At 46.5% G+C, this 121896-nt stretch overlaps 4 protein-coding genes and 1 long non-coding RNA gene across 14 annotated transcripts; 3 read left to right on the forward strand and 2 right to left on the reverse strand.

Moving 5' to 3' along the window:
• Positions 1 to 2970: 2970 nt before the first annotated feature.
• On the forward strand, positions 2971 to 6455 carry LOC115080584. The gene is made up of 2 exons (XR_003853600.1): positions 2971 to 4384; positions 4668 to 6455. It is a non-coding gene; the product is annotated as an uncharacterized LOC115080584 (long non-coding RNA).
• A 24333-nt stretch (positions 6456 to 30788) lies between these two features.
• Positions 30789 to 45125, reverse strand: LOC115080571 (carbohydrate sulfotransferase 4-like). Its single transcript, XM_029584807.1, has 2 exons — positions 45015 to 45125; positions 30789 to 33401 (listed from the first exon to the last, which is right to left on the reverse strand). The coding sequence occupies exon 2, from the start codon at positions 33394 to 33396 to the stop codon at positions 32263 to 32265; it is 1134 nt and encodes a 377-aa protein (XP_029440667.1). The 5' UTR covers positions 33397 to 33401; positions 45015 to 45125; the 3' UTR covers positions 30789 to 32262.
• A 9594-nt stretch (positions 45126 to 54719) lies between these two features.
• On the reverse strand, positions 54720 to 92523 carry GPANK1 (G-patch domain and ankyrin repeats 1). Of its 4 annotated transcripts, none has more exons than XM_029584809.1 (3): positions 92415 to 92523; positions 55830 to 56392; positions 54720 to 55415 (listed from the first exon to the last, which is right to left on the reverse strand). In XM_029584809.1, the coding sequence occupies exons 1-3, from the start codon at positions 92457 to 92459 to the stop codon at positions 54953 to 54955; spliced, it is 1071 nt and encodes a 356-aa protein (XP_029440669.1). In that variant the 5' UTR covers positions 92460 to 92523; the 3' UTR covers positions 54720 to 54952. The 4 variants fall into 4 exon arrangements, with proteins under 4 accessions (XP_029440669.1, XP_029440672.1, XP_029440671.1 ...); XM_029584812.1 differs by lacking the exon at positions 92415 to 92523 and adding an exon at positions 58668 to 58812; XM_029584811.1 differs by lacking the exon at positions 92415 to 92523 and adding an exon at positions 58365 to 58618.
• On the forward strand, positions 65456 to 90412 carry LOC115080576 (differentially expressed in FDCP 6 homolog). Of its 4 annotated transcripts, none has more exons than XM_029584814.1 (10): positions 65456 to 65573; positions 74072 to 74183; positions 74578 to 74640; positions 74764 to 74841; positions 75774 to 75830; positions 76134 to 76193; positions 79326 to 79390; positions 83018 to 83093; positions 89052 to 89095; positions 90088 to 90412. In XM_029584814.1, exons 2-10 carry the CDS (start codon positions 74082 to 74084, stop codon positions 90272 to 90274), a joined length of 732 nt encoding a protein of 243 aa, XP_029440674.1. In that variant the 5' UTR covers positions 65456 to 65573; positions 74072 to 74081; the 3' UTR covers positions 90275 to 90412. The 4 variants fall into 4 exon arrangements, with proteins under 4 accessions (XP_029440674.1, XP_029440675.1, XP_029440676.1 ...); XM_029584815.1 differs by having other exon boundaries at positions 75777 to 75830; XM_029584816.1 differs by having other exon boundaries at positions 74578 to 74628.
• A 1066-nt stretch (positions 92524 to 93589) lies between the features above and the next one.
• CSNK2B (casein kinase 2 beta) lies at positions 93590 to 121327 on the forward strand. 4 transcript variants are annotated; one of them, XM_029584820.1, is made up of 7 exons: positions 93590 to 93740; positions 114761 to 114843; positions 115560 to 115662; positions 118395 to 118510; positions 118921 to 118996; positions 119269 to 119458; positions 120964 to 121327. In XM_029584820.1, exons 2-7 carry the CDS (start codon positions 114772 to 114774, stop codon positions 121052 to 121054), a joined length of 648 nt encoding a protein of 215 aa, XP_029440680.1. In that variant the 5' UTR covers positions 93590 to 93740; positions 114761 to 114771; the 3' UTR covers positions 121055 to 121327. The 4 variants fall into 4 exon arrangements, with proteins under 4 accessions (XP_029440680.1, XP_029440678.1, XP_029440679.1 ...); XM_029584818.1 differs by lacking the exon at positions 93590 to 93740 and adding an exon at positions 97088 to 97169; XM_029584819.1 differs by lacking the exon at positions 93590 to 93740 and adding an exon at positions 107621 to 107774.
• The last annotated feature ends 569 nt before the right edge of the window (positions 121328 to 121896 follow it).

A 121896-nucleotide genomic window follows, 5' to 3' on the forward strand; every position in this document is an offset into this window, starting at 1 on the left:
AATAGGTCTGAAATTTCATTTTTTAGTTCCTTCAGAACTCTGGGGTGTATACCATCCGGTCCAGGTGATTTACTACTCTTCAGTTTGTCAATCAGGTCTACCACATCTTCTAGGTTCACCATGATTTGATTCATTCTATCTGAATCATTACCCATGAAAACCTTCTCCGATACGGGTACCTCCCCAACATCCTCTTCAGTAAACACCGAAGAAAAGAAATCATTTAATCTTTCCACGATTGCCTTATCTTCTCTAAGTGCCCCTTTAACCCCTCGATCATTTAACGGTCCAACTGACTCCCTCACAGGCATTAGGGGATTAATTATTATTTACTTTATTTTATTTAAAGTCTTTTCTATAGCATCGCTAAGTTATATACCATCGCAACGGTTTACATGTAGGCACATAAGTAAGTTTGGAGTAAGCGTACTAGAGTACATTCTAACAGGTGCCATTAATTTTTGGTTACATTAAATCATAAAAATACATACAAATGTTTAGTGATGTAGGTTCTGGCCAGGTGTACCTAGAAGGTACTTTTACAGGTAAAAAAATTCACATTTACCGTGTTATATTATTACATTCATTGTGTACTCAATTTGTTAAAATATTGTAATGCACATTTATGAGAATAGCACTGTGTGCCGGCTCAGCCACGTTAACAGTGTGCTTGGCTCAGCGCACCATATTGTTGCCAGAGGATGTGGTTAGTGCAGTTAGTATAGCTGCACTAACCACATCCTCTGGCAACAGGGATAATAGCATTACCTGCTATTAATTAAGTTGACTTAGAAAATAGCCACTGCTATTACTAGCAACGGTAACATGGAATAGACTTAGTTTTTGGGTACTTGCCAGGTACTTGGCCACTGTTGGAAACAGGATGCTGGGCTTGATGGACCCTTTGTCTGACCCAGCATGGCACGATCTTATGTTCTTATGGCCCCAAAGTGTGGCAAACAATATACCAGTCAATAAACGTTTACAGAAACACCTCTTGGAAACCTTCACATAATAGATGTGCTAAAGCAGGAACAGGTTGTATTTCACATTCCTTGAAGTTGTTTATTTTTCTGCTTTTTACATAACGTCCTGCTCCTTTAATATTACTACAAGACAGCCCGAGGAAAGGGCAGTTCTCCTTTAATATACAGCACAGGATATGTTGTGATACCAGTGAGGACAGAGCCCTTGAGTGTGATCGCACCTAGGTAGTAAAACACTGTGATAAAGTGGGGGCCAGAGCCAGAGAGATGCTGGGCTACACAGGGAGAGGAGGAGCCAGTCAAAGAAAAGGAGGGGCTAACACCGCCTTACAGGTCATTGGTGAGATCTCCCCTAGAATGCTGTGTCCAATTCTGGAGGCCATACCTTCAAAAGACTAGAGATGGAGGGTGGGGCAGTCAACAGAAAAGCAACCAAAATAGTGCTAGGGCTCCAGAAAAAGCACTATGAAATGAAACTTAAGGGCCTAACAGTGTATACCCCAGAGGGCAGGAGGAATATGGTAAGAGAGAATTAAATACCTCAAGGATGTAATTCAGGCATAACAAGAAGACTCTTTTCAGAGGAAAGAAGGATTTAGAAGAAATCAAAATATATAAATCTTTTAAGGGGTAGACTCGGCATAAGAATATAAGAACCTTAGAAGTGCCCTGCTGGGTCAGACCAAGATCCATAAAGCCCAGTATCCTGTATCCGTCAGTGGCCAGTCTGGGTCACAGGTACCCGGCAGATCCCAAATAGATGATCCATTTCTTGTATCTCACTCCCAGGGATAAGCAGTGGGTTGGTTTCCCAACTCTACCTGGCTAATAACCTTTCCTCCAGGAACTTGTCCCATCATCTTTTGAACCCCACTATGTTACTCCCCTTGATCACCTCCGCTTGCGGTCATGGAAAGTTACACTACTACAAACCCTAGAAAAGAAATGGACCCCACAGACTGTTGGAAGCTGCCTATGGGGCAAAAGCTTCCCTGCCTGCAGACAGGCCGTGGTATGGCAAGCAAACAAAACCATTCTCTGATAAAGAATGAGACTGAAAGTCAAGGACTGGGATGTCAAATTTCTAAATTCTACAAAATTTCCAATTTTTCCACTTCTGACCATCAGGAGGAAAAAAAAAAAAAAAAGGAAAAACCAATCCAAATCTCTTTTTTTTTCCAGACCTGCACACATCCCTGCATCCTCATTACAGCACACTGCCTGTCCCCGCACCAAATACAGAATAACTGACCACAAATTAGAAAGAGAAGCAAGACAAAAGCTAGACTGTACCTGCAGTATAACACCAGAAAAATAAAACAACTGCATTTTCCCTGTACTGCAAAAAATAGTCTTGCTCCCAGCCCCTCTCCTCTTCCAGCCAGACTCAACATATGCAGTGCAATAATACAAAAACAGAAACATACCCATTCTTCATAAAACAAAATCAAGAAATATAAATCAGTCATAAAAGTAAACCATACTAATAAAAAACCAATATTTCAAAAGAGATGACAAATAGAGCATCTAATAAATAATAATAAGAATAAAAAAAGCTTTAAACACTTGTGACTTGGATTGGCCACTGTTGGAGACAGGGATGCTGGCCTTGATGACTCTTGGTCTGACCCAGTATGCAGGTTCTTATTTTCCAAAAATCAATTAAATATTTCAAACAGCAGACATTTCAAATAACACACAGTAATTAATACTGATAAGGCTAAAAAACTTCCCCTTCTCCATACCTGGGAACTTTTGATTTCCAGTCAGTCAGAGGTTGTTGTTAATTAGTGGAGGGGAAGTGGGAACACAAACCTCTTCCTCTCTCTCTCTCATATACACACACGTTCATTCACGCAACATGCTCACACCCTTCTAACTTCCCTCCTCACCCACTTCAACTTCTTCACCCACAAACACTCAATAACCCTCTCACATCCCTCACACCCCTTCCTTCCCCCCTCTCTGTCACTCACCCCTCCCTCCCATTCACTCCCTTCTCTTCTCAGTCATTCACCACTCTCACTCCCTTATCTTCCTCCCCCTTCCCCTTCTTGCTTTCTTTCCCTCACTCATCCCTCTTTCTTTTCCCTCTCAGTCACAACTCGCTCTATGACGCCCCCCCTCTCCCCTGAGATCCTCATCTTCTTCTACCTGTTGCTGAGGCGATGAGAGCAGGAGCAAGTGAGCTTTTTAAAGGGCTTTAAAGGTGATATCATTATCTGGCACCGTGGGCCTTTTCCCGCCACTGGCCCTTTAAATTAGCAGAGGTCTGGCATGCACATGCCTAAGGAGAAGTGTGTCATCTGGGATCGGTGGCATTGGGCCAGGTGAGATTGTGGCATCTTGCTGCAGTGGAGCAGTGCATTGAGCACAGGCAGCACGTCAGCAGCAGTTAGGAAGGGCCTAGCCAAGAAAGTTTTACAAAAACATGATCACATACAGAAAATAATAAAAAAATAATCAGCCTATATTTAAAAACACCAACATTCCAACTAGGACCCTAATTTCGACGACCATATGCCGTCTTCCTTAAAAAGCTTATCCTAAAAATATCCTACAAATTGTTTTTGCAAACACAGCCTATTATACGTTCAAATCCAAATATTCCTTAGTTGTCAATTTTCCACTTCATACAGATTAGGAAACTGTAAATCCAAAAAATATGGAATATTATATAAAAATTATATATGCTCAAATAAATATCAAAATCACAAAACTTTTCAGTTGAATGATTGGGCAATATTGAGTGTTGGAGTGCCCTTTACTAGCCCCCAGCACATGTGCAGAGGTGTTTTGAAAGGTTTCTGTGGCCAGGGGACAGCCCCTGTGCTGGGACTCCAGTCTAGGTAGGAGGCCATGCCAGGTTTTCCTGCAAGCACCCCTGTATGCTACAAGCTCATGAGCATGGGGGCTAGCTTTGTGGCTTTTGGAGGTGATTTGCCCCGTGTAGGGACACTAATAGTGAAGTGACAAGACTTTGGGAACCTGATTTGGGACAGTGCAGCAACTTTTTTTTTTTTAAAGTATATAAATAAAATAGAAGCAGCTGACATGTCTGCCCTGTAATCAGGATGGCTGAGAGTGGAAGCACTATAGAAGCGAAGAAGGTTTATAAAAGCAACACTATTTGGGTGACATCAGAAGAGCAGGGATCTGCTCCCTGAAGAAAAAGGAGCTGCACGTAGGGACTTTGGGGAGAAAGCAGGAAAAATTGGGAAAACTCAGAACTGCTGATAACCAGCTCTGTCTTCCTCCAGAGAACTTGTGGTGGCGCCAGCCTACACTAGAGGGGGAACCAGTAGCACTGCTGTTCCTGTGTTCCTGAGGAGACTTGGAAGCAGAAAAAAAAAAGAAGTTTGATTCCAGTTTCCAGAGTGACTCCTGTGCCCTTCAAGGTAACTATAAAAGGGACAGGGTAGTTAATGATGATAAAACTGAACAGGAATGCAATCTAATAGAACCTGTTCTAGTTAGAGAGGACTGTGAAGATTTAAAGATTGAAAAAGTGAATACTGTTCCCCTGAAATTAAAGGGATGTCATTTTTGATTATCTTTTGTTTTCCATAAATGGATCTAATCAATTCCACCTAGCTGCAGGACACCCACACTAGAAAGATCTTAGGTTTGCAAAAGATACTTGGTGCCAGGGAGGCAATCTTTATTATTGATTTCTTATAGCTAGGTAGCAGATGCCCCCCCCCTGAAGGTGGACACCGACAGAGGAAGGCCCCGACGCGAGTGACCACAGGACCTATCCCTGGAAGAGACATGACTGTGCCTGAGACCACTGCACAGCGCCCGAGAGCTCGGACTCAGGACCAGAGATAGGTGTGTAGCACACATCTGAGGAACACAGCCTGGGTCTGACCAGACTAGAAAGAATCACTGAGCTCAGTGGGAAAGTGACAGAAAAGAAGATAACACAGAGAAAAGACAAACACATGCCGCCAAGCAAGACTAAGATGCTTACCTTAAGAGGAACTCTCTTCGCTTCAGTAGAGCCTGGAAGAGAAAATATAACCCATCAAGACTCAATTTCTTAAAATACAAATTCTACGTTTGGACCCAAGTTTGGGACACAGCTAGAGTAAACTAAAATGACTACTTCCTGACTTTGAGTTGGATCCAGCCTGAGGTTCTACAAGAAAGAGAAAAGAATTGTTAATATTGGTTTAATACTGCTATATGTAAAAGAAAGATATAAAAGCATTTACATTCTAAATCTTTTTTAATTGTTGATTAATGTAAAAGAAGAAACAGAGGAATATTGTTTTGCTGATTCCTATTAAGAGAACTTGAAAATGTATTTTTTATTGCAATTCCTAATCCTTTTCTTTTTGGTAAAAATAACATTTTTTAAACCTTTTGTCTCAGGAATGATTACAGAGGTTCTGTAGATAACATTCTCCCTTAGGATGCTTATTCTCACTTTATCCCTGCTTCCCCTCCCTACCCCCGGGAGACTTTGCTAGGTGGATTCAGGACCCCATTTCTGCACAGGAGACCCAATTGGGACGAGGGCATCAAACAGTGCCCCCCTGGGAGGTTCCATCTTAGAGACCTTTGCAACCCAGAAACATTTCACACGCCATCAACCTCAGCCACAACAGCGGGAAAAGGTCTTTGCCACAGGGAGGCGCTGCTTAGACCGAGGAGACCCTGCCCACCTGGGAACTCCACTCAACCAAGCCCTGGAGGGTGGAGGTTTCCCTTACCCTGGTAATGGAGACCCTTGAAAAGATCGAGGGAAGAGAACTGTAAGAAAGAGAGAGGCTGCGGTGCTGAGGACTAGAAGGTGATTTTAAAAGCCCAGCACGCACAAAAAACCGGGAGATAAGGGCACAAGTCGGGCCGCCCTGGGGCGCCGAGCAGATTTTGCAAGCCACATGCACAGGCACGAAACTGAAAAGTTCAGAAAAAGGGGCGGGTCGTGGGTGTGGGTCTGGGGTTAGCGTGGGCGTTCCTGGATTTGAACTTGACATTCACGTGTAAATTCTTGTGCTCACAGGCACGCACCACGGGTCCCCCTGCCGGATACCTTTACTTCTGCTATGGATGACATGTAAGTTATAAATAAGCACAAATAGGCGGGCGTCTTTTAAGGGTCAGGGCAGAAGGGAGACTATTAAACTAGAGGGTTTGAAGTCCTGTTCCTTTCCTGGGTGAACTGGAAACGAACTAGGAAACTGGTAAATGGCATCGGTGTCGCGTGTTTTAAAATCCCCCCACTTACGCAGCAGACGTGGCTTGTGCGTGCGTAGGCGCGCATCCATTTAAAATTGCGCGCGGGCCAGGCGCTTTTATAATATGTGCGCACATAGGCGTGTATGTTGTAAAATGGCCACGTCCCTGGGACGAATGCGCACCACATGCGTCCACGCGCCTGTTTAAAAAGTTACCATTGCTGTTTATTGTGCATTATTTCATCTGATTTTCTATCAGTAAAGACTTAATTTTGGACACTAACCCAGTGGCTCCAGCGTATTTTATTGGGCACTTACAGAACATACAGGCCGATACGGTAACCCACCCTTGGACGCGCGTTTTCCCCTAACCCCTTATTCAGTAAGGGGAGGAGGAAACGCGAGTCCAACCCGTGGGCACCTAATAGCGCCCTCAACATGTCAAATGCATGTTGATGGCCCCTATTAGGTTATCTCGCGCAATTCAGAAAACAAAATGTGCAGCCAAGCCGCACATTTTACTTTCAGAAATTTGCGCCTACCCAAAGGTAGGCGCTAGTTTTCTGCCGGCACCGGGAAAGTGCACAGAAAAGCAGTAAAAACTGCTTTCTGTGCACCCTCTGACTTAATATCATGGCGATATTAAGTCAGAGGTCCCGAAGAGTAAAAAAAAGTTAAAAAAAAAAATTAAAATGGGCCGGCAGCTGTCAGGCCGAAAAACCGGACGCTCAATTTTCCGGTATCCGGTTTCCGAGCCCGTGGCTGTCAGTGGGCTCGAGAACAGATGCTGGCAAAATTGAGTGTCGGCTGTCAAACCCGCTGACAGCCGCTGCTCCGGGCTAAAAGGAGGCGCTAGGGACACGCTAGTTGTCCCTAGCGCCTCCTTTTGCCTGTTTTCTACTGCACCACCTAATTTAAATACTGAATCGCGGCGAGTGTCCGGTGCGCGCGCTGGGAGAGCGGGCATTCGTCCTGCTCTCCCGCGGACTTTACTGAATCGGCCTGATAGTGAGAACAATTACCCCCTCCCAGGGACGAGAAAGTAATTACAAAGTCAGCCTTAGCACTCCAAGCCCTGAAATTTAAGTCTCCCCCCTCCCCCATCAACAAAGGATCCCGACCCTGTGGAAAAGCTAGCCTGAGTGATTGAGCCCCAAAGGGACACAAAAATCTTTTATGATGGGGTTACAGTTATATACGTATTTCTTTTGAAGCTGCACAATTTATTCATTATTTCCCTATGATACTCTCATTACTTAGATAACTTGAAGTGTATGTTCATGAATTTGCTGTGATGTGTTGTTTTATATTGTTTATTATTTGATATTTATGTTCGTGCTGTGCGTCGCTTAGAACATATTTTGCAATTTGCAGTTCCCTGTGCGTATCCGGATCAGTCCAGACTCCTGGGTTTAGTCCCCCCCCCCCCCCCCCCCCTCTAGCAGATGGAGACAGAGAAGTTTTCAAAACAAACTCTGCCTTAAATAGGATGGTGCCACCTACAGTCCGGCAGTATTCCTCTGCCTCCAGCCTGATGGTGGAGGTGCAAAACCTACAGTCTGGTCTGTGTGATTAGTTTTTATTAGGAAAGTTAGTCAGAGTTAGGTGATTTTTTCTTTCTGACTTGCTTAACTTTGTGGTGTTTCAAAAAAAAAAAAAAAGATTAAAAAAAATTAGAGGCCATCGTCCCAGTACCCTCAGCGGCCGGTACTACTTCTCTCCATTTACTTCATAGTACCAAAGAAAGAGGGGTCTTTCCGGCCCATTCTGGACCTCAAAATTGTAAACAGATGCCTCAGAGTGATGAGGTTTCAAATGGAGACGCTCCAGTAGGTCATTGCCTCAGTGTGAAAGGGAGAGTTCCTGGCGTCCCTAGATCTCATGGAGGCGTACCTTCATATCGGCATACGACTGACTCACCAGCGTTTTCTTCACTTTTCGATACTAGGCCAGCATTTTCAGTTTCGAGCTCTCCCCTTTGGTCCTGCTACTGCGCCCAGGACTTTCACCAAGGTAATGGTGGTGGTGGCAGCTCATCTTTGGAGAGAAGGGCTTCTGGTGCATCCCTACTTGGACGACTGGTTGATTCTTGCGAAATCGGAGCTGCTTGCTCGGGTGACGATTCACAGGGTTTTCCAGTTCCTGCAGTCACTGGGCTGGGTGATCAATCTCTCCAAGAGCAGGCTCAAGCCCTCTCAGTCCCTGGAATATTTGGGGGCACTGTTCAACACTCAGCTGGGCGCAGGGTATTTCTTACCACAGAACGCATTTCCAAGCTACAAGCTCAAGTCGGAGGCTTATTGGGCAAGCGTCTTCCCAGGGTACGAGATTACTTGCAGGTTCTTGGCTCGATGACTTCAACCTTGGAATTGGTACCCTGGGCCTTTGCTCATATGCGGCCTTTACAGTCTGTGTTGCTTTCCCGTTGGAATCCTGTTTCCGAGCGGTTTCATCTGCCTCTCCCACTTACGGATGCAGCGCGGTCCAGTCTCGATTGGTGGCTGGTTATGGACAATCTCTCCCGTGGAGTCCCCCTGGAAGTGCCAAATTGGACAGTGGTTACCACGGATACCAGTCTCTCCGGTTGGGGGCGTTATGCAGGGGGAAATCGGTTTCAGGGATATAGTCTCCAAAGAGTCACAGTGGTCGATCAATCGACTGGAGACTTGAGCGGTGTGGTTTGCGTTGTAAGCGTTCCGTCCTCTCATCCAGGGGAGGGCGGTCAGAATTCTGTCAGACAGTGTGTCCACAGTAAAGTATATCAATTGCCAAGGAGGAACCAAGAGTCAACCCATTGCGGTGGAGGTTCATCAGCTGGGCGGAACAGCATTTGATCAGCATAGCGATGTCTCACATCGCCGGCGTGGACAACGTGCAGGCAGATTTTCTCAGCAGGCACCGCCTAGATCCCGGGGAATGGGAGCTGGAGGACATAGCCTTTCAGCTGATATGCGAAGCGTAGGGCACGCCCAGCATTGATCTCATGGTGACGTTTCAGAATGCCAAAGTTCTGCAGTCTAATGGCTGTCGCAGAGAGACAGGAGCAGAAGGGGTTGATGCCCTGGTACTGCTCTGGCCCACCGAGATTCTGCTGTATGTGTTCCCGCCCGGCAAGGTACTTCGCATAGAGATTCACCCGACGGAGGTAATCCTGGTGGCTCCAGAGTGGCCGAGATGTCCTTGGCTCACGGACCTTCTCAACCAGGGGCGGATTGGCCTATCGGGGGATCGGGCATCCCCCGGTGGCCCGGTCGCTCCAGTCATGCGGTCTGCTGTGCGCGGCCGTGACGGAGCCTTGCTCGGCAGACCACGTGATGTGTCCTGGGCCGGCCTGGGCGGCGAATCCCCGGGCCGGTCTTCCTCGGGAATCCGCCGCTGTTCTCAACCTAGCGGTGGGAGGGCCGCTACGGTTTCCAGCTCTGCCAGACGTATTGCATCAGGGTCCCATCTGTTTGGAAGAAGTAAAGCGCTTTTATCTAGCGGCATGGCTTTTGAAAGGCAACGCTTAAGTCGTAAAGGTTATTCTCCTGCTGTGGTGACTACACTGTTACACTTGCGTAAGACATCCACAAACCTAGCGTATGTTAGAGTCTGGAAGATTTTTGAGTCTTGGTGTCTAGCCCAGGAGGTGGCTCCCACTAGAGCTTCGGTAGCGGATATCCTCTGTTTTCTTCAAAATGGTCTCACCAAGGGCTTGTCATGTAGTTCTCTGAGGGTGCAGGTCGTGGTGCTGGGATGTTTGCCTGGTACCATTCACGGCATAGCTTTGGCAGCACATCCAGATGTGGTTCGTTTTCGCCAGGGAGCTAAGCACTTGCATCCTCCGGTGAGGCATCCTTGTCCGTCTTGGAATTTGAATTTAGTGCTCACAGCACTGTGCTCAGCGCCCTTTGAGCCTTTGAAAAGGGCAACTCTGAAGGACCTTACCTTGAAAGTAATCTTCCTGGTAGCCATCACGTTGGCTCGTAGAATGTCGGAACTCCAAGCTCTTTCCTGTAGGGAGCCGTTTTTACGGATTTTGGATTCGGGGGTTTCATTGCGAACTGTGTCTTCCTTTCTTCCGAAAGTGGTTTTGGCCTTTCATATCAACCAATCGGTGGAGCTCCCGTCTTTCACGGACTTAGATCGGTCGGATCCTCTGGGGATTTGCAGAGGCTGGACGTTCGCAGAGCATTGCTATGTTATTTGGAGGCTACTAATGACTTTCGGCTGACGGATCATCTTTTCGTACTGTGGCGTGGTCCTAAACGTGGTCAGATGGCGTCTAAAACTACCATAGCTCGCTGGTTGAAGGAGGCCATTAACTCGGCCTATTTGTTGTGTGGTAAAACTCTTCCCCTGGAGCTTCGGGCCAATTCTACTCGTTCACAAGCGGCGTCTTGGGCAGAGTGCCAGATGGTATCGCCGCAGGAGATCTGTAGGGCGGCTACTTGGAAATCCTTGCATACCTTTGTGAGGCATTACAGACTGGATGTGCAAGCACCAGGGTCTGGAGGGTTTGGAGAAGGTGTGCTGCGAGCGGGCCTCTCCGGATCCCATCCCAAGTAGGACAGCTCTGGTACATCCCAGGAGTCTGGACTGATCTGGGTACGTACAGGGAAAGGAAAATTAGTTTCTTACCTGATTATTTTCGTTCCTGTAGTACCACGGATCAGTCCAGAGTCCCGCCCCTCAGAAGTTAGGGAGAGTCCGCTCGATCGTTATTTAATCCTTTGTCAGATCTGCAGAAAAACATTTTTATTTTGGATTGCCCTTGTTTCAGTGGGTCCACAGGTTCAGTTCCTAGAGGGGTTCAGTGACTCGGTTAGTTTTCTTTTTCTGATTGAGATGTTCTTGTACATAGTTTTGGTGGTCTTGGGAACCATTCTGCTTTGACATTGAGTAATACTGCCGGACTGTAGGTGGCACCATCCTATTTAAGGCTGAGTTTGTTTTGAAAACTTCTCTGTCTCCATCTGCTAGAGGGGGGGCAAAACCCAGGAGTCTGGACTGATCCGTGGTACTACAGGAACGAAAATTATAAGGTAAGAAACTAATTTTCCTTTTATTACTGTAAATGAATGCATCTTTTCAATGTCACTGTCAATTAGTGTCTCTTTCAGCTCACAACTGAGGTTTAGTTTTTTGTTTTCTCAGTTTCTTCCTTCTCAGAACTTGTAATCTTATGTAGGAGAGGGAGGATAACTTTCAGACCTATTCGGGTTACTGTGTTTGTGCGCATAAGTGGCCATGTGGAGATTTCTCCTAGCATTTTACAGACTGTGCAGCAGTTTATAAAACACAGCATAGTTCAGCGCTGAAGGTACGCACGTATGTTTCAGTACGCAGGAATATTTGCAATGTTTCCCTATCTAATTTATAAACATGCACGTATACATTTTGTGCGCAACCAAAAAAATAACGTGTGCATAAAACCCTGATTTATACGTGGAGGCAGTTACATTTTAAAATATTTGCACATCTTTGAAATCGTCTATTTGCCGATACCTCTGCCAGTTCCCCAAGACCCTCCTAGTACTTCACCCTGAACTCCTCCCAGTTAATCCAGACCTCCCATCCAAAAATAGCAGACAACAAATTGGTCTGCTAGCAGTGGCACTACTTACGTAGCAGGTGTAACATTGTGCAAAGGTTGCCCAATGTATTCCTGTCGATCTCTTATAAAATAAAAGTAGCAACTTATGCGTGTACCTCTAGGCCCTGTTTTGTGCAGGTAAAGGTGTGCGTACTTTTGTGTTTATAAAATCGCATGTATGCAAATATAGGCTACTTACACTGATACCTGCTCATTTTCCACACTAGTCCCATTGAAAATATATTCATTAGTTAGGTTTATGTACCAGCTACATCTAGGGTTGCCAACTGGCTCCAGATTTTCAGGCCAGGCTGATCCAGTCCTGGTTTTTCTCCCCTGCATGCAGGTACTTATAGTCTTGCTTTTCTTAGGGCATGCAATAGGGAAATCAGACTAAGTCAATGGGGTAAAACCAAGACTGGATCAACCTGTCCTGAAAATCTGGAGCCAGTTTAAAAGCCAGCTACATCAGCTAAACCACCTCTGGGCCAATGCAATAAATGAGCGTGGAAAACGGGCGCTCAGTGTTGAGCGCCAGCTTTCCTAACCGCGCCCAGGCACCTCTCCTGGGTGAGCGGTTCACTATTTAAATGTGGGAGTCGCGCTGCCTAGGAAGTTCTAGGGACAAATGTGCGCCCCCGTGCGCCTCCTTGGCAGCGGGCGCCCAGGAGAGGTGGCTGTCAGCGGGTTAGGAAAATGGACTCTCGTTAATTGAGCCTCCGTTTCCCTAACCTGACCGCCAGCACTTTTTTTTTTTTTTTTTTAACTCTTTGGTTCCTCCGACTTAATATTGCCATGATATCAAGTTGGAGAATGTACAGAAAAGCAGTAGTTTATGCTTTTCTGTACACTTTTCTGAGCATAAAAATGTGCAGGATGAGCGCACGTTTTTTTTTGGTTTTTTTTAGATCTGGGGAGAATAACTTACAGCCTCATCAACATGCATTTGCATGTTGATGAGCGCTATTAGTCTCGCAGGGGCTTGGACGCGTGTTTTGGCGCGCTAGTCCCCTTATAGCATCCAAATCGCACGTCCAACCACGGATTAAACAGTGCGCTCGGCTGAGCGCAGTGTTTTTCATCGGCCCCCTTGTTTGTAACATTGCAGAGTCACTAGTTGAACATTCTAGAGATAACTCATTTTAAAAATATCTCTAGTCTTACCTGCTCGGTGGGTTTTCAAACAATGACTCCAGTGGGTCCAGGAATCAGCAGTGAGCAGCCTGAATCTGTTGCGCTGTGTAGAGTGTGTAGGAGTAAGCAGCCAGCCAGTGTTGGAAGCAGGATGCTGGGCTGCTGGATCCTTGGTCTGACCCAGTATGGCAGGTTCTTACCTAGAGGCCCATGTATAACATCCCTGTGGAATCTCCACTTTGGAGGACCTGTCCTAGAAAAGTCACTCCCACCAGAGCAGAGGGATGTCAGTGTCAGCCCAGACTAGGGAACTGGGTGCACAGTGAAAACTGCTGGTGAGTGGGAGAAGGACCTTCTGTTCCTTTACACAGCTATGCTCTGACTCTACTGTTGGGGAAAGGAGAGGCTGGCATAGTCCTGTCTAAGGAGATCCCTGTTGAATTGTTGTAATCATAGTTCAACTGCTATTCACAACAATCAGGAAATGTAACAGCTCATTGTTTCTAGTGGCTCCCAGATTTTTAAATACTGACTGGTAAAGAAAGTCAGATCAGGCTGAAACCTCTCTTGCTGCCGAGTAGTCTACTTGGATTTACCTAACAAGATTTGCACCACTAGACACAGTCACCAGCTGAGCTGCAACAACTGATTGACCTAAGAAAATCAGAACCATACAACGATATACCATTGAATCCTGTAAATAGTTTCTCGGTTTCCAGGTTATTTTGTTAGTTTCTGTACGCATAGTTACTGTTCTATGTTCTATGTTCTATGTAAAGGCACTGCCGAAAAGTTACAAGTTATATGTAAACCGATACGATGTGCAAACGGTTGTCGGTATATAAAAAAAAACTCTAAATAAATAAATAAAATAAATAAATAAGCCCTCGGAACTGCTGCACCTGATTCAAATATGGCTCCCGGAAGTCTTAGGCTTCTTGCTTCATACTAAACCTGTGTCTGCAGAAAGAGCTTGTTGTGTAGGCCCTTGCCAAGATAGTGTAACACTCCCTAGACCAGTTATGACCCGGATTCTTACTTACATAATGAAAGGCCAAATAATGCAAACTTGAAAGATGGCTCAACTGAAATATGAGGGTAATAATCATTTATTTATTTAAAATATGTAGACTGCTTCTCAACATTCTAGGTGGTTGCCATCAGAACATTCATAAATCTTAAACATTAAAATACACATTAACACTTTCAGTGATTTCTCGAGCAAAGTTTTGATGGAATGCAAAACACTTGCTCCAACTTGCAAAGAGTTGCAGAGTGGGGAATATTCAATTCTTTCTTATGTTCCCTGCAAAATTGACTTTGCGCCATAATGGGAGATCCCTAATACTAGCAACGAAAACACAAGTGGATGAGTTCTTGAAAGCTCTGTGAACTGCAATTGCTGCCTCAGTATTGCTTTGAGATCACTGATTGCACACGGAGGCGGGATTCCCACGGTGAGTGGTCTGCATGAGATAAGAGGATCCTGCAGAGTTTACTTTAGTGGGAATGAGTTAAATATACTGTGGGAATCCCTTTCCTCTGAGTGATCTTTGTGGAACTGCAAGCCGTTTTCATTTTGGGGTCACCCCCCCCTCTTTGGGGTAGACTGCATGAACTTCAATGCAGTGATTATATTTCTTACAGCCTTCAAGATCATGGCAACTGGACTCTATTTTTAGCTTTTCTTGCCTTTTCAGTTGGCGAAGAATACCATGTGTTTATTTCTGGGGGAATCTCAATTTTTTTGCCTATTGTGGTGCTATTTTCTTCTTTGTTATTTAAAAAGGGGATTAAAACTTGGCTTTTTAAACAAGCCTACCAAGAGCTGTTAGCATAATTATCTTACACTTCTGATTTAATACCAAGGTAATGTATATTTTTATTATACTATCTCGACCCTAACTATACTACCTCTCTAACGGGCCGATACAGTAAAAAACGCGGGAGAGCAGGCGAGCGCCCACTCTCCTGTGCGCACGATACAGTAAGTTAATTTATTTAAATTAGGCCCGGCGGTAAAAAGAGGCGCTAGGGACACTAGCACGTCCCTAGCGCCTCTTTTTGGACAGGAGCGGCGGCTGTCAGCGGGTTTGACAGCCGACGCTCAATTTTGCCGACGTCTGTTCTCGAGCCCGCTGACAGCCACGGGCTCGGAAACCAGACGCCGGCAAAATTGAGCGTCCGGTTTTCGGCCCGACAGCCGCGGGCTGAATTCAAATTTTTTTTTTTTTTTTACTCTTCGGGACCTCCGACTTAATATCGCTATGATATTAAGTCGGAGGGTGCACAGAAAAGCACTTTCCCAGTGCCGGAAGAAATTAGCGCCGACCTTTGGGTCGGCGCTAATTTCTGAAAGTAAAATGTGCGGCTTGGCTGCACATTTTTCTTTCTGAATCGCGCGTGCATACCTAATAGGGCCATCAACATGCATTTGCATGTTGAGGGCGCTATTAGGTGCCGCGGGTTGGATGTGCGTTTTCCTCCCCTTACTGAATAAGGGGTAAGGGGAAACGTGCGTCCAAGAGCGGGCTAACTGCTTGGCCTGAAAGTGTAACTGTAACAGGCTAACTGTATTGGCCTGAAAGTGTTTAAATCTTGATTATTTAGCATACTATTTAGTTTGCTATGTTAATTATGTTATGAAATAATGTATTTTACTTCTTTCTTCTTTGGAAATGCAAATAATTTTAAATTATTAATAGCTAACTACTGTAAACCGATTTGATATGCTTGCATGAAAAGTCGGTATATAAAAATTATTAAATAAATAAATACACGATAAATGAGGATGTGAAGATACTGAGTGGTTTTTTTTTAATCATGTTTGCTACTGATATTAACGTTCTCTTGTTTGATATTAGAGTCTCCTTTTATTTTTTTTTTTCTCTCTCTCATGATTGTGGGACCTTCTCAAGGCGAATGGACGTTCTCGTTTCCCTCTTCCTAGGAATGTGTTGTGCCATGCTACATTTGGTTTTTCTCTGGCCGGCCCCGCCCAGGGTGTATCTTCCAGTTCCAATAGAAGAAAAGGAAGAACATGATAAGGAAGATACAGTCCCTTGGTGCTTACGCACTTTTCTGCTGTCTCTCTGGTCTTGGTTTCTGTATGTGGTGCGTTGATTGGAATGAACGGTGTTGGGATGTGCTACAGGATTTGGCCACCTCTGTGAATGTCTAGGCTGGGGGATGTTCAGAGTATTGGAATAGTTTATCACCTGTATGGTCTCTCTCTCTTTCCTATGGCATATATGTATATATATAAGGTCTCTCAATGGAGATGGTGTGCATTTTGTCTTTTTTTTTAAGAAAGCTGGGGCACATATTGTATACTTGCAAGCAACTCACTTAACTAAAGTTGACCATAAAAAGCATAAAACCGATTGGGTTGGGCAACTTGCTTTCTCTTCATTTTCCAGTGGCGCTTTTATTTCCCTTTATTCTGCATAAAACATGTACTGATTCAGAGGAACATTATGTTCTTCTTTATGGCACCTTATATCATCAGAAGCATGGATTTTGCAATGTTTATGCCCCAAATGGATATAGTAATGTTTCTTTTCACTCTCAACTTGTTTCCTTGTTGTCAGTATCCAGAATTTGCGCAGAATTCCCCTCTTGGGCAGAATTGTATTTTTTAATACAGAATTTGAAGATGCCTGTCGAACCGTGGGCGGATCCCATCCTGCTTACGGCTGAAGGTGAGGCAGGCCCCAATGGGCCATGAGGGAGCCCATCCCGCTCGTGGCTGAAGTTGAGGGAAGCCTGGCAGACCGCTAGTGGAGCCCATCCCATTCATGGCTGAAGACAAGGCAGGCTCTAATGGGCTGTGGACAGAGCCATTCCACTCATAGCTGAAGACAAGGGAGGCAACAGGTCACAAGCAGAGCCCATTCCGCTCACAGCGAAGATCAGCAGGCCTGGCAGCAGAGAAGACCCAGAGTGAGAGGCAAGAAAGCTGAGCTTTTGAGCCTGTGTGAAGGAGGGGAAGGGTGTGTGTGTGTGTGTGTGAGAGAGAGAAAGAAAGAGAGGGAGCCTCTGTGAGGGAGTGTTTATGTGGGAAGAGATTGTGAAGGAGTGTTATGTGAGTGAGAGATTGGGATCCTCTATGTGTGAGAGAGGGATTGTGCATGTGTGTGTATGTGGGAGGGTGCGTATTTGTATGTGAGAGAGGGAGCCTGTGTGAAAAGGTGTATGTGTGCAGTGAGAGAGTGGGACCCTGAGTGCAAGTGGGTGGGTGTGTTTGTGTGTGTGAGAAAGAGAGAGAGAGGTAGTCTGTGTGAGGGTATGTGTGCCAGAGAGAGGAAGCCTCTGTGTGTGTGTGTGTGTGTGTGTGAGAGAGAGAGAGAGAGAAGGGAGCCTGTGTGAAAAGGTGTATGTGTGCAGTGAGAGAGTGGGACCCTGAGTTTGGGTAATTGCCAGGTTCTTGTGGCCTGGTTTTGGCCTCTGTTGGAAACAGGATGCTGGGCTTGATGGACCCTTGGTCTGACCCAGCATGGCAATTTCTTATGTTCTTATGTTCTTATAGTGTTAGCTTGGCTCTTGCTTGTGTTCCTGATATCCTGTTCCTGTATTCTTGCTTTTGACCGGCTTGACCTCTGCTTGTTCCAGACTATCGAGATTCGCTGCCTGCCAGACCTCAGCCTGTACCCGACATCCAGCCACGTCATCTGCTTTGCCTTGCCAGCTCTTGACTTCTACACCTTCCTGCCTGCTAGAGCTACCTCTGTGCTTGGACTCTGTCTCCTGAGCCCCCACATAAGTCCAGCCGGCCCCGGTATCCAAGGGCTCAACCTGTGGGGAATGTGGGCTGGTAGTGGTGAAGTGTCAATGGGGACTCGGGCTTCCCAATAGCCTCACCTGCTAACAGTGGAGACCTGTGGGGCTCTTCCCCTTGCCCAAGGATCCACGTTCCGTAACACAGATCATTTATAAATATATTAAAAAGCACCGGTGTTCTGGCTCAAATAAAACATTCGTGTTTTATTACCCAGGCAGCTAAACTTTCCCCCCAATCAGTCCTCATGACAAAGATTCTGTAAGTCTGAAATTGTTTATTGTACAAGTAAATTTTTACTCACAATTGTTGCACTTCAGAAGTGAGCCCCAGGCAAGAATCTTTGGTAACTGGAGATAAGGTAGGAGAAGGGAGAATGGAGTTTCTTGTGTTGCAAGGATGAGAGGATGAAAGGAATATGAGGCTGATTTAGTCCTTAGAAGAAAGCAGTAAGAGGGAAGGTGAAACCCAATCCGTTTCAGGGGGTAACACAGACCACTGCTACTCAGAGGCAATCATGGAGCGACTGACTCTCCTCGAGAGCTGCCCAAGGAAACGCCTCCACAAGCTAGAGGCAGGGGACAGGGTCCAGTGGCAGCGAGCCTAAGAACCATGTAACACAGGGGGAGCATGAAGGTCAGTCCTTTGAACCTATAAGACACCCTGGAAAACTCAAGTTAGATTGAATGGGATTCAAGCTCTCCCGATGGTGAGAGAAAGTGGAGGGGGGATCTTATAGTCAAAGGCTCACAGATTTTCATCATAGGTTACAAAGAGTGCTCTAATATTAAGAATCCTCAGAAGGGAGGTCAGCACTAAACACGGTTAAACTGCAATATAGACAGATACAAGCATGTACCCAGTGCTGGGGACATAACAACCAGTCCAAATACATATGCCTGAGGCACTCTTACTGTTTAACTTTTTCCATTGTGAAAACATTGGTAAATTTCTGGGAATATTTTGTTTCCTCCACAACCTTCGGTGAAACAAGTACATAAGAACATAAATTGCCATGCTGGGTCAGACCAAGGATCCATCAAGCCCAGCAACCTGTTTCCAACAGAGGCCAAACCAGGTCACAAGAACCTGGCAAGTACCCAAACACCAAGAAGAACCCATGCTACTGATGCAATTAATAGCAGTGGCTATTATCTAAGTAAACTTGATTAATAGCAGTTAATGGACTTCTCCAAGAACTTATCCAAACCTTTTTTGAACCCAGCTACACTAACTGCACTAACCACGTCCTCTGGCAACAAATTCCAGAGCTTTATTGTGCGTTGAGTGAAAAAGAATTTTCTCCAATTAGTCTTAAATGTGCTACTTGCTAATTTCATGGAATGCCCCCTGGTCCTTCTGAAAGTGTAAATAACCGATTCACATCTACTCGTTCAAGACCTCTCATGATCTTAAAGACCTCTATCATATCCCCCCTCAGCAGTCTTCTCCAAGCTGAACAGCCCTAACCTCTTCAGCCTTTCTCCATCGCAACTATATCTTTTTTGAGATGCGGCGACCAGAATTGTACACAGTATTCAAGGTGCGGTCTCGCCATGGAGCGATACAGAGGCATTATGACATTTTCTGTTTTATTAACCATTCCCTTCCTAATAATTCCTATCATTCTGTTTGCTTTTTTGACTGCTGCAGCACACTGAGCCGACAATTTCAAAGTATTATCCGCTATGATGCCTAGATCTTTTTCCTGGGTGGTAGCTCCTAATATGGAACCTAACATCGTATAACTACAGCAAGGGTTATTTTTCCCTATATGCAACACCTTGCACTTGTCCACATTACATTTCATCTTCCATTTGGATGCCCAATCTTCCAGTCTTGCAAGGTCCTCCTGTAATGTATCACAATCCTCTTGTGATTTAACTACTCTAAATAATTTTGTATCATCTGCAAATTTGATAACCTCACTCGTCGTATTCCTTTCCAGATCATTTATAAATATATTGGGAAGCACCGGTCTAAGTGCAGATACCTGAGGCGCACTCCACTGTTTACCCTTTTCCACTGAGAAAATGGAGAAATTACTTACCTGATAATTTCATTTTCCTTAGTGTAGACAGATGGACTCAGGACCAGTGGGTATAGTGTACTCCTGATAGCAGATGGGAGACGGAGTCAGATTTCAATCTGACGTCAGCCTACATATACCCGTGCAGGAAGCTTAGCTCTTCAGTATTCTCCTCAAAAAGCAATTGTGGATATATGTGTGTTTTAATAACTTGATTAACTTGGCTAACTTGATTAACTTGATTAACTAGGACTGGTTAAACTGATTTCCAAATTGGAGACCGCCAGTGCACGCAACCGAAAAACACCGACACCCGGCAACTATGGGTGTCTTGAACTAGGGGTAATACCTGGCTTACCTGTGCTTGTCTTGCTCTCGGGGATTGTCACCCGAGGTTTCCTGATTTTGGTTAAGCCGTGGGCGGGATGCTGAGTCCATCTGTCTACACTAAGGAAAATGAAATTATCAGGTAAGTAATTTCTCCATTTCCTAGCGTGTAGCAGATGGACTCAGGACCAATGGGATGTACAAAAGCTACTCCCGAACCGGGTGGGAGGCTGCCCTTGGCCCACTTAGTACTGCCCTTGCAAATGATGTGTCCTCCCTGGCCTGGACATCCAGGCGGTAGAACCTCGAGAAGGTATGTATGGAGGAGCACGTCGCCGCCCAACAGATCTCGGCGGGTGACAGCATCTTGGTTTCTGCCCAGGACACTGCCTGGGCCCTTTTGAATGGGCCTTGACTTGTAGAGGTGGAGGCTTCCCTGCCTCTACGTAGGCCGCCTTGATTACTTCTTTGATCTAGCAGGCTATGGTTGCCCGCGAGACCGCTTCCCCTTGTTTCTTCCCACTGTGAAGGACGAATAGGTGGTCCGTCTTTCGTATGGATTCCGATCTTTCCAGGTATCGGACTAGGATTCTGCCGACGTTTAGGTGGCGAAGACGGTGTGAGTCTTCCGAGTCCTTATGTTCGTCTGGAGTTGGTAGCGATATGGTTTGATTTAGATGAAATTGAGAAACCACCTTCGGAAGAAAGGAGGGGACCGTGCGTAGTTGTATGGATCCTGGTGTGAACCTGAGGAACAGTTCTCGACAGGATAGGGCTTGAAGCTCGGAGATGCGACGGGCTGAACATATTGCCACTAGGAATGCAGTCTTCAAGGTCAGGAGACATAGTGACAGACCACGAGTAGGTCTGAAGGAAGCTCCTGCTAGGAAGTCTAGTACTAGGTTGAAATTCCATAGGGACACCGGCCACTTTAATGGTGGTCGGATTTGTTTGACCCCTCTCAGGAAGCGGGAAACATCTGGATGGGTTGACAGACTGATGATGTCCACTTTGGCTCTGAAGCAGGCCAGCGCGGCCACCTGAACCTTGAGGGAATTGAGAGACAACCCCTTCTTCAAGCTGTCCTGCAGAAATTCCAGGATCATGGGGATTTTGACTGTCTGCGGAAGGATCTCGTGGTCCTCACACCAGGCTTCGAATATTCTCCATATTCGTATGTAAGCTAGAGACATGGAGAACTTGCGTGCTTGGAGTAAGGTGTCAATCACTGCCTTAGACTATCCGCTCTTCTTCAGGCGAGTCCTCTCAATGGCCAGACCGTAAGAGAGAATCGAGTTGGGTGAAGGTTCCAGTGGATATAGGGCTTCCAGGGCCCGCCCCCCTTTGAAACTGGCCTCTGGAGCATCCCATTCCAAGTCGATCAGCTGTTGTACGGCTTGCAGCAAAGGGAAATGGTGGGAGGCCTGACTGAGCCCTTCTAGGAGAGAGTTCGTCTTTGGTTCCCCTGTGGCACTTGTGCCTGGGATGGTGAGCTCCTTCAAGCTGAGAGACATGAGATCTGGTAGCAATATACAAAAGGACATTGCCTCGTATCTCCTGACTTTTTAGTTTTCTTAGAAGTCTCTCATGAGGGTCTTTGTCAAACACCTTCTGAAAATCCAAATACACCACATCTACTGGTTCACGTTTATCCACATGCTTATTCAACCCTTCAAAAAAATGTAGATTTGTGAGGTAAGACTTCCCTTGGGTAAATCTATGCTGGCTGTGTCCCATTAAATTATCTCTATCTATACATTCTATGATTTTATTCTTTATAATAGTTTCCACAATTTTTCCCGGCACTGAAGTCAGGTTCACCAGTCTATAGTTTCCCGGATCACATCCGGAGCCCTTTTTATATATCAGGATTACATTGGCCACCTTCCAGTCTTCAGGTACATCGGATGATTTTAATGATAGGTTACAAATTACTTGTAATAGATCTGAAATTTCATTTTTTAGTTCTTTCTGAACCCTGGGGTGTATACCATCCCGTCCAGGCGATTTGCTACTCTTCAGTTTGTCAATCTGCTGTCTGAGGTTTGGAGCATTGAGAGATCTGAGTCTGCATATGAGCACACTGTGCTCTGTGCATCTGCCAAGTAACATCCTTACTGGCCCACAACTTTCTTGATTCTTGCGTTTCCAATTTACGCAAATTCTTGGAGTCGTCTGGTGAAACCCAGAGTATTCCCAGGTGTGCGTATTGGTTGTGAAACGTAAGAGGACAAAGACAAGCTCCAGTTAGTTAATTTCCTTGCACGGATCATCTAAGCCTGCTACCTGGGAGAGTTGGAAAGAGAAAACCAAGAACCATGGATATTCATATTGTCTCACTGTTGTGGCAAGGGTTCTTGGCCTTCTGAATTAAGCTGGAGTTCAGTGTTTATAGAATAACTTTCACTGGATGCTGAATGAGATATATATACCTGTAATTTGTTATGAGAAAGGGGAATGGAACAGCTCCCCTATGAGGAAAGACTAAAGAGGTTAGGACTTTTCAGCTTGGAGAAGAGACGGCTGAGGGGGGTTATGATAGAGGTGTTTAAAATCATGAGAGGTCTAGAACAGGTAAATGTGAATCGGTTATTTACTCTTTCAGATAATAGAAAGACTAGGGGGCACTCTATGAAGTTAGCAGTTAGCATGTGGCACATTTAAAACTAATTGGAGAAAGTTCTTCTTCACTCAACGCACAATTAAACTCTGGAATTTGTTGCCAGAGGACGTGGTTAGTTCAGTTAGTATAGCTGTGTTTAAAAAAGGATTGGATAAGTTCTTGGAGGAGAAGTCCATTCTCACAGGACAAGCAGGATGGTAGTCCTCACATATGGGTGACATCATCAGGATGGAGTCCAATAACGGAACACTTTTGTCAAAGTTTCTAGAACTTTGACTGGCACCTACTGGGCATGCCCAGCATAGCACCAACCCTGCATCCAACAGGGGTCCCCCTTCAGTCTTCTTTTTTTTCCGCGCAGCAGTAGCCACGCGGGTTAAGGAGCTCTCTGAGATTCCTGACAGGAATTTTCCTCACGGAATTTCTTTCAAGTTTTTTTAAAAAATTCTACCCCATAGGGGTCCCCCTATTAATATCTATACTCCGCAGTCGAAAGGTAAGCTTTACCCTTGTTGCGGTCTATTCCCATCGAGTTATCTCTTTGGGGCCTACTGGCCATCGACCGCACCGCGGCTAAATTTTTGTTGGAGCCATGGCGTCAGGTTTTCGTCGGTGCCCCGACTGTACTCGGACAGTATCCATCACTGACCCACACGGGGTCTGTGTTATGTGTTTGGGGTCTGACCACGATGCCCTAACTTGCAGCAAATGTGCCCAAATGTCACCGAAGGGTCGTAAGGCCCGTTTAGAGAAAATGGACTTTCTCTTTCAGTTAAAAACCCTGACTCCATCGATAGCTTCGACGTCGTCCGAGCTGGTGCCATCAACCTCTCGCCAGCACCGGGATACCGCTGCTGTTCGACCGGCGTCGACAATTCCAAAAGTGTCGATAGCCTCCTTGCCTCCTCAGGAAAAGGACCGAGGAGAACATCGTGAAAAGCGTCGACACCGGCATCGGAAGGCTCAGTCCGTCGATCCAGGCAAGTCCTCGGCATCGACGTCGATAGAGCCACTGACAAAGAAGCCCCATCCTCTTCTGTGACCGGGTCACCGAGGCGTTCCCCACCTTCAGTGGTGTTGGGATCCGGTATTCCACCTTCACCGATGGACCCTCCGGCTATGCCAGTGCTGCCTCCTACTCCGGTGCCGGGGTTCCATGCCCCAGGCTTCCACGAGGAATTGGATCAGATGATCCAAGAGGCCATTGGTAAAGCACTTCAGGGCTTCCATCCTCCATCGACACCGGTACCGGTCCCCGAGCCGGTCACCGATCCGATTCCCGTAGCGATCGCACCGCTACTGGGTAGACTGGATGCGTTGATCGGTGCCTTGCCTCCGATGGAACTGAGAGCACCGGTGGGTCCAGTGCCTTCTACACCGATTCCATTATCATCGGATGATGAGGAAACACCAATTCCTATTCCACCGTCTGGGATTTTACCACCGACTTGTCCATCGATGTCACCGGTCCCTTCGGTTCCTCCATCGATGCTGTCGATGCCTCCTTCGATGCCATCTGTGCCTCCATCGATGCCGTTGGTGCCGCCTCTGATGCCATCAATACCTAGGCCTGGTCCTTCAGGATTAACACCATTTCTCCCTGCTGGAGACCCACTAGGTGCTGGAGATCAGCCCTACAATCCTTGGACCGATGATTCATCCTAGGATACAGACAATCTACCATCAGAGCCCTCTCCCCCAGATGAAAGACGTTGTTCTCCACCAGAAGATCTGTCTTTTATCAATTTCATCAAGGAAATGTCTGAAACCATCCCTTTCCAACTTCAGACAGAAGAGGACTCTAGGCACAAGATTCTGGAAGTACTCCAATTTCTTGATGCTCCTAAGGAAATCATGTCCATACATATTCATGAAATTCTTCTTGATCTCCTGAAAAGGAACTGGGAACACCCATGTTCCATCCCGCCTGGTAACCCCAAGACAGATGCCACCTATCTAGTGCAGTCAGCTCCTGGGTTCCAGAAGTCTCAGTTGGATCATCATTCTGTGGTTGTTGAATCAGCCCAGAAGAAGGCACGACGTTCAAAACCTTATTCCTCCATACCTCCAGGGAAGGAACAAAAATCCCTGGATGTTTTGGCAGGCGTGTCTTCCATGGCTCTATGCTCATATCTCGCATAGGCTCTTACCAGTTATACATAACCCAGTATAACAGAGACCTCTTTAAAAGGATCCAAGACTTCTCTGATTCTTTACCAGAGCAACTCCAGACTCAACTTCATACTCTAGCTCAGAAAGGTCTGGATGCTGGAAAACACGAGGTCCGCGCTGCTTATGATATTTTCGACACTGCCTCTAGAGCAGGGGTGGGCACTTCCGGTCCTCGAGGGCCACAAACCAGTCTGGTTTTCAGGATGTCCCTAATGAATATGCATGAGAGAGATTTGCATGCACTCTGCCTCAGTTGTATGCAAATCTATGTCATGCATATTCATTAGGATATCCTAAAACCTCGACAGGTTTGTGGCCCTCGAGGACTGGAATTGCCCACCCCTGCTCTAGAGTGTCTGCAGCGGGGATTAGTGCACGAAGATGGGCCTGGCTCAAATCCTCGGACTTAAGACCAGAAGTCCAAGGCAGGTTAGCAGATCTACCCTGTGTGGGAGATAATCTCTTCGGAGAAAAGAGCCGAGAGACGGTGGCACAGTTGAAGGACCATCATGAAACGCAGCACCAGCTTTCTTCTGTGCCATCTGAGTTCCCTTCCGCACCTAAGAGAACTTTCAGACGAGACTCTAAACGGCCAACCTACAAGCCAAGGAAATTTTATCCTCCGGCTTCTAAAGGACGCCCTTCCAGACTTTACCAAAAAGGTCAATCAAGGCAGACTCAGCCTCAAAAGTCTCAGCCAGCTTCTCTGCCTGGACCAGCATCAGGGTTTTGACTCCTTCCTAGAGAGTGTAAGCCAACCTCCTCTTCCATCCATACCAGTCGGCGGTCGACTCTGCCACTTCAGCAGCACTTGGCACACAGTCACCACAGACCAGTGGGTACTTGCAGTAGTCACCCAAGGTTACCACCTAAATTTCCTGACTGTTCCACCTCGGCCAAAGTGGGGAAAGTCCAATCGTTCTCCCTTGCTCGAGCAGGAGGTCTCATCCCTTCTCCTATCCTGAGCATAGAACCGGTACCCCTCTCCCAGCAGGGGCAGGGATTTTATTCCCGGTATTTTCTAATACCAAAAAAGTCAGGTGGCGTACGTCCGATACTGGACCTCTGTGCACTAAACAAATTTCTGCACAGAGAAAAATTAAGATGGTAACCTTGGGCTCTCTACTTCCTCTTCTGCAAAGAGGAGATTGGCTATGCTCTCTAGATCTTCAGGACGCATCACACACATCTCAGTCACACCATCTCATTGCAAATTCCTGCGATTCCTGGTCGGCCCTCTTCATTTTCAGTACTGTGTACTACCATTCGGCCTGGCGACTGTTCCACGAGTATTCACCAAGTGCCTAGTGGCGGTCGCGGCCTTCCTCAGGAATCAGGATGTCCATGTCTACCCTTATCTCGACGATTGATTGATAAGGGCTCCAATTCAGCAGGGCATGCTAACCTCCCTGCGTCTCACTATCAACACCCTGATCTCCTTAGGGTTTCTAATCAACTATCCCAAATCCAAGATAGTTCCATCCCAAACCCTATCCTTTAAAGGGGCCGACTAAACACTATACAGGCGAAAGCCTTCCTTCCCCAGGATCGTGCTTTCACCATTACATCTCTGGCACATCAACTACAGTCTCGTGCATCTTCATCTGCTCGGCACTTCCTCATACTGTTGGGTCACATGGCGTCCTCTGTGCATGTCACTCCGATGGCTCGCCTAGTTATGAGAGTGATGCAGTGGACCCTAAAATGCCAGTGGATTCAAGCTTGTCAGCCAATGTCCAGCAGTGTCCAGGTTACCAAACAGCTCCGTCTTTCACTAGCCTGGTGGATGCACCACTCCAATCTCATTCAAGGCCTTCCATTTCAGGCTCCAGATCCTCAAATCACCTTAACAACAGACACATCCAACCTGGGGTGGGGTGCACATGTAGGCGACCTGCAGACTCAGGGATCCTGGTCTCCAGAGGAAGCCAAACACCAAATAAATTTCCTAGAGCTACGGGCGATCAGATATGCCCTCAAGGCCTTTCAGGATTGCCTATCAAACAAAGCCATCCTGATTCAAACCAACAATCAGGTTGCGATGCGGTACATCAACAAACAAGGGGGAACGGGCTCCTACCTTCTGTGTCAGGAAGCTGCACAGATATGGGAATGGGCCTTTTTCCGCTCGATGTGCCTCAAAGCAACCTACTTGCCGGGAGTGGACAATGTGTTGGCGGACAAGCTGAGTCGCACTTTCCATCCGCACGAATGGTCTCTCAACCCCACAGTAGCAGATGCGATATTCCAACGTTGGGGTTACTCTCGCATAGACCTCTTTGCGTCGGTCCACAACCACAAAGTGGACAACTTCTGCTCCCTCGTTCGCAATCATCACTCGCAACCAAGAGATGCCTTCGCCTTCTCCTGGTCCAGCGGTCTCCTTTATGCGTATCCTCCACTTCCTCTCATTTCAAAGACTCTCGTGAAGCTCTGGCAGAACAAGGGATTAATGATCTTGATAGCTCCCCACTGGCCACGCCAGGTGTGGTTTCCAAACCTCCAGGACCTATCGGAACATCGACACATTCCTCTGGGGACGGATCCCCTTCTAATGACTCAGAACGAAGGGTATCTGCGTCACCCCAACCTCCAGGCTCTGTCTCTGACAGCCTGGATGTTGAAAGGTTAATACTCCAACCTCTTAACCTTTCAGAGTCGGTATCCCGAGTCTTGGTGGCTTCACGAAAGCCTTCAACAAGAAGGTCTTATCGCTCTAAATGGAAGAGGTTTACGGTCTGGTGCACTTCCATGGCCATAGACCCCTTCACTTGTTCCACTGCAGGGTTTCTGGACTATCTCTGGCACCTGTCAGAGTTAGGCCTAAAAACGTCCTCTATCAGGGTGCATGTAAGTGCAGTGTCTGCGTACAATAAGGGTATAGGAGATGTCTCCATCTCAATACAACCCTTAGTATCAAGTTTCATGAGAGGCTTGCTCCATTTAAAACCTTCTCTGCGCCCTCCTGCTTGGGACCTTAATGTGGTTTTAGGATGGCTCATGAAACCTCCGTTTGAGCCTCTCCACTCCTGTGATCTACTCTATCTTACCTGGAAGGTAGTATTTCTCCTTGCGATCACGTCCGCTCACAGAATTAGTGAGTTGCAGGCGTTAGTTACCTACCCGACTTACACTAAAATTCTGCATGACAGGGTAGTGCTTCACACGCACCCTAAATTCTTACCGAAGGTAGTGTCGGAATTTCATATTAACCAATCTATTATCATACCTACCTTTTTTCCCAGGCCCCATACAAACACAGGAGAACAGGCTTTGCATTCCTTAGATTGTAAGCGTGCCCTAGCTTTCTATCTAGAGTGCACGTCAGCCCACAGGAAGTCCACTCAATTATTTGTGTCTTTCGATGGCATCAAATTGGGAAATCCAGTGGAAAAGCAGACCCTTTCCTCCTGGTTAGCGGATTGCATTTCTTTTTGCTACGAGCAAGCAGGCATTCCGTTACATGACCATGTGAAAGCACACTCTATCGGGGCCATGGCGACGTCAGTAGCGCCCCTCCGTTCGGTGCCGCTTGCTGACATCTGTAAGGCTGCGACCTGGAGTTCTCTCCATACATTTGCAGCCCATTACTGCTTAGATAAGGCTGGCAGACAAGATTCCATCTTTGGCCAGTCTGTTCTACGCAGCTTGTTTTAAGTTTGATTACCCAACAGCTTTCCACCGACCCGTTCAGGATGCCCTCCTAACCAAGATGCCACCCCTGTTGTGCCTGTTGCACGTCTTTGGGTGCATTTGGTGCTTTGCTCGGGCATCTTCAGCTCGGTACTCACCCATATGTGAGGACTTCCATCCTGCTTGTCCTGTGAGAAAGCAGAGTTGCTTACCTGTAACAGGTGTTCTCACAGGACATCAGGATGTTAGTCCTCACGAAACCTGCCCGCCACCTCGCGGTGTTGGGTTTGTTTACGTTTTCTTATTTTATTTTTCGCACGTACTGTTTGCTATAATACGAGACTGAAGGGGGACCCCTGCTGGATGCAGGGTTAGTGCCATGCTGGGCATGCCCAGTAGGTGCCAGTCAAAGTTCTAGAAACTTTGACATAAGTGTTCCATGACTGGGCTCCATCCTGATGATGTCACCCATATGTGAGGACTAACATCCTGCTGTCTTGTGAGAACACCTGTTACAGGTAAGCAACTCTGCTTTACCTGCTATTAATTAAGTTGACTTAGAAAATAGCCACTGCTATTGCTAGCAACGGTAACATGGAATAGACTTAGTTTTTGGGTACTTGCCAAGTTCTTGTGGCCTGGATTGGCCACTGTTGGAGACAGGATGCTGGGCTTGATGGACCCTTGGTCTGACCCAGTATGGCAGGTTCTTATGTTCTTAACACTGCCTTTCAGAAGTGATTTCAAATACAGTTTGTTTGGTTTTTTAATATATTTATTGTATGGTAACATTTCCAATTTTTCCAGGAAACATTTTTAAAAGCCAACAGTCTCTCTGTCTGTTTTTCAGTCTTTCTCTTGCTCGCTTTTTCTCAGAGTCTCTGTCACTCTTGCTCTCTTTCGCTCCCTCTCGCTGTCTGTCTGTTTCTCTATCTCTTTCGCCGCGATGCCTTTGCTGTCTCACCTTTGCTGCACCCCATGTGCAGAGGGCGTAAGCAATCCGTGTAGAGTCTTCCAAGCAGGATCTCAAACCTGGCATGTGAATGCAGCAATAATTTCTGGAGGGCAGTAAATGGGCTTTTAATGAAGTTATCCATCAGGTGAGTGAGTGTTTTTTTTTCTGTTTCCTTGGCCTGGAGCACATCCAGCAGGGCAGAAGAGAAAGAAATACAGAACAATGCCTCTGGCACAAGAAGTACCCAGAGGCAGCGTCGGGGGACAGAGCTCAGGCGCCGGGAGGTAAAGTGGCTCGCCTTGAGATCACACACATTTCAGTGCTAAAGCTGGGGATTAGAACTCAGGCATGGGATAGGAAAGTGTCTCATCTCCAGGTCACACCCAGAGACTCAATGGCAGGATCGGGAGATTAGCTCTCTGGCTTGGGGGAGATCAAGGGATTTGTCTAGGTTACACACAGAAAGTAAGTGGCAGAGTCAGGGCATGAGATTTCAGGCTCCGGGAAATAAAGGGGATGCGTCTCAAGGTCACCTAGCTAGGGGCACAGAGTCAACAGCGCACAGGGGTGCAGGTAAACCGCCAAGGTCAGCAGGGCAGGTCCTGACAGCTGCAGCAGTCGCTAGTTTTCATCGTGGCTTCGTTTATATTTATGTTGTTTTTATTGGGCTTTGTAGTTGGTTTGCTTTTATTTTTGACCTGGCACTTTCCTCCCATTCTTTGGGGACCTTTTGGCTCAATCGGAACCCAGGGCTGGGGTCCAGTATCAGGAGCCCTTCATTCATAACCACCTCAGAATTCCCCTGCCCCCTCCCCCCCCCATCTTCTATCTCCTTCCAAATCACTTTAATCCAGGGGAGGACAGATGGCTGCAGAGAGACTGATAGCTCCAGGCTAGGGCTGGAGGAAAGGGGACAGACAACCAAAGACTGGGGTGGGAGAGAGAGTGAGACAAAGAGCCACAGAGTAGGACTGGAAGAGGATGGGAGCCGGCTTCAGACTAGGGCTGGCCAGCTGGGGGATGCTGAGAGACAGGCCGATGGCACCCAAACATTCATTCTGATTAGGCGACTGTGGGCTACTCTAGCTGTCATTTTGATATCATTTTTGTGCAGTAACACAGTAAACGATGCTAAATAAAGACCATAATGTGCCATCCAGTCTGCACAGCCAGGTGCTTAGGGTTGTAACTCTACGCAGGTTACCCCCTCGCCATGCCTTCCATTTAGGACTGTAACTGTTGCTCCATGCAAGTTCCCGTAGGTTTCCTTTCGCTGCCACTAGGGATCCTTTGTGTTCACCCTTTGTCTTTTTGAATTCTATTCCTGGTTTTGTCTCCACCCCCCCCCCCCCCCATGAAAAAAACAATATTTCCCTTATCATATCTCCCCCCCCCCCCCCCCCCCCCCCCCCCCCACGCTCCAGGGCATACATATTTCAATCCTTAAGTCCCATCAGACTCCACCTCATTTTTGGTTGCCTTTCTCTGAACTGCTTCTCCCGTATTGCTGCAAGTGAGGCCTCACCAAGGATCCGTACGGGGGGGGCAGCACCTCCTTTTCCTGCTGGTTAGGCCTCTCTCTATGCAGCCCGGCATCCCTCTGGCGCTAATCACTGCCTTGTCACCTTTGCTCTGCTGCCTTCAGATCATCAGACACCACCACCCCATCCGTGCACTCAGCCCCATGTGCATGGCGCTGCACTTGATGACACTGTATCTTAAAACTAGGTGGAACAGCTTGACAGCAGACGGGTGGCAGGACTTTATTTAGCTTCACTTTTATGGCTTTTGGCTTATCACATGCTTTTATGATTGGTTTTTCTCCTTCCAACCCCTACTATGCCCTGCCCTTCCCTAGCCATCTCCCTGAAGTTTACATTCAGACTCAGGCTATCTGTAACAAAAGCCACCTGGACCCACTCCCTGGGGTCTAGATCTTCCCTTCCCCTGGCAGGAGGAGAAGTGCTTACCTCCTGCTGTCTTGCCCATGGTTGCCAAAAGGGTGCCATCTCCGCGCTGCTCACAGTTAACATATGTTAAATAGGTACATTTTGTGACCGTGTTGGGTACGACAGCAGGTGGTAAGCACTTTCTCCTTTTGCCTATGAAGTACTGGGGCTCAGCGAAGACGTGGAAGGGTTGGGTGTGCTTCTAGGGGTCCTGGGCAGCCTTGCTGTTGTGCTGGCAGCTGCTGGGTGGTAGGAGGTTGCCGAAGAGGCTGGCACACTGCCCCCGTGATGCAGAGTTGGTGCACTAGGCATTTTTCACTCACACGTCCCCTCTCCCCCGGGAGTTATAAGCTTTTTCACAAATACATGGCTAGGAGAAAACTGAAGTACTGCTGTGTATCGAGAAACATGAGCTTCGAAGCTCATTATTGCCTCCCTTTAAATAATGAATATGCACTTACATTGATTTTGAACCAGATGGCAGCAGCAAACTTTAACAGTCACCCTACACTCCTGCACACTGAGTGTCAGTGGCAGAGCCAGGGATCAAGCTTAAGAAGATAAAGTGAGTCATTCAAGAGTCAGTGATGGAGTTCATGAAAGAAGTTGGTTAGATTTCTTTGGTAGGATCTATACACCCTCAAGTGGAAAGCTGCCGTCATTCATGTCATCAAAACCTGTGCCTTGTTGTAAACATGTGCTGAAAAAAAATCATAAACTCTGCCTATAATCCACCAAAGCTGGGATTTCACAGATCATGATTGGATGGATGGAAGGGGGGGGGGGGGGTATTTACACAGCTCTGCTATTTAATTCCTTTTAATCCAGGATTCTTAATAAGATATTCAGTAAACCTGCTCCAAGTCTGAACAGGCACAGATTTTGACATTCAGGAGTATTTTCTGTTTTCTTGTCTCTAATATGTTCCCTGAGGTGATATCAGATCCACTGACATGTTCTTCAGATGTTCCTCATCCCACACCATTTGATAGCCAAACATGTCCATTTCCTGCTTGCAAAGCTTCTGCACTTCCTTCACTTTTTGAAAGCTTAGCTTCTTTCGCCACTGCTGGGCAATCTTCAGTGAGTCTCCAGAGAAATGCATCAAGCCCCTGTCATTGGAGATGGTTCCATGGGTGATATTGTAGACCCAGGACTCCAGTTTAGGGGAGAGGCTGAGGCCTATATAGTCATACCACTCTCTGAGGTAGGCCAAAGGGTCCTTTACCAGATCTTCATAGCGCACCATAAGATATCGATCCTTTAGGAAGGAAGAGAGGTTCTGAGAGGCTGCCTTGTAAATCCGAACCTGGGCCTGGCAGATTTCCTGCATCACCACACTGATGTTCTTACTGGAATTTTGCGCTTTGCTGAGGATAGTGTCATCAACGTTCAAACCAGGGAAGTGCTGTCGTGATGAAAGGATAGCTCGTGGATCTCTTACCAAGTGGATGATCTTCAGGTTTAATGAAGGATCCTTCAGGAGCGGGTAGAGAGTCACCAAGTCCAAGAACCGCACCACCTTCACCACAACATGGCTGTAGGTCCTACAGGCCTCCTCTATCTTCTCAAAGGGGCTCTGGTGGCAAATTTGAAAGCATTTGGGCCTGTCAATAAAGTCAGAGTGCTGCAAAGCACTGCACACTGGTGGAGAGCAGAGGGCCCGGCTCTCTTTCCAGCTGAAGAGGTTGGAGACAAATTTGTGTTTACGTATATATGGCTCAAAGGCTGACATATTGCATGAGAAGATGGACCTCAGAAGGTTTCTCATAGGTGCTTGAATGAGCTGTGGGGTCTTCTTGGAAAGACTCATCCAGACATGCCGGGTAGGTTCCAGAAGATAGAAGACCTTGGGATTCTGGTTGAATAGTTGACCCACGAAAGAAGATCCTGACCTCCAAGAGGAGAGGATGAGAAGCTGGGTCCTCTGGGGTCTGCTTGCAAATCGTTGGCCAGAGAGATTGGAAAGCTTCCAGCCTGAGTACCATATGGGACAACCAAGGGCTAAAATCAGGAAGCAAAGCCTGGAAATGGTGCATCTTCTAGGCATCCTTCCTGAAGAGCATAAAGAGGAAGAAGCAGATGAGAATGACATACAGGGAAACAGAGGAGAGGCGTAGATAGAGACAAAGTTAGGAATAAAAAATAGTTGACAGATTAATAATGAAAAAGAGACAAAGGGAGAGACTCAGAAAAAGAGGGAGAAGATGGTAAGATGAAGGAAAGAGAGAAACAAGGGGAGGAAAAGAGTAACAAAGACAAGAATGGGTAAAGACAGACATTGCGAGACAGCACAAGGATAGAAAAAAGAGTGGACAGAAAAGGAGGAAGAAAAAAAGAGTCATTAATGAATTGTGTTTAAAGGTATCTATAGTACATATTCAATAAAAAGGCCTCACCTACAAATTGATTGCTAACGGTTCTTTTCACATATATTTATTGTTAAACTATGCAGCCTTTAGTTCTATGAACTGAGGCTGGCCCTGATGTGTTCAAGCCTGAGGAAGAAAGGAAGGAAGATGATTATGGCTATTGTGATGATCCCCTTCTCCTCCCAAGCGCTGTAGTATTCCCCTCTTCTTCAAATTCTTTATATTCAGCTCTAGAGATGGTTTTCTTCTCTAGTCCCAAACTCTCAGTCTATAATCCCTCATTTTACTTAACTTAGATTGGCACTTGCTTCTTCAAGTACTATTCACATCCAGTCAAGAAAGCATTTGTTTCAAATATTAAGAACATAAGAAATTGCCCTGCTGAGTCAGACCAAGGGTCCATCAAGCCCAGCATCCTGTTTCCAACAGAGGCCAAACCAGGCCACAAGAACCTGGCAATAACCCAAACACTAAGAAGATCCCATGCTACTGATGCAATTAATAGCACTGGCTCTTCCCTAAGTAAACTTGATTAATAGCCATTAATGGACTTCTCCTCCAAGAACTTATCCAAAGCTCTTTTGAACCCAGCTACACTAACTGCACTAACCACATCCTCTGGCAACAAATTCCAGAGCTTTATTGTGCGTTGAGTGAAAAAGAATTTTCTCCGATTAGTCTTAAATGTGCTACTTGCTAACTTCATGGAGTGCCCCCTAGTCCTTCTATTATTCGAAAGTGTAAATAACCGAGTCACATCTACTCGTTCAAGACCTCTCATGATCTTAAAGACCTCTATCATATCCCCCCCTCAGCCGTCTCTTCTCCAAGCTGAACAGCCCTAACCTCTTCAGCCTTTCCTCATAGGGGAGCTGTTCCATCCCCTTTATCATTTTGGTTGCCCTTCTCTATACCTTCTCCATCGCAATTATATCTTTTTTGAGATGCGGTGACCAGAATTGTACACAGTATTCAAGGTGCGGTCTCACCATGGAGCGATACAGAGGCATTATGACATTTTCTGTTTTATTAACCATTCCCTTTCTAATAATTCCCAACATTGTTTGCTTTTCTGACTGCCACAGCACACTGAGCCGATTATTTCAATGTGTTATCCACTATGAAGCTTAGATCTCTTTCTTGAGTGGTAGCACCTAATATGGAACCTAACATTGAGTAACTGTAGCATGGGTTATTTTTCCCTATATGCATCATCTTGCACTTGTCCACATTACATGTCATCTGCCATTTGGATGCCCAATCTTCCAGTCTCACAAGCTCCTCCTATAATGTATCACAATCCGCTTGTGATTTAACTACTCTGAATAATTTTGTATCATCTGAAAATTTGATAATCTCACTCATCGTATTCCTTTCCAGATCATTTATATATATATATTGAAAAGCCCTCTTTTCACAAAGATACCAATTGTTCCTTCCACTGCTTGGTTTTGCTGTGGACACAGAAGCCAGGGGAGATGCTGCCTTGCTTCTGTTCCTCACTGAGAGGCACAGCAGGCTAATAAAATTCAGCCACCTTGTGAACTGCCCTCTTGGACCACCTCAGTCCCAACCCAGACGTGGTTGCATGTATTGATACCATGGCAACCCCAGTGAGCAAAACCCAATCTCCTACTGCACAAAATGAGTAAGGTAGCATGCTAAAGAGAAAATATGTGAGCACATTTACAAGCTTATGGGCTTTAAAAAGGAAAAGTCTAGGATGGGACGGAAGGATATAGACCTGGGTAAAAGGAAAACAAGAAAAGACAACAGAAGGGATTCATTATGGTTCTGATGGCTGGTTTCTTCACCATGAGTGCTAGATTGGTTTCCTCCTCCCAAAAGAAAAAAGGAAACCCAGAAAGGAGAAAGAAGTGGTAGGCTTGGCTCTAAGGAGTTTCAGACAACAGAAATTATTACTAGAAATATAGATTGTTCACTAAAGGGTTTCTATTTGGTCTTTCCACTGATTTTAATTCACTTATAATTTTGATACAGAATTAATCATCTTTAATGCAAAAATTGGCAACTGTGATGCACTCTCACTGGGCTCATCTTTTCTCTTTACTTCATCCATATTTCCAGAACGTAACCATTTTTTAATGTCATTGCTTCAGACTGCTCTCTGTTTTCCTCTCTCTTTCTCTCTCTTGCTCTCCAGTGCAAAATTAGCTTATCATCAGAATCGCTAAGGACATGACCAGAAATCTCATCTTGCTTTTGGTCAGGTCTTCCAGCAGGGTTCTTCCACGCTCTATCATCTCATGTACTCTTTCATTTGAGAGCATGTTCTTCCAGGCAATCTTCCGAATTCTTTGACGTATAATACCACATGTGAAATGTCTGTTTATCTACAAGTCCAGATTTAATTTCCATACTCTACCCTAATATACACATGTAACCCTTGGTTGACTGAAGGTTAAAGTAGAGTGGTATGCCCCCTTGAGACACTATTGGTAAAAAACAGAATAGATCAGCGCATGCCCTAAATAGTCAGAAAGCAACTGGAGAGGAGCTGTGAAGATAGAGTGTGTTGGAGCAAGCGGTCAACATGGAGCAGATAAAAGCAAGTTTGCTTACCGTAAACGATGTTTCCGTAGATAGCAGGATGAATTAGCCATGCTGTTATGGGATCTGTCAATCAGGCCCGGGCCTGATATATATATATATACACACACACACACACACACATACACACACACACCCAGGCACCCTCTCATATATATATATACACACATACACACACACACCCAGGCACCCTCTCATATACACACACCCAGGCACTCTCTCATATACACACACACCCAGGCACCCTCTCATATATATATATACACACATACACACACACACCCAGGCACCCTCTCATATACACACACCCAGGCACTCTCTCATATACACACACACCCAGGCACCCTCTCATACACAAATACATAGACACCCTCTCATACATACACACACTTACTCTCACAGGGCTAGTCTCTCTCACACATTCATTTTGGAGCTCTTCTCCTGCCCCCAGCAGCGGCACTGCAGGGCCTCATCTTCGGCCGCCGGCTCCTGGAAACACCAGCGGCACTGCAGGGGCTCGTCCTCTGCCGCCGGCTCCTGGAAACGCCAGTGGCACCGCAGGGGCTCATCCTCTGCCACCGGCCTCTTACACAAGGCCTCGACAGCACGTCACTTCTCTGCACTGCCGCGGGACCTTCTTGCTGGCGAAAATGGCCCCTGTCCCCCCTCGCCCCCCTTAGTACGCCACTAGAGGTAATAGTGCTGGGACCGCTTGGAAATAATGACCATGATGTATTCAAATTCTACATGATCATTGAAAAGAGAACATTAAGCAAAACTACTGCAATACTATTTAAATTGTGTGAGGGTGAGAATGGGAGAATGAATGTGTGTATGTGGGTGAGAATGGGAGCATGAATGTGTGTATGTGGGTGAGAATGGGAGCGTGAATGTGTGTATGTGGGTGAGAATGGGAGCCTGGGGGTGTGTGTGGGGGGGGGGGGTTAGAATGAGAGCTTGAATGTGTGTATATGGGTGAGAATGGGAGCGTGAATGTGTGTATGTGGGTGAGAATGGGAGCCTGGGGGGGTGTGTGTGGGGGGTTAGAATGGGAGCTTGAATGTGTGAATATGGGTGAGAATGGGAGCGTGAATGTGTGTATGTGGGTGAGAATGGGAGTCTGGGTATGCGCCTGTGTGTGTATAAGAATGGGAGTCTGGGTGTGCATCTATGTGGGCATAAGAATGGGAGCCTGGTAGGGGGGTGAGAGAGTGAGAGCTTGTGTGTGTGTGTACGATAGAGCATGTAGAGTGAGAGCTTACCTGTGTGTGTAGAGAATGTGAGTTTGTGGGGGGGGGAGCATATGAGAGTAAGAGCTTGTGTGTATGAGGGAGTCTGTGAGAGAAAGCATGTGTATGTGTGAGGGAGGAAGGGAAGAAGACAGTAGGAGAAGAGAGACACTGAAAAGGAATTAGGAAAGAGACCATGATCAAGTGATTAGAAAAATACAAATATCAGGGCCGGCACAACCCACTGTGAAAGCTGTGTACTTGCAGGGGGTGGCGACCGGGGGCCACATTCAGCCCCAAGATGAAGACAATGCGGCTGACGCCGCCACCACCGGACCCCTCCTGGAGGCCAAGAACCAGGAAGAGGCTGCTCCTGCCCGGTGCTCCCAACCTGCTGTGCGGCTGAGAGGAAGGAGCTGCAGGGTCGCCCGGTGCTCCCAACCTGCCAAGCAGCCAGAAGAAAAAAAAGCCACCAGGCAATTCCCAACCTGCCCCACGGTGAAAGTGAAGAAGAGGAGGGACTGTGGCTGCCAAATGAATCTTTGGTGTGAGTATGAGAGTGAGCCGATATGTGTATGAGCAGGAGGAGCCTGTGTGTGTGAGTCTGAGCACATTTATTTATTTATGTATGTATTTATTTAGAATTTCTTCTATACTGATAGCCGTTTGCACATCGTATCGGTTTACATATAACTAGGAACATATAGGCAGAGCCCTTACATGGAACAGTAAGCACATGTGTGTGAAAAGGGAGCATTAAGATAGGTGAAGAGACCAAGCTCTAGGGATGATGGCATTAGAGACTAAATAGTTCTTTTTGAGCAATAAATGATGTAGTTTATATCAGGAAAGGTTGTGGAGTTCTTTGAATGGGTGGGAGTCCAGGCCTGCCACTTCTTTTTGTGTGTGTGTGTGTCTGAGCATGTAGTTGTGAGAGAGAGATCGTGTGTGTGTGTTTGCGTGAGTGAGAACGTATGTTTGTGTGTGTATATATGTATAAATATATTTCTATATCTATGACAGAGGGAAGAGAAAGTTTGTACATCCCTCTCCCACTAATCTACGACAATCCCAGGATGACTGGAAATAAAACAATTCCTTATCCTTATTAGTTTTTAGTTTTAATTGTTGGATATTATTTGATGTGTCTGCTGTTTTGAAATATTTTATTGATATTTGGGCAATTTAAAACAAATTTTATATGAGTTTTTAATTATTAGATCTTCCATTCATCAGCTGTTTTGAAAAATAATTTTTATTGGTATGTTTATACTGTTATGATTTATGTATGTATTATATTTCTTGATTTTATAGTTTAATGGCTGAGGATTGGTGATGGTTCTGTTGCACTGCGTACAGAGTCTGACTTGTGGTTTCCAGTTCAGTTTTTGCCTGCATGTTTCTATTTATGATTTCTTTTATCTGTATTTGGTGAGGGTCTGCCTGTGTGAGCAAGGAGAGGTGTTCTGCTAGCGTGCAGGAATCTGTTTTCCTGATAGGAGGTGTATTGGTGATTTAGGGCCTAGTGTAATATTTGCAGTGCTGCCTTCTCATTGATAGGGTTCTTGCTTTTTAAGTGCTGGCAGTTAGTGTGTTTTGGTGTGGGCGGCTTGTTATATTTTAATTGTGATTTACGCACAGCTTTCTGAGGGTCAAGCCCACACCCAACACGCGTTACAGTAGTCCTAAGTGTCTTTTTCTGTAGGGTTTTCTGCTTGGCACCATAGCAGTGCATGTAAATATAATAGACAGGTTGTGATTTTTTTTTAATCTCAGAAGACTGCACTTTGAATATTCCTTTTCATGTAAAAGCTGTTATTATGAATGCATATTTTTATCTGTGTGTGTGCAGAGGGTGGGGTGGGATGCAAGGGTATAAGGTTCGCGTAGGGCACCTCCTACTCTTGCACTGGCCATGGGGTCCGGGGTGAAGACCCAGAGGTGGGGGGTGACAGTTTTTAAAGTTTAGGTTGCTGGAAGGAGCTGGGCCCAAGACAGAGACTAAATGAACATGCTGGGAGGCTGCACAATAATTGTTCGCATAGAGCAGCGAAAAGGCTCGCACCGGCCCTGGTTGGATCAGACAACAAAGGTAAAAAAATAAATTATTTTTAGCAATTGGAATATGCCATCTTTGTGAATGTGCATTTTATATTTTTGTATTTTGCTCTTTCTTCAGTATTCCACTCTTCAGAGACTTTAGTTTCTTAGGCTTTCTATTTTGGTTTTATCTGCATGTTTCTGTTTCTAATTTATAGTCTCTTATTTCTATATTAGGTAAGGGTCGGTCTCAGTTTTGCCTGTGTGTGACAGAAATGCAGTATTTTTGCTAGCGTGTAGTTTCTCTGTAGTAGAAGTCCAGCTTATTCTGTTACTCCAGTAGGTGATGTATTAATGTTCTAGGGCCTGGTGTAGTATGTGCATTGCTGCTTTTTCATAAGGTTGCTGTTATTTGAATCCTGAAAGTCAGTGCTATGACTGTAGGGTATGGCAAGGTTGTAGATGTCTCTTTCTTTGCAGGAGTTTGTGTTACTTCACAAAATGTTTAGCAGAGGAGGGCTATTTTTTGTTGAGGTGACACCAGAATTTGAATAATTTTTTTTCATGTTGGTTGTAATGTGAACTTTCCTAAATCTGCTCTGCACCTGTTCTGATGATTAATGCTAGTTTATTGTAGTTATGATGATTTGTGGCTTTCTGCAAAGAGGATTCATGAAAGAATATATTAATTTTTGTTTTATTACATGATTGATTGATTGGCACACTTTTGTGGGACCTGGCAGAGGCAGGCAGCATCTCTAGAGGGGAACCAAGTATCAGGGTATAGGAGGGCTTTGCTGTACACCTACCAAATGGATGAGGCCCATGCCTTGGACAATATTTTAGCAACCATTAGAGATGCTGGAGGGCCGACAGCAGCCAGGAGTCAAAACGCAGATTTCTTTGTGACTGACAATGGCTCAAAAAAGTCGCCAAAAAATATAAATAAATGTGCAGACAAAAACTGAGCTGGAAACCGCAACAAGCCAGACACTGCATATGACAAACAAAATCATTACCATTCCTCATAAAACATCAAACAATAAAACTAAGAAATATAAAATACAATAGTAAAACCATACTGAAATAATGAACAAATATTTCAAAATGGCTGACAAATAGAAGATCCAATAATTAAAAACTTTTTTTTTTTAATGTACTGTTTTGAAATATGTTTTTGGTGTTTGGAAGACACATCAAATAAAAATAATAAGGATAAAAAAATCTTGCGCTCTCCATACCTGAGAATGTTCAATTTCCAGTCATCCTAAGATTGTCATACATTAGCAAGAGAGAGTGGATGCACAAACTTTCTCCGTCCTCCCACCCACATACACCCTGGAAGTTGGCTCTGACTCCTCTAATGCTAACAGTCTGCAGGCAGGAAGCGATATGCCTTCTAGAGCCAAGTTCTGGAGATGATTCTGTGAACTCCGTGCGGATATGAGGAGCAATAAGCAGGAAATCTTAGAGATGATGGCTGATTTCAGGGAGGAAATCGTGGAGCTGGGCCGGCTTCACCCCTCACTCCCCCACCCTTGAGGATCCTCTGTGCCCAGCCCAGGCATTACCCCTCACTCCCCCACCCCTCACTCCCCACAGCTAAGGATCCTCTGTGCTTATCCCAGGCTTTACCCCTCACTCCCCCAACCCTGAGGATCCTCTGTGCCCATCCGAGGCTTTACCCCTCACTCCCCCACCCCTGAGGATCCTCTGTGCCCAACCCAGGCTTTACCCCTCACTCCCCCAACCCTGAGAATCCTCTGTGCCCAGCCCAGGCTTTACCCCTCACTCCCCACAGCTAAGGATTCTCTGTGTCCCTCCCAGGCTTTACCCCTCACTCCCCCAACCCTGAGGATCCTCTGTGCCCATCTGAGGCTTTACCCCTCACTCCCCCACCCCTGAGGATCCTCTGTGCCCAACCCAGGCTTTACCCCTCACTCCCCCACTGCTGAGGATCCTCTGTGTCCCTCCCAGGCTTTACCCCTCACTCCCCCACCCCTGAGGATCCTCGGTGTCCCTCCCGGGCTTTACCCTTCACTCCCCCAACCCTGAGGATCCTCTGTGCCCATCCCAGGCTTTACCCCTCACTCCCCACAGCTAAGGATCCTCTGTGCCCATCCCAGGCTTTACCCCTCACTCCCCCACTGCTGAGGATCCTCTGTGTCCCTCCCAGGCTTTACCCCTCACTCCCCCACCCCTGAGGATCTTGTGTCCTTCCCAGGCTTTACCCCTCACTCCCCCACCCCTGAGGATCCTCTCTGCCCCTCCCAGGCTTTACCCCTCACTCCCCCACCCCTGAGGATCTTGTGTCCTTCCCAGGCTTTACCCCTCACTCCCCCACCCCTGAGGATCCTCTCTGCCCCTCCCAGGCTTTACCCCTCACTCCCCCACCCCTGAGGATCCTCTCTTCCCCTCCCAAGCTCTCTTGAATTCCGATGCTGTTAGTTCCAGTTGCTGTAGCGGAGGCAGGACCTATAAGTGCCTGGCTGCAATGGGGCAATGCCAGGAGTATATCAGCCTTCCAGTGTTCCATAAGTATTTTTCTGAGCACGTGCCACATTGTATGGATACAAATATCATATTATTCTGCAGTGTATCTTGTTCTGTGTTCTGTATATGATCTGGACAGATCATATGGGTATTGTAGTTCTAAAGTTCACCCTTAAAATATGTTAACATCAATCATCAGTGTAAAAGAAATATATTACTAGCATTTTTTGTGGCAGAATAGCATAGCATTAAAAGAACCATCTGCTTTGTAGCCTTCAGATTGGAATTCTTTGCAAAACACTGCATCGACCCTAACCTTTGGAGGCAGAGAGTGAGGAGAGGAACATGGCAGGATAAAGGGGGGGCTTATTGTGGCTGAAGGCCTGACGGTGTTCGAACCCGGACACACAAAGGCAGATGAAACATGAAGAAAAACAAAAGGGGAAAGGAGAAATACGGTTTCCTGCCCCTTGGTGACTGGACAACATTCATGTGCTAGAGCTGAGCCACCTGTGTGCCACCAGACTGGATGAGGGGAAGTCACCACTACCGACGCTCCGCTCCAGGGGTGGCCTTTAAACAGCTGGCAGCATGTTTGCCTCCTCTTCCTAGCCCCAGCATTAGCAGTAACAATGGACGCAGCCCCAGTACCTAACCGATCCGGTTGGGACCGACTTCTCTTCTCTTGCCCTTGAATAGAGCGTGAAGTGGCCCAATGTGTCAGATTTATGTGTCTCTCTCTGCTCCGTCACTTCCTTGGTTATGGGGCTTGCAGTACTTCTCTAGTTCTTTGAGCCATATAAGAACATAAGAAATGCCCTACTGGGTCAGACCAAGGGTCCATCAAGCCCAGCATCCTGTGTCCAACAGTGGCCAATCCAAGTCACAAGTACCCAGCAAGTACCTAAACATTAGATAGATCACAAGCTACTATTGCTTATTGATTACTGTCATAGCAGTTTATGGATTTATCCTCTAGGAACTTATCAAAACCTTTTTTAAACCCAGTAACACTAACTGCTGTAACCACATCCTCTGGCAATGAATTCCAGAGCTTAACTATGTGCTGAGTGAAAGAACTTTCTCTGATTAGTCTTAAATGTGCCCCATGCTAACTTCTTGGAGTGCCCCCTGGTCTTTCTATTATCCGAAAGAGTAAATAACCGATTCACATTAACCCGTTCTAGACCTCTCATGATTTTAAACACCTCTATCATATCCCCCCTCAGCCGTCTCTTCTCCAAGCTGAACAGCCCTAACCTCTTTAGTCTTTCCTTAGGGGAGCTGTTCCATTCCCCTTATCATTTTGGTTGCCCTTCTCTGCACCTTCTCCATCGCAATTATATCTTTTTTGAGATGCAGCGACCAGAATTGTACACAGTATTCCAGGTGCGGTCTCACCATGGAGCGATACAGAGGCATTATGACATTTTCCGTTTTATTCCCCATTCCCTTTCTAATAATTCCCAACATTCTGTTTGCTTTTTTGACTGCCGCAGCACACTGAGCCGATGATTTCAATGTGTTATCCACTATGACGCCTCTCCATGTCCACATTATCTGCCGCATGGAGGCTGGCATGCCACATAAACATTTTTGTTAAGGTAGGTGTGCTTTGAGCTTTAAAAGGTTGGGAACCACTACAGAAAGGGAATAAGCTGCCCCCAGTGGCTAAACCGTAGAGTGCGGCTGTGCGTGATTTCCTCGTCTTGGGGAGGGGGCGCGAAGGGCTCTGCGCCTACTCCGAAAGTATGGGTGTAGATTTGCCTGGCTGAGCAGGTGTGCAAACTGCGCGTGCAGGCACATTCTTGCCCTTTGGAAATTGATGCTAAGACTTAGCCATGGCACCTTGCACCAATGCGAGCAGTTACAGATTTACCCCCTTTTAAGGGTTTTTTTTCCCCCTCCTTTCGGGAGCAGGTTAACAAATGTTTACATCAGTGTAAAAAGCTGCTGTGCCCGGGGCTCAGAAATGAATTTTCCAGGCTTCACTCTTAATTCTCTTCCGAGTGGAGCACCCTAATGGTGAGACTGTGTAAAATTTAGATCAGAAAAGCTAACATAGTTTCTGTTACAACCCTGCACGGCTTTAAACCTCACCATCCACCAGGAAGCACATCTGAACATAGCTCCTATTTCGATATGTCCCAGAAAAAAAGACGCCAGCACTGTAACAAGCAGAACCCATCACTGTAATAGTGGGACTCCATTACTGTCACTGCCTTAGGAGAGGCTCTGTTACTGTCACAGGAGAGACTGTCACAGTTAGAACGGAAGCTCCACCACCATCACAGGGAAAGAGAGGGATTCTGTCAGCTTCCCTATCTCAGGCAATTTGAGAGACTGAGATCCTTCCCGACATACCCTGCCTTACAAGTGAGGTTCATTCCTCTCATGATATGAACAAACCACATCCATGGGAGACTCTGTCACTGTCGCAGGAGAAACTCCCTCATGATCACAGGGAGACTCTGTCACTCTCCTTGTCACAGGGGAAACTCTATAACTATCCTAAGAAAACTCTGTCACTCCCTCACAGGGAGAGACACTTTTGGTACCATAGGGAGACTCTGTCATTCTAATAGGGGAGTCCCTCAATATAACCTGAGTAACATTTCCTGCTCTATGAGGCAGGATCCAAGTGAGAAGGAGTTCAACAAATCTTCTCAATTCCTGGATAGCCCTTACGAGAGTGGATACTCCATCAAGTTTACGGCTCCTGCATTAGAATTCCAAACCATCTCAGAACCCATATGTAAGTTTGTGGTAGGCATCGTCTTTGGATCAATGGATTGATGATGACCATCACCAACCTTGTCCATCCCTTTTCCCTTCTCCTTTGTTCCCCAACATGCAATACATCCGCTTTGAACCCAGGCTTCAGAAGACCTCGCTGAGAATGTGAAAGTCAACCTAAAAAGCAGATAAAGAGAGAGAAGCCCTGAGTGGTGAGCTGCTGATACCTGGAGGCTGCCGGCTGCCACAGATCAAGTCCGAGTCCACAGTCTCTCTTCTCCCTGCTCAGCTCCCTGGCATGAACAAAACCTGCCCAGGTTATAGCATTGTCCCAGCCTAGTGGGTCAGACTGACCTAGAGTTGGAGGGAGGTCTCGACCAGCACAGGCTGTGCCCTGCAAGTGATTGGCATGGATCGGCAATGCCAGGGGTAGGGTGAAAACCAGTGGGTGGTAATGAGGGAGGGAGAGAGGCTGTGCGTGAATGAAGGCTCCTTGATGACAGCTGGGTGGGAGCATTGAGGAAGAGATGCTGTGCACAATAGCTCCCTGATGAGAGGAGCTCATGCATGATGGCTCCCTGATGAGAACTGCAGGGAAAGGAGTCAGGAAAAGGAACATGTATGATGGCTCCCTGATGAGAGCTGACTGGGGAAAGGGCAAAGTGAAAGGTGGCATCTGATGATCCCCCGCTGAGAACAGGATGGAGAAAAGAGTGAGGGCTTGAACCAGGCATGGTTGCACCCTGATGAGAGCCAGATGGTAAGAAAGAAGGGAGGGACTAGTGTCTCCACTTGTAAGTTATGGCTTGTAAGCTCGGTGGCTTCCCGACGCAGAATCAGAGGGATTTTTTCCTTTGGCTGATCAGGACATTGTGAGTGGCTGAATCTGGCAGCATGGAGAGGAGAAAGAGGACCAGGGAAGGCTGAAGAAGAGACTGTGTTAAGGGAAAGAAGTGGCTCTGTTTTCTGAGAAGCCTCCCTTTCTTTTTTCTATTATTTCTTGTGCTGTTTCACCCTGTTTAACTCTGAATCAAGCGCAGTAAACTATTGAGTGAACGTTTCTTTATTTCATGGGCGTGTGCTTGGCCCAGTTCTTTCCTCCCCCTTGGGAGAGTGGCCCCTGCTGGACCTGGGGTTACACTTGCCCCCTCTCTTGCTCTAGCTCCCCACCCCCACAACCTTCTTACTGTCTATGGAGGCCCCACGCCCCTACTTCTCTTTCCATTTCTTCTACACCCTATATCCAATCCCTCTCTCTCTCCTCTGCTCAGCACCGGTTCTCTCAACCCATCCCTCCCTTATCCAGCAGTAGATGCCTGAGCCCCTCTGCCTGCTCTTCAGCAAGTATAGCTTCCTTCTGCCCCCTACCCATCACCAGCTCTCTCTCTCTCGGAGACACACATTCTCTCCCTGCTGTACACACACACACACACACACTCTCTCTTCTGCTGTTGCTCATGTACTCTATCAGCAAGTGCGTGCTCATACACACCCCCTCAGCAGGTACTGCAGCTGTATCACCAAGTTTCTGGTGCTGGCTGCCAAGCCTTGCCCAGCTTGTGGAGGTCACCTTCCCATACCCCCACTCCTGCTATATACGCGCTGGCTTGGTCCAAGTTCATGCTGGCCCCACACTCATGGCCACTGCTGCTTTGAAGTTGTCTTGCAGTTAGCGATTGCCATTTCCCCCTCCCCCTCCCGAGACTAACACTGGCCACAGAGCTTTCCCTTTAGCCAGTTGGGTCCCACCCAGCCCTGCTGACTCCTGGGGTTCCCCCCACACAGCTGCTGTCTGCCTGCTCGGAGGTGGGATGTTTGTTTTGCTGAGCAGGAGAGCAGTAGCACTGGACTCCTGGATGGAGGCAGAGTACAGAGGCCTAGCTGGACCCCCAACCTGGCTCAGGAGTACATTATCTTTCCTGTGTCCTTTCTGTATCCTCTTGCTTCCCCGCACGCCTCCCCTCCGCTCCCTTCTCCCAGTTATCCTTGTCAGGCTGTTGATAATTTTCTAACACAATGGTGAGGGGTTACCCCTTCCTCAACGAATGCTTACACGCGAACCAAACAAGAGTCAGGATGACGGTTCAACCATTTAATCCGTTGGGTGCTCACAGGAAGAGATCAGAAATAACAAGTCTAGAACTGCATGACAAGCGTAGCACGAGCTTTAGGACTCCATGTGTGCTTCTTGCACTTGCTCTGTCAGGGTGATGGCATGAGGAGTGTGTGTGGCTGGGTGGGGAGGAGCGGTGACAAGATGGGGAGAGATGGAAGGGTGGGGGCTCTGGATGTTGAGGTTGTTTGGGGATGCAAATTTACCCTTTCCCTCCTGTCCCCCACACTCTTCCATTTCCCTCTCGTCTCCCCACCCTCTCTCCAACTCCTCCCTCCTTCTACCATTGTCCCATCTCGGCCCATGGCAGCTGTTCCTCCTCAGCTGCTGGCAGGGCCTAGCCTGCAACCCCGCACCCAATGGCTCTCTTTACTTCGGCAGGGCTGGCGCCGGCTCCTTTTTGACCCCACCAGCTGTTTGCGTCACTTCCCCGGGTGGGGTCTGGCCTCTGCCTCAGCGCTGCTTTCCTGCACCGCCACTTCTGGGGTTCCCATTTCCCTGCTGCCTTCCGCCGCTCGCCCTGCCACAGCCAGGACAGACAAAAGCCAAACCATAAGTGGCTTTTCTTATGCCACAGAATGGGCTAAAAATGACAGGAAAGCAGTGGCATGATCCGACTGGCATGAGGGAGAAGGAGAAATGGGGGAGGCAGGAAGATTGAGGGAAAGGAGGAGAGTGGACAGAGCAAGGGGAGGAGCGGAAAAAGACACAACCAAACGGAGAGGAGTAATCTCCAGAAAGGCAAAGGAAACAATTCTGAACCTGAGAAAGCCATCCATGCCAAACTCCCAGTGTGAATGAAAAGCTGAACCCAGATTTGAACATCTACGTGCCTATTCATTCTCCGTTAACTCCTCCACCTGAATAAATGGGTTCCGGGGCGAGGAACTGGAAAGAACAAACAATGTGAGTTTAAAGAGCGAGGATCATAAAACACTTAGAATGACTGCACTGTGTTTGAACAAAAAGAAACAAGGCCCATCCTGATGCCACAGAGCCAGCTGGCAGCTTAGCGGGCAAGGAGTTTGGAAAGTGTCACGTCCTTCATCAAATCTAACCTGAGGTTCAGGTCCTTTATGGCAGGCCAGTCCTCAAGAGCCCTAAGCCTCATGAATGTGCTTGAAATGGATCCGTTTTCAACTGAGGATTTAGGGCAACGCGAGGTCCATTCCAATTAGGACTCCTGTAAAGTATCATTGAAATCAGCTACCGTACCTATTAAACGAGCCTATCCAGAATAGCTCCTCCCCCAACTTGTCATGCCATGTGTCACTACATGGTGATTATACATGCCTTATTTTGTTTTGTTAATCTATATTTCCACGCTGCACTTTGTTACCCCCCCCCCCCCTTCCCAGTTCCTATTCCCTGTGAAAATGTATTTTCCAAGTCTAATTGTTCGAATGTAAACTGGGATGATGTCCCCTACTAATGCCGGTATAGAAAAGTCTCTAAATAAATAAATAAAGACTGGAGGATTGCCAGTGTAACGCCCGGTTTTGAAAAGGGTTCCGGGGGCAGCCAGGAAACTACGACCCGCTGAGCCTGACATCAGTGCCGGGAAAAACGCTGGAAACCATTCTAAAGAAGACAACTGTTGAGAGTATAGAGAGTCCTACTTTAATGGCACAAAGCCAGCATGGTCTCACCAATCTGCTCCAATTTTTTGAAGATGGGACTAAACTTCAGTCTACTTCTGTGACCCGCCTTGATTGTATTTTAGAGAACGGTGGTATACATAAATATGTTAGTAAATGGGACACCCCGCTGTGCCCGTCCCTAAGGTTTTCCTCATTGTTGCCATCAGCGAGTTGGGTATTTTGCATTTTTTGAACCCTCCCTTTGCATTATCCTCCCCTTTTTGTGGGACACTTCAGGGGGACCCCAGAGCATGTGGTTTGGGTCTTTGCCATCCCCCCAGCCTGACCAGGAGGGAGAGGGATTTTCTCTGCGTCAAAGTAGAGATGGCCCAAGGAGGAACTTGTGGAGATTTGAGGATTGTGCTACTTGTGGACGTTTCAAGTGGAACCAGTTCCTGACAGGAGGGAAGGCCCTGAAGGCTGGAGGGGCTGGCTTCAGGGGGACCCCAGAGCATGTGGTTTGGGTCTTTGCCATCCCCCTGCCTGACCAGGAGGGAGAGGGATTTTCTCTGCGTCAAAGTAGAGGTGGCCCAAGGAGGAACTTGTGGAGATTTGAGGATTGTGCTACTTGTGGACGTTTCAAGTGGAACCAGTTCCTGACAGGAGGGAAGGCCCTGAAGGCTGGAGGGGCTGGCTTCAGGGGGACCCCAGAGCATGTGGTTTGGGTCTTTGCCATCCCCCTGCCTGACCAGGAGGGAGAGGGATTTTCTCTGCGTCAAAGTAGAGGTGGCCCAAGGAGGAACTTGTGGAGATTTGAGGATTGTGCTACTTGTGGACGTTTCAAGTGGAACCAGTTCCTGACAGGAGGGAAGGCCCTGAAGGCTGGAGGGGCTGGCTTCAGGGGGACCCCAGAGCATGTGGTTTGGGTCTTTGCCATCCCCCTGCCTGACCAGGAGGGAGAGGGATTTTCTCTGCGTCAAAGTAGAGGTGGCCCAAGGAGGAACTTGTGGAGATTTGAGGATTGTGCTACTTGTGGACGTTTCAAGTGGAACCAGTTCCTGACAGGAGGGAAGGCCCTGAAGGCTGGAGGGGCTGGGTTCGGGGTTTTTTTTTCTTTTTGCCTTCTCTAAAAAGTCAACAGCAAGGGTGAAGAAGACCGACATTTTTGGCCATTCTAGTAGATGTTGAACAAGGGGTCTTGGCACTTTCTCCCAGGGTTGGGAAGCTGGAACCACATCGGGACTATCCTATGCTCCAAGGGGAAGGCATAGTGGAGCTGGATGCTGGTGTAGGTGAGAGGACAGTAGGAAGGAGGGGGAGCACACTTCTCCCATCGATTTTCCTAATTCTGTTTCTTAGTTTTTCTATTCTTGCATGGATTTTGATTTATAAGCAGAAGTTGAACACCAGTGCTGGACTTTGATTGGGTTTTCCCTTTGCTTTGGACACAAGCACTGAGTAAGAGAGGGTCAGTGTGTTTTCCTTTTGTCTCCTTCTCTCTCTGATGACCCCCATATGCCCCCTCCCCCCACCCCCCACTGGATGGAACCTGGCATTGTAGCTCCCCAGGTGCAACCAGCAAGCCAAATGCAGGTCCCACTACATGTGGTGAGCCAGCTGATATAGTGCATCTGGATTTTCAGAAAGCGTTTGACAAAGTCCCTCACCAGAGTCTCTTGAGGAAATAAGTAAGTCATGGGATGGGAGGCAATGTCCTGTTGCAGATTGAGAACTGGTTAAAAGACAGAAAACGGTGAATAGCGGAGTGCCCCAGGGATCTGTACTGGGACTGTGGCTTAACATATTTATAAATGACCTAGAGAGGGGAACAACAAGTGAGGTGATCAAATATGTTGAGGATACAAAATTATTCAAAGTTGTTAAATCACAAGAGGATTGTGAGAAATTGCAAGCGGACCTTGCGAGACTGGGCATGCAAATGGCAAATGACATTTAAATGTGGGCAAGTGCAAAGTGAGTCACCTAGGGAAGAGCTATCCAAATTATTGGTACACAATGCAAGGCTCCACCTTAGGCGTCATCGTGGATATTACAGTGAAATCTTCTGCTCAGTGTGCAGCAGCAGCCAAGAAAGCAAATAGACTGCTAGGGTTTATTAGGAAAGGACTCGAGAATAAACAGAGTATTTCGTAATGCCTCTGTATCACTCCAGGGTGCCACCTCATCCTGAGTATTTCAGGTCACCACATCTCAAGAAAGATACAGCAGAATTAGAAAAGGTACAGAGAAGGACGACCAAGATGATAAAGGGGATGGAACGATTCCCCTATGAGGAAAGGCTAAAGAGGTTAGGACTCTGCAGCTTGGAGAAGAGATGGCTGAGGGGGGATATGACAGAGGCCTATAAAATCATGAGTGGAGTGGACCCCTCCCTCTTATGACTTGTACTAAAACCTTCATCTCTTTGCTTGAGACCTTGCTTTTTCAGCAGGGGTCTGATTCGTCAGGATCTGGGTTGTTATTGGTGTGGTTTGATTATGTACCGTATGTTATTTATTTATTTATTTAGTAACTTTTATATACCGACGAACGTTGGGAACATCTCGTCGGTTTACATATAACAGAACTGAGCAACAGGCTTTACAATTTTTGCATAATTAGATAATTAAATGTATGTAAATTTGTATGTAGCCTAGAGCCTGGTACCCAACTAATAAGTAATATCAAAACCACACCCCCTCACAAGCTAGAAATCTTCTTTAACATAAGGAGGAAAAAAATGCTGTCGTCTGGGATGGGCCGATTACCACTGGAGACGGTCTAGGGTTTTGCCGAGCCTCAGAAAATAGCAGAGGATCCTGCAGCAGCCTGCACAAAGGGTAGTGGACCGGGAATGCCAGAGACTCGCGGATATGCACACGGTGAGAATACTCGGGCTTGTACAGCAGAGAGATTCGCCGGTGTGAAATCCACTCACGGTGGCCCTTTGGCATGGAGTTAAGAGGTAAGGGCAGGCTAGCCCAGACAGCAGCAATGCAAGCTTCTCTCACCCTGGCCCACAGCTCGAAAATAATCTAGACTCTGCATCCAGTCCAGAACAAAGGCCAGGGGACGGTCCCTTGCTGTCAGCCTAGCTTGCTGGGCAGCCTCAGGGTTTCTAGCATCAAAACGTCAGCCAGAGCTGGAACGATAAAAGTACATTTTTATTTAGCCACTCTGTGGGGTGCCCTTTTAACCCTGGCCAACTGCTGGGTTAGCTAGCTCGAGCTATATAAAAATTGCCTGCGAATTCAAATAACCACAGTTATGAATCCCGTGTCATCTTAAAATGGTAAAGTCTAGGTCGGTGACTGAATTGTGCACGCTGCGAATGCAGCGACTGGCTCAGGTCATGCGCGGGGACCTCCAGGATCCCTCAACCGGAGGAGGCGGCTCCCTGAGCACGTGAACTGGAGAGAGCCAAGCGAGGAAGATGATAAAAAAACAGTTTATTCTGCTGGGGTTGCTCCCGCTCGGCTTTCTCGTCAGCGAGGCTAGAACAGGGACGATTCTCAAACTGTCTGCCCTGGGACAGAGCGCGAGGGTATTTTTAGCCCCCAGACTTTGCTAATTTTCAAAGGAAAAGCACATGGGGACTTTTGTGCTTAGAACCTTCTCTTGGCCACACATCACCTGAGGCCATGTCCACCCGCTGCTGTTGTTGTTGGGGGTTCTTTTTAAACTGAAAATATCAGCCCTGGAAGCACCAGGATCTTCATTAGCATTGTGACGCTCCCGGGGGGAAGGTAGCTGCAATTAAAGAGTTGTAGCTAACTTGGAATCAAAGAATGCATGTTTTAAGGCAAGCCGCGTCGATTTGCATGCACGAGGCCAGTAGTGAGCTGATCAGCATGCTGAGCAGCTTATTATGCTTGCGGTGCTAGGACAAAATAAGGCACAGCGTTTTCACTGCATGAGGCCATTGTACGTTTCTTAAATGAGGCCTTAGATGCTGAGAACTCTGTAGTGCTCCATGAGCCTAAGGCATGACATCGGTGGCACAGGAGGGACATGCTCTGAGGAGGCAGAGATCAGAGCAGGAGCTAGGGAAGAGGGACTAGCTGGCGCTCCTGGGGTCCTGCCAAAGGAGGACGTGCACAGGAATGGTGGGTAGGAGACAAGGGGCCCCCGAGCCTTCCTGAGGACATTGGAAGCAGAGCAGCAGGCTGAAACCGAGCGAAGGCAGGGTTCGTACGCCTTGTGACCATGGCCAAGTCACTTCAGCCTCCACTGGCCCAGGTACAAAATTTAGAAATAAGCTACTGTACCTGCATGTAAGTGACGCTGAGCTACCAATGAAAAAGATGTGAGCTCCATCGCTAAATGAACAAAGCACAAACCGTCCACAGAGAGGCTTAAGACATGCACACTGTATTTGCTGCAGCAGAGAAGATGACAGGGGGGGAGAGCAAAAGGAAAATTAGCAACAAAAAAAAAAATAATAAAAGAAGAGTTAAGAGAATAAAAAGCTCCACTGACTGTTTTAGTCCCTGCCTCCTAGGAATTTTGGCTGACACCTAAGGTACTTGCCAGATACTGGCTTGGCCACTGTTGGAAAGAGGATGCTGGGCTTGATGGACCCTCAGTCTGACCCAGTAGGGCAACTTCTTAGGTTCTTACACTATTTTTCCATCTGTCCCAAACTTCCCCAATGTCAAAGACATAGCACAACAGGATGTCCAAACCTTTTTCAAGCTACCCGAAAGATGTATGTAATTGTGTTCCCCCAGTCCTTGAATTCGATCACCCAGCATCTGGCTGCACTAGGGAGGAAGAACACAGACCTATCGTCCGGCACGGCGATGTCACTTTAATTCAGTCATCAGCAATCGGACCACTTGTGTATCCAGTCTAAGTCTCCTATGGGGACCTGTCATCCATCTTTCAGCTGCTCACTGTAGCCCCCCCGCCAAAGATCCTTTCAGCCATTAATTCAATTGCATCTGGAAGATTAAATTCGAGAAGGTGGTGACCCCCCCCCCGCATCATCTTCCTCCTCTTTATTTCCCGTAGCGAAACCGGCTAATTCAGTTCAGGTGTAAGCACAGAAGAGCATTCAAAATGCCATACTGGGTCAGAGCCCGGTCCATCGAGCTCAAGCTCCTGGCCCAGACAGCGGCTATTCTGGCTGATCCCACAAGAAGTCAATTTCTTGTTACTTCCTCCCAAGCATCGCAATGATCTGCCCTGGTCTACCTCATTCACAATAGTTTATGGACTTTTCCATTTTCCCTTAGCTCACAGCAGCATCTCCTTCGGGGATCGCTACACGCAGAAACTGCCGGTGTAGGCTTTTGCCCAGAAGGTGCTGGGAACATTTAGGAGCGCGCAGTAATTTGCCAGCCACCTCTGAGCCAGGGGGAGAAAGTTCTTTTTATTCCCAATGGCCTTCCAGTTTGATTAAGAAAGCAAGTGCACCTTCCCAGATGCAATGAGGGTAAAAACAGGATGAGCTGCTGCAATGCCACTGCTCGCCAGCAGGCACTCCCCAACACCTTTTGGCAGGACTCCACCCTCGCAGACAAGGAGCCATTCCTGGGTGCTGCCAGATGAGGGCAGTATTCACAGCCAGGTTTAAATAAGAAACAACTTGGGTTCCAAAGCCAACAGTGAAGGCTCTGCCCTGCGTCACATTAAAAAAACAAACAAACTTTGCATACGTCCAACCTGGGCCCTAAGAGCTTTGGGACCAGGGGATCTGAAGCAATGAAAATCCTCTGGTAAACACCAAGCGAAGCAAGATTAGGGAACCCCCATCCCCAGAGAATCCCTGTTGGACTAGCAGTGGTGTAGCTCTACGAGCAGTATAGAGAGCAGGGCCCTCCTCGGCCAGTCAGGTTTCCAAGATCTCTCTAGTGAATATGCAGGAAATGTGCATGCATTACCTCCTGTGTATGCAAATATTTCTCATGGTCCCTGAAAACCCAACAGGATAAGGGGGGGGGGGGGGGAGCACCCTGCCTAGATAAAGAACTCCAACAGCTCACACAGAGTGTCGCTGTCTTCCTGCCTTTCACCTGCACCCATGGGGGGAATAGGGGCTTCTCTAAGGTCTGTTTACCAGCTCTAGTACCAGCCTCCTTCCACCAGGAGCGGGGCAGCCCCTGTTTCCTCACCCAAATTATTTCTGAAATCCTTTCAGTTGCACCCTTGGGAGCAGCAGTGTTAAGTGTAATGTCCCAAATGCTATCACTGACCAAATGTTCCACTGGAAGGGGGAAGAAAAAAGAAACAAAAAACCAAATGGACACGTTCTTTAATCCCACTTTCAGTAAGCTTTTTACAAAGGTAAACATTGCAAAACTCTAGCAGCTGCTGTGGTGACCCACTGCCCAAATCTCTTCCACCCCATTTGCAGGAAGCCATCTTGGTCACCTGTAGGAAGTAAGAGCAGGCCCCACACCACCAGCAGCTATCCTAGGAACTGAACAAAAACGGCAGGGAGCAGGCTTGGCCCCTGCCTAGCCAACGGCTACAAATCAGCATTCATGTAGGTCCGCAAGTCCCTTTCCCAGGCCCGGGCCTTTTCCTCTCTCCTCTTCTCCTCCCTCCTGCTGACGGTGGCCACTCTCTCCATTCTGGCTGGCCGTAGCTTGGGTTGCTGGGCCACTGCCTCCTCGTCATTGGCCCCGAAGTGCGTCACTTTGGGCTTTTCGGTTGGCCGAAAGCCCAGACCCGCCTGGTCACGTTTTAGTACAGTTCCAACAGGAAACTTCCTTCCTGCTCCCAGTGGCCCTAAGCCAGTCTCGGGGTCCCAGCCCTCTTTCAGCAAAAGCCGGTAGCCCACACTGTGCTCAGGGATGTGATAGTGGGTGGAAGCAGAGGGACGTTGCTGACTGAAGAGGTGGACAGTTGAGCGCTCATGCTGCTCAGTGCTATCTTCCTGGTAATGCATCTTGCAGACAGCACAGTATTTCAGCTCTGGAGTGCCTCTCCTATCAAGGGAAAAGGAACCAGGTCAGTTTCCCTCACATACAGAACATGTGTAACAGGCAACAGCAATGCAAGCTTCCCTCACATACACAAAGCCCCAAAACGGATAATGGCAGTGCAAGCTTCCTTCACATTAACAGATATATTGTCCCACCACAGAACCCATATAGTAGACAACAGCAGTGTAAACTTCATTCAGAAACGGGGTTGCCAACCGGTTCCAGATTTTCAGGTCAGGTTGATCCAGTCCTGGCTCTACTCCTCTGCACACAGGTACTTATAGTCTTGATTTTCTGAGGGAATGCAATAAGTCAATCAGAATAAATCCCAGCGTGCAACAGGATAAAACCAGGACTGGATCAACCTGTCCTGAAAATCTGGAGCCGGTTGGCAACCCTATTCAGAAACTACCTCACCTTGGTCCTGTCTCCTCCAATAGAACTGTCCCATATTCTCGTAGAAGACGCACCACTTCCTTGTGTCCGGCCTCCTCTGCCAAATCCAGTGCATCTCGCCCCTGTGCCTCGCAGACTCCGACCCAAGCAGCGCCACGATCCAGAAGGTGCCTCACCACATGAATGTGCCCAGCGTAAGCCGCACACATCAGCGCCGTCCAGTAATAGCCATCCCGGAAATTCACGTCACTCATACCCTTATCAAGCACCTCCTGCAGGGCTTTCAAGTTTCCATCCTGGGCACACTTCAGCAGTCGATGCCCACCATGCTCTGTTACACTTGGCTGTACTACAGGCTCTTCCCTCCGTGTGCGTTTTCGACATGCTTTCTGTTCTCGTGAGCTCCCCTCGCTAACAGAAGCCAGCAAGTTTTCATAGAAACACTTGGCTTCCTCACCACTCCCTATGGAGTCCCCAATATGGTGGTGCAGACTGAGGCTCTCCCTGCGCTCGCCATCCTTCCAAAGATCTGATGCCTCACGGGCACGGGTGAATGAAATCAGAGGGCGTTGGTTCATTTGAAACTGAAAAAGAAGATTAAAACAAGAATGTGTTTGAATAATCACTTTAAATTTCATTAACGGATTTCCAGAAACTTGGCCAAACATCAAACCCTTATGGAAATTAATAGCAGTGTTGTGTCTTATTTCCACAATGCTAGCTGTGTACACAGCACTATTCAAACTGATTTATATCGTTAGTGTGCTTATCCTAATGAACTTAAAACGTTTTTAACATAGGGAGTGGGTGGAGATAGAAGCTTGCTGACGATCTTAAAGTACATGAAAGGAGATGTTAAGAGATCCACTTAAGGTCACACATTGAGGTAGGAGAGAAGATTTATGTGGCTTGATTTGAGGGGACACAATGAACCACTAGAACCAGACCTCCAGTTCCAACGCTCGTGTTCTAACTGGATTCTACACTCTGCGATAAATAGGGAGGGGCCCCAGTTATATGTACAGTCTTAAAACCTGGCACCCTACCCAAAACAAAATAATCCACAAGTTATTGAGCCAGCTCATGCTTTAAGGATGTAGAACAACAAATCACTATCAGGTCTATCCTGTAAAGTGCGGCCGCGTTTACCCTGCTCCTAAGCCGCGTTTTACTCACTTTCCGGCCGCGTTATCCCTTCCTGCGATCCCGAATCCACTTTAACCTACTCCTACCGCGTCCTAAAATCCCCGGCCAACCCCTTCCGCACGCGGCATGGATATTGCATGCAAACGAGCGAATTAGCTATTCCCTAGCATCCCGTAACCCGCGCCCCGACTATCGCTATCTTTCCCTGCCGTTTTGTCGCGCGTTTAACCTGCTAACTTACCGCCTACCCTGACCCCTGCGGTAGAGGCAGGGGTAAGGGTAGGTGGCAAGCTTTCCCCCAGCCCCCGCTCACCTGCCCCGGCCGCGATCATGGGTGCCGGTCTCCGGGGCAGCCCCAGTCCTCTCCCCTCCTCCCGAAGCAGGGCGCGAAAAGCAGCCTTGCTCCGGGAGGAGGGGAGAAGAGACACTGACAGCGGCGAAGCAACTTACTTTTTGCATCCCCGATCTCCTGCCTCCCGCTGCGCAACTTACTTTTTTTTGCAGGCGTCCGGCCATCTGGAAGAAGATATCGTGGCTCCCGGAGAAGATGGATGCCAGCACGGGGGAAAGCGGCCCCTGTGCATGCAATTGGCTGCTCAAGACGTGACGTCACATGCCGTGACCCCAAACATCGTGACGTCACGTCTTGAGCAGCCAATTGCATGCACAGGGGCCGCATTCCCCCGTGCTGGCATCCATCTTCCCCGGGAGCCACGATATCTTCTTCCAGATGGCCGGACGCCTGCAAAAAAAAAGTAAGTTGCGCAGCGGGAGGCAGGAGATCGGGGATGCAAAAAGTAAGTTGCTTCGCCGCTGTCAGTGTCTCTTCTCCCCTCCTCCCGGAGCAAGGCTGCTTTTCGCGCCCTGCTTCGGGAGGAGGGGAGGGGGGACTGGCAGTCCCGACTTCCTGGTATCTGTCATTTCAAATGACATTTGAAATGACAGATACCAGCGTGGCGTGAAGCGTTAGGCCCGCGCACCCAGGATACTGTATAGGCGCTCTATCCAGTAAAATGGGTTGCGCGGGCCTAAGGCTTCACGGACCCTTCTTAGACGCGGCTTTCATTTGCATAAAATTATTGTTCAGGATCGAGCGGTAGGTGTGCTGCACTGTGTGTGCGGCAACCGCGGGTGCGCCGGGCACTAACGCAGCTCTTCCTACCGCTTGGTACTGGATAGACCTGTATGTCAATGTAAAATAACTTTTCTAAAGATCTCACTCCCTTATTAAATATTCAAGCACTTCAAAACTAGACAGAGTAAGATGTTCTCTATCCGCTCCACCAATTATAAGTAGAAGTCTTCTCCGCCCTTTTACCATTTCAGGAACTGGCAACTGTAAAACTAAATAAAGACCAGCAAGGAAAGGCCCATGGTCCCCCAGCCTCCAATTCGCGTGCTCTCCTTCACCTTTCACAGTCCAAAGGCAGCAGTCACTTCGAGCCCTCCGCTGCACTCCTACAAATCCAAACAGTAAAACCAAATCGCTCTTAGAACTCCAGCAGTTAAAACCTCCGGCTGCCTCTTCCCCAGCGTCTCCCTCGTTCACACAGAAATCGCCACTACCCTCCAGTCCTCATCTCTCCCTCCCCCCCACCGGACCGTGGACAAACGCATGCACGTGGGTTGCGAGCTCTGACAGGTAGGAAACTAAACTATTGCAGCGCAAGAACAAAAGAGAGAGAAAAATCCACAGCAAAACAGGAAACTCACACCAAGCTAGAAAGACTCTTTCCTTTCAAGCATGCCGGGAATCGTAGTTTTTCTATAGCACGTACAGAGGCAGCGCATGCTCACTGCGAACCAGACGTAACGGGGCACTAATGCATGATAGGCGTTCTAGTTTAACGTAGGATGTGCAAAGCACCTTTCCCTCTGATACGGGTACCGACACAAGAGCTAGGTGAGTGACGCTAAAGCGAGGGAGATCAATACGCATGCTCAGTAGACACCCGGCCTACCGGGCATGACGGGGTTTGTAGTTTTTATTCTCACGCCTAGAACATGTGCTTTAAACTAAAGGCAAATTACCTTACCTTTTGGAACAAATAAATGGGGTGAATAACATGTACTTAACACAAAGCTGGGACAGTACAGACTGTGGGCTGATTATTGCCACGGTATTATTGGGAATGCTGTGGTTTAGTTTTATTATCTTGAGAACCTTTTCATTTTAGGCTCTGGATTCTTCAGCCTCACATGAGCTGGATAAGGAGGGGGACGATGGCAGCAGGGGCGGATTGCAGGAAAATAGCATCCCAGGGGATTTTTCAGAACCAGCCCACTAAGTATCTGATTTCTTCTTGCGTTGTCCCTACAGCACGTGTTTCAAGAGCTCCCAAAAGCTGCCCCTTGCGAGGTACATCATGTGACCTCTGAACCTGGCAGGAATTAAGCCAAAAAGTTCTAACAGATTTCACATTTTTCCTAAATAACCATAGCCGAGCATATCCTAGACCAGGAGGGAACAAACAGCTGCGGTCCCCCTTCCATCCATGCAATCGATTTGGCTCCCCATAAGTTTAGTTACATCTCTCATACATTTCTTATTCCTGGTCTGGTATTAGTTGCTTACCAACCAATTAGCTCTTGAATCAGTTGCCGAATAATGAGACAACCACACTGCCAGCCAGTGTCAGGCCCACTCTTGCTCTGAAACAAAGACATATATACATTCTGTTCTCAGTATGTGGGTGTGTGTGTCAGAAAGACACACACACACTGACACAAAGTATGAGTGTGCACGGGGAGAGCCACTGACCCAAAGTATGAGTGTGCACGGGGAGAGCCACTGACCCAAAGCAGCATAGCTCCAGATGGACTCCTGCTTTCCTACGTGGAGCCAGTGCAGTCAGGGCTGGTGTAAGACTATTAAGCACCACAGATGAACTTTACAGCCTTACCATCCACCCCATACACAATTAATATTTATGCATTTATAAATAATTTTACATCCAAAGTACAGTCTTCAGAGGTAAAAATATCACAACATGTATATTATATTTACTTTTATTTACCGAGGTTCTAGTAACAATGTTACTAACCACTTCAGTTTACATACAACAATAATATAACTTGAACGAGAGTCTTACAGAGAACAAGGATTGAAGAACTAGGAAATAAGTCATTTTAAACACAATATGAAATAGATCATTTTAAATAACAGGAATCAAAATACAAGGGATTAGGGTCACACAAGTAACGTGATCAATTGTTGCCTGGAAAATTGTAAATGCATCTAGGATTATTAAGCAGTGGGAGAAAGAATAAATTGTCTAGGGTAGTTAGGAGTGAGTAAAGTCAAAGTCATGCATAGGCTTGGGTGAACAGCCATGTCTTGAGTCTTTTTTTTAAAGGTAATTGGGCATTGTTCGAGCCTGAGGTCTGAAGGAAGAGAGTTCCAGTGGTTCAGGCCGGCTGTGGAGAAGGCTCTTGTTTGAAAATGATTTGATTGGAGGGATTTTTAGAGAGCCTTTTTGTGCGGATCTCAAAGGACGGAAGGATGAATATAGCTGCAAAGGGATCCTGAGGTCAAGAGGTGAGGTTTTGTAGATAGATTTGTGGATGATAGTAGAAGTTTTGTAGCAGATTCTATATTTTATAGGGAGCCAGTGGAGATTCTTTAAAATTGGTGTAATGTGGTCCCTTTTATTTGCTTTAGTTAGAATCCTCACTGTGGCATTTTGTAGCATTTGGAGAGGTTTTAGGGAAATAACTGGGAGACCAAGTAAAAGAGAATTGCAGTAATCAATCTTTGAAAATATTATTTGCATTTACATGTGCTACTGTAGTGCCAACCAGAAAACCCTGTCCAAAAAAAGACATGGAACCTATATTTCTCCTCAATAAACTAAAAAGCCATGGGATAGGAGGTGTCTTGATGTGGATTGGTAACTGGTTAAAAGACAGACACAATTCATCTTTCTCCCAATGGAGATCTGTCCTGGGACCAGTGCTGTTCAACTTGTTCATTAATGATCTAGAAAGGGGAGCAATGAGTGAACACATTTGCTGATTACCCACAAATATTCAGAATAATTAAAACACAAGCAGATTGTAAGGAAGTACAGAAGGACTTTGTGAGACTGGAGAATTGGGCATCTAAGTGACAGATGAAATGTAATATGGATAAATGCAAAGCAGTGCCCATAGGGAAAAATAACCCAAAATTTAGGTACACAATGGACTATTACAAAAAACCACCAAAGAAAAACGTCTAGGAATCACTGTGTGGACTGTACATTGAAATCCTCAGCTCAGACTGTTGATAGTCAGAAAAACAAAGAGAATGCTGGGAATAATTCAAAAGGAATGGAGAATAAAGCAGAGATCATCATAATGCCTCTATCGATCATTGATGTGGCGGCATCTTGAGTGTGCAGTTCTGGTCATTTGGTATAGTGGCGTTAGAAAAGGTACAGAGAAGGCAACAAAAATAGTTAAGGGGTTGGAGAATCCTTTTGCCAATTTGTTTTAAATCTGCTACCGGTTAGTTTCAGTGAGTATCCCCTAGTACTAGTGTTATTTGAAAGAGTAAAAAATAGCTGTTCCTTATTTACCTGTTCTACTCCATTCACAATTTTGAAGACCTTAATCATATCACTCAATGCACAATTAAGTTATGGAATTCACTGACTGAGGATGGGATCAAGACAGCTAGCATAACTGAATTTAAAAAGAGTTTGGACACGTTTGTGGAAGAAAAGTTCATAATTATATTTAAACGTCATTTTTATTGAGATCAAGTACAGAATAATCATGTCAACGAACAGCTGCATAAGAACTTTGTAATTGTTTTTCCCCATCACACTAATCTGCAGCAAACAATGATCAACATTTTGTGACAACCTATCTACCCCAATTCCCCCTCCCTCTGCCCACCTTCCCACCACCCCCTAACCATTCGTGGCTACAATATTGTTCAATTCCCTGCAGCATGTAAGTGAAACACTGTGAGTCTCAAATGCAATCAGGATATCAGAGATTGGCCAAAGTCTTTCATGAATAGATTCCTGGAAGTCGTGGAAAGAGACTGAAGGTAGGGATTCCACGTTCGCAGAAAGTCCCTTTTGTGTTGAGGAGTGGTCTGCGACGCCATCCCATCCATTAACATCATCTTGTGGAAGTGGTTACGCCATGCCCAGAAGGAGGGCGGGTCTGTGTCCTTCCAATGAAGTAAAATCAACTTTTCCCACATAGCATGCCTTACGAAACAGAAGACGAGTTCCCGAACTCCGAATGGTCCTGGGTGGCGCGGCGTCAAACATTATCCAATTCGGCAAAGGTATAATCCGTACTTGAATCAGGCTAAGTAACGAGCAATACTGCTCCAAAATTGTTTAATAAAGGGGCATGTCCAAAACAAGTGAGTGAGGGATCCTTCCTCCTGCCCACACTTCACACAGACTGGGGAGGGGAGGATTTTAGCATAAAAATCCACCACTGTGGACGTGTATGCCCGCCAGAGGAATTTGTGCTGCGTTTCACGAAAATACATATTAGTCGATGGCTTTGCAATACTGGAGAAACTGGCCTTTAACAATGGGACAGAAAGCTCAAAATTCCCCTCACAGTTCCATTTCTCTGCTAAAAGTCCATAATTATTAGCCAGGTGGCTCAGGGAGACCCACCACTTGTCACAGGGAGGCAGCAGCAAGAAACCAAATCTACTTTCAGGGACTGGCCGATGATGTAGACAAAATACTGGGCTTGATAGACCTTTGGTCTGAGCTAGAATGGCACTTGTGTTCTTATGGCATTAATCCTATTGTAATGTATGTTGGATGTGGGCCTGGACCTCAGAAAGTCTTGGGTAAACTGAATTACAAAACAGTAAACCTCCACACCAAAACAGCACTAACTATCAGCACGCAAAGAGTTACAATCCTACCTATAAAAAGGCAACATGGTAAGTATTACACCAGACTGTAAAACACCAATACACCTCCTATTGGGAAAAGAAAACAAGCCAGGCTGTTATAGATCCCTAAACAGAAAGTACATGCTGGCAGAATACTTCACCTCTTTTACACGTGTAGAACACACTCGCCCTCAAACACAGAATAAAAAGACCATAAGATAGAAACATGCAGCCAAAAACTGAACTGGAAACCACAACAAGCCAGTGCAACAATGGCAAAACAGAATCATCATCATTCCTCATAAAATATCAAACAATAAAATACAATATAAAACTTCAACCATAGTAGTAAAACCATACTAAAAAAAGAAGAAATATTTCAAAACCGCTGACAAATAGAACATCCAATAATTGGGAACCAGTAAAATATTTTAACACAGCAGCCAACACATTTAATAATATCTAATAATTTAAACTAATAAGAATTAAAAATCCCATACTCTTTGTACCTGGGAACTTTTGATTCCTGTCACCCTGAGATTGTTGTGGATCAGGTAGGCATAGGGGTGCACACAAGCTCTTCTCTCTTATATACACACACTCTCTAACACACGTACAATCTCGTACATATTCTGTCATATGCACCCTCACAAACGCTCTCGCACGCTCACACACATGCTCACTGACACACACATGCTCACTGACTCACATACGCACCCTCATGCGCTCACACATGCTCACTGACACATGCACCCTCATGCTCACTGACACGCACCCTCATGCGCTCACACATGCTCACTGACACATGCACTCTCATATGCTCACAATTCATACCAGCTCAGATAGGTACTCAGTGACTCACTCTCACTCTGCCTCTGAAAAAGTTTAAAAAAAAAAAATCTTTTACTTACACATTGGTGGTCAGGGGGTATTCAGGCAGAGGGCCCCAAAGGAATAGGGCCCAGGTAGGCACCCTGTTGCTGCTCCAGTAGGTAGCGATGATCCCTAATGGTAGTTTTTTGGGGGGGGTTTGTAGCTGCCCCCGCCTGGGAGCAGCGGGAAGGGCTCAGCCCCGTGGAGAGGCAGCCCTGGGAGGTTTGTGGGTTCCTGCTCTGGCAGAGGAGACTCGAGTCCAGGTGAGGGAGGCAGCGGGAGTACTTCCCATTGCCGCGGGGGTGGTAGGGGCGGGAAGGAGAATAGAGAGAGTAGGCCCATGGAGCTGCCTTACCGCTAAGGTCGGGCACAGCTGAGAAACGACATAAAACTGTTGTGTGGGGCCTGATGGCCGCCTCCAGTTGAGCACTCCCGTCTTCGGCCCCGCTCCTGTGGCGGCCCGCGGCAACTGTCTTCGGTCCTGCCGGCAGTCCACAGCAGAGCATGGCTGCGATGGCATGGAAGTCAGAGGAAACGGCCAGTGTCCCCACTGCCGCAGTGCAGTGTGGGGGAGGCGCGCAGGGAGCAGGTCCCAGGCCCATGCTGCCTCTCTGCTGAACATTCAAAGGCAGGCCTTGAGCAGAGAGAAGAGCCTGCTGCGGGATAGTGTTGGGCACAGTGACTCTGCAGGCACGGGGCTGCTGAGACCAACACCAACCACGTGACTAGGCTGCCCAGCCCACAGGGGCATGCCCGAAGCCCCGGTAGGCCAATCCGCCCCGCAAGGCAGAGCATTTTGGTTTTGGCCCTATGGGGGTTGGCGCAGCAGCCTGATGTCCCTAGACATGTGATGCTCAGGCCAGGTGCTCCCCTCTCCTCCCTGCCTTCCCCTCACCCCAACAGTTTCTGAGTCATAGGGTGGCACAGCACTACGGTGCCCTTAGGGCAGTGGTGCCTACGGCGTGGCCACAATGGCTTTAGGCTAGCTACGGCAATGCCAGCCTAGGCAGCATCCCAGGCAATTGCAGAGTGATGGTGGCGGCGCTCTCCTCCAACAGCATCGCTACACCTACAGCCAGATTTCCATGCTCTTTCCCCCTGCAGACCTCTTTTTTTGTCCCCTGTTCTGGTGCTTCTGTCCAGTTGCTTCTCCTGCTGTGGTTGTGCTGAGTCCAAAAAAAGCCTGGGATAAGCACAGAGGATCCCTAGTTGCAAAAAAAAACAAAAAACGAAGGCAAAGACAAAGATCAACTGAGGTCTGTGGCAGTGCACAAAGGAACAAAATTGGATAGAGAAGACAGAGGTCCACATTCAGTGCCACTTAGCTGGCTAAGCGGAGGCAGCTAAATATCTGCCCAGGATCAGTGGCTGCCACGGCTGGAAACTACTTATCCAACTAAGTGGTGACCTGTTGTCAAGTTCTGGTTAGCTGTTAGATAGTTGGCACAGCCGTGCCACTGAATATCCTGGCTAAGTAGCTCATCCAGATAGCAGCTGAATATGGACCTCTCTGTTTCTATATTTCTTAAGCAAATGAATTCCTGGTCTGAAGAAGGAGACAATAAGGCATACTGGATCTCTCTGTGCCCAAGCCTGTGCTGGGTGTCTGATGAGCTCTTTAAAATTAATCCGTACTCCTAAAAGGCAAACTGCATAGTGGGAGCAGAAACATCATTGCTAGAGGCCACATTGTTAGATAGAGTATGACATAAGAAGCAGACTCATCCTACTGTGTGACCAATCCACAGCAGATGCTGAAGGTGACTGCATAGGTGAAGGTCATCAAAGAACAAGTGAGGAACCCACATAAGGAGAAACTCAACTGACTTCTTCAAGTAATGATCAGCCTGTCCCTGGATTACAGCAGAGAAGAAAAGGGCTGCAAGGTAAGCAGCCGAATACATTTTATCCATGGAGTCTGCACCAGCAGGGGTCACGGCTGCAGCAGAACCAATGTATCCCACAGCTCTGTGAAGCTTGAGAAGGGATTGTGATGTATGTTTGTGACCTCAGAGGATGCTAAACTCATTTCACCAACCCTTTCAAGAGAGTATATGAGTATCATGGGGCTGTCACAAAATATAGTTCTAGTTACAATCAGTTACTGTGACATGGGGTTGTACAGCAGAGAGTTCTAGTTACATTCAGGAGCCAGGGTTGCCGTGATGTGGCACTATCACAACACAGCTTTCTACTTACATACAGGGGTTGGGGTTACCAGGATCTGGGGCTGTCACACCAGAGGGTTTTAGTTACCGTACATACAGAGGACCAGTGTTACCATGATAAGGGCCGTCAGAGTAGAGGGATCTCATTACAGACAGGGAACAAGGCCACCATGACTTGGAGTTGTCACAGCAGAGTGTTCCAATTACACACAGGAGCCAGGGTTACTGTGACGTGGGGCTGTGACAGCAGGAATGGTGAAAGAACTTCCTGCCGGATAATTTCTTTTCCTCTAGGACAGGCAGGCCAGTCCACACAAGTGGGTTATGCACTCCTACCAGCAGATGGAGACAAACTGACTTGCTGATGTCACCTCATATAGTCCTGCACAGACATCAGCCTGTCAGCATTTCTGCAAAAAACTGTAGGAAAACCTACTCTCCATACAATTACCAAGTCCCTCACCGACCCGTAAATTCTCATTAGCCTCTGCATATTCACTGGCCTCCTAGTTCTGCCTTCAGCAATGCCCCTGAAAAAGACCAAACAAAACAGGATAGGCCAGACAGCAGCAAGGCAGCCCAGGGCGGGAGTGTGGACTGGCCTACCTGTCCTAGAGGAAAGGAGATTATCAGGCAAATAATTTCACCTTCCTCTTCATTCGGGGAGGCCAGTCCACACAAGCGGGATGTACCAAAGCTATTCCCTGGAAGGGTGAGAGGCTGCCCGAGCTCCCATCAGAGCCGGCCTTGCAAAGGACGCGTTTTTTCTTGCCCCAACATCTAAATGGCTGGCGAAAGCATGCAAGGAAGACCATGTCGCCACTCTACAGATCTCTGCCGGAGACAGCAGGTGCAATTCTATCCAAGACACCACCTGCACTCTGGTAGAATGAGCCCTAGCTTACTGGGGCAAAGGCTTCCCCGCATCCACACAGGCCGCTGTTACCACATCCTTAATCCAATGGGCCACCATGGTGTGCGAAACCGCTTCCCCCTGCTTTACACCGCCATGAAGGAGAAAAAGATGATCAGTTATGCAAAAAGTGTTGGTAACCTTAAGATAGCACAACAGATGCTGACACACATCCAAAGGACGCAAGATGTGAAGTTCTCACATCCAAACCCCTATCCAAAGATGATAATGAAATGGACTGATTCAAGAGAAAATCCCAAACGACCTTTGGCAAGAAGAAAGATACAGTCCTAATCTGCAGTCTGTCTGGGGTAATGACCAAGAAGGGCTCTCAATAAGAGCGAGCCTGCAGTTCCAAACGTTACTTCGCTGAACATATAGTGACAAGGAACACCATCTTCATGATCAGCAAGCACAAGGAAAGCTGCCAAAGAGTACGAAAGGTGCGACCTGCCAGAAAAGCACCAGATTAAAATCCCAAAGTGGTCCCGGTATTCACAACGGCAGTCGAATATGCTCTCAAATCTAGAAACATTGGAGTGCGAGGAGAGAGGACTACCCTGAAAATGTCTTTTTTTGATGAAGAGTTAACATTTGAGTTTCATATTTCTAGTATGATTAAACTACTATTTTTTTAATTGCGAAAACTTCATAGCGTAAGAGGTTTTCTAAGTTTGCAGTATTTCGAACAATGGTGCAGGCGTTAGTATCTCCACTATTTGACCATTGTAATGGGGTGTTGATGGGCCTCTGAGAAAAGTGTGTCTCAGTTTCAGATCACACAGAACAAAGGGCATGCAAAGGTAGTTTTTGCATGCCCTCTACGTATTAGTGATCAAATACAAATTTAAAATCTTGACGTCAATGTTTAAAATCAATCAAGGATTGCATATCAACTATTTAAGTTAGTTTACCATCTTGTCCCTAAGCGGAATCTGCGGTCAGCACAAAGGGCATTGTTTGAGGTTCCAACTTATAAGGTGGCATTTACAGCAAAATATAAGAGCATAAGGCTTGCCATACTGGGTCAGACCAAGGGTCCATCAAGCCCAGCATCCTGTTTCCAACAGTGGCCAAGCCAGGTCACAAGTACCTGGCAGGATCCCAAGTGGTAGAGAGATTCCAAGCTGCTTATCCCAAGAATAAGCAGGGGATTTCTGGAACTCTCCCTTAATAATTGTTAATTAACTTTTCCTCCAGGAACCTGTCCAAACCTTTTTAAACGCAGCTACACTAATAGCTTTTGCAATTTCCAGAGCTTAATTATGTGTTGAGTAAATAAAATATTTTCTCTTATTAGTTTTAAATGTATTACCCAGTACATAAGAACATAAGAAATTGCCATGCTGGGTCAGACCAAGTGTCCATCAAGCCCAGCATCCTGTTTCCAACAGAGGCCAAACCAGGCTACAAGAACCTGGCAAGTACCCAAACACTAAGAAGATCCCATGCTACTGATGCAATTAATAGCAGTGGCTATTCCCTAAGTATAATTGATTAATAGCAGGTAATGGACTTCTCCTCCAAGAACTTATCCAAACCTTTTTTGAACCCAGCTACACTAACTGCACTAACCACATCCTCTGGCAACAAATTCCAGAGCTTTGTGTGTTGAGTGAAAAAGAATTTTCTCCGATTAGTCTGAACTTTTCGAAAGAACAACTGCACCTTTGCATTCCCGCGGCTCGCCATCAGGTCCAAGAAATGCCACCCCCTCCGAGAAACGATGAGTTGAAAGGCCTCATGCACCAGCTCCCATTCTCCTGGGTCCAAGGCGTGACAGCTGAGAATCCACCTAAATATTGTCCACCCCTGCCATATGCGAGACCAACAGTGCCTGAAGATGCTTTTCTCCCCATGGAAACAAGATGTCCATTTCCAGAGAGACCTGTTGGCTCAGAGTTCCCCCTTGATGATTGATATAGGCCATTGCCTTGTCATTGTCCGACATCACTTACTGCTCTCCCGCTCAGCCTGTTCACAAACTCCAAGAATGCCAACCGAATAACTTGAGCCTCCAGTCGATTGATGACAATCAAGAGATTGATCTCTCCTCGGGAGACCATTGTCCCTGTGCCACTAATTCCTGGCAGTGGGTTCCCTAGCCCTAGAGACTCGTATCTATCGTGACCACTATCCAATCGTGAATCTCCAAGTTCACCCTTTTGCTAAGATGATCACTCTGCATCCACCAGAGCAACTTCTGCTTCACCTCCATTGACAGGGAGAGCCATATCCCATACTTTTGGGACCGAGGACTCCACTGGGCCAGCAATGACCTTTTAAGTAGACGCATGTGTGCTCTCTCCCACGGGACCACCTCTAGTGTTGCTGCCACAGAACCCAGCGTTTGCAAATATGTCCACATTATCAGCTGGTCTGTCACCCTCAGGGCCCATATTTGCCCCCCAGAGCTTTTGGATACACTGTTCTAGGAGAAATACTTTGCCCTATGCAGTATCGAACCAGACCCCCAGATACTGCAGAGTATGGGAGGGATGTAACCTGCTCTTGGCCAGATTTACTACCCATCCCAACTCCTGCAGCAACTGAACAGCCCTGCAAGACATTATGTGACTCTTTGCTGTCAACTTGGCCCTAATTAACCAGTCGTCCAGATACAGATGAACTAAGATGCCTTCACTGCAAAGAGCTGCTGCCACCACCACCACCCTTACCTTGGAAAAGGCTCTGGGCACCATAACCAAACTGAACAGCAAGGCTTGAAACTGGTAATGCCGGTCTAGCACCACAAATTGCAAAAAATGCCAATGTTTCTTGCAGATTGGTATATGCAAATAGGCCTCTGTCAGATCAAAGGAAGTGAGAAATGCTCCTTTCTGCACCGCCATAATCACTGACCACAAAGTCTTCTTCCTGAAGTGGGCCACCCGATGAAACTGGTTGACCCTCTCAGATCCAAACTGGGGCAAAAGGAACCCTCCTTTTTGGCAACCACAAAGTAAATGGAATAGTGCTCTGTACCTTCCTGCACCTTTGGAATTGGGCTTCAGCTTTTAATGCAACTAGCTGCTACAATGTGGCCTGTACAGCAGCTCTTTTCTTTAGGGAGCTGTATGGGGAAACCATAAAAGTGTCTGTAAATGGTCTGAAGCTCCAGGGCATAGCCTTTTCTCAACACTCCAGAACCTATTGGTTGGAAGTGATTTGGGTCCATCTCTGATGAAACTGAGAGAGACGTCAGTATATCTCTGGCACTGGAGGATGGACGGCCAAAAGTTAATTGCGAGGAATGGGAAGCTCCAGAATTGGAGTTCCCATCCTTATCAGTATTCTTTGACCAAAAGGCCTGCACCTCCCAAAGAACTGAGATCTCTGGACGAGCGAAACGGTCGAGAGTCACAAAACCACCCTCTAGAGAATGTATTATTTCTTTATTTATTTATTATACCGTCAATCTGTGGACAAGCTAGACGGTGCACAATTAGTCATAAATAGATAAAAAGATACAAACAGTACATAGTAAAAAATACATAGTTAAAATGTAAATCAAATTATAAACAGTGGATTACTTTGCGAACAAAATAAAAAACTAAGGGGGTCATTTTCTATCCCTATCGCACGCGAAAAGGGATCGCTAGATAGGGGCGGCGTCGGGACCGGAAGAGGAGGAGTCGGGGCAGTGTTGGAGCGGATGCGGCGGAAACTTCGCTGGCGGCGATAAGGTAAGACCAGTTATCGCCGCCAGTAGCGCGCCCAATAGCGCCTCCTTTCACAGTAGCGCTATTGGGTGCGAAAGCCGGCAGCGATAACACCGCGGTGGTGCGATCGCTGCCGGCTTTCGCAGGCCCGCCCTCCCCCCGTTGCCGCGGGATTCAATAAGAGGTGCGATCTTAGAAAATCCAGCCCTAAATAACCTAGCAAGAGGTTTGCTAAAAATTAAAAGGAAATAAAATTAAAGTAAAACAGGGTAAAACAAATATCAAATGAAACCAAGTATAACATCGTTAAGCAAGGAAACAGCCTAGTGGAGGATCCAACAAACAAGTCGATCAATTCTCTGCTGCTAATTCATAAGCGTTTTTGAATAGTAGTGTGTTCAGATTTTTTTTTTTTTTTTTTTTAAAGCGTTTCATATCCTTTTGGACTCTAAGTTCATCAGGTAAAGAGTTCCATCATTTGGAGCCTGCAACTGAGAGAGCCCGTTCTCTTACCTCAGATAGATGTGCCGTTCTGATTCATGGTACTGATAAAAGTCCCTTATTGGCTGAACGAAGGTTCCTTTGTGATGTGTGAAGATGCAAAGATGCGTTTAACCATTCAGTATGTTTGTGATTTATAGATTTGAATAAGATACATAGTGTTTTATATTCAATTCTTTGCTTTATAGGTAGCCAGTGCAAATCGATAAGGGTTGGGGTAATGGGGTCAAATTCCCCCCACCCCATAACACTCTTGCGGCTGCGTTCTGGAGAAGCTGCAGTGGTCTTAGATGGACCCCAGGTATTCCAAGAAGTAAAAGCATTACAGTAATCAAGGGTAGAAAAAAGCAAAGATTGTAAAACAGTTCTGAAGTTGTTAAAATCTAACAAGTGCTTAAGCTGCTTTAAAATTTGTAATTTTAAATAACCATCTCTAATTTTCTGTTTTATGTCTCTATTTAATCTAAAATCAGAATCAATTAGAAGATTCAGTCTGCATGAAATCGGTATTAAAATGGATGGTTTTACTAAAATTAGATTTTCTGCTTAACAGAATAAGTTCTGTTTTTTGGTTGTTTAAAATCAATTTCATATGCGACAAAGGTTGTCTAATTGGATCGAGGAGCCAACTTCTTATCCTCTGGCAGTTGTGGAATCTTGGAATCTCCCCGTCGATTCAACATCTTCTCTAACTCGTCTCCGAACAAAAGGCGACCCTTGAAGGGTAACTTCATCAAGTTAGACTTAGAAATGATATCAGATGACCAGTTACACAGCCAGAGCAGGGGCTGGGCCTGCTCTCACCGAAGCCTTCCCCTAGCCACTGTGCGTGCCAAATCATAGCCCACATCAGCTAAGAAGGCGACTCCTGGCTCTCTCTCTCCCAGAGCCTCCTGAGTATCCTGAGACAAATGAAAACTTGTCCGTGTTACATGCAGCAGCAAGCGGAGATCTGCAGATTTCTGGCCACAGCCTCTTCCGATCCTGAGCATCCTTCAGGGCCGCGTCACCTTCTATCGGAGGAGTGGCTCACCACACAAAGGCTTCCACCTCTGGAAAACGAAACTGTTCTCTTGTCTTAGGGTCCAAAGGGTATTTACCCACCAAGGACTGACCCCCTTTAAAGTTAGCCTCTGGAGCACTCCACTCCAAATCAATCGGCTCTTGCACCGCTTCATGGAGAGGGAAAAAACAGGACGCCTTCCGCAAGCTGACCATAATAGGATCTTTCTTCTGCGTCCTAGCCATATCTGGAACTGCTTCCTCACACTCCAGAATCTTTAGCGTCTGAGATCAGCCTGGACAACTCATCCAGGCTCCACATTTGGGGGAATTTCTCTATTCTCCAAAGCCACCTCCCCAATATCTACAGTAGAGGATCCAGGCTCCTCTCAAGAGTCCTCCAAGATACCCCAATCTTCTTCCTCTTCCTCCCAGACCTCCTCTGTCCCTTCTTTTGTGAGTGGAAGAGGGAGGGGCCAAGCATTTTCCACTCTGCAGGGAAGGTGACTACGGACGAGGCCTTCCATGAGACCCTGATTGTGGTGCCTCCTGCCCTTTGGAAAAGGACTGTAGCCCCTTTGAAAACTTCTACCCACGATCGGGCTGAAAGATCCATGCCCGGCATTGGGGGCGGGCAATGCAACCTCTGAATCCACTTCATGGTCACAGGCATCGGTGGAGGAGGGGAGAGCTCCTCTCCCACCAGGGGAGGCTCAGCTGATTTTCCCCACCCCTCAGGAAGCCGCCTCCACCTACTCCTCTAACCATGACTGCGATCCCCCCACAGGGGTAAAGTCTTCCCGAGGCACCTCTCCCTGAGCCTCTATATACCTCTGGCACAAACTGAGGAAAAGTTTAAAGTGCACTGCCCTCATATGGCATGCTACACAAAGCGAGAGTCATTTCCATGGTGCTATGTTGTTTCCTCGCTGCTGCACGCGGTCCTGCCTATTAAATGGTGCCTGCCTGCTTCCTGCCATACAGTAACAAAGCTCTCACTCCTGTGCAGCATGAAATTGTCATCTTTAGCCCTTTCAATCCACCGCTCCCACTATCAGCCCAGAAGTTAGTCTCCATGCCCAAGATCGTGCCGGATCGATGCTGGCCCTTTTGTTTTTTTTTTTAAAGAAAACTTTCTTGGCCAACCGCGCCACAAGAGCTTGCCTAACATCTACGGACCCCAGCGGAGAAGGCGGAAGGAAACAGACAGCAGGATGGAAGCAAGGAAGAAGAAATAAAGGGCTGAGCCCAAGGCTTTCTTACTGCAGCTGGAAGCGAAGTCACTGTCTGCAGAGGGAAAAGCTACCAGCCTTCACCTTGCAACTTCCTCTGAATTGGATACTGCAACAGGATGCTCAGCTGAGGGATGGTGACCCTGCATTCACCTCGGGAGCCCCGTCAGCCAACTTGCCCTATTCCTGGCAGGTCTACATCCACAGGTAAGTATGCTTGTCCACCATCTGCTGGGGATGGAGAATACTGGCAGGCTGATGTCTGTGCAGGACTATAGGAAGTGACATCAGTGAGTCAGTTATCTCTGTCTCCATCTTCTGGTTCGAGTGCATAACCCACTTGTGTGGACTGTCCTGCCTGAATGAAGTGGAAGTCTAGTTACAGATGGGTTGAAGTCAACGTGACATGGGGCTGTCACAGTAGAGAGTTCTAAATACATTCAGAGGCTGGGTTACAACAACATGAGGTTATCACAAAGGACAGCTCTAGTTACATATAGGGGCTAGACAGGGCCGTAACTAGGGATGGGTAAGAGGGGCAGCCATTGAACGTGCAAAGCCTTCGGGGGATGATAAAATAATTGAAATACAAGTGTGTGCTGACAACAGATGAAAAGCCTGGGCAAATACAGCTTTCCTCCTACCATCTGAGTTGGGGGTGAAAGGGAAAGACGATTGGGAATCAGAGTGGAGGGGAGTAGAGGGAAAGAGATGCAGGGATTAGGCTAGGGACAGGTGGGTGCAAATATGCTTGCTAAAATGCTTAGTTGTATCTCTGGGGTAGGGGCTGTCATAGCAGAAAGTTTGAATTATGTACAGGGGCTAAGGGAATGTTCTTGTTAGATTAGAGTCTGGGATAAAGTGATGCTGAGATCTTAAACACCTCAATTGTCCTCTTTTCTGTAGGTCATGAGACATGGAGGAGCATGAGAAAGAGGAAGAGAGGAAGAGGAGGGCAAATTTGCTTGAGAAGAGGAAGAAAGAAATAAGGAGCTTAGAGCAGGAAATAGACTTAATGGTAAGAGGCGCCCAGCAAGGAAGACCCCCATCGTCGTGAAAGGGGAAGCACCGTCAACATGACAGAGATCCCATCTTTGTCACTGGCCATAGAAGAGTCAAATCGTTGTCGCAGGGAGATAGATCCATTATGTATTGCTGGTTTTGCTGTCCATTTTTTTTTGTTAATATAGTGTTTATGTATTTTTGTTCCCCATCTTGTAGCCCCATGGGAAGAGGCGGTTTATAAATTTGAAAAGAAATAAAAGAAATACTGTTGCCATGACAGGGGAGACTGTCCTTTTCGTAGGGTGGACTTCATCGTTGTTGCAAGGGAAGCTCTGTCACAGTGATAGGGAAACTTGGGGAGGCCTTGAATCATCTGAAACCTTTCCCCTTGTTTCCTTTCTTTGCAGCAGAAAGAATGCCAAAAGCTGGAAGAGGAAGGAGAGAAAGCTTATCAACAGGTGAACCAGGGGGTAAGGGTTTCTGAAGAATTGCCCTCAGGCAGAGTGAACATGCCCCAGCCATGAGTTTGTGGATTGTTTTCTGTGTGTGGGGTCCAGCTGCTGACCTACCTTCTCCTGTTCTTTGCATGGCAGATTTACCAGCACACTATATACCAGGAGGCCCTGCAGGCAGACATCAATGCACTGGAAGCAGAGATTGAAGTGCGCAGGGTAAGGACGGGGCCAGGGGCCATAGCATGGGGGTAACAGTGGAGCTGAGTAGAGAGAGGAGGGCCACCCAGTCATCGCTCAACCTCTTCTCCGTTCACTGGCAGAAGTACTGTTAGCCATTGGCAGACCTCTGGTGACCTCACTTCTCGCCGAAGAGAAGACACCTTCTGCCGTCATTTCTATGTTTCTATAGGAGGGTCATCTTTTCACTGCCCACGTCAATGCCAAGTCCATGTGTTCTTTCCCTTTGAAAATGATCCCAGGAAAAGTGCCCGCACTCGTTCCCACCTGCAGATATTCCCCGAGAAAAAATGCGTGCTGACTTCTGAAAAGGGCCAGTGTTGTTACAAACCACCCTGCAGGGGTTCAATTAACACGGTGTGGTTTAAAAACTAATTACATTCAAAAGTATGCCTGCAAGCGCAAACTCCTCTCGCAGGCCCCCCTCTTCACGCTGCGAGTAAAGCAACGTGCGGAGTGGTGCTGCGGGCATAACTTCCTCCGTGCATGGGGCGGGCAGTTCTTTAGAAGCTCAGATCTGGGTAAAGCACAGTTTTACCGGCACAAATGACCTTTAAAATCACTCTGAGAGAGGGTTTCACAGGCCTCGTCCATGGGTACTTTGTACCTGTGGATCTGGTACCTAACTTTTGAAGGGAATGTACAAGCGTACGATCCCTTTGCAAACTGCCTTTTGTGCGGGTAAACTTTCTATGGAAAACAATCCGCTTCAGTTTGAAAAGACAATCTGCACGCTTTCTCTTCCAATCCCCTCCGAAACACTCCCCTGGGAATGCCTCAAAACGATCATTCTGCTCAGGTAAATAGGGGAAGGGAGTCACAGGCATGGCTTTAAGTCTCAGCAGCAGCATTAGCAACCGTCAGGAACCTGGTCTGAGGCTTTTCCCCTTCTTCGTTCTGTGCCTTTCCAGAAGGAGTTGCAGACGAGGCAGGCCATCGTGTTGGACAGGAAGTGGCTCCTTCAAGAGGTATGGTGACCCTTCAGAGAATCCTGATCCCCCGACCCTTGACCACTGCCGGCTCAGGAGTGGAATTTCCCTTTGAAGACATAGGGAAGTCATCTTAGCTGGTAGCGGTAAAGTTTCACATCGAAATGACCCCCCCCAATGGGGAAATGGCCGGGCCTTGGTCTTGTGGTTGCTAGAGAGGGCTCTGGCCACCTCAGCATCTCTCTGCTATGGCACACGCCAACACATTTTCCTCATGAAGGGTCGACTTAGTTTTTGGATGCATTTCTCAGGTGCTTCAACTTTTTTTTTCTGTGGTTTCAGAAAGAACTGGAGATGGAGACCATGGCCAGAAACAGGAAGAACTGTGCCTTGGCAAGAGAGGTGAGTCAGACTTGTTGGCACTGGGAGAGCTCAGAATACAGAGTCCTGCCTCGGATACAATTGCCAGTTGAGTCTTCTGCCCAGCCTTTGGCCCCCCTATCTCTCCGCTGGGGGTGGCTTGTGGGGTAAACTGCTGCTGCTGCCCATTTTCTGGCATTTTGGACAAGTGCGTTACTCCTAGATTCGTATGAATTTACCCCATGGTCACAAGCACAGAGGAGGATTCCTTTTATGTGCACAGAAACCACAAGCACGCATCCATAGCTGCACATATCTAGAAGTAAAGCAGACTTCTTTCTGTGCAAGAATTTTGAGTCACTTCTAATTTTCTTAGAAGATTATGTGATGGTGGCATCGCACCCTCACCAAGGTCTCCCTGTTTTACATCTTGTGGGGGATTTTGCATTTTGACACTCTCCCCATCTTTAGACCATCCCCTTTTTGGGATGGTCTTGCCTTTTATGTACTGGGTGAGCATGCCTAGAAGGGAGAGATCGTATTGACCGAGGAGTTGGGGGTGTTTGTAGCTGAGGAAGGTGTTTTTGGAAGTGGTGTTCCTGGTAGGCCTTAAGCCTCACCAATTGGACATTTTTGGTGGATAGAATGAGATTTTTGGGATCTTGATCAGTTTCCCAGCAGAAGGGCTACTACACCTGGATTTCCAGTTACCTCACCCCTGCAGCCATTTCACAGTGGGGACAGAGATCACTGGGGTAGAAGTTTCTTGGTATCCAGTTTGAAGTAAGGAGGGTGGGGTTTTTTCCCCCCATTTTTCCCCCCTTGCTTATGATTTTGAGAGAGGAGAATCTTCCCACCCTTTAAGGGGTGTTAGTGTTTGAGATAGTTGTGGGTGGATCCTTGGGCGGTGGCAGATGACCACGCCCCCAGGGGAAGATTCCGAGAGGGACCACTGGTCAGGCTCAGGGTATGGAGACAGACACACACTAGTTCTTTTGTTAAACAGTATATGGAACCACTAGAGGTGGCAGTAGTGAGCTGGAATGCCTGGCTGGGCTGTAGTCCCTCAGATACTGGAACAGCGATTCCTGGATGGCTGAGCTGAAGAGAGACTGAGATATAGTGAGTAGGCAGGGGATGCAGAGTTCAGGAACAGAACCTTGATGGTAACACTCACACAATAGTCTTAGAAGCAGCCCAGGAGCTGGAAATGAATTAGGCCCTCGAGGAGCAAGTACCTGGTAACTCACAGGTGTTGTAGGCAGTGAAGACTTCCTGGCAGAAGTGGTATTCAGTAGCAAGTCAGGGAACGTGGGCCCTCGAGGAGCGAGTACCGGTTCCAGACTGCGACCTGAAAAACAAGAGCGAGAGCGAGGCCCCCGAGGAGCAGGTAGCTCTGGTAAAGTCCGAGGAGGCAGAGTAGCAAGGTATGCGGAGAGCGAATCCCATCCGCAGCGATACCTGGAGGAAGCTAGGAATCCTCTGTTCCTTTGCTAACTCGATTAGTTAGCGAATACAGAGACCTTAAGTATCCGGTGAGGATGACGTCCCCCTGAGGTTTGCGCCACTGCTGGAACTTGAGTCGGGGCCGCGCCGCACGCCCTTAGGCTTCTGGGAAACATGGCGGAGTGCAGCGTCTAGCCGGTCCGGGGACGCCTGAGGAGGTCGGCAAGATGACGCAGCGGCAGCCAATCTTCCATCAAGCAAAGAGGGAGTCGCCAAAGAGGTAAGGTGGGCATAGTGGAGACATCGGGCAGCGACGGTTGCAACAAGGGGAGGGCATATTGGACATGTTTCAGATCAAGGGAGAAGAAGAGCTAAGAGGAGGTGCACTATAGACAAGGAAACTTCAGCCCTAGGAGTTATTCTGATTTTTTATGTTAATGAGTTTGTTACCATTTTGGCACGGAGCCTGTTCTTTAAATTGAAGTAAACCTATTTTTGTTGAACACTGCTATTGGACTGCTGGCTATCTTACTCCATGTGACCTCAACTTAGAGAGCTCTCCTTAAAAGAGTACCTGTAAGATTTGTGGACCCTACCAACAGTTGGCGGCCCTGGATGAGAAAGACTGCTCAGGAGCTTCACCTATACCAGCCCCTTTATTCAGTCTACAAAATGGAGAGGGCGACAAGTACAAAGCTGGAAGAAAGGCAGAGCAACACAAATTAAAAGAGTGCCAGTAAGAACCTCTTTAAGTGCTGTTGGGTTGGATTCACTTATTGTGACAGATTCACAGGTGAGCGAGCATATACGCACACAACAAAAATTCCTGTGCACACAACAGAAATTCCAGTGCATACCAACGAAATGCCTGTCTATACAACATAAAAGAGAGTGGTATAGGAAGAGATAATTATGTAAAAAAACCCTGTAATTGCAATCATAATTAGTGAAAAAAACCGTAACAGCATACAATCAATAAAGAGGCAGATATTCAAATGGAAGATAGATGGATAAGTGCTACTTATCTGGCTATCTAGGAGCCACTGAATATCCGGTTAAACTCAGCAGCTGCTAGATAGTCGGATAAGTAACTTATCCGGCTATCTATTTAGCCAGCTAAGATGTGGGCGGGAAATGGGAAGATCAGGGCGGCAATACTTCATGCATATCCAGCACAGCTCTCTGCTTCAATGGCAGGGGAATGAAGAAAAGTGGATCTATATACAGACAACAACTAACAAGGACTGAATTACATAGTCAGGGTAAACAAGCATGGGTGTAGCTTGCTTATTGCAGCGGTTACTATCCCTAACTAATTAAGCTAGATATTTCACTTAGATGCAGTTCCAACACTGCTCTCTACATTAATGGGGGGCGGGGGAAGGGAAACAGAACCAAAAGGTTACTAAGGGCCAAGAGTAAAAGATAAGTATGAGAAAAAAAAAAAAAAAAAAGAGTGCGAAAGCTTGCTGGGCAGACTGGATGGGCCGTTGGTCTTCTTCTGCCGTCATTTCTGTTTCTATATTCAGCTTTAGCTGGATAACTTATCCGACTAAGTTCTGCTCCCAGAAGAGGGCTTTCTTCAGTGCCCCAGGGGAGATTCCCCTTTTTGCTTCTGCCTGGCCCTAGCACCAAATGCTGAATTTTAAATGCCCCAGTTTTTAATATCCTGGTGCATCAAAAACATGATTGTAGTCAGTCAATGGCTGGTTTTGCATTGTCTTCCAGGCCATGCAGGAGGATGTTGAAATCAGAGAGCAAGGTTTGATGCAAGTGAAGCAGCTGTTTGTTCAGTAAGTGTTATTTCAGTATGGTTATAGCACAATGGAATGTGCAGTCAATGAAGATACAAGTATGTAATGCTACAAACAATCACAGATGTTGGTGTTACTACAGCTATCGTCTACAACATTATAATGCTACAGGGTGGAGACATGGACAAATGGTGATCTCTAATGCATAGAGTAATTTATAGGACCGTCATACCAGGTTCAGCAGGCTGACTTATGCTCAAACCTTATAGCACCTGCATTTTAATCATAGGTTCACACATTTATGTGCAATTAAAATGACACTTCTTTGTGTCACTTCCCCAATTTTCCCAACGCAGGACTGTGTTTTCAGTAATTCTTCTTTAGGAGGAAAAGAGGATTACATACCTAAAAATGTTTGTAATCCTCCTGGTAGACCCATTGTGTTCAGTATAAGGATCAGTATTGGAGCATCTATTATAGTAGATCAATTTTTAAAAAATTTGGCTCCATTGACTAGATCACATATGGTAAGGACTAGTCACATATGTTGCGACTTCTAACTGATGTTAGAGATAAGACTCCTGATATGATTCTGGTAACTGTAGATGTACAGTCTTTGTACATCAATATTCCCCAGAAAGAAGGTTTAGATATTATAATATCTGTGCTAGAAACCAGACCCAAGCCTCAGAATATACCAACAGAATTTGTGTTGCAACTAGCAGAAATTGTTTTATGCCAAAATTTTTATTTTGATCAACATTTTTATTTACAGATCTTTGGTACAGCAGTGGGGGCTACAATAGCCCCATATTTGGCAAATGTATATGTTGCTCAATTCAAAAAGCCTGTCTATATACATTGATGTGATTCCATCAGGTTAAGATGTACACAGGTGACATCTTTTGTATTTGGAAAGCATCAATTAAAACATTAGATGAATTTTGGTTTGGTTGAATTCACTGGACAATCATTTTAAATTTACTTTAGAATATAGTTATTAAAAACTAGTTTTTCTGGCTATTACAGTCCAGAAAAGGTGTCCTGGTTGGATGACCACTTTGTTGAACATCCATCAAAAAGGAATAATCTTGTCTTGAAGGTTTGCCTCCTTATATGTTAATGGGTAATTTTCAAAAGGTTTTACATGCGTAAATGAACTTTCTACATGTAAATGAGCTTTTGAAAATTGCCACGATATATGCTGCTTTTATGTGCGTGAATCCTTTTGGTAATTACCCCTTGAAGATGACTCTACAAGTAGGTCACTACCTATCACTTTGTTGTTTACTGAAATTGAGGATTTTAAAGAGCGAGCAAAAGAATTAGCCCAACGGTTTTAGATAGACAAAGCCATAAGGAAAGCAATAAAAGAGCCCCATATGCCAAAAGAGGACTATTATGGCAAGACAGGAATTCCTTGTTGAAATAAGGTGCATGAAATTGCTAGCAGTATACATAAACATTGGCACATTTTTTGTTTTATATCCATTTTTGAGCAATAACCTTGAATTGCTTATTCTTGTGGCAAGACTTGAGATAAGCAGCTTGGAATCTCTCTACCCCTTGGGATCCTGCCAGGTTCTTATGGCCTGGATTGGTCACTGTTGGAATCAGGATACTGGACTTGATGGAATGTTGCTCTAATCCAGTTTGGTAAGTCTTCTGTTCTTATGACTGTGGTTAAATCAGCCTTATCGCCAATTGTGACATGCAGGTCATTGACCCTGTGGAGAGTGCATCTTGTGCTGTCAGATAGTAACTGCACAACACTGGAAATATCCAGGCATGCAATAATTATATTAGTTAAGGCAAAATTCAGACTGTAAGTCACCTTTTGTGATACGTGATCAACTGCCCATGCCCAAAAGTTTATATAGGACGAACGAGCTATTAAAACATGTTTGAACACAAAAGCTGCATCACTACAGTCTTAGAGCAAGCAACCTTATCTTCACTTCCGGGAATACACTAAAAAAATGATTTTGTATAAGCGCATTTGTACAATATGCCAAAGGTTTGGATATCAACTTGCCAATGTATACAGATGTGGACTGTTGCCCTGTCAGTAATTTGTATATTTTTACTGTTATTTGTAGATATTTTTGATAAAATTTGTCTCTTGTCCCCCAAAGAAGAATTACTCGAAACCCAGTCATGTATCGGGGAAATTGGGGAAGTGACAAAAAGATAAGTGTCATTTTAACTGCATATGACAATAAAATTGTGAACCTAGGATTAAAATGCAGGTGCTATATGTAAGTCGGCCAGTTAAGCTTGATATGATGGTCCTATAGATTACAGAAGAAGATCTTTGCATGTATATGCAATCTTGCTACCTATACTGGCCTCTGTTTTTGGATCCCTGAACATGTCAAGTTATAGCCATGCAAAATTGTGGAACATGCCTAGTGATGTTCATAACCCTGTGAAAGTACGAAACACACCCAGATGGCAGATGGTGACATTACTGGGTAAATCTGTCATGTTAAATATCGATATGCAAATGTCTTCCAAAAAAGAAGCATTGAACAATTTGACAACAACCTAAGAATTGGCTTGCTGGGTCAGATCAAGGTCCATCAATAGTAACAGTAAATCATGCTAGATAAAGCCCCAAAATGGCCCATTCAGTCTGCTTGGGTGGTAGCTGCTCTGTTAAAGGTAGTATCCTATCACATGTATACTTTTCTAACAAACAAAGGAAGGCATGTTCCTTAATCTTCTTGTGCTTTGGATTCTGGTTATCCCCTTGGATAAATTTGACAGGAATGTTCACTTTTATTTCATTTTTTTTAATATTCTGCCGTTCAGCCACTTCAAAGTGGATTACATTCAAGCACTGTAGCTATTTCCCTGTCCCCAGAGCGTTTACACTCTAAGGGCCAGGTTCAGTAAGGCTTTTCTTCCATTTTGTGTCTATGGGGAAAACCCTTAGTGAATCAGGTACTAAGTTTGTACCTGAGGCAATGGAGGGTGAAGTGACTTGCCCAAGGGCACAAGGAGCAGCAGTGGGATTTGAATCCCTTGATTTGTAGCCCACTGCCCTGACCACTAGGCTACGCCTCCACTCTTGGTGCTTCTCTAGGAGACTCTCCTACCAAATTTCAGCCACTATAATCACAGAGAGGGCCCCTGAATCAGACAGTGACATCAATTGGCACTTTGCACTGACGAAACATGCTGGAAAATGGAATAAAATAGTGTGGCTGTCACGTTGATCAATTTGGATACATAGCAGTAATTGTCAAACAAGTTGTAGGTGAGACCTTTTTATTGGATTACTGTAATACATTTTTTTTACTTTCAATGGCTACACACTCTTCATGAGGTTAAAAAAAAAACACAAAGCAAAAAATGTTCATGTTTCCTCAAATTATTCAGGGAACCTTTTTTTGAAGAAAAATTTAAAGTACATTTTGTTTCTAGTGTGGCTTTTGCAGACTCTGAAAAGCAGAAATGTATTTGGGGGATTTTTTTTCTTTGAATTTCATCCAGATCTGCTAGAGGCAGTTGACAAATTCCCCCCACTGATTCAGGTGAAATTCAAATATCTCGACAAGCTCAAAGCAAGCCAAAGTACACCTGGATCAAGTTTGACTGAACTGTTGTTTTAAGCGTATTAGCCATGTAATGGTACCCACAGCAAGCTGTATCCTTCCTCAGGAGGCTACTTCAGAGAAAGGAGACCTTCCGGCAAGAATCTCCGCTGACTCCCAGCTCAGAGGAGGCAATAAATGAGGTGAGAATAGCTGGGGAACTTGGTGAGCCTGTAGCCCTGACCAGCACAGACCTCCTGGTGTCTCAGGGAGAGAGTTGGGCACACGGCTCCACTCCACTGCTACCCCTCTCGCCTCAGTGCTGAGACTGCCCCAGGCACACTGCGTCACCTCTGCTCCTCTTCTGTGAGTGCTGATAGACTCCTGAGTACAATTGTACCTGGGAGTCTACTCCAAACATAGCCCTCCAAGCCTTAGTGCTGAAAACCTCTCCCAGGTATACTCTCCCACTTCTGTCCTCCATAAGAAAATTATTCCTTACCTGCTAATTTTCATTCCTGTAGTACCATGATCAGTCCAGACAGTGGGTTATGTCCCCAATCCAGCAGATGGAGTCAGCACAAACTTTGAAGGGGCGTCACCATATATACTACTACCCCCTCTGCAGGAGTTCAGTATCGAGTATATCAAAGCCAGAGTAGAAAAACCAAACCCCCTTAGTGGATCAAGTTTATATGAACCGGCAATAAGCCTTGTAACTTTAGTAACGAACTGCAAACGTCCTACCAATGGGTAGGAAGCTGCGAAAACAGCATGCCAACTTGTAGGGAGCTGTGAAAAAAACAGTGAAAACTGAAAAGTCGTGAAAGAAATATAACACTACCGTACCGTAGAGAAGAGCTGAGCAGGATTAAAAAACCAAAACGCGGTGGGCATCTGGACTGATCCATGGTACTACAGGAACGAAAATTAGCAGGTAAGGAATAATTTTCTTTTCCCTGTACGTACCTGGATCAGTCCAGACAGTGGGATGTACCCAAGCTTCCCTAAATAGGGTGGGGTCCTGCAAGGCCTGCTCGGAGAACCTGCTCGCCAAAGTGTCCAGAGACCGAAGAGGCGAGGTGCAGACTATAGTGCCTCAAGAACGTGTGTAACGATTTCCAGGTGGCTGCTCTACAGATTTCTTGAGAGGAGACCGAACGAGCCTCCGCCCAGGAAGCCGCCTGAGAACACGCGACAATGCCGGGTGGGGGAGTCCGCCCCGCCCCAATGTAGGAAGCGGCAATGCCGGCCTTCAGCCATCTGGCAATGGTCGCCTTCGAGGCCTGAGACCCCTTCTTAGGACCGGACCAAAGTACGAAGAGATGGTCAGAAATCCGGAACTCATTTGTAGCCTCCAGATAGAGGTGCAGAGTGCGCTTGACATCCAAGAGACGGAGAGACTTCGGCTCTGAGGAAGAGAAGGACGGCAATTCCACCGTCTGGTTCACATGGAATGCAGACACCACCTTCGGAAGGAAAGAGGGAACGGTGCGGAGCGAAACTCCGGAGTCGGAGAAGCGGAGATAAGGCTCCCTACACGACAGAGCCTGCAGCTCCGAGATGCGTCGAGCGGAACAGATGGCCACAAGGAAGACAGTCTTGAGGGTGAGATCCTTAATCGTTGCACTGTGCAGTGGCTCGAACGGTGGTCCCGACAGGGAGCGAAGCACAAGGTTGAGACTCCAGGAGGGACAAGGGTCCCGTAACGGAGGCCGCAAATGCTTGACACCCTTGAGGAAACGAGCGATGTCCGGGTGCTGTAGGAGAGAACCCCCATCGCGCAACAGCGAACCAAGGGCGGCCACCTGAACCCGTAGTGAATTATAGGCAAGCCCTTTGTCCACCCCCGCTTGTAGAAACTGAAGGATCTGAGGGACAGAAGCCTTTGCGGGACTCGTGTCCTGGCTGGTACACCACAGCTTGAAAACCTTCTAGACTCGAACATAGGCCACCGACGATGTCTTCCGTGCCAGCAGCAGCGTTGATACTACCGCCTCCCAAAAGCCAGGCCGCAAGACAGAAGAGTTCTGCCTGATCGAAAAATACCGGCCCCTGATGTAAGAGACGGGGGAGGTGCCCCATTCTGATTGGCCCGATCACCAGCTGTAGCAGATCCACAAACCAAGGCCGCCTGGGCCATTCCGGGGCAACGAAAATCATGGTCCCCTGATGGCCTTCTATCCTGCAGAGCATCCTGCCCACCAGGGGCCACGGTGGAAATGCGTAGAGTAGAAGATGTGGCGGCCACGGGAGGACCAGAGCATCCACTCCCTCCGCGCCACGCTCTCCGGCGACTGAAGAAGCGTGGAGCCTTGGCGTTGAGAGCAGATTCCATCAGATCCAAGTGGGGGGCCCCCCACCGATGGACGAGAAGTTGCATCGCTTCGTCGGAAAGAGACCACTCTCCGGGGTCCAGCAGTGGCGACTGAGGAAGTCCGCCTGGATATCCACCCCGGCGATGTGCGAGGCCGCTAGCCGGACGAGATGACGCTCTGCCCATTGCATCAGCAGCGCCGCCTTGAGCGCGACCTGCGGGCTGCGCGTGCCTCCTTGGCGGTTGATGTAGGCCACGGTGGTAGCGTTGTCCGATAGGATTCTGACCTCCCGGTTCCGAAGAAGCGGCAGGAAATGTCGCAGAGCTAGTCTGACCGCTCTGGTTTCCAGACGGTTGATTGACCACTTCGCCTCCACCGCGGACCATGTCCCCTGCGTGGCGCTTCGATCGCAGACTGCCCCCCAGCCTACTAGACTGGCATCGGTGGTTACCACCACCCAATTTGGAAGATCGAGGGACATGCCGCGGGCCAGGTTCAACGGATCCAACCACCAGCCCAGACTGTCCCTGGCATTCTGCGGGAGCGGGAGGATCATCTGGTAGTCCTGCGAAATCGGTTTCCAACGGGAGAGGAGCGCCCTCTGTAAGGGCCTGAGGTGCGCAAATGCCCAAGGGACCATGTCGATGGTGGAGCCCATCACTCCCAGGAGCTGCAGGTAGTCCCAGGAGGTGGGATCTGGTAATGCAGAGAACTGCTGTATGTGATCCCGCAAGGAGTGCGCCTTGTCCTGACGTAGGAAGACTTTGCCCAGTCAGGTGTCGAAGGTCGCCCCCAAAAAATCCAAGCGCTGCGAGGGCTCGAGGGAGCTCTTGGAGAAGTTCACCACCCAGCCCAGGGAATGCAGGAACTGTACTACCCTGGCCACCGCTGCTTGTCCGTGGGTGAAAGACTTCGCTCGGATGAGCCAATCATCCAGATAAGGATGGACCAGAATGCCCTCCTTCCGAAGGGCGGCAGCCACGACTACCATGATCTTGGTGAAAGTGCGTGGTGCCGTCGCCAATCCGAACGGGAGAGCGATGAACTGGAAGTGCTGGTCCAGGATCTTGAACCGGAGGAGATGGTGATTGTCCGGGTGGATGGGGATGTGCAGGTAGGCCTCCGTGAGATCCAGGGAGGCGAGGAACTCCCCCCGATGTACCACCGCAGTCACAGACCACAGCGTTTCCATGCGAAACCGGACAACTCTGAGGGACTTGTTGACTTCCTTTAGGTCCAAGATGGGCCGGAAGGATCAGTCCTTCTTGGGCACTACGAAGTAGATGGAATAGTGGCCCGAGCCCACCTCTCCGAAGGGCACGGGCGCAATAGCGCCTATCTCCTGAAGCCTGTCTAGCGTCAGCTGCACCGCTCTTCTCTTGGGAGCCGAGCCACAGGGGGAGAAGATGAACCTTCCCTTCGGGGGGCGGACAAATTCCAATGCGTAGCCGTGTTATGGTGTCCAAGACCCACTGGTCCGAGGTGATCTGCGCCCACTCCTTGTAGAAAAGCGCCAGCCGACCCCCAATCCTGGGGACGGCGGAGTGGGCGAGCCTGACATCATTGTGAGGCCTTAGGAGAGGCGGTGCGCGCGGGCCTACGACCGCGAAAGGAACGTGACCAGGGCTGAGACCTGGAGGCGGAGGGCCGGGAGCCAGACAGCCTGTAGCTCTTGTAGCGCCGTGGCTCTGGTCCGGGAAGAGGCATACGCTCTAGAAGGACGATATCTATCCTCCGGCAGACGATGAACAGCGTTTTCCCCCAGAGACTTGATGATCTGATCCAGATCCTCCCCGAAGAGGAACTTACCCCTGAATGGCAGGGAGCCCAGACTCGACTTAGAGGACATATCCGCCGCCCAGTTGCAAAGCCACAGCAGTCGTGCCACCACTACCGAAACCATGGATCTTGCCAGGACCCGAAACAGGTCGTACGAGGCATCCGCCCCGTACGCCACCGCAGCTTCTAGCCTATCTGCCTGGGCGGCCTCATCGGCTGGCAGATCCTGAGACGTGAGAAGTTGTTGCACCCAGAGAAGGCTCGCCCTCTGGGCAAGCGAACTGCACATCACTGCTCGCATACCCAGTGCGGAGACCTCGAAGACCCTCTTAAGAAAAACTTCCAACTTGCGATCTTGCGTATCCCGTAAGGCCGCTCCTCCCGTCACTGGTATAGTCGTCCTCTTCATGACCGCCGACACCGCGGAGTCCACTTTTGGTACCTTGATGAGATCCAGGAAATCCTCCGGTAGTGGATACAGCTTTTCCATGGCACGGCCGACCTTCAGGGAAGCCTCCGGGGTATCCCATTCCCTAGTGAGAAGCTGCAGGAACGATTCGTGGATGGGAAACGCTTGGGCCCTCGGCCGAAGGGCTGCTAGGACTGGATCCCCCTTCGAAAAAGTGACGACCGTGGGCGCTACTGGAGCGGGCGGATCCGGCGGAGGGTCCAGATCTAATTCCTGAATCAGCGGGATAAGGTCATCCAGCTCTTCCCTCTGGAAGAGGCGCAGCGTGCGCGGGTCGTCCCCCTCAGGCGCGGAGTCCCCTTGGCCCAAGTCCGGAAGATCAGGCCCAGTATCTGCTGGGCCTGACACCGCTCCCACAGACCCGGAAGAGGGCCGGGCCCGGGCTGGAGGGTGCGGGTGAGGGGCCCCCGCTCCTGCCGGGGCGGGCCTGTGAAGAGGGCGACGTCCGTGGTATCTTGGCAGGGGGAGGTCCTGCAGGAGCATCTAACCCCTGTAGGTATGCCGTGTGCATAAGAAGAATAAACTCCGGGGAGAATCCTGGTCTGCCCGAGGGGGCTCTGGGGGAGGGAGAAGCCGTTGGACCCTGCCCCTGCGGGCCTTGTTCCGGCAGCAAGGTCGGGGGAGAAACCTCCGCAGATTCCCTGTCCTCCAGCGCTGCCTGAGTCCCCTCAGGGCGCTGGGAATGCAAAATGGCCGCCGTTCCTGCCAGGAATGGGGGCGGGGCCGGCCCGCGCCTCCCGGGCAAACATGAAACAAATTCAGCGAGGGACTGCGAGGTGCCTTCCCCCCTGGGAAGGCACCGTGCGCAGATGCCCTCGCGGGAAATCCGCGACCCCGGTTCGCCGCAGGCTGAGCAATGCGACGGCCGCGGCATCGGGATCGCCGTGAAAAATAAAGCCGGCAGCACAAAATGAATAAATCAAGCCTCGAGGGGGCCGCGAAAAAGATCGCAGCGGGGGGCCCGGTCAGCCTGCACTGCCCGCCGGAAGAAAAAGCCGTGGGGGGGCCTTCCCGGCCTCACGACCCGCCGAGGAAATCCTCCCCGTTTGACCCAGCAGCCCACGAGGAGCTGCAAGATGGCCGCCGACAAGGGAGCAAGTGCGGAGAGGCCGGCTCCACCGGCATCCGCGAGGCACCGGAGCTGTGAAAGAAAAAACACAATCTAAAACAAGAGAGTCTACAACTTACCCCGGCGCAGTCTGCAAGGTCACAGCAGAGAGAGAGCAAACAAACACAGAAGGCAAGTCACGCCTCCCCAAAAACTGGAAACCTTTTTTTTAAGCAAAAAACTTGATCCAAAGTGAAGTAGGCAAGAGCCAGAGGGAAAGAAAGAAAGGGAAAGAATATCCTACACCAATTGGGAGAAACCCTGATTCTCCTACTCGCATCTGCTGGAGTCAGAAGATACTGAACTCCTGCAGAGGGGGTAGTAGTATATATGGTGACGCCCCCTCAAAGTTTGTGCTGACTCCATCTGCTGGATTGGGGACATAACCCACTGTCTGGACTGATCCAGGTACGTACAGGGAATATGAGATATTGTTTAGGATAATACATTCTCTGAGTTGTTTATTCATTCATATCATTTTCTGCAGGCTAGAAAACGGTACAAAAAGTCAAAAAAGAAAGAACTGATAAGGTAGGTTGGACCTTGTTTTGCTGAGATGAGGACTAAGAAAGATGGGAATCATGAGAGAGCACAATGTAGCCAGACGTAGAGAGGGGAGCAAGAAAGTGAATGATTTGCAACTTCAGCTGAATGGGAGGTGCACAGCATAAAATTAGTGGGGAGGATGCAGAAGCATAGCCTGCCCGGAGGGGTTTAAGGGAGCACAGCACAGAGGGCATGAGTAGCACAGACAGAGTACAGCGAGACGTGTTCAGAGAGGGGGAAGCGGGAAAGGGAGGAGAATCATGAGCGCACAGAGAGGGGAATGCAAGAGTACACAGGAGGAATATCACGAAGAACAGCAAGCAAACGGAGGGTGCCCAGGACAGAGAGCGAGGGCATGAGTGAGCACAGGCAGTGGAAGTGTGAGGAAGTACAGCACAGCAAGATGGGGTGTGAGGGAACCCTAAGAGGATAACTTTCAAAGACCTGCGCGTGCACATGGCTGCGTACAGATCTACCCCAGTGTTTTATAACCTAAGCATAGCCAAGTGGTGCCCAGCAGGTCTCCACCTGTATTTTTATTTCTCACTTTAAAAATATATGTGGGGAGATTTTACACGCGTTTATGCATGTAATCAGCAGAGCTTCCAACATGTGCACGTCGACCAGTTTGCCCAGTCCTCGGGAGACTCCTGGCTTTTCAGCCTGAACTCCCTCCACTTCACGCAGACCACCCACCCAGACAGTGTTTCAGAATTAAAGACGTTTACTATTACGTCACATAAGAAGCAGGCGCACATGCGAGTAAACCACCAAATCTATATGTGTCTCGATTTCTTGAAAATTAGCATCTTATATGCATGTTGGTACTGCCCCTTTTTTACATGCATAAATTTACATGCAACCCCTTACTTATGCATATTTGAGCTTTATAAATAGCATATACGCTAATTTTTCCATGTGCAACCCACCCCTGAAAGCCCATTTTCTCCTCCCTTTTTCTATTCTTGCTCTTTCAGACTGCTGCTTTCTCTTCTGGTACATATCATTCTGCTTCTGGTAAAGAAGATGCTGCAGGTTTTGATGAGAGTCCTGCTTGTCTCCATATTTTGCTACATTTCCTTTGAAGACCCCAAGCTTCCTGTAGTGGCCCTATGGCACTTCCTGTTGGCACAGATTGATAGCTCCAGCCCCACGCCAGTATGAACTCATTCCACACCATCTGCAATGGTCCACAATCTTCTCTCTTCCTGTTAAATATCTTTTTTTTATCTCCATGTGAAATAAACATTACAGTACATGCCAGACAAACCTCTTCTGTGGCAGGATTAGGGACCTGGAGGAGAGAGAGACTGTGACAGACACATCCAGATACCTCAAAGGTAAGAGTAATGCAGAAGTCACAATGATTTTTCAATGGCAAGACATTACAGAACGAGGAGTTCATGCTATGAGACTGGAAAGGGATATATTCAGGAGTAATGTAAGGAAACATTTCTTCCCAGAAAAGGTGATGGATGCATAGAGGGGCACCCCAGTGGAAGTGTTTTCAGCAGGGGGGGGGGGGGGAGGGAACAAGGGGTAAAACCTGGGACAGACAGAAAGCATCCCTAGTGGTGGTGGAATGAGGGCCGAAACTTGAGATGGGCCTCCTATGCTTCTCCCACTGGAGGACATATAGCAAAGTGTAGTGAGTGGGTTCAACGGATTGATCCATTGAGTCCCCACAAGAGGGACTCAATGGATCAATCTAGAGTTTCATGTAGTGACCTGAGAGAAGAGTCTGGACAGAGTGTGAGTGTGAAGCTGGAAGAGAGAGGAAGTTAATCTCTTGTCTCCTTGCCTGCAGGGGATTGCCGGAAGTGTTCCAAAGAGCGCCACTCTGGCGGTGCACTATGCTGTGTGTTCCTGTGGGCAGGACCATTGGAAGGAGCAGGCGAGATGGGCTACTGTCTGGGGCGCCAGACCCTGAGGGCACCAGTGCACCCTTTGAGGTGGTGGTGTGTCGGCGCACCATGTCGCCACTGCTGCTGTACAGTTACACATTTAGGAAAGAAAGGCTAAACAGGTTAAGGCTGATAGAGGTTTATAAAATCATGAGTGGGGTGGAACAGGTGAATAGGGAATGGTTATTTATCCTTTCAAATAGTACTAAAACTAGGGGTCACACCATGAAACTAACAAGTAGCAGATTTAAATTCTTTTTTCTCACATCAGCTGTGGAGTCTGTTGCTGAAGGGTGTGGTCAAGGTTTCTAGCATAGCTGGCTTTAAAAGGGGTTGGGATAAGTTTCTAGAGGAAACGTCTGTAAACAATTATTAACCACGTAGACTTGTTAAAGCCATTACTTATGCCTGGGAGTGAGCAACAAGGACAATCTATTCTTTGGCTTCTGCCTGGTACTTCTTAGTGATGCGGACAGGATGCTGGGCTCAATGGACCTTTGAATGGTCTGAGCCAACATGGCATTTATGTTCTTAGGGATCCATTTTCACCTGCTGGCTGACTTTGCTGGAATATTCAGTGGCACAGCTGCACCACTGCATATACTCTGCTATGTTAAACTTACCTGGCTACCTTTAGAACTGCTGTCTGGCAGCGCTAAAGTTATCTGGTTATGTTAGCTGGATAATGGGTGCCCCACCCTGGCACACCCCAGACCCCTTCTGATCTAGCCAGACATGTTTAGTTAGACCTGCAGGATTTTTAAATCCCAATATTTGTCTGGCTAAATATGGGACTTAATCAAAATAATCAAAAAGGAACCAAAGAATGTTCACTCACTGTGAAAAACACTTATATGTCTGCTATTGCAAAGCTTTCATATTTTTTGAATATTTTTAAATTTTGTGCACCTACACAAACTGTGGAATTCTCTTTTATTAAATATAATGAACAAAAAAAAAATTTTGTAGAAGGGTTGGAAGGGTCTCATAATCATGTAGGCAACCCTGCCTCATTTGACATGTTATAATCATAGAACCACCAACCTCCTTTTTGTTATTTTCTATGCAAATATTGTAAAAAGAACTTCAAAAATTTTTTTTACTGTGTTTAAAATCACCCAATGACATCCAGTGCAATATATACTCAACTGGATACAGATTTTTCTTTGTTGTTTTCAAATACCACGGCACCACCATTGATATTCTGTCAACTATGATCTCTGATCCTTCTCTTGCTGAGAACTAACTATTTTTATTGCTATGTATCAGATCTCACAAGATATCCATATCCCAACATGTACATGTTTCAGACGCAAGTGCATCCTTCCTCAGGGGGATGTTCCAGCGAGTGATGTTTGGACCCACTGTTGAAAACAAAATTTTAAATATATAAATATTACTTTCCTTAAGTTGCTTTCCTTAAATGTCTGAAGAGGCTTCTCCATTGCTTTAGTTGCTTGCCTTCTTGACACAGTGCCCCACTCCGATTTCCTGGTACGTCTACTGCATGGTTGGGAGACTTTGCTGATGGCAGTCCTCACTGATAGCAATCCAGATGTCAACTGAACATGGGCTGTGCAGGCTCTTGTTTTATGCAGTGACTTGTATCCTAATATGGCCAATCAGAATAGCTATTGTTGTCCTCCTATGGGAAGTGTTTTCATTCGCTAGTCCAACCAATGGTATCGTTTCTCTGCGTCTGCTGTGCATGGACTTGATAGAGAACTGCCAACCTACTCTCCTTGTAAATGTAACTTGTTTGTCGGACCTGGTTGAAAACTACCGGTCCATTTTTACTTAGAGATTAGCTCTTGAATGAATAATACAATCATAAAGCAATTGATGACAAATTCAATTCATCATTCATGCCCTTCAGATTAGAAGATTTTAAAGTGTAAATCCAAAACAATTCTCGCTGGTTTAATCGAGCTTTTAAATCGCCACCCCGCTGTGGGGTGGACACTTGTTCAAGCACAGTCCATTTAAGTTCCCGTATGTCATGAGATGCTGATGTTAAATGCTGCACCATGGGGGCTGTCAACTTAGCAGTGGTATACCGAGATTTATGTTCACTCAATCGAATTTGAACCGGCCGCGTGGTGCGGCCGATGTACAGTTTTGGACAGGGACACATTATTGCATAAATTACATTGTGTGAATTACAGTCAGTGTTGCTCTTACGCCATACTTTATATTGTGTAACTGGATCAATCCATTTTATTCCTACAATACACTGGGAGCACCCTGTCCAAAATATATGTGGGGAGATTTTACACGCGTTTATGCATGTAATCAGCAGAGCTTGTATTATTCATTCAAGAGCTAATCTCTAAGTAAAAATGGACCGGTAGTTTTCAACCAGGTCCGACAAACAAGTTACATTTACAAGGAGAGTAGGTTGGCAGTTCTCTATCAAGTCCGTGCACAGCAGACGCAGAGAAACGATACCATTGGTTGGACTAGCGAATGAAAACACTTCCCATAGGAGGACAACAATAGCTATTCTGATTGGCCATATTAGGATACAATTCACTGCATAAAACAAGAGCCTGCACAGCCCATGTTCAGTTGACATCTGGATTGCCATCAGTGAGGACTGCCATCAGCAAAGTCTCCCAACCATGCAGTAGACATACCAGGAAATCAGAGTGGGGCACCGTGTCAAGAAGGCAAGCAACTAAAGCAACGGAGAAGCCTCTTCAGACATTTAAGGAAAGCAACTTAAGGAAAGTAATATTTATATATTTAAAATTTTGATTTTGTTTTCAACAGTGGGTCCAAACATCACTTGCTGGAACATCCCCTGAGGAAGGATGCACTTGTGTCTGAAACATGTACATGTTGGGACATGGATATCTTGTGAGATCTGATACATAGCAATAAAAATAGAGTTAGTTCTCAACAAGAGAAGGATCAGAGATCATAGCTGACAGAATATCAATGGTGGTGCTGTGGTATTTGAAAACAACAAAGAAAAATCTGTACCCAGTTGAGTATATTTTGCACTGGATGTCATTGGGTGATTTTAAACACAGTAAAAAAATTTTTGAAGTTCTTTTTACAATATTTGCATAGAAAATAACAAAAAAGGAGGAGGTTGGCGGTTCTATGATTATAACATGCCAAATGAGGCAGGGTTGCCTACATGATTATGAGACCCTTCCAACCCTTCTACATTTTTTTTTTGTTCATTATATTTAATAAAAGAGAATTCCAGTTTGTGTAGGTGCACAAAATTTAAAAATATTCAAAAAATATGAAAGCTTTGCAATAGCAGACATTCAAGTGTTTTTCACAGTGAGTGAACCTTCTTTGGTTCCTTTTTGATTACTTTACACTCTGTACATGGCATTGATATATTTAGATAAGTATGGGACCTAGCCAGGCAAATGCCCTGAAAATGGACCCCTTACTGCTTGGTCTGAAGAGGGAAAAGCAGAATTCAAATATTGGCAATAAGCTACACCAGGGTGTTCCAAAGAGGAGGTCCCCCCCCCCCCCTATGGTCAAAAGGTAACCAAATTCCAGGAAGGAAGTGAAGAGATCCAGAAGGTTCTGTATGGTTATGCTATAGCATGGATGCTACACTAAGGAAACATACCAAATATCATTGGATCTCCACTCATACTTCCAAGTTTCTTTTTTTTTTTTTTTTAAAGAAAAAGGAAACATAAGTCTTTAGTATATCCAAGAGGGGACAAAAGGCAGAACTGGCTCAACTCTAATAAACTGTCTTGTTGGTAAATCTGCTAATGGCCTAATATCTGTGTGAGGTCCCCCCAGCTTTACTAAAATAGATCAATGCCATTCCTTAACACAGTCCTGTGTACCCCTTGGGTGGGTATGCACATGGGGGGGGGGGGCAGAGAGGGCGTTGTAGGAGGACCCCTAAAGAGAGGCCAGGAGAAAAAGAAGAGCTGGGAAAGCTTGTTACCAAAGGTTAACACAACCTGTAACTCTCTTCTGAGACCTCCAGTAGCACCTTTCAGCTTTGAACTGATATCCGGGTTTACTTGGATTTCAGCAAAGCTTTTGATAAGGTCCCGCTCACGAATAAAATAAGCAGCCTGAAAGTGGGTCCCAAGTTGGTGCAATAAATTGATAACTGGAACTCACTCTGTGGAAAGCAGGATAATTAGTGGAGTACCTCAGGAACTGGTTCCTGGACTGAATAATTTTGTGAGTGATACTGAGAAGAGGTCAGAAGGAAGAGTTTGTCTTTTTGCGGATGACACTAAGATCTGCAACAATGGACACCTCTGACGGAGTAGAGAGAATGAGAAGTGATCGAACCTCACCTAGAATCAAACCTTTTCCAGTGGAAAGGAAACTGTAGGACCAGGGGACAGACTCGGGAACAAATGTTACCCTTTTTCACAGAAAGGGTGATGGATGCCTGGCATGTCCTCCCAGAAGAGGTGGCAAAGACATAACGGAATTCAAAAGGGCATGGGATAACCACAGAAGATCCCTAGAGGCTAGAGGAAGGAAAGTAACTGGCCATAATTTGATTTATTACACTTTTATACTGCAATAACAGCAAGCTGACCAAGGTTTACACATTTCTGCACCAAGTGGCATTTATAACCCTAAAAGCATGGGGGGAACCTGCACAGCACGGCAGTTACAATCCTGAACACCTTGTTGGGCAAACTGGAATGCCCTTTTTGGCTTTATCTGCCATCATTTACTATCAGGCCGATACAGTACAGTGCGCTCTGACGCGCGTTTTCCCTTATCCAGTAAGGGGCCGAAAATGCGCATCCAATCTGCCGAACCTAAAAGGGCCCGCAACATGCAAATGCATGTTGATAGCCCTATTAGGTATTCCCATGCGATACAGAAAGTAAAATGTGCAGCCAAGCCGCACATTTTACTTTCAGAAATTAGCACCTACCCAAAGGTAGGCACTAATTTCTTCGGGCACCGGGAAAGTGCACAGAAAAGCAGTAAAAACTGCTTTTCTGTGCACCCTCCAACTTAATATCATGGCGATATTAAGTCGGAGGTCCCGAAATGTCCCAAAAGTTAAAAAAATAATAATTTTTAAGTCGGCCAGCGGGTCAAAAACCGGACGCTCAATTTTGCTGGCATCCGGTTTCTGAGCCCGTGGCTGTCAGCGGGCTCGAGAACAGAGGCCGGCAAAATTGAGCGTCGGCTGTCAAACCCGCTGACAGCCACCGCTCCGGTCCAAAAGGAGGCGCTAGGGACACACTAGTGTCCCTAGCGCCTCCTTTTGCCCGTTTTTACCGCCGGGCCTCATTTAAATACAAAATCGCACGCACAGGAGAGCGGGCGTATGCCCACTCTCCCGCGGACTTTACTGAATTGGCCAGTATGTTACTAATATCATGCTGGGATGGGAGCATGGAAATAATCCAAAAGTGTTTTATGGATGGCCAGGTGATGAGTCACATTTTTACTTAACCAAATGGAAATTGCTCATGGCTAGCAAAAGACGTATGTATGATTAGTTGGCATCGGAAGAGCTAGCCAGGACTAAGTTTGTATCTAGCAACAGGACTGGATGCACATAAGATATCCTGCAAACATTCGTTGGAGGGAAGGGAAATAGACGGGTTGCTCTGTTGTAAACAACTGCAAAGCATCTGTTATAAAGGAACGTGAAAGGTTCTTGGGAAAAGTGCAGTATTTTATTTGAGAAGACCCAGACTCTGACTTCCGGTGTCCCACCCCATGAAATGGTCTTATGCATAAGAATCTCTGCGCTCATTTCCTGCCTAAAAGCAAATCAGTGACGGTGAATTTATACAGAGAGGTCTCAAGGTTGATTTATATCTTTTCTTTCCATTTACTTGTACCTATGTTAAAAAGGTTTATGTAAAAGGTTTTTCACAGCCATTTTGAAGAAATAAAAAAAAAAAAAAGGGTCATCCACTCAAACGGAGAAAAATAGCGAGGGCACATGTGCATTTTGTAATGGAGTTTGGAACGCAAGAGGAGGAATATTGTTTGTTCCTCGGTTGTTGCTAGGCAGAGCCGAAGGACGGCGGCGCGAGACGTAACCCAACCGTTACTCTCACGGCCGTTCCAGCACTGGGCGCCCCCGCCTTTTTTCCCCTGGGCAACGTGCCGGAAGATGGACCCCTGCGGTGACGTAAAGCGGAGGGCGGCACGGACGCTGGCCAGAGAAGGTAGAGAGTAGGAGGGCGGGAGGTGATCCCCCGTTACGAATCGGTCTCCTTTCCGGCCCCACTCCGTAAGTCCGCCACCCAACTCCAAGCCGCTCCGCCTCATCGTCCCTCCCCAGAAACTCTTCTTAACTGCTTCTCAGGCCTTCCTTTTCGTTCCGAACGACTGAGAGGGTGGGCGGGATCCGGAGAGCTCCGCCTCTAGGAAAGCGGAAATACCATTTTTGGCCGTGGTGGGAGGGGCTCTTAGTATTTGTCTCCGCCTTCTTTTTGCAGGTTTTTTGTTTTTGTTTTTTTTTTTTAAATAGTAGTTTGTAGTTTACCAGCTTTTCTGACTTCCGGTGTCCCACCCCATGAGATGGTCTTATGCATAAGAATCTCTGCGCTCATTTCCTGCCTAAAAGCAAATCGGTGACGGTGAATTTATACAGAGAGGTCTCAAGTTTGATTTATATCTTCTTTTCTTTCCATTTACTTGTACCTATCTTTAAATGGTTTTTCACGGCCCTGGATAGCCTCCGCCCCAAAGAGTTTAAGGGATGAAAGAGATCTTGAGGTCAATATTCAAAGCCATTTAGATGGATTACTCACAAGTTATCCATCTAAATGGCAAGTTATCCATCTAACGCTATGTTATGCAAGTTATCCAACTCCAACAGGCCGATGCAGTATCACGCGCGCAAAAACCTGCGTCCAAACGGGCTACCCATTTTTTTTTCAGCGCACACACATCCACTCCTGGGTTGTGCGATGCTCTAGTTTAATGAGCTGCCACATTAAAAAGGATGCACTTGGCTAAAATTGTGCGCCCCTAGCAGGCAAAAACATCGGGCACCTGGGAGACGTGGCCACGCGTGGGCCAGGAAAAGCGGGCGCTCAACACGGGCGCCCGTTTTATCCTGCCGTCGATAGCTCACGCGCACAATATACACACACGCCTGCAGCATGTACATTGTGCGCCCAGAATTTTTTTTTTTTTTTGTAATCGAGCCTTTACATTTTTCCCCTAATTTTAAGCACCTCGAGCAGTAGACCTTAGTATCGTAATGATACTAAGTCAGAGGAACCACAGGGACCAGTTTTTTTTGTTTCATGTGCTCTTGACGTCAGCTCCGGGGCTGGCGTTAAATTTGCCGCATTAAAAAGGGTGCATTGGTCGACTGGCGATTTTTTTGCATGGGGGGGAGGTAATAGCTAATAGTCTCATCTACATGGCATTTACATGTGGTGAACTATATTAGCTATGCGTTTGTTTGGACGTGTGTTTTTGGACACGCTAAGCATCGGGTGTTAGTCTAGTGCATCCAAAATGCACGTCCAACCAAGGATTAACTTGTGTGCTAGACTGAGCGCACTTTATTGCATCAGCCCTCAAGTTAGCCATTTAAATGTTTACTTTTGAATATTGATCTCAAAGTGACTTGCTAGAAGATGAGATTTGGAGGTCAAGTGACTTGCGGGAGTGGAGGTTAAGTATCTTGATGTCACACTGTGAGCAGGGAAATCTGGAGAAGAGCATAAGTGATTTGCAGGGATGGACTTTAGACACACTGGGATCTAGGGCAAAAATTGAGTTTAGCCAATGCCAGGTGTCTTGAAGCCAGCGGCAGCTTAAGGCAATCTGCCTGAGGTGAGGGGATGAGATGGCACTGTACCCAAGGTATGCAGGTCAAAGCACCGGTGGGGGAGGAGGGCGGGTCCCCTCTGAGTTTTGCTGAGCTGGTCTCTTCAAGTTTGGATCTTTGGTGATTTGAAATGCTGGGGAAGAGAGGTCACGGCTCCCAGAGAAGTGGCAGTGATAATATGTCTTGGAAGCTGGCAGTCTTGCCCCGCTCCCACCCTTCTCCAGCATCTGGCCCCCTGGGGAAGTGGGTGAATGAAGGGGTCTCTGTATGGCACACTCTGTCCCACTCCCACCCCCAAATACAGTCTTGATCCCTCTCTACTTCTCTTCCTTTTCCCTACCGCTCTTTCTTTTCCTCATTTCTCATAGCACACATGCTTAAATGCACTTCTTTCCTCCTGCAAAGGTCTCTTTTTGTTTGTCTTTTGCTCCCAATTTCTCCTTCCCTCCCCCAGCGTCATCCTTGTAACGTCTCATCTCTCCTCTGACCTCATCTTCCAAAGACTCTCCATCCTTTCTGTCTGCCAGCTTCATTGTTTCAACCTTTCATTTCATCCTTTTTTCCCCCAACCTCACTCTTCCATTTTTCCTGCAACCTCTTTTCCCCACTTCATCTCTTTTCCTCCCATATCACACCCAATTTCACCACCATACAGAAATGTCAAATGCTGTACTGACAAGTCGGGGAAAATAAATGGCAGCAAGCATTGGGCCAACTTGGCAAGAAGAGTAGGGTCAGATTGTCACTTTCGCCTCCCAGAGGCCGTGCTAGGAGAAAAAGGTGGCAGGCAACCCCTTTCTCTCCCTCCCACCCCTGGCAGGGTGGGTCTACTCCCTGCCACTTATCTAAAAAGCAGCAGCAACTTAAAAAAAGAAATTCAGCGCAGGGCCTGCAGCCACCCGCTCAAAACCCTGCCCTGCACATAAGTTTCCATAGTAACATGAAACCTACATGGGAGGATGGGGAAGGGCCTTGAGTGTGAGGCAGGTGGCTGCAGGCCCTGTGCTGAATTTCTTTAAGTTGTTGCTGCTGCCACCGTTGAATCAGGACTCACCGCTTTAGGTAAGCAGGCCCAGATAGAGACAGAGTAGCGAGCAATGCTCCAGCACCTCTCAAAATTTGGCACTGGAGGCAGTTGCCTATGCCTAAATCCGGGCTGAGGAAGAGATAAAGCAGCAAGCACCAGCCTGGCAGAAAGACAATGGCAAGTTTTGGGTCAGCTCAGCAAGAGAACAACCGAGTGAGTGGAAGGCAGTTTACTGCAATTCTACAACAGGTAAATTCTGTGATAATTGCTGCAGAATGGATGCGGGCGCACTGGCAATAATTACAATGGCAATAATTAAAATCATACAAATTAATTTTGAAGATGTGTTTCTTTGGAATACAGTGTGCTACTCCTATGTGACCATATTTGATTATTTTTCATTGGAAGCAGAACATGATCTGTACTATAAGAGCTGTAGTGTGTAGAGAATTTTACAACTAGAGATGCACAAAAACATAAATTCCTGATTGTCCCACCAGACCAGTCAGAATGCATAGGTTTTACTCCTCCTACCAGCAGATGGAGGCAGAGAACAATTATTTTGCTGATGTCACCCTATATAGGGTACTGTGAAACCTGCAGCACTTCAATATTCTCTGTCTCCAGCAGATGGTAGAAGTGTAAATCCTGCAGCTTGGACTTCTGGAGATTTGTGGCTTCTGGTTGATTGGGACGAGCAGGGAGGTCAGTGGTCCTCTATTTGCTTGGTCCTTGTCTGTGGAAGTTTTGAAAGCCAGAGGAGTCTGGTTCCCTCTTCCACCTCACCCGGTCTCATTTCTCATCCTCCTGGTAGGAAAGTAGCAGTTGGCGTGAAAGGCCCACATCACTGCTTTACAGGGAAGTATTTTGAGCTTTGTTTGGTAAAGCTGAAAGAAGCAGATTAGTTTATAAGTTCCCTGTGATTTATCCGGCTGTCAGGAGCAGCATTTCAGCAGCTGTAGGGAGGTAGGTTGGGCTTTTTCTTTCCAATAAGGGAAAGTTGAGATGAGCTTTTTCTGGGGCCTGATGGCGGCAGCAGAGCACAAGAAATACTGTGCTCTGTGTGGGAGTTAGCACGGGAGCATGCCGTGTTTGTTTAGGGACTGAGGGCCAGCCTGCCACAGCAATGGGAGAGTCTTATTTGGTGGGAGGAATGTCTAGAGGTGGCTCCATGGAGGTCGGGGCTTCTTCTTTTCCCAGGCCAGGGGCAGATCCTTCAGAGGATGGAAAGTCAGCGTCTATGGGGGCATTAGCCATTTTACCTCCCAGCAGCAGCAGAGAGGTCTACTCGGATCCTCTAGTTTTCTCCCCTGCGGGAAGACTTCATTAGATATTGGGAGGAAGGATGTTTGACTCAGGGGGCCATGGATTGGCTTTTTTATTCTCTTGGTACTCCTTTATCATTGGAGTTTGTGCTTTTGATGCATGAGGCATTTTGTTTGAGGAAGAGTTCCCCTCAGGGAGGGTTAGTCCCTAATTTGTCCCCATTCAGGAGGCATCCCAATGCCCAGGGGCCCTCCAAGAGGCCCAGGTTGGATTCAGCTAGGTCAGGCGCAGATTCCCTGGAGGATTCTTCTGGGGGGACATGAATTACCAGATAGTGCCTGAGGGTGATTTGCTGGAGGAGGGTGAGATTCCTCCAGCAGATGGTGGTGATCCAAGGATTGATCATCTTTTTAGGACGCACTATGATTTCCCAGGCCTTAGCAGAGCTGAGCATTAAAGAGGCTACTTCTGAGCCTGCAGAGGAAGGGGAAGATCCAATCCTAGAGGGTCTCCGTAAAGCTAGACCTTTCCTTTCCACAGGATGGCAAAAGCACTGGCAACAGTGGAATGGGATATGCCTCAGGTGGGCTTGAGTGGGCAGGGCTATGACTAAGCTGTATCCACTCTCTGTTGAAGACATGGAGCTTCTGAAATTTCCAAAGGCGGACACCTTAGTTTTAACAGTGACAAAGAAGACTACCATTCCAATGGAAGGATTTACAGCTCTGAAATATTCATAGGACAGATAGATAGAGGTGGTCTTGAAGCAGTCCTATGAAGTGGCCACTCTTGCCTTGTGGGCGGTGGTGGTCTGTAGTAGGGTTTGCACTGGGTTCAATAGATTCCAGGAGGACCCTTGCAGGAGAGTTTCTCTTTGAGAGAGGAGGAGTAACTGAAGGCTGGTATTGCCTTTGTTTCAGATGCTTTATATGATCTCATTCATACCTCGGCTAAGGGGATGATGACATTTGTGGCAGCCAGACACCTAGTGCAGTTGTGAAACTGGTCTGCAGACACTGATTCTAAGTTATGTCTAAGCAAGTTGCCTTTTAAAGGAAAGCTTCTCTTCAGTGAGAATTTAGAAAATCCGGTAAAGCATTATCTGGTGAAGCATTATCGGGATAATAAATCTCTCAAATTGCCTAAAGATAGGCCAAGAGCCTTTCAAAAAGGGAGTCCTAATGTTTAGAGATGTGAGGTGTTACCATCCAGGTAAGTCAGCTCTTGAGCAGAGAGGGCATCTTTGAGGAAAACTTCAGTCCTTTCAAGGTGGAAGAAAAGTTTCAAAAGATGAAGGCACTTCCAGTACAGCTGGTTTAAAGGATCCTGATGAGATGCAAGGGGTTCACGTTCTGTCTCAACAAATTGGGGGTCGTCTGTCCCAGTTTTATGAAGAGTAGGCCCGAATCAGGTCAGACCAGTGGGTTCTTTCAGTTATGAAGGACAGTTATGCCTTAGAATTTTCTTGCCAGGGGAAAGACTCCTTCATGGAATCCCCTTGTTACTTTCTGGAAAAGAGAAAAGCAGTAAAATCAACATTAGACCACCTGCTTCAGTTAGTGGCGGTGATTCCTGTGCCAAAAGAGCAATAGGATGTATTCAAAACAGCATCATATGTGAAAACGGAATAAACGTGCTATTCCCATGTAGTCTGGAAATTATCTCTTTGCAGAGTTAACATATAATTTTATGGCGGGCTCATGTTATTAAGCCTCATGCCATTGATATACAGGTGGTACATACATTCATCACCAAGAATTTATAATCATTGGTTACTCTGCGAGAGAGTTTATGTATTATATTTGCAATGTCCAGGTAGTGCGGTGAGCTAGTGTAGCAGGGAAAGGACAGCTCTGAAAATGGCCACAGCCTGACATGATTCGTGTTTCTGTTACGCTTCCTCAGGGGCCAGCATTTGCCATGTCTAAATTTAGAGACAAAGTTTACCTTGATATTGCCAAGAGCTGACTTCACAAAATCTGTTACATACTGTTATACATACAATTTCACTGTCTGTGCCAAGGTTACTTCTGCTACCAGGGTATAGCTATCGCCAGACAGCAGGATCCGCCATTTGAGATGCAGGTTTTAAACCTACTTGCTTCTTGAGAAGGAACCAATCAGAAGAGAAGTTAGGTAGAGTGGGAGCCAATAGGATACTAGAACAATGAGGACCATTCGACTATCATTTAATCCTCGGGGAAATTCGGAAGCTAGTGTGAATATCCACCATTGTTCACGGTAGTTTAATGTGAAACTGTGATCGCCTCCGCGTGGATGTTTATTGATTTGTTCTAAAATTGTCCAACGCAGTTGATTGAAGGTGTGTCCAACATCCACTTACTGGCCATTTTCTCCAGCTCACTCCCAAACAAGAGCAAGCCTTTAAAGGGCAACGTCATAAGGTTAGACTTGGGGGTTGTATCGGCCAACCAATTTCTCAGCCATAACTGATGCCTGGCCACTATTACCAAAGCCATCCCTCTAGCCGAGGTGCAGACCAAATCGTAACCCACATCTGCCAAAAGGCGGCTGCTTGTTCCATCACTGCCCTGGAATTCACACCAGATTCATCGACCTCCTGAGAGAGATGTAAACAAGAGCTAGCCACCAGGGAACAACAAGAAGCTATCTGCAAATTAATTGCCATTGCTTCAAAAGCCTGCTTAAGGTTGGCCTCAATTCTCCTATCCTGTGATCCTTCAAGGCCATTCCCCCTTCTACGGGGATAGTTATCTGCTTGGTAACAGCACACACAAGCGCATCCACTTTTGGAAAGCGCAATTGCTCTCTTGCAACTGGATCCATGGGGTACAGTACTTCCAAGGCTCGTCCTCCTTTAAAATTAGGTTCCTGGGCACCCCACTCAAGCTCAATCAATTCTTGAATGGCCTCCATAATAGGGAAGAAACAGAAGACTTTACACAAAGAAATCAAAATGGGATCTTTCTTTGGCTCAGACATGGAATCAGTCCCCGGTACTCCCAGCATCTTCAATGCCTGGGAAATCAGAGCCAGTAACTCATCTCTATGAAAGAACCGCAACATAGTTCTATACGGCTCCAATCCCGGAGGAATTTCCCCATCCATCAGGGAGTAAGGATTGGCTTCATCATCCGTGCCATCTCGATCCCTATTGGGGAGGCCTGCAACAGATCTAGGTGTACTCCGACGTTTATCCGCAGCACCAGGCATGCGGGATTTTGCCGCCAGCGATCCTGACTTGTTAAGACTGGCCAGGACTGAGGACTGCGCCTGAAGAAAAGACTGCAGTTCTTGAAAATAATTTTCTACCCAAGAAAAGGCAGAGGGATCCATGCCAAAACCAGGGGGCATCTGTCCTGTGCCCACTGAACTACCCACTGAACTACCGCTGATGAACCAGTTAGGGGAGCTCCAAATTCAGATGACCCCTCTGGCAGCACTTTTTTCATTCCCGCATCAAGCTGGGAAGAACAGAGCTTAGTAAAATCAGACAAAGGCAATTTCCCCTGAGCCTCCAAACAGTGCTGACACAAGTTAGAGGGAACACCAGGCTGGGATGCCCGAATATGACAAGCAGCACAGAGGGTAAGGCGCTTAGGTTTCTTTGCTATAGGCACCATCAGTCTGTCAGTACGCTTTAACAGGCATCTAAGAAGAGTGCGTCCAGCTGTATTTGCGCTGCAAAACCTAGGCACCTAAAATTTAATAGTCCAAAAATTAGGCGCTCAACACTGCCTCGATCCTCAAACTGAGCTCCTACGAGGCCGCTCAGATAGCGTGCGTAAATAAGCACATGCACATGAATGCCCAGGTAGACGCCACTGCCAACTAGGCGCAAAAACTGGGTGCACAGCTGGACGCATAAGCACGAACCGACGGAACTGAAGAGGGCAGCCTTATGCGCAGGCAAAACATCGCTGCTGCCTACCACACAGCGAACAAGAAAAGCCTGAGAGTGGGGCCTAGCTGAAATGCTGCTCAAACCGCCAGGCTGCTCAAGTCCCCTAAGCTCCCCTGGAGGTGGGAACAAATGTCTGATCAGAATGCCGAGCAGAGACTGGAGGAAAGAGAAATCCCTACAAAACTCCTTCTCTCTTTTTTTTTTTTTTTTTAAATTACTCTATCTGAGCTCAGACCTGGTGAATACAAGATTGGTCTCTGGCAGCAGGGGGAGAGGGCAAGGACCTTCACCGCCGTGCTCAGCTTCCTGCACCCACTTGCCTTTCAGCTGTTTTTTGTTTTTTTTACAGCTAAGTCCACGCCGGCTGAAAAAAACCAGCTACCAGACCAAGGCACTTATCTGAGGGAGGAATCCAAAGACATCACCTCAGGAATTCTCAACTGAGGGAAGGACCATAAGGTATCACAATAGAAGAGTGGGGCGTAATACATTTCCTTCTTCTTTTCTCCTTTGAAAATGTTTAAGCAATCCCCAGTAGGGAGATACACATCCACCATCTGCTGGAGATGGAGAATACTGGCTGGCTGATGTCACTGCAGGGGTATATATATCGTGATGTCAGCTTTGCTTCGTTTCCATCTGCTAGTAGAGGTGCATAACCACTGCTTTTGGAGCCACCTGTCCATACGCTAAGAAACAATTATTTTGTGCCTCCATCTGCTGGTAGGAGGAGTAAAACCTTTGGTTTCTGGATTGGTCTGGTAGGACTCAAGGAAAGAAAATTAGCAGGTAAGAAACAAAATGTTTCCATATGATTTATCGAAAAGAAAAAGAGCTAAGAATAAGACTATTGAAGGATGCAACAAGGTCAAGAAAAAAGCACTCATAAGTATTTTTGACACTTTCTAGTAAAAGGACTTGCAACCAATTTACTTTATGGCTGGACAAGAAAATTATCAAATAATTGATAAATTATGGGAGGGCCTATAAGTCTGATCTGATCCTAGGAAAGAAGCTCCACAAAAGGATCTACATTTTTCTGAGAAAAAAGTAGTGCAGCTGCCTTATGCTACATATAGTTGGACGTAAGTCAAGGAACAAGCTATGAGACTTTTTTATTAGGTTAAATTCAATCATTTCTGACTAACTTTTGAAAGCCATGCCTCTTTGTTAGTTCAGGACAAATAAAAGAAACCCCCCTAATAAGAGAGTAGCTATAATAAACTCTTTTTGTTCTCCCTCCAGCTAGGCATACCTGAGGCTAAGGAGGAAAAGAACACAAAATTATTCAGAGTAGTTAAATCACAAGCAGATTGTGATACATTACAGGAGGACCTTGCAAGACTGGAAGATTGGGCATCCAAATGGCAGATGAAATTTAATGTGGACAAGTGCAAGGTGTTGCATATAGGGAAAAATAACCCTTTCTGTAGTTACATGATGTTAGGTTCTATATTAGGAGCTACCACCCAGGAAAAAGATCTAGGCATCATAGTGGATAATCCATTGAAATCATTGGTTCAGTGTGCTGCAGCAGTCAAAAACGAAAACAGAATGTTATGAATTATTAGGAAGGGAATGGTTAATAAAATGGAAAATGTCATAATGCCTCTGTATCACTCCATGGTGAGACCGCACCTGGAATACTGTGTACAATTCTGGTCGCCACATCTCAAAAAAGATATAGTTGCGATGGAGAAGATACAGAGAAGGGCAACAAAAATGATAAAGGGAATGGAACAGCTCCCCTATGAGGAAAGGCTGAAGAGGTTAGGGCTGTTCAGCTTGGAGAAGAGACGACTGAGGGGGGATATGATAGAGGTGTTTAAAATTGAGAGGTCTAGAACAGGTTAATGTGAATCAGTTATTTACTCTTTTGGATAATAGAAGGACTAGGGGGCACTCCATGAAGTTAGCATGTGACACATTTAAAACTAAGCGGAGAAAGTTCTTTTTCACTCAATGCACAATAAAGCTCTGGAATTCATTGCTGGAGGATGCGGTTTGGGCAGTTAGAGTAGCTTGGTTTAAAAAAGGTTTGTTAATTTATTTGTGTTTTTATATACTGACATTTATTGGGGTATATCACATCGGTTTACATAATAACTTGGTTTGGGTAAGTTCATAGAAGAGAAGTCCATAAACTGATATTACTCAAGTTGACTTAGGGAATAACCACTACTATTACTAGCATTAGTAGCATGGGATATATTTACTGCTGGGATACTTGTCAGGTACTTGTAGCCTGAATTGGCAACTGTTGGAAAGAGGATGCTGGACTTGATGGACCCTCAGTCTGACCCAGTAGAGCAACTTCTTATGTTCTTACAAAACTACAGCGCCCGATACACTTGCAATTTTTTGCCGGGTACTGAGCATGTGCATTGGGCTTTGCGGTATAGCCTCACTGCCTTAGAAAAAAAAAAAAAAAAAGAAGAACGCCATCATTGCCATAGCACAAGTGGTACCCGGATGCCGGAACGTCAGTTGTTGACTAGTTCGCATCATTGGCTCGCGGAGGGGCGGGGTTCACAGAATCAAAAAAAGACTACAGCTCCCGGCATATCTGTTCGCCTTGACTCACGTTCAGCGTCAAGGAAGGAGTAAGGAAAGAAAAAGTTTTGGGGGGGGTCGGCGTTAGCAAGTCACGTGTTTCCGGGGACGGGCGAGAGACGGCTGAGACGGGAGAACTACGTTTCCCGTCATATCCTGGCGGCTAGGCGCGTTGTGAGTATGCGTAATCTCTGGCCAGGCTGTGCTACTGCTTCCTAATACAGGAGAGACATAATCAGGCTCGGCTCTGTGTGAGTGTTTTTATTTATATTCATTGCTGGCTATCTTTTTCTGTGCGACGGATGTTAGGATTTTCTTTCCACTCTCCCTTTCAATATCTAAGGGAAGAGCTGAGAAATGTAGGCTGAAGAACGGCAGTGGCCTTTCCCCTGCTTGATCTTCAGTACCAGAGGGTGTGCAGCCATGTTGATTTCTTTACTGTTGAGGCTAGGGAGTAAAAGTATGTAAACAAAAAAATATGCAAACCAGAATATATGTAATTGAAAAAATAGTTCATAAAGAAATACACCGTAGTAGCAGAAGAACTCGGGGCTGGATATACTTCCTCCACAGGTCTCCATCCTTTTTGTTTGCTTAATACACCTTTTGGATTAGCTTCTTCTAAATACCATTTTATTTAATTAGTTATTTGATAACCACCTTTTATGAGAAGTTCACTCAAGGTGGTGTACAGCAAATTAAATTGGATATCTCCCAATAAAACTTTATATTGGTTGGAAAAGTTGGGACAGAGCATCTGGTTTTCTTTGTTGGTCTCCTTTGTTTATGCTGCTTTTTTTCTGTGCATGTTCTCATTATTTTCCTTGCAATAAAAGGTGCACATCTCTTATTTCTCTGCTCTCCCTCCATCCTGTGTACACACAAGAAATAATGTGGAAATGTTAGAATTCAAACATGGCAAAATGGAGAGAAGCACTGTGAATAATACTAAAGGAGGAGCTGGCTTTTTCTGCCGTAATAGCTTTTCCTTCACTTAAGCACAGAGGCTTCAATGAGTGCCTTATAACTAAGGAATTCTTCACAGCTTGTAATACATTTTCCTTTGCTTTTCTGCTACACCTCCAGAACCATGGCTTAGTCCCTCATTTGGTTGATTGAAGCAGAGAATATTTTTTTTTTAATCCTGTGACATTACTACTGCAAAGACAGGCTGATGCAGTATCAGTGCGTGGAAAATGGGCACCCGATATAATATGCAAATGTGCTGCTGCGGTAAAAAGGCACTAGGGAAAATTGTGCGCCTCCTTGGCAGCGGGTGCCCAGGAGAGGTGACTGTGGGTTAGGAAAACAGACGCTCAGTTTTATGAGCGTCCCTTTTCCTAACTTGTGCACAGCCACAAGTTAGGAAAATGGATGCTTGTTGAGTGTCCCTTTTCCTAACCTGACCTCCAGCACACTTTTTAAAAACAAATTTTTTTTTTTACAGTTCTACTTTTACAGTTCCTCTGACTTAATATCACCACAACATTAAGTCGGAGGAAGTACAAAAAAGCAGTATTTTCTGCTTTTCTGTACACTTTTTGAGCTCCTCAAAAATTAACGCCTGCTCCGGGGCACTCAATTTTTTGAGAGTAAAAATGTGCGCATCGGGTGCACTTTTTTTTTTTTTTTGCATCAGTGGGGAAACAGCTAATAGCCTCATCAACATGAATTTACATGTGGTGAATGCTATTAGCTATGTGCGTTTTGGACGTGCTAACCCCCGTTTTGTAGTGGGAGTTATGGACGTGCGTCGAGTTGTGCGCTGCGGCCAGCACACAGTATTGCATCAGCCTGTGTGTGTTGCAGTCACAGTTAAAGCCAATAATCCTGTTTCTCGACCAACTATGAGGATGCAAGCAAATTAAATGAATTGATCTGCATACACTGATTTTTATCCAGTTGGAATCTATTCTGTAGGAATTCCTCAAGTTCAATAGGATCCAAAAACACTATCTGAGCCCCTGGTATCTAATACATTTACAAGGGAGTCTTAATTGAAAAGTGGCTCCCAAAGCCAAGACTCTATCTTAAGCAGAAAGGATTTCTATGTTGCTTAGTTTCCTTTACAATGTTTGGGAACAAAGATATTTTATCCCTCAAGAAATTTGTATCTTTTAAGTTGAAAAAACAATGTGTCCACTCTTTTATCAGACTTATGTTGATATTCAACTAATATAGTAGCCCTGTCTTTCACCATAGAGTGTGAGTTTTCTAGGACAGTGGTTCTCAACCTTTTTTCTGTCATGAAACACCTGACAGATGATGCTCACGTGCGTGACACATTGCACACTACATTTAACGGCTATACTAAAAAAAAAAAAAAAAAAATCGTAGATATTTTACTGTTGAAAATGATGCAGGAGAAAGATAACATTCTTTAATTTCAGTAACTGCTTATAAAATATCATTGTGTTTTCACAAAAATTTTAATCTTTGCTTATTGCATCAGTGAGAAATCTGTATATGCAGCACACAGTTTTTCGATACAGACAAACTCTCATGCATTTCACTGTCAACCTCGGAAAATTCTGACCTGTTTTGGAGTTTATACAGAACAGAGTTAGGAAATTTCCCATTTCAACTCACCATACAAAAAATATATTCAAATTCTGATAGCCCCTCAGTAATAGTACTTCAAAATCCCTTCCCTGCCAGCCACTCTGTGAAATAACATGAAAACCTGCTAAAAAGCCATTTAGAAATGATATAGCACACCTGCCATACCATAAGAGCACTAACATCCAGGGCTTGAACAGCAACAACCTTGCCTATGAGAAAGCAAGACTGCAAAGGTAGAACAAGGTACACTTATTATTGGGAAAACAAAGCAAGCCAGACTGCTCTAGATTCCTACACAGAATCTACATCCTAGTTAGCAGAATCCCTCACCTCTGTCAGACATGCAGCCTGCAGACTGACCCTTATCTACCACAGAATAAAAGACCAAACATTATAAACAAGCATACAGAGAAAATCTGAAACTCCAAGGAGGGGGAGGTGGGGCAGGATAGGATACGGCATGCCTGCAACATTTCTGGCTTGGAATGGTGGTGGCAATGATTGCCAGGGTTGAGGGAAAAACAGCAATAGGGGGAGCAGTGATGAGGAATTTTAAGTACCAGGCTCCTTACTCTGCAGTCTCCTCAAGCAGCAAGCACATGTGGCTGTTATAGAAAGCATAGGTACCACTGGTTGAGAACCACTGTTCTAGGAAACATGAAAGATCAAAAGAATCTGTGTGATCACAAGCAACATCTTCAGAGGAAACCAGATTTGAGTCAGGCAAATAGTAAACCTTATTAAAAGGAGGAATAAGAACATAAGTTGCTATACTGGGCCAGACCGAGGTTCCATCAAGCCCAGCATCCTGTTTCCAACAAGGGCCAATCCAGGATACAAGTACCTGGCAAGTACTCAAACATTAAATACTTCCCATGCTGGTAATAAGTAGTGGTTATTCCCAAAGTTAACTTGACTAATAGTTTATGATCTTCTCCTCTAGGAACATAGTCAAACCTTTTTTAAACCTAGCTACACTAACTGCCTTAACCACATCCTCTGGCAACGAATTCCAGAGCTTAATTGTATGTTGAGTGAAATAATTTTCTGAGATTTGTTTTAAATGTGCTAACTTTATGGATCGCCTTCTAGTTTTTCTGTTATCTGAAAAAGTAAACAACCGATTCACATTTACCTGTTCTAGTCCTCTCATAATTTTGTAGACCTCCATCATATCTCCCTTCAGTCGTCTCTTCTCCAAGCTGAACAGCCCTAACCTCTTTAGTTTTTCCCCATAGAGGAGCCATTCCAACCCCTTCATCATTCTGGTCACCCTTGTCTGTACCTTCTCCATCGCAATTATATCTTTTTTGAGATGCGACCAGAATTGTACACAGTATTCAAGGTGCGGTCTCACCATGGAGCGATACAGAGGCATTATGACATTTTCCATTTTATTCACCATTCCTTTCCTAATTCCTAACATTTTGCTTGCTTTTATGACTGTTGCAGTATACTGAGCCGATGATTTCAATGTATTGTCCACTCTGTTTCCTGTCTTTTAACCAGTTTGCAATCCACAAAAGGACATCGCCTTCTATCCCATGACTTTTTAAAATTTTCTTAGAAGCCTCTCATGGGAGACTTTGTCAAATGCCTTGTTAAAATCCAAATACACTATATCTTGTCTTTTTCCACATGTTTATTAACCCCTTCCACAAACTGTAGCAGATTTGTGAGGCAAAACTTCCCTTAGGTAAATCCATGCTGGTTGTGTCCCATTAAACCATATCTATTTATATGCTCTGATTTTGTTCTTTAGAATAGTTTCCACTATTTTTCCTGGCACTGAAGTCAGGCTCACCGTTCTATAGGTCTGAAATTTCATTTTTAAGTTCTTTCAGAACCTGGGGTGTATACCATCTGGTCAAGTTGATTTGCTACTCTTCAGTTTGTCAGGCCTACTACATTTTCCAGGTTCATCATGATTTGGTTCAGTTCATCTGACTCATCACCCTTGAAACCATCTCTGGAACTGATATCTCCCCAACATATTCATTAGTGAACACGGAGGCAAAGAATTAATTTAGTCTTCCTGCAATGGCTTTATCTTTCCTAAGATCCCCTTTAACTGCTGTTTCCTGTGGGGTATAACAGGGGAATTACTAGTTTGTTTGTTTTTTTTGTGAACAAGGGGAATGGTGTTTCCACTTCATTCCCCCACTGACTACAACTGCTTTCAATAATAGAACTACCAAGGGGGATCAATTTTAAATAGATTTTCAGTCCATGGCATCTCATGCCACCACAATCATCTCCCCTTCCCTCATCTTTCCAGTAAAATACCTCATTTACTCCAATGATTGCAGGCTAGAAATAAGACAGATGTCATCTGTCCCCCACAGAAATCACCATACTTAAACAATTTTCCAACCTTTTGTGTTTGAATCTATCCTCTATCTCTGCTTGCTCTTGGCTTTCTCTGTTTCTTTTCTGCCTTCTCATTCCTTTTCTGTTCTTTGTCTTATTTCTTTATCATTTCTGTTATTTTTCCTGTGTGTGTCTCTCTTTATCTGCTGGCTGTCTTGTAAGGAAGGTGGCGCACTACAGATTGAGTAATTATTATATTCAAACCTTCACGCCAATTATGGTAGATCAGAGTTCATTTTAATCAGAACAAGGACTCATTCCGTTTGTCTGATGTTAGAGGTTTATTGATTGATATAACAATTGTTTGTGTGATTTAGAATATTAGAGGCAGTTAGTTTTTAAAGCAGCACTGCAGCTTCTTGACCACTGGTTTGCACAGATTTAATTCAGAACAATCACAACTATCTACCTACTTAAACTAAAGATAACTTCAGACCTTTAAATCTAAAGTTAACATTTTGTTCTCTTACCACGCTGGCAAGAGTAGCTGAAGGAAAGGATAGTTTCTCTTTGTGAAGGCATTTGCATCTGTGTTCTTTAGTGTGTTAGTCTGGAGGCTCAGCATCTGGCTAAGCGTCTCTTCTTCCCAGTGATCAGCCAGCGGTGCCCCGAGGGTGTAGTCTGTTTACTGGGGAGAGCTCTTGGATGGCATGCAGTCTCTGATGGCAGGAACCCCTTGTTCCTTTGTTTCACTTAACTTTACAAGCAGGCCATCTGCAGAATGCAAACACAGTGAATGCATATGGATGAGGGCCAAGCACAGCTCTCCGATTGGGATTTTCACACTTTTTATAAAAGTGAAGAGTGCAGGTCTCTATGCTAACACACAGAGTCTCAAAATGCCATGAGAGGTGAGCGTCCTCCAATCAGTGTCAAAGCTCTTTGTTTCATAACCGTGTGGTAAGAGAAGAAAATGTTAACTTTAGATTTAAAGGTCTGAAGTTATCTTTAGTTTAGGTAGGTAGATAGTTGTGATTGTTCTGAATTAAATCTGTGCAAACCGGTGGTCAAGAAGCTGCAGTGCTGCTTTAAAAACTGTAACTGCCTCTAATATTCTAAATCACGCAAACAATTGTTATATCAATCAATTATATTTTAGTTGATAAACTCTCAATAAACCTCTAACATCAGACAACGGAATGAGTCCTTGTTCTGATTAAAATGAACTCTGATCTACCATAGTTGGAGTAATTAATAAAAGTATAAATTGGTACAGTGGGATTCCAATATAATAATTACTTTCTAATTTGTAGTCTTCCTAGACTCACCCAGTCCTGCCATTTTCATCCCTTTCCCTTCATGTGTCTTCCCCTCTCACAACCCTTTTCTTGCTTTGCTGCTCCTATTGCCCCCCCCCCTTCTCTCTGTATCAAACAGCTCTTTCCCAGGCCTCTTCACCTCTCTTTCTCTCGTAATTTCCCTTCACCTAACTCCCCACACCAGTGCCGCCACCTCATCACAGCCATGTCCTCTCTCTCTGCTTTTCTTGCCCTCAGTGCTGTGCTGCTCCTTTCCTTCAGCTTCTTTACCGGCCCCTCTTCCTCACAGTTCTCCTTTTCTCTCAGCCAAGATTCCTTCTTTGGGTTCCTCTCCCAAGCCCTCACAGCAATATTCAGTCTCCCAGCTAGTGTTGTTTTTATAATCAATCCCTCCATCTCCCAGCAGGTTCTCAGCCCCTCTCATAGCTCCTCTGTTCCTCTCTCACTCCTTTCCCTTTTCCCAGGGCTCGGTCAACAGCCCTTCCATCTCCACTGCACCTCGGGGCGGACCAAAGGCAGGAAGTTTCTGTCGTGCACTGCTGCTGCTCTCTAGTTCCCCTGCAGCCCTTTTCCTATACTTTCTACAGCCAGCCAGTAGGCTGTAGGGGGAGGTGGGAGCAGTAGCAGGAGGACAGAAAGCACTGTCTTCCCCTGTGGCCCTGCAGCATGGAGCGCTCTGTCCCAAATGCACAAGAACACAGGAGACAATATTGGGGGGGTGCTCAAGACCACAGAGCTGCCTGCTGTGTCTTCACATAGCTAATCGAAGAGGTTATAAAGTGGAAGGTATACCCCTAATAAAAAAAAAAAAAGTACTCCAAACCAAGGAATAAAATGTTTTAATTTTTTTAAAAAAAGAAGATATTTAAGGAGCAAGACCAGAAAAAAGACAAAGAACAGGTAAGTTGGCATTTGGGGTCAGTTTGGTGGTTCTGACTTTTAAGACCTGGGCGTTGTGCTAGCTTCTAAGCCAGTCAAAATCTGGTGAGATCTCTGCATGGTGTCACTCGGTGAATTCTCCCCCTTCCCCCTGCTTTCTTCTACAGAGTACACAAACATGAGCAGCTCTGAAGAGGTCTCTTGGATCTCCTGGTTCTGTGGCTTGCGGGGCAATGAATTCTTTTGTGAGGTTAGTGACTGGAGGGGAAACATCCCAGGGGTGGGTGAGGGGAGTGGTGGTAACCTCTGCAGTGGAAAGGCAAAGGTGGGGGGGGAGGGGGAGATGGGATCTTCTGTCTTTGTGTAGTAATCCCTTTCCCTCTTACATAGTGAATGTATCTGGACTGGTTCCTTCCCATTTTTTGGGCTTTAGTTCTTGAGCTCCATTTGAAAATTCCAAGTAGAAGTAGCATTTTGGTTCATGATTTTTTTACAGCCCCGTCACTACTTAGAATGGCATCTGTGCCCTAGGAAGTGAAGGGATCTACTCATTCCAACTCCTGCCTTCTAAATGAGGGGCACAGGCCTTGTCTTTTCCCATAAAGCCCAACTATACCTTCCCCCTTAGACTGAATTTGACCTGCAGATGTTGCTGCCTGGGCAGGGGGGATGGTGCAGAGGGAGGCGAAGAACTGTAGGTGCTGCCTCTCTTCTGCACTTCCAGGAGCTGGGATTGGCCCACTGTGCCTTAGGTTTCTAAGCATTTGTTTAGCTCTGTGCATTGAGATCCTACGTCCTGGCAGATATGTGCAACCCCTGTGACAGTGAGAATCGGTCATATTATGTGCTGCTTTCATGGGACTGGGCATGATGGTATGTTCTCTCTTTCTGCCTGTGTTACTCTTTCTTGGCCTTTCTCTAAGCCATGGGGGTCTGACACCCTGTCTTTGACCTTCTGTTCTCCAGGTGGACGAAGACTACATTCAAGATAAGTTTAACCTGACAGGGTTGAACGAGCAAGTGCCACACTACCGGCAGGCGCTAGACATGATCCTTGACCTGGAGCCAGGTGACGTCACAACATGCATGCATACAGACTACAGTTTTTGCTGGGGGGGGGAGGGTGTGCTGTACATTTCAACTTTTATCCACTCGATTCCTTTCTAGAATGTTCAGTGCTGTTGGTTGCTGAGGTTGCACTGGGGTAACAGCATAAGTCCAACAGTCTTCCTAGAAACAATCTCAAGGTTTTTGACTACATCCATATTTCAGGGGGGGGGGGGGGGGGGGGGGGGGGAAGACTACAATTGTTTTATCACCAATGGTCCTTTATCGCCACCATCCAATGGGTTCTCCATATCATCCAAAAGGGATACAGGCTAAATGTCTTCAATAACTTATCAGTTATCCCATCACAATCCAAAGGATCACTTACATATGATAAAACAGGAGATAGCATCATTCCTCTTTTCTCATGCAGTAGAACTGGTTCCTTTAACAGCGAGAAACAAGCAAATTTACCCAAGGTACTTCCTGATCCCCAAAAAATCAGGAGGCCAGAGGTTTCTCAAATGAGAAAAAATCCAATTGAACATGCTGGCAACAATCTTCTCTCTGTTAGACCAGAAAGGATTGGACCTCAAGGATGCATATACGCACATTTCCATTTACTCAAGCTATGGGAAATATCTCAGATTTATAGTAGGCAGCAACCATTACTAGCACAGAGTCCTTCTCTTTAGTTTCTTAGCAGCTTCAAGAGTTTTCACAAAATGCTTAGCGACAGTGGCAGCTCACCTAAGAAAGAACAAGATCTTGGGTTTTCCATACTTGGACGATTGGCTAATATTGAGCAGATCCTTCAAAAAAGCCCAAAACTCTACAAATCTTACAGCTCAAACTCTTCTCATCATCACCTAGAATTTTGTAGGAAATCAATTGTGCACACTCATTTGCAAGGCATTTTTTCCAACTTCAAGAATGACCAAACAAGCTTCAGTATGTACAAGAAAATTAATGGAAACGCTTGGTCATATGGCAGCTATGGTGCAGGGCTACCAAAATAAGGGGAATGGAACAACTCCCCTATGAGGAAAGACTTAAAGAGGTTAGGACTTTTCAGCTTGGAGAAGAGATGGCTGAGGGGGAATATGATAGAGATGTTTAAAATTATGAGAGGTCTAGAACGGGTAGATGTGAATCGGTTATTTACTCTTGCGGATAATAGAAAGACTAGGGGGCACTCCATGAAGTTAGGTATTATAAGGAAAGGCATGGAAAATAAAATGCAAGATATAATGCCTCTGTATCAATCTGTGATGCAAGCGTACCTTAAGTATTGTGTGCAGTTCTAGTTGCCTCATCTCAAAATAAATAAATAATATAACTAGTAAAGTTACTGAGAAGGGCGACCAACATGATAAAGAGGATGGAACGGCTCCTCTAGGAGGAAAGGCTAAACAGGTTAGGGCTTTTCAGCCTGGAGAAGAGAGAGGTAAGGAGAAATATGATAGAGGGCTATGAAATCTTGAGTGGGATGGAACAGGTAATGGGCAACGGTTATATTTAACAGTTTTTTATACCGACCTTCATAGTAAATAACCATATCGGATCGGTTTACATTTAACAGAGGGTATAACTGAAGGAACAATTCAGGTAAACAAGAGATAACAATAGATATGAATAAGTCAGTTACAATCAATGGGAATCGAGAACTTGGAAGCTTAAAACAAACTGGAAAGAAGATAAAGGCAGGTAATTATAAAAGATACGATAGTGAGAACGGGTTAAAGCTTGAAGGTGCTTTAGCCTGGAGGTGCCAGAGTCCATAGTTCATGAAGATAAATGCCAAAGGCCGGGTGAGATTGGAGGGCCATTAGTGATTGTCTGGTGGATCGGAGAAGGCTTGGTGGAAGAGCCACGTCTTGAGTCTTTTTCTGAAAGTTAATAGGCAGGGTTCCAGTCTGAGGTTTGAAGGGATGTTTGAAGGGATACTCTTTCCAGTAGTACTAGGACTAGGGGACACTCCATGAAGCGATAGGTAGCACATTTAAAACAGGAGAGAGTATTTTTTTTACTCTGTGCACAATTAAACTAGAATTTTATTGGCAGAGGATGTGGTGAAAGCAGTTATAGTTGGGTTTAAAAAGGGTTTAAACCATTATTAGCCATATAGACTTGGGAAAATCCCTGGATATGAGCAAGAAGGACTAGACCTATTCTTAGGGATCCTGTTGGATATTTATGATCTGGATTGGCCACTGGGCTTGCTGGACCTTTGGTCTGACCCAGTATGGCATTTCTTATCATCTTAAATACTTCTGATGTTAGTCCTGATTCTTTTCTTTCTGAGCCTCTCACAATGACCTCTAGCTCTAGATCAGCCTTTGTCCTGAAAAGTTCCACTTGCACATTATTTATACCTTTTTGACTAATTTTGACGTGTGTTGTTATATCCTACTCTTCTCCTTGTCACATAAAATAGCCTATCTGATAAGGGGGTTGCAAATTAAAATATATTTTAAAAAGAAAAATTAGGCCAGGGTGAGATCCATTTGCCAATTAGAAGAAAACTAAAGCTGCTGTGCCCTGGGAAATGGTTCAGCTGTGTGGCGGTCTAGTAGTAGCTTTGCTTTTGTTGGAGCAAATGGAACCCTTTGCATGCTGTGACGCCCATTAGACCAGCATAAGAAGTGCCAAGAATGCAGCCATACATGCAGTTGAGACCACATAGGTCCCTTCTTCAGATGTCATTGACCTGTTGTGTTCTGCTGTCCCCTCCCCGGCCTCTTCCTGCCACAGATGAAGAGCTAGAGGATAACCCGAACCAGAGTGACCTGATAGAGCAGGCGGCTGAGATGCTGTACGGCCTGATCCATGCTCGCTACATCCTCACCAACCGTGGCATTGCGCAGATGGTGAGTTTGATCCTGTTCCGATATTGGGGCTGGAAGAGCGTGGTGTGCCATGGAAATACTCTGCATGAGAATGACTGGTCTGAATCCTTCAGCAGGAAGAACTGGGAGAGGGGCAAGGATCAGGAGATCTCACCCAATCCTTGTGCAGGAAGTGGGAGAGGAAGGGAAGAGGAAAGTTTGCACTAGCTTTGTGCAGGAAGCAGAGGAGGAGGGGGGCAGGTAGTCTTACAAAGTCTTGTACAGGAAGCAGGTGAAGAGGTCATAGGGATAGGTGGGTTCACCCTAGCCTTGCAGAGGAAGGAGGGGATAAGGATTTGGGAGTATGGAAGGCCTCAAATTTCTCTAGTTTCCCAAGCTGTGATTCTAATGTTTGGACAGATTCCAGACTTATCTTCCTCTCTTCTCACCAGCTCGAGAAGTACCAGCAGGGAGACTTTGGTTACTGTCCTCGGGTTTACTGCGAGAACCAGCCCATGCTCCCCATCGGTAAGTGTGCAGGCAACACCCAACAACTAAAGAGTAAGCCAGAGTACAGAGAATTCTCTTGCATGCAGAGCTTCTGCAGGATCCACCTTGCTTCCCCCAAATGTGGGACAACTGTGAAAGCTAGGAGAAATCCTGGCCTGCAAATAAGGGCAGGTTACTTTCACTCCCTGGCACTCTCTGATTGTGACCTTTTAGTGAGTTGCTGGGTTTCCCTAGGCCTAGTTCTAATCCTCTACTCTGCCACTGACTCCTCTCACTCACTCCCACGCTAGGATTGTCTGACATCCCTGGAGAGGCCATGGTGAAACTCTACTGCCCCAAGTGCATGGATGTCTACACCCCCAAGTCTTCCCGGCACCACCACACAGATGGAGCGTACTTTGGCACTGGCTTCCCTCACATGCTCTTCATGGTGCACCCCGAGTACAGGCCCAAGCGACCAGCCAATCAGTTTGTGCCCAGGTAAGAGGCCATGTAAAGTCTGCAGATAACCTGATCTGTTTGTGGCTTTTGACGACAGGAAGTGAATACTACTGACATAAGGCACTTCACAGTATACATACTGTACAGCATTCCTAAAAAGGAGTTACCTGGGGAGAACTGCTGAATCCACATATGTGGATTTATTTAATATAGATTTTTTTTCAGCACCTCAAAGCTGATTACATTAAAGGTACTTGAATAGGTATTTCCCTCTCTAGACGGCTTACCTGAGGCAATGGAATAAGGTAAAGTGACTTGCCCAAGGTCCCAAGGAGCAACAGTGAGACCTGAACCCTGGTGGTCTGGTTCATAGCCCACTGCTCTAGCCACTAGGCTACTCCTCCACCTAAAAGTACATGTATGAGAGGGCATTTTGGAGGGATGGTTGAAAATGTGTCTCCTTTAAACCTTCATTTGATACACTTTAAAGTCTGCATACAGTTTTTGTCCACATTAAGAATGTGATCTTCAGACACAGACGCACTGCTGGATAAAGATAACTGAGAAACAAACCCAGTTATTCTGCCGGCTCAGCCGGTTTTCGAATATGGATCTCGGTGTGTTTAAATAGCAGTTAGCTTGTGTGGCCTGAAAGTTACATGTACACATTGCCTATTAGGCTCCTTATTGAAAATCTATCCCAAAACGTTTTATACAGCTTCCACTGTGTGGTGGGACAGTCAAGGGGAGCAACCTTTATCCTTAGTACAAAGATATACCATGTCGCTTGTGTACCACGGAAAGGAAACCGGATATCTATCCCATGCGTATTCATTAGCGTCACCCTGAAAACCTTTGGTGATCCACTGCCTTCTGTTCTTGTTTGCATCTATCCATCTGATTTTTCAATTGCACATGCAGTAACCTAGATGGCAAAATGGTACATCGGGTGGCTGTGAGGAGAGGGCACACACTGCTGAAGTGAAGCAGCACAGTCCACAGCAGCAGAGTGGTGTTGAGTATATGTCCCGGGAATGGGTTTCAAGCTACGGTGCCAATTGTGAGTGTAGTGCAGGTTGCAGCTTCATGAGCAAGGTGCCGAGGCAAGCCCTGCTGGCAGCAGCGATGGGCATCAGGAGTCAGGTGTTGGCAAGGAGGAAAACAGAGGGACCTGAAGAGTGTTTGATGGCAGGAGAAGTGCTGTGGCAAAGGGCTGCAAGGTATGAACCACAAAAGTGTCAGGTCATAGTGGTGTCGGGTTCAGAGTTTATGATCTGCCGGGGAGGGGGGGGGGGGGGTGTTCTGGTGGTCACTGCCACTCTTCCCTGTTAAGGACACATGTGCAGCACCTCACATACACAAACACATGCTCAGTCTACAGAAAGCCTTTGGGAATTTTGTATACTCCATGCCGTACAACTTTCCAGTCTTGTAATGCCTGTATAATTTGTGGTTTTGAAAATGGACCTGTTTGTTCTTTATATGTGATAAAATTGTATTAATGTGTCTGATTCTTCTTTTTTTTTTTTTTCTATATCTTTCAGACTATATGGCTTCAAGATCCACCCTATGGCCTACCAGCTACAGCTGCAAGCAGCCAGCAACTTCAAGAGCCCTGTCAAAACTATCCGCTGATCAGCAGCAAGACTACATGAAATGCTCCAACACCCCCCTCTCCTCCTCCAAATGCCAAGTGCTCCCTCCCCAACTGTTTTCAAGACAGAAAGCCAAGATTGAAGGGCTGTCCTTGATTTCTTTTTCATATATTTCCATCTGCTCCCTTCCCCCTCAGGACACTTTAGAATGATCTTACCCTCCCTTCCCCAACCAGCCCCACTGTATTGAAGTCCAAGATTAGTTTTCAGCTTGTGTTTAAATTAAATAAATATTTCGTTATTCTCAAAGTGATCATGACTTTTTCTAGGGGAGGCTTAAGCACAAAGTGATGTGAACAATATGATATGGTTTTGTATTGCACTAGGCTATACTGTTTAATGATTAAATCGACCATAAGATCTAAACCTGTAGTGAGGGATGAAATGGAACTGGGTGAGTTTTTTCTAAGCCTTTTTTTTTTTTTTTTTTTTTTAAACAGGCCACCAAAATGGTGCATGGCCTGCGCTATAAAGCCTACATAGAAAGATACAAGGAACCAAATATGTATTAGGTAGAACAGGGGTCCCCCAAGCTACATCCAGCCCCTGGTGGTAAAAGGTGGAACAGTTTTAATGTGGTCTGCAGGAAGAGCTGTGAGAGCACATTCAGCAAAGACAAAAATCACCAGTGGAATTTCTCGCTGTAAATCTCACAATGCCCGAGAACAGCCGCAGAGGAAGTGTGACCCACAATTCATCCAAGTGCTCAAGTTGCGTGCATCAGCGTGAGCAAAAGTTACAATGGGGTTCCAAACCCCCACTGGCAGAAGAGGAAGACATCCGCTTTTCAGCTACACCAGTCCGGACGGCACTTGTGGGTTG

This window comes from Rhinatrema bivittatum, chromosome 19, assembly GCF_901001135.1.
Source record: "Rhinatrema bivittatum chromosome 19, aRhiBiv1.1, whole genome shotgun sequence".
In the NCBI taxonomy this organism is placed as follows: domain Eukaryota; kingdom Metazoa; phylum Chordata; class Amphibia; order Gymnophiona; family Rhinatrematidae; genus Rhinatrema; species Rhinatrema bivittatum.

Coding starts and splice junctions, on each gene's coding strand:
- LOC115080576 (XM_029584814.1), top strand. CDS start 74,082: ATGGAGGAGCATGAGAAAGAGGAAGAGAGGAAGAGGAGGGCAAATTTG. Junction 76,194..79,325: donor ACTGTGCCTTGGCAAGAGAG/GTGAGTCAGACT, acceptor ATTGTCTTCCAG/GCCATGCAGGAGGATGTTGA. Junction 89,096..90,087: donor AAAAAGAAAGAACTGATAAG/GTAGGTTGGACC, acceptor TTGCTCTTTCAG/ACTGCTGCTTTCTCTTCTGG.
- LOC115080571 (XM_029584807.1), bottom strand. CDS start 33,396: ATGCCTAGAAGATGCACCATTTCCAGGCTTTGCTTCCTGATTTTAGCC.
- CSNK2B (XM_029584818.1), top strand. CDS start 97,115: ATGGACCCCTGCGGTGACGTAAAGCGGAGGGCGGCACGGACGCTGGCC. Junction 97,170..114,760: donor ACGGACGCTGGCCAGAGAAG/GTAGAGAGTAGG, acceptor TTTCTTCTACAG/AGTACACAAACATGAGCAGC. Junction 114,844..115,559: donor GCAATGAATTCTTTTGTGAG/GTTAGTGACTGG, acceptor TCTGTTCTCCAG/GTGGACGAAGACTACATTCA.
- GPANK1 (XM_029584809.1), bottom strand. CDS start 92,459: ATGGAGAAGCCTCTTCAGACATTTAAGGAAAGCAACTTAAGGAAA. Junction 56,393..92,414: donor AGGAAAGCAACTTAAGGAAA/GTAATATTTATA, acceptor CTTCTTTTTCAG/TTTCAAATGAACCAACGCCC. Junction 55,416..55,829: donor TTGGAGGAGACAGGACCAAG/GTGAGGTAGTTT, acceptor TTCCCTTGATAG/GAGAGGCACTCCAGAGCTGA.